Source organism: Phyllostomus hastatus, unplaced genomic scaffold, assembly GCF_019186645.2.
Source record: "Phyllostomus hastatus isolate PE091 unplaced genomic scaffold, TTU_PhHast_1.1 phas_scaffold_182, whole genome shotgun sequence".
Taxonomy (NCBI): Eukaryota; Metazoa; Chordata; class Mammalia; order Chiroptera; family Phyllostomidae; genus Phyllostomus; species Phyllostomus hastatus.
The window spans coordinates 10936180-11058075 of NW_025334013.1; the positions used below are offsets into that span (position 1 = coordinate 10936180).

At 59.7% G+C, this 121896-nt stretch overlaps 3 protein-coding genes across 5 annotated transcripts; all 3 read right to left on the minus strand.

The window, feature by feature from the left end:
• Positions 1–29604: 29604 nt before the first annotated feature.
• On the minus strand, positions 29605–41164 carry TAS1R2 (taste 1 receptor member 2). Its single transcript, XM_045859729.1, has 6 exons — positions 40983–41164; positions 39521–39821; positions 37707–38480; positions 35320–35529; positions 31663–31786; positions 29605–30533 (listed from the first exon to the last, which is right to left on the minus strand). Exons 1-6 carry the CDS (start codon positions 41162–41164, stop codon positions 29605–29607), a joined length of 2520 nt encoding a protein of 839 aa, XP_045715685.1.
• A 7303-nt stretch (positions 41165–48467) lies between these two features.
• Positions 48468–73210, minus strand: ALDH4A1 (aldehyde dehydrogenase 4 family member A1). Of its 2 annotated transcripts, XM_045859245.1 has the most exons (16): positions 72904–72974; positions 64608–64692; positions 64247–64340; positions 63609–63701; positions 61087–61134; positions 60063–60218; positions 58308–58457; positions 58157–58231; positions 56791–56978; positions 54345–54418; positions 53448–53644; positions 53252–53299; positions 52332–52484; positions 51514–51635; positions 50604–50722; positions 48468–49898 (listed from the first exon to the last, which is right to left on the minus strand). In XM_045859245.1, exons 2-16 carry the CDS (start codon positions 64676–64678, stop codon positions 49786–49788), a joined length of 1701 nt encoding a protein of 566 aa, XP_045715201.1. In that variant the 5' UTR covers positions 64679–64692; positions 72904–72974; the 3' UTR covers positions 48468–49785. The 2 variants fall into 2 exon arrangements, with proteins under 2 accessions (XP_045715201.1, XP_045715202.1); XM_045859246.1 differs by lacking the exon at positions 64608–64692 and having other exon boundaries at positions 72904–73210.
• Positions 73211–76681: 3471 nt separating this feature from the next.
• IFFO2 (intermediate filament family orphan 2) lies at positions 76682–121495 on the minus strand. Of its 2 annotated transcripts, XM_045859353.1 has the most exons (9): positions 120490–121493; positions 89773–89833; positions 88222–88317; positions 86899–87039; positions 85488–85627; positions 81584–81704; positions 81337–81429; positions 80216–80346; positions 76682–78996 (listed from the first exon to the last, which is right to left on the minus strand). In XM_045859353.1, exons 1-9 carry the CDS (start codon positions 121173–121175, stop codon positions 78891–78893), a joined length of 1575 nt encoding a protein of 524 aa, XP_045715309.1. In that variant the 5' UTR covers positions 121176–121493; the 3' UTR covers positions 76682–78890. The 2 variants fall into 2 exon arrangements, with proteins under 2 accessions (XP_045715309.1, XP_045715310.1); XM_045859354.1 differs by lacking the exon at positions 86899–87039 and having other exon boundaries at positions 120490–121495.
• Between the last annotated feature and the right edge of the window lie 401 nt (positions 121496–121896).

Below are 121896 nucleotides of genomic sequence, written 5' to 3' on the forward strand. Positions count from 1 at the left end.
CTCAGAGATGAGTAGGAATGAACTATTGATAATGCAACAACTTGGGTGAATCTCTAGAAATGCATGCTGTTTTTAGAAAAGAAAAAAGTCCAGACTCAAAGGGCGTGTCCTTAGGATTCTATTTATATAGCGTTCTTGAGATGACAAAATTATAGAGGTGGAGAGCAGACTCGTGGTTGGCCGGGGTCAGGGCTGGTGGGTCCGAGGGCACAGGTGCAAGGCAGGGCTTCATGAGCCGTGCCTTCCCTGTGCGTTTCACAGATCTACACACGTGACAAACGGCACGGTCTATACAACACATTGTGGCCGTGTCAGTTTCCTGCTTTTGACCTTGAACTGCAGTTGTGTAAGATGTAACCACAGGGGAGAACTGGGTGAAGGGTCCACAGCACTCTGTGCTATTTGTGCAACTTCCTGTGAACTTACAATTACTTCAAAATTAAAAGCACCTTCTTAAAACAAAGCAAGGTTCGAATGAGCATACAGCATGGCCCCCATCACGAAACAATAGCTGTGGGAATAATAGGAACAGTTGTGGGCGATATCACGGAACGACGACCCGATAAACTTGTCGAGCTCCGACCACGTCCTCTACAGAAGGTGTTTTCCAACATCATCTTATTCCCACAATCCTCCCGCAACATCGAAAGGGATGATCACTCCCATCTTGCAGAAGAAGAATCTGAGTCTCGCGAGTTCCAGTGCCGGTCCCAGGGGCAGCACGGAGATGGGAACCCAGCCTGTCTGGCCTCCACTTCGGAAGTGTGCGCCATTGGGCGGTGGCGTCTGCTTTCTTCGTTACACGTCCATCTGCTCTGAAAGCGTGTCTTACTGTACTGATCAGAAGGAAAAATAAGCAAACACTAAAAAGTGTTCGTTGGTGGTCTGCCTGTTTGTGCTGGAGCCGTGGCACTGTAAGTCTGTAATTTCTGTCTCCAAGACACCATATCCTGGCCCCCCCCACCGCTGCCTGCATACTGGGACTTGCCCCAGGGCCCTCTGGCCTGTGTCCCCCCGCAACTCCCCATTCCCTCTTTGTGGACAGCGGGATCTGCAGTCAGAGTCTCAGGCCTGTTCCACACCAGCTCGGCTAAGACAGTAACCCGGGAGCCTCGGTTTCCTCATCTGTAAAATGGGTGTCAATAATACGTAGCACTTGCCAGGGCTGTCAGGACACCAAACAGAATAAGACCCTATGTCCCACCACTTAATACGTGATATGTCTCACTTAATACGTGAGAGCAGCCGGTCACTCATCCGCAGAGTGGACACAAATGTAAGGACTGCCTCCGATGCTGCCCGGGACACAGCGGTGGGAACAACCAAGCAAACAGCCTCGCGGGTCGCTACCGTCCTCGCTGTCTCTGCCCGATGGCCGCAGCCCTGCGCGGCCAGACGGGCGCCGTGCCCCGAGAACGGGGCAGACCCGGGCTGGATGGCCGTCCCCAGGGGACCGAGGGGAACGCGCCACAGCCCGCAAGCTCAGAAGACCCCAAAAGACCCCGCTTCACCCGTCGGTTTTCCACGCCAAGAATCGATTTTCAAGGGTGTTTCCCAGAAGCGGTCTGGCCTCTGTGGGGCTGTTATTCATCCATCCCACCCTGGCCGCCAGGCTGCCTCCTGGCCAAACCGGCCCCTCCCTCCCAGCCTCCTGCATTTAGGGCTCCCATCAAAACTGAGATTGGGGGCGGGGGGCAGGCACGACGCTGGTTCCCGTAAATATCCCCGCCCTCCGTGGTTCTGGTTGCCAGCACCCTGCCCGTCCGCCCCGTATCCCAGCCTTCCGCACGCAGCTGAGGCCCTTGGCGAGGCTGGGCCTGGAATGCCACACCGGGGCCAGGGAAGCCTTTCCCAGGCTGGGGCTTAGAGGAGAGTGGTCCGGGCCAAGTGGCCAGGGCTGGCGGGGAGAGAGACTTCCTGCCCCCGAGGTGAGGGGTGGGGGTGAGACTGCCACCAGCTTCCCAGGCCCACCCCAGCGCAGATGTCTCGGGGAGCGTCAGGGAGTCAGGGATGTGCGGGGATTGGGGCAGGGAGGCAGGAGGTCTGCCCAGGGAAGGCCGGCGAGGAGCCCTGGAGAGGTCATGGGGCCGCAGAGAGGCATGGGACAGGGGACACAGGCTGTGTCACTGCCCTGCCGTGGGACCCCCGGCCACACCCCTCTCGGGCCTTGCTCCTCCTCCCCCATGTGCAAGCCCGTGCGGGAGAGGGCTCCCTTCCCAGCACTCACGGAGCACCTACTGTGTGCTGTGTCATGGGCTGGGCCTTCCCCCTGCTCACGGAGCTGACATCGGGGTGCAAGGAAGGTCCCAGGGGGCAGGTGTGGACGGCAGGAGGCAGGAGCTCCCTGGGGTCCTAGACGAGTGGGAACTGGCTGGTGCCCAGGGGAGGGGGCCGCGTGAGGGCCAGAGACGATGCTTCCAGGGCCCGGGCTTTCTCCACCAACACCAGTAACGCCAACACCACCGTGAGCACCAGTCCCAGCAACAACCACAGCACTAACAGCACCCCCCACGCCCCAGTATGACCAAAAAAACATTGACACCGCACCACCACCACCAGTAACAGCCTCAGCACTGACACCAACCACTTCCACATGGTCAACGTCAAGAACAACTGGGCGGCCATTGAAGGGGAAGACGGGACAAGGTCCGCACTTGGACAAGTTCCTGCCCAGAACCCAAATGGACAGAGCCGATGAAAGGACCACTGCCAGGCCGGGGGCTGCTGTCCCTCAGCCCCCCTCCCCTTCACAGAGACACCTCAGTGGGGCCCCAAGGCTTTGAAGGATACAGTTTGGGAACCACTGGCCTGGACGTCCTCTAAGGGCCCATCCAGCACTGGCATTCTAGGCTCTGTGAGGATTTGGGGAGACCCTGAAGTGGGACCCCAGCCCCCCACCAGCACCCACACACAGGCTCTGATGGAGCACCCACCCCGCCCCATCCCAGGGAAGCAGCTCACCATCCCTTGGGCCCCAGACCCCCACCAACAGTGGCAAGAAGGGCTCGGTGGAGAAGTGCGGGCTGGTGGCTTCAAGTAAAAGCTGTTCTTCAGCTCCTTTTGTTGGTCCCTGAAGGCTAGGCCAGTTGTCACCTCTTAGGAAGGTTTTCTCAGAGCCCCTAGGCAGAGCTGATCCCCGCAACCCTGTGCCTCCGGAGCCCCGAGTGCCGCTCCCACCTGCCTGCTGATCATCTCGCCGGCCTGCACCCTTCCGGAGAAAAGGGGCGGCTTCGGTTCATCTGTGCGCTCATTCTCACTCATTCATTCATTCATTCATTCACTCGGCTAACAGGTGCCGGGAATACTGTGAGGTTAGACGAGCTCCCCGCTCTCAAGGGGCGCACCGTCTACACTAGTGTTGCACTCATCACAGTCCGTCCGGGATCCACCCAGGGCCTGACACTGAGGGTCCCCAGGGAGTCTGCTGAGTGAGTCCGTTAGAGAACGAAGGAGGGTGGACGGGAAAGAGAGAGGAGGGGGGAAGGGGAAGCCCTGGGGAGGGGGGGCAGGGTCTGTGAGCCCCGTCTTTCCTCATGTCGCCCCTCCACGATACTGTCCCCTCCTTTCTCTCTCTGGCCTTGCCAGACACCCCGATCCCCTCTCTAGCCCAGCTGAACTCCGGGCAAATGCTATTCCAGCCCAGGCTGGAGTGTTTCAAAAGGAAAACAAAGACAGCCAGATGCCGGAGCACACAGGGCACAGACTCCTTGAGGAATGTCTGGCTGGCACAGCTGAAGCGTCACTGGCCACGGCACCATTTCAGCCCAGTGGGGCCAGGTGCTGGGCTCGGAAAACAACAGCGTCCTCCAAACTGCCACCACTGCCGCCGCCAACACCAGTGCCAGTGCCAGTACCAACACCAGTGCTCACATTAGTGCTACCACCATCAGCATCAACACCAACACCAGTGACAATGTCAGTATCGCCAACAAGAGCAGTGACCACATTAGTGCTATAACCGTCTCCACCATTGACACTAGTCACCATGTTAGTACCATAACCATCTCCACCATCGACACCAGTGACCACGTCAGTGCTATAACTGTCTCCACCATCGACACTAGTCACCATGTTACTACCAACCCCAACACCAGCACCGTCAGTCATCATGTTAACACTAGCATCATCAACATCAGCATCAACAGTACCAGTTATCACACCAGCACCACAAGCAACAACACTAACACCACCAGTAATCATGTCAGTACCAACACCACCATCACCACCAACACCACCATCACCGTCACCACCCACAGTGACATCACCGTTCTCAATAACAATGAAAAGAGCAACATCAACACCAACACCCATCACTTTAACATTACATAAGGCAACAATCCCACCAGTGACCACAATAAGTACAGCCCCTACCCCAGCCCCACCATCACCAGTAGAGAGATGAACACCACCACCATCAACAACAACCTCCACACCCATGCCAGTGAGTTCCTGGGAACTCGCTGCCGATACCAACAATACTTTTTCTCTCTAACAACACTGCCACCAATGACAGCACTGCCACCAACACCATCAACTCTGCCAGCACCAGCTCTAACACCAACACCAAGAGCACTGTCACTGACAGCTCGCTACCAATTACACCAACACCACCATCTCCAGTACCACAGCCGCAGCATCAGCGACAGACAGCAGCCATCACCCCGACCTCAGCCACCACTACATCAGCCCCTCACCACTCACTTCTACGCTAACAGAGAAACCTGCATCAAAACACCACCCCGACCCACGCTCCACTGCCAGCAGCAGTGGTCGTGTGCCAGGCACAGGACAGCCCAGCTCCGTGCTCCATGCGGTGCCTACTGTTATCACACCTCCGCCTACCTACGGGAACACAGGCTCTGAAAGGTCGGCCCCACCCAGTGCATTAGACAGAACCAGAGTGCTGGCTCCTGACTTCAGCCCAGGACTCTCCCCATCGAGTCCCTGCTGTCTCTGTGGCCTGGAAACCCTCGCCGAGCTGCTCCTGGCGCCTGGGAGGTGGGCCTGAAATCTCTCCCTGGCACTTCCTGGCTGGCCTCTCCGTATCTCAGGGTCTTTCCTTCCTCGCCTGTCGTAATGGGACTGTAATCATTATGCGGATCCCTGAGGGGTGGGTGGACTCCCGAGATGGCGCATGTAAGTCATCAGGCGGGGCACCCAGCACTCAGGAGGCATGGCTGGGTGGCAGCCGTCACAGTTATGAGGGCTGGCAGGGAAAAAAGGACGTTCCACCATGTAGACCGGGGCCCAAAGTCTTCACATGCCGTCGGTAACAACGATCACAACCATAACAGCCAGTGCTTGCTGCGGCCTCGCTGCACTGCCTGGCAGCGTCCCGGCGCTCAGGAGTGGTAAGTGATGAACCGGCACGGGCAGCCAGTCTCGGCCTGTGCCCTTAATTGCTGGCCTAGATCCCCTCCAGGAAGACAATTAGCATCTATAGAGCACCTACTATGTGCTGGCGTGTCTCACAGATTATCTTTAATTATCGCAACCTTGCAGATAATACTGACCCTGAGATGAACTTGAACTTGGGCTCGTGGGATTCTTGTTGTACCACAGGGACCCCACCTCCCTGTCTCCTAGGCTGTGGCATCCTGGCCACCCAGGGGAGACCTCAGAGCCACCTCAGGGCCAGTGCCCATAGGCCCCCACCTAGGACAGGTCTGTGCCAGAGGCTGTCACACACAGAGGGTGGCAGATTCCGGGACTGCCTTTCTGGGTTCCAGGGCTATGAGGGCTCCAAGTCCCACCCCCTGCCCCGCACCCCGCCCTAATGCTGCCCTAACCCCAGGGGAGCTCAGGGGCCAGGCCGGTTGGGTTTCTGGCATCCCCCAAAAGCAGCTGCCCAACCAGAAGGGTTTTGTCTTTCCAGGCTGAATGGAAGAATCCTGCCCCGCTCCCAAGTCCTCGTTCCCAGAGAAAGACCTTGGCAGGACCCCCGCTCCCTCTCTCCCTCCTCGGGACGGATGGCTTCCAGCTGCCTGCTCCCCGGCCTGGGAACATTCCTCGGGGCTCCGCACAGCCCGCGGTCTCTGAAACCTGAGTGCCCCTCCAGAACCCCAGCCCCTCCCTCCGCCCCACCCAGGGCTACCTCCGGCACGTTTTCTCCAACGTCCCCCTCTTCTTTCCCCCGCCCCGCCAGCCCCCAGTTAGCATAATCACAGAGTCACTTCAATCTGGGAGGGGCTTAGAATAGAGGTCATTCCATCACCGATCACCTAGCACGCGCCAGGCCCTGCGCCAGGCACCTTACAGATGGACAGTCAGTGCTCCCCACTACCTGGGGGGCTGGCGCCTTACAAACAGGGAGACTGAGGCCCAGAGGCCAGGTGCACGGTGAACACCACAGCTGGGTAGGAGCTTAGGCTGGTCTAAGATCCTCCACACCTTGCCTGTCCAACTCCCTCATTCCAAAGGTAGAAAAACAGGGCCCACCAGGGAGGGGCTTGCTGGGGGGACCTGCCAGGAGGGTCAGGGCTGGGCATGAGCCCATGAGCAGGTGCAACTAACTCTCTAGCGTGTTCTCTGTCCGCTCCCCACCTCGCCGCCTGCAAGCCGGGTGCATGTCTGGCCTCACCTAGGTTGCATCTGGCGCCCCCCTCCCTGCCTCGCTGTCCACCTTCCACCGCTCCTCCACCCTGGTGGCAGGTGTAGAATGCAGGTCTGCACGTGTCCGTCTCCTGCTCTGGAACCCTCGGTGACTCCCAACACCTGCAGGATTAGTTCAAGTGCACGGCTGTCCCTGCATCTGAGGCCCCACTCCCCGCCTCGCTCCCTGCGCAGAGCTCCTCAAACACACCTGCCCGCCGTGCCTCTGAGCCTTGGCAGATGCTGTTGCTTGGGCCGGGGGTGTCCCCTCAGTGCCTGCACTCCACACGGCCCTGGAATTGCCGGTCACCTTGTCCACCTCCAGACCAGGCCAGGGCGGGCTCCCTTCCCCGCCAAGGACTCTCCGGGACTTGCCATGTCTTCTGGGAGGAAGACAGCATAGCCCAGTAGCTGGAAGGCCCAGGCCTTGGGCAGACCCTCACTCTAATCACGGCTTCGTCACCTGGGCCATGTCACGTGGTGCTCAGAGTCTGCCATGGTGACACAGGGCAGCCCCTCAACAGTGACCTCCCCGGCCGCATCCCCCCATGAGGGACTAGAACAACCAGCTTAGGGAGAGTGAGAGGAACAGGTGCCGCCCAGCCCCCGGCGGGGCCTTTCCCACACCGGCCGCCAGCTGGGGAAGATGGATGGGCCCTTCCCAGCCGGGGAGCGGGCAGCTCACATCACCGAGCGCTTCGAGGCCCTGGCTGCACAGGGCCATAAACCGCCCCGGAGCCAGACAGGGGACTCGGGCCACTTTCTTAAGCCGTGGGAGACTGAGGGGGTGTTTTTGTTTTATTTTGTTGGGTTTTTTTGGGGGTTTTTGGAAGAAGAAGAAGAAAAAGAAAGAGAAGGAAAGACCCTCTCCATGTGCCTGTCCCCAGCGTGGCCAGGGGACGCCAGCCAGCCCTCCCAGGTGGCTTCCTGCTCGGGTTCCGCCCATGACCTGCTCTGCCTCACCGGGCTCTGGCCACCCCCGGCAGGGCCAAGGCTCTCCGGCCTCATCTGCCGAACAGATCGATGGGCCGCAGACCTTTAAGACAGACCCCTCCCAGCACCACTTCCTACAAGCCCGGGTGCACAAGGGCAGAGGCAGGGTTCCCGTGGAATCGAGCGCCTCGCCCCGATTCAGTGTGCGGTCGGCACTGAGTGTTAAATAAATGCGGGACTTCCGCTCTCCGGGACTCACTTCTTCCCACTGAGATATGGGTACAAATGTTCTTTCATTCGTGGAGGCTGGGATGGCTGAGCCTGGCCATGTGCCAGGTGCAATGCCAGACCCAGATGGGGTGTGTGTGTGGTGGCGGGGGGATTACCAGCTTGCCCCACAGTCACCCAGCAAGTGAGCAGCCTGAGCTGGGATTTGAATCTGAGCACCTCAGGCCCTCCCGAGGCCTCCCAAAAGAAAACACTAGAACAATGCCAAAAGCTCTGAGAAGAAAAGAACGGAACAGAAAAGGAAAGGAAAGGAAAGGAAAGGAAAGGAAAGGAAAGGAAAGAAAAGAAAAGAAAAGAAAAGAAAAGAAAAGAAAAGAAAAGAAAAGAAAAGAAAAGAAAAGAAAAGAAAAAAGAAAAATGAAGGTTCTGGGCAAAGGCCTGGGCACAGCAGGAGGAACCGGTTCCCCCAGGCCCTGCTCCTGGACAGAACTTCCACTTGGCCTTCACGACACCCAGGCTCCATTGCAAACCCTGGGGTCTGAGGGGCACAGACCCAGCCCAGGCCACCTCCCCACTCCTCCTCCCTTTGCGGCCTTTTGTTCACTGCTTCAGAAAGAGAGTAGGGCGGGAGGGCGGGGGGCACCCCCACCCCATCCGACAGTCAGCTCCGTGAGGCCGGAGCTGGTTGGTGCTTTCCTAAGCCCCACAGCACGCTCAGAGGGCCTGTCATTGGTTCATCCAATTATGCAGCCATCCTTTATGGAGGACCTACTGTGTGCCAGACACTGTGTGGGCCCTCTGAGATACAACAGTATCTCCTGAGATCATCGCAGAGCTGGCCACCTAGGGGAAGGGACGGGCACAGGTGGAGTCCCTGGGGACAGGGCTGAGTGCCAGGGGACAGTGAGCAGTGTGAATGAGGAGGGGACAGGTGACAAAGGCCAGAGTGGTTGGAGGGGAGAGGACAGCTCTTTTAACAAGATGACGTTGAAACCGAGACCGGAAGCATAAGGAGGAGCTAGCCCGGCTCACCGCTCCCTGGGAACAAAGGGAAATTTGGCTCTACTCCCTCGACTTACGGATGGGGAAACCGAGGCCCCGAAAGCTCACACAGACCGTCAGCAGCAGAGCTAGGACGAGGTGCCAGACACTTAGTCCTGGCCCAGGGTGTGGACCCTTGTCGTCCTCAGGACCCCAGGGAGGGGCAGGGAAGACCGCCAAGCCTGAGGTGCGGCCTGGTGAGGACACGGGGGGAGGTGACCGGACCTGGGGTGGGGGGCGGAGCTGGACCCCCCCTGTTGGGTGCAGTTAGCCCCTGACTGTGCCAGGCCCGAGCTCCCCAAGGCCCACCTGCCCACCCCACAGACTGGGCTTCGGAACATTGATTTTCTAACAGCCATCCATCAAGCTGGCATACCCAGCTGTCGGTGGGACTCCCGAGCCCCCAGGGCCCCACCCACCTGACGAAGCTGCCCCTGGAGCTCCCCCTCTGAGAAACGACCCCTGTGTTTCCAGGGCTGGGGGCTGGAGACCCCAGAACGCACCGGCCCCGCCGGTCTCCCCAGCCCCACCCATCAGTACTGAAAGGGCCTTCCGCCTTCGCCTCCTAGTGCCCCCTCCCCCAAGATGCCTCTCCACCTAGGGTCTGCTTGCACAGCCCTCAGGGGTCGGGCGCTCAGCCCCCAGTGCGCAGCCCTGGTGACAACTTAGGTTCCACTGAGTGGGACATACTGGGAGTGGTCACTGTTTGATGTATACTTCAAGATAAGTAAGCGAGTTACTATCATTCTTCTCCTTCAAGGGATGACGAAGGTAGCTCCAAGGCCGCCCAGCCGAGGTTCCCCCTGAAGGCTGGTTCACCCCGGAGCTGGTGGGGGTGCCCACCCTGCAGCCCCAGACCTACCTCCTCCGCAGCGTCGGCCAGCCCCGTGGCCTCTCCCACGGCCTTGCCTCTCCTGGCATGGCCCCGAATGTCCGCAGGGAGGCAGCGCCTTCAGGCCGGCCTGAAGCTTCTCTGCCCCCCAGCCCAGGTCCCTGACCTCTGCTCCTGGGGAGGCTACAGATCATCTGTCCCCCTCAGCCCTGACAACAGTCCAGGCCCTGGGGGGTCCATAGATCTGTCTCCAACGACAGGAGAGAGGAAGGGGCAGGAAGGAGAGGTCCAGCCCTCGACTTGGCAGCCTTGTTCTAAAGCGATCTGCTGAGTCACCTGGGGGAATGGAAAGTCCTCTCTGGGCCTCAGTTTCCTCATCTGTAAGATGGAAATAACAAACTCCGAAGAGAGATAAGAGTCTCTCATTAGGTATAACCTGTTCTGGGGAGGGGCTGCCAGAAAGGTGGCGGGCCCTCGAGGCCAGGAACCAAACTGCACCCACGCGGAAGACCGCGAGACCATCCCCATTAAGATCAGCAGGAACGACCGGGGTTCCTGGGCTGGAGCTGAGCAGTCGAGCCCAGAGAGGGGATGTAACCAGCCCGAGGTCACACAGCTACAAACGGCAGACCTTGACCCAGAACCCAGGTTTTCTGAGTGTTGGGCCAGAACTCTCTTCTCATCCACAGGCCCTCCTGCGGGTCCCTAGGAGCTGTGAGACCCCAGAACACCCGTCCCCATCCCATCTGTCCCTCCGTCACCCCTGAGGGACCGGGTGTGGCTTTGGCAGGGCTGGTGCGACAGAGGAACTGTGCCTTCAGCCGGTAGAACCTGGGTCACAAAGAGTTAAGTCTCGGCGGGGCTCTGCCTTGATCCTCCTCAGCAGGCAGGACCCCGGGCAGGCGGGCGGGCGGGGGGGGGGGGCTTGGGTTTCACACCGCCCCCACCCTGGCCTGGCTGTAAAACACGATCGTGTCTCAATGCTGATTGATGGTCTGAGGGGACCTTGGGGAGGCAGGCTGTGGTGAGATTCGATTTTCAAGGGCTCAGCCATTGATATTCTATCCAAGGCCTTCTGGAACCTACCACGGGCCCACCTCCATGGGCCCGGAGGCTCTAGAGGAGGCTGGGTGGCAGGAAGGACAGACACATTGCCCTCCACAGCCAAGACACAAGGCAGAGGGCCCTGGGCCCGGCACCTGCCCTGGGAATGGCCCTCAGGGTCCACTCCAGGACTCCCGAGAGCCTCGACGTGGGTGGCCACTCCTGCAGTCAGTCACGTCCCAAGCACCTACCGTGTAGCGAGGGAAGGGGCTCAGAGGTGGGCGGGACTAGACACAGCCCTGGCCTCACGGAGCTTGCAGTCCAGCAGGCCCAGGAGGACCGACTCGGAGATGTCCCGCCCACCGCCCTTGGTGCGCGGGGCTGAGGGCCAGGTCGAAAGTGACATGCTCGCTGGGGCTGTGGCTGTGCTTCTGGACTGAGCTGGGCCACTGCACCTCCCCTGCCACTCAGGAACTCATGGTTCCACGCCCGTCTGTGGAACAGGCGCGGGCACAGCCCCGCCAACAGCTAGCATCTGTCACCTGCAGGAGCGCTCATGGTTTCCAAAGCCCGGCCCCGGCTCTCTGAGCACTGCCCCCCCCCGCCCCCCCCACAAATGGACAGTGGAGGAAGACGAGCCCCAGCCAGCAGCTGGCCCTCAGCCCTGCCCCAAACTCCCCTCTTCTCAGCACCCCCGATCCCCCGGCCCTGGGGTCCCTAATCCACCCCAGAGTGACACGGAGCAAGTGCTGCGCCCCAGCATCTGCCCGCTGCCAGGATCACAGCGGCCGGGAGAAACCCAAGCCCCTGGGCCCCGCGGCGGGATGTCAACAGCAGATTAGACCTCCTGCTGTTCCCAGGATGGGGGGGGGGGCTCTCTCTCCAGTCCCCCCCCACCACCACCCTCAGCTCCCGGCAGAGACCCAGCACCACCCCTCACCAAAAACAAACCCCTGGAAGGCCAGGACTGTTGATAGGGTCCCTTTACTCATGTCCCAGAGGCTCAGAGGGAGCAAGGGGCTCGGTCAAGGTCACACAGCAGTCCTGTCCAGAGCCAAGGCCAGCTCCCTGCTCTCCACACCCAAGCCTCAATGCTTCCTGCACCTCCTGCACCGGCTCCTCCTCTCCCCACCCCCCTCTCACTCTAGTGATTGTCTCTGACTGTGACCTTGACCGGGTCAGGGAAGTTTTTCTCCTTCATTCACTTGCCAGCTAACAGTCCTCACTGCCCCAGACACCCTGGACGGATCCATCCCCCCACCCTGGCCCCCACCCCACTCCTACCCCATGGCATCCCACCCCACCCTGCACCCCCCAGCCCCAACCTCAGAAGTGCCCCCCAAGTCTCTTCAGCCAGGTGCTCTACAGAGGGTTTGCCAGCCAGCGGGCTCAGGACCCCCCGAGTTTTGTTTGGGAAAGAGAGGAAGGTTCTCACACCATAGTTGTGGGAGATTTCACAGTAAAACTCGGATCCCCAGTCCCTCTTGAAAATAAAAATGTTCAAGCTCCATAGTTCCCCGTGGTCCTGTCCCCTTCGAGCACCAACCTGGCCTCCTTAGGAAGTTCAGTTTGCAGACCCTTCAGGTCGGGGCCTCCCCGGGGGGCAGGGGAGGGGGATGGGCAAACTTGAACTAGAATCTTTTTTTAGTGTATTGAGGTAACAGTGGTCCGTAACATTATATAAATCGCAGGTGCACGACATCATAATTCCGTATCTGTTTACTCGTGTGCTCACACCCCGAAGTCTGGCTTCCTTTGTTGCCGTAGATCCGAGCCTCTGCCCAGCCTGCCCGCCTCTGACGCCCTCCCCTCTGGCAACCCCCGTTCTGTTGCCTGTGTCTACGAGTTTACCATGGAGACTAGCACAGAGGTCCCTGTAACAACGAAGACGAGAACAACCACAGCGTTCAGCAATTCCCCCCGAAGCAGGAAAGCATGAACTTGCAAGGCTATGTGCACACCTGTGTTCGCTGTAGCACCATTTGCAACAGCTGAGACCGGGAACTAGCCTCGGTGGTGACCGACAGAAGAGGGGTAAAGAGACATGAGGCGCATGCGCGGTGGAGTACTACGCGGCCATAAAGGAGACGGAGCACCGCCCTCTGTGGGTGAATCTCGAGGGTGTCGCGCTAAGTGACATAAGTCGGGTGGAAAGGGACAACAACCAGTGAGGGCGGTGGGCGTCACCTGGGCGCAAGAGCACGGCGCCATCCCAGCACGGCGCCGACAGAGACAGTCCTGGGCTGGGTCACGTGCAGAAGACCTTCTCCTGGGTGGGGGGGTTGGGGGGGCGGTTTACAGGAACGGGAGGAATCAAGGGCGACCCCGGCGAGGCCGGGGGAAGCCCCTCAGTCTGTGGAAGAGCTCCCCATTTGGAGCCTGGGTTCAGTGGGTGTCTATAAAGTCTCCCCTCCATTATTACTCTCAGTGAGACTGAGCAAGTCACTTCGGTTCTCCGAGGCTCCGGAGGGGGGTGCCCTCCGTGAAAGGGGAGTGAGAACTGCACTCACAGGAGTGTGGGGAGAACCCTACAAGGTCAAGACCACCAAGGGCGTGGTAAAGTGGAAAATACGACAAATCAGCCCTGGCTGGCGTAGCTCAGTGGATTGAGTGCGGGCTGCAAACCAAAACATCGCAGGTTCGATTCCCAGTCAGGGTACATGCCTGGGTTGCAGGCCATAACCCCCAGCAACCGCACATTGATGTTTCTCTCTCTCTCTATCTCCCTCCCTTCCCTCTCTAAAAATAAATAAATAAAATCTTAAAAAAAATATGACAAATCAGACACTTCAAAAACCATAAATGCTTGTAAAATCAAAAAGCCACAAAATACTCTCAGTGTCATCATGACTGCTCCTTTGGGTGGAGCTCCCAGCCCGGGGTGGGCTGTGATGCCGCGGGGTGGGCTCCCGTGGTGCAGCCAGGGGGCCAGGGCAACCCTCCGGCCCCGCACCTGCTGTGCGGGCGAACCTCTGCCCAAGACGGGACGGAGGCTGGGGCACGGCTCGGCCGGCAGAGAAGGTCCCGCTTGGGAGTCAGGAGGCCCTGTGCCTGGCCCCAGCTCGACACTGACTCGTGTGTGGCCTTCAGCAGTTGCTACCTCTCTCTGGGCCTCAGTTTCCCCTTCTGTAAAGTAAGGGCATGGGGCTAGGGACCCCCAGTGGCCCTTCCAGCTGCAACCCTGTCCAAAGCCTGTTCCCCCTCTCCCCGCTTGTCTCGCTCAGAAGTTCAGTCTCCCGGCGCCTCCCACGGAGGGCCAGCTGGCCACACCTGGGGACGGGCCGTGCAGGGTGGGCTCCCCCGCAGGCCTGGTGACTCTCCCACCACCCAAACCATCCTCTTCCCGCTTCCTCCCCTACCTCCTGGCTCTGGCTCTGCCAGGGTTAATGGGCCCACAGCCCCCAACCCTGCAGGAAAAGCAGAGAAGGGGGCCCAGGAGCCTCCCCCCACACCCCCCCCCACCATACCCGGCACAGCTGTCTCCCCACATCCCAGCCGCCCCAGGATTACCGGGCTCCCAGGGGCCCAGAAGGAAGTGCATCACATTCTTAAGGGCCTTATGTCAGGCCTGCTGCTTCCCGCTCCCCACTCCGGCGCCCCCCCCCACCCGGCCCCCTCCATTCCCCAGACCCCAGCCCAAGTGCCTCCCGGCCGAGGCAGACGAGTGGGCATGGAGCCAGCCAGGCCTGGGCACGAATCCGGGCCAAGCAAGTTTCCTACTTCCCTTTTTGAGCCTCAGTTTCTTCACCTGCAAATGGGGATGATTCCCGTGTCAAAGGGGACATTGGAAGAGTCGCGTCTGAATACAGGAAGTGCAGTGTCTATAATAACGACTTCTGTACCTGCGGGCAGCCCCGTGCTCCTGGGGGCTGCGCACCACTTACTTCGTCCTCACGGGAATCCTCGGAGGTAGACAGGTCCCATCACTGCTGCCTCCATTTTATAGACAGGGAAACCGAGGCACAGAGAGGCTGCGTGCATTGCCTAAGGTCACACGGCCAGTATATGGCATTCAAAGCTGGGATTCAAACCAGGTCTTTCTGGCTTCAAAGTCCACAGGCTTAATGACGCTACAGTGACTGCTAGATAAGGGTTAGTTCCCTTTGTCCCTCTTTGCAAAGCCCTCTCCTGCGTCACACCCTGTGACCGGTCCAGCATGAGGAGAGCCCTGGGTAAGGTGGCAGTCACAATGCAGCTTCCACCTGTGCTCCCCGAGCCACGGCTCTGCCTCCCCCAGCTGTGTGGCATTGGTCCAGGCACCGCCCTCTCTGGGTGTGACTTCACCTTGGACTTGAACATCAGGCTGAGAGGTGCTGGCGTGGCAGTGTGCTTCTCTGAGCTCTTGTGCAGGCAGACAGCTCAGCTCCCAGAGGCTACAGCAGAGAAGGGACGGAGGCCAGCGGCCCGGGATGCGTCGCTGATACGTTTTAAACATGCAGATGAGGAGAAGGGAGGGGCATGCAGACAGCCCTGTGCGACGCCTCACAAAACCCCACCATGATGGGTGCTGGCTGGATACACCCGACGGTGCCTTCTGCAAGGTCACCACTTGCTTTCTGAAGTGAGAGTCCGCATGGGCTCAGTGCGTCCCTCTGTGAAATGGACTTCCAGACCAGAGACTGGGGCTCTTCCTCTGGCACGAGACATGTCAGGGGGACGGAGACACTGGCACCCTTCACACCTCGGCCATGGCTCCTGTGTCCCCAGCCTCCTCCCTCTTCCTCCCCCTCCAGTGCTGTCTCACCCTTCCTGCCCCTCACCCTTCCCCGACCCTGCGGGTTCCATATCTGTGCTCACACCCCTCCGGCCCCCTGGAATGCCCAGCCCCGAGTCCACTCCCCTGGGCACCTTCCCTGACCCTGCATCTCCAACAGTTGCTATTTATTGATGATTCCTAAAAATCGAGGGTTATATTTACTTTTTCCCAAAAATTTGCTGGTATAAAAACATGCTGATTCTTTAACTGACAGATTGCATTAATAAATTATAACCCCCTCTGTCACCATCACCACCATCAAAATGACCACCATCAACATCAGCACCATCATTATCACCACCATCGACATCATCATCATCCTCATCATCGACAACACTATCATCAACATCACCACCATCCTCATCATCAATACCACCACCATCAACATCACCATCGACATCACCACCATCGACATCACCACCATTGGCACCACCACCATCAACACCACCACCATCAACATTACCACCATCAACATCACCACCATCGATACTACTATTGACACCACCACCATCGACACCACCACCATCAACATCAGCACCCCTCCCTCACCACCATCAACTACACCTGCAGCAGGAAAGACGGCATGTTGCCGTCTTCATCACCGTTGTCACAAATGCTACCGCTTTCATCCTGAGCTATTGGCACAATGATTTCCTTCCACATGGTTTTACTCAGAACCTCCTGTGGGCCCAGCACGTGCCGAGAGCTCTCCACACACCTGCTCGTGTAACTCTCACCACAGCCCCAGTCCCATCCCTGCCCCTGGGGAGTAGGTACTCTTATTGCACCCATTTTACAGGTGAATGAACTGAGACACTGGAGGGCTTCTTGAATATTTACAGTGGTAAAGACAGGAGAGGAGTGCAGGCTTGTCTGACTCCAAAGTCCATCTCCGTAAACACCAGCACCCCCAACCACAGCGCAACTGCCATTACTTTTACCACCCAATAAATAACCGACGTCAGCGCCATTGTTAGCATTCCTGCCACCACCGGCGCCATGCCCGTCACTGCCAAGACCCGTTGCCATTAAGCTCACCACCATCACCTCCGTATCACCTCCGGCCCCACCATCACTTTAAGATTCAGCTCCGCTGACCTTAGCCAGAGGTCACAAGCCTGGTCCCAGCCTTGTCCACGCCCATCAGCAGGACCACACCTCCCTCCCTCAATCTTGCCACCCCGTTACACCAAGGATGCCCTGGGGAGGACCAGACATTTATTTCCTCATGACATCGGGGAGGGAAGTTTCCGTGGCCAGAAGGTCGGGCCTTGGTCCGAATGACTGCATCCAATAAGCATTCATTCAATCATTCGCCCACTCAGTCCGCGTTTACTGGGCACCACTGTCCACGCGGACCAAAGGGATGCAGGAGTGAACAGAACAGAAACAAGGCCTCTCCTCATGGAGCAGGGAGGGCAGATGTCAAACAGCCGCTGCAGCAGAAGCAGGGCACCCAAGAAGCGGGCTGGCTGTGAAAAAGCGTGGGATGGGTAACCTAAGCTCGTCTGGGCAACCCAGGAGGACCGCCTAGTCAGGCTGAGACCGGAACACCAAGTGGGAGTGGGCGAGGCGAAGAGGAGAACACGCAGGGGTTACCGGGAAAGGCTTCTGGTGGCCGACACAGCCTGTGCAAAGGCCCCGAGGCAGGAAAGGCCCCGCCTCGTAGAGGAGCTGAAAGGAGCGTGATGTGGCTGGTGCGAGACGTCACAGGGGAAGGCGGAGGTGACCGGACGCCGAGCCCTACCAGCCTCGTGGGGAGTGAAAGGGGGACGGCGGCGGGGAGCAGGGGACGGCTCTGGCTGGGGTTCGAGTGGAGCACTCCCAGGCCCAGAGGAGCAGGCAGGGCGACCCAGCGTGAGGCCCGGAGGAAGCCACCGAGTGCCGGTGGGCGCTGATGAAATGTTATGGACGGTGCCGAGCGATTATGCAGGGAGAATCGATTGCTCGGGCTGGTGCCCGCCTGGCGCAGGGACACGCACGCTGAAATGTCAGGCCTGGGATCTGAGAGCGTCACCCAGCAGCCGATGCGTGAGCACAGCCCCACGGGTGCAGGCAACGATGGGGAAATTAAAACGGAACAAACCAACACCCCCAGAGGGGAGCAGGGCGCCCAGAAGGTGCCGGCGGGGAGTGGGTTCTTGTGCACGCTGACCGCTCCGGCTGCCAGGGGCACGGGGAGGCCGGGCCACAGCTACCAGGTGCCACCAGGTGCGTCTGCAGACGCGTTCTGAACACACGAACTGGGAGAGGAGAAGGAGCTCCAACACCCACTTCCTGGGGAGCTGCGGCAGCGAAGGAGGGGCCGGAGGGAGGGAAATGCAGGGAGCACCCGGGGAGGCAGAGGAGGCCTGCAGGGCCTCGTGCTCACCCCGACACACTCCTGGCCCTGCTCCTGCCCCCACGAGCCACCTCTCTGCAGAGCTACCCTGGTGCCTGCCTCCCAAAAGAGTCTGGGCTGGCTGGGGCAGCGCTCCGAAATCATATTTTCTGAGACCTGCGCCGTGACGTGCATTCCGCATCTCATTTGAATTTCTGGCTGTGCACACTTCCAGCGTGAGTGTGACTCTGCCGCAGGAGAAGCTGCGGTTCCGGGGAGTTAGTGGCCCAAGGGAGCCATTCGAGGGCCTCAGCGACCGACACCACGGAGGGGTGACGACCACATGCATGGCCTTGGGGAGCCCTCTGCAGGCTCCATCCACCACATTTCATCCTCGCCACCGCCACTGACCCGCTGAGAAGCACTGGTGTCATCATTTCACAGACGGGGAAACGGAGGCTGTCGGAGAAGTGACGTGGCCAAAGGCATCCTGCCAACAAGAGACAAGCTAGGGTCTGGACTCTGTGCCATCACAGAGTCATAGAGGGTCCACACGAGGAGGCCTCACTCCCAAGATGCACAGCAACGAACACAAAAAGGGTCCTGCCCAAGGAAAGAGCTGGAAGTCACAGGACAACAAGGCAGGCCTGGGGGGGCGGGGGGAGACCAGGAGGATGGCTGGCTCCAGGTTCGAAGTTCAGACCACCACTGCCCAGGCCTCCTGTGTCCTAAGCCCGCACGCCCGCGGCAGGCTCCTACAAAGCCCCTGCTTCGTGGACACACGGGAGTCCCGTTCTGCAGGATCCTCAGCCCCACGGAACATTCTGGGCACGGCATCCCGGCCACCCATAACACACAGACCGGATCGGGCCTCTGCCTGCTGAAGCCGTCCTGTGGCTTCCCTGTCGCCCCGAGAATAAAACCCAAGACGCCAGCGGAGCCCACGCGGCCCTGCTCCGTCCAGCCCCTGGCACCGCCCCTCAAGCAGCAGGTGCCCCCTCTGTGAGGAAGACCCCCCAGCAGCCCCGACGTGCCCCCAGGCTTCAGCTCCAAAGCCACCCCAGGAACACCCTCCCTGCCCCCACCCCCACCCAGTGCAGAGCCGCCCCAGCCACGGTCTGCCACAGCTCTGGTCCGGTCGTCCTTTCCCGGACTGAACGCAGCACAAACGGGTCTCACTGGGGATTTTATTCCCCTCCCTTTCTTGCTCTCCACAGGACTGGAATTCAGGGGCCACAGGTGCAGGGAGTTTGTCCTGTCTCCGGCACCTAGAGCTGTGCTTGGCACATAGTAGGTGCTCAATGAGTAATTAGCATTGCTAACAATGCTAATAAGAAATAAGAAATGAGTGTATTGCATTAGCTCAGGACTCAGCACTCAGGGACACTGAGGCTCCTGGACACTGGCCACCTGGGGACTGGACTTCTGTCCGGCTCCGCCACTTCCTCGCTGTCTGACCACGGGCCAGCTGCTCTGCCTTCTGAACCCTGGTCTCCTCATCTGTAAAAGAGGGAGGTTGGAGGGGTGTGAGGTGAGACGGTGCGTGCACGGGGCCTGGCACGTGCCTGGCACGGTGTCCATTCATTAAACTCACAGTCATAGCAACGGCGCCGCCTCCTCCCCGCTGTGCAGGACCCTGCGTCCCTCCCCGTTCTGCACGGGCGGCTCCGGGCTCCAGCCCCTGGGTCCCACTTCCTAAGAAAGGAAAGCCATCTTTCCAGCCTGCCCATCCTCAAACCATTTGCTACTTATTCTTTCTCCTCCTTATCCATCAGCCCAAGCATGTGCACATGTACCCACAGGTGCACATGCACACACAGATCCATGTGTGGGCAGCCACGGGCACACGTCTGCACACTCATGCACACACAGTGAAATAGCTGTGCTTAGAGGGACACAGAGTGGAGGGCTTGCACACGCAACACCCACTCGCACAGGTGTGCACACCCAGGCACTTGTGCACACACACCCACATGCTGCCCCTCGCACCTGTGCACATGGACCACAGACACTGCGTGTGTGCACCCACATCTGCGCACAGGAACGCACGAAACACACCCTTCCTGTTAGCCCTCCCGCCCTCACGCATGCCGGTCCTGGCAGAGCCCAGCACGTGTGGGTCATGTGCAAGCACCCGCGTGATCAGTGACAGCGGGCTGGGCGTTTGGCACCTCGCACACAGACATAAGCAGCTCCGTGCGCCTCCGTGTCCCGCATGACTGTGTCCGCCCGTGTCCACTCCCTGCTCGGCTGAGTCTCCCGTCCAGGGGCCTTTCCCCAGGGCAAGTGATGGGCCACAGAGGTCGTGCCCAAAGGCCCAGCCTCAGGCTCCGAGGAGCAAAAACCCCAAGCCCTGTGGAGCGCTGCCAGGCCCTGAAGCTGGTAGCCTGAAGACTCCTGCTCCAGCTTCTGCTCCTGCCTGGGACTGGGGTCAACAGCACCACCTGCTGTCGGCTTCTGGAACTGCCCTTCAGAGAGCACAGGCCGGGCCCTCTGCTGACTTTCCAGAAGGACCCAGGCCATGGTCGCAATTCTGAAAACAAGCTGGGGCCACAGAGACACCGAAAACCATGTCCTAGAACAAAGCTCATGGTCAGAACCACCCGGGCAGGTTCACACTCACGTTGGGGGCCACTCTCCTTATACGGGTAGGGAAACAGGCCCAGAGTCAGGGAGCGAGGGGTTCCAGGACTTGCCCCAGGAAGAGAGGGCGCCACAGGTTCTCAAACGGAGTGGTTTTCTCAGACTCCTCCTGCCATTTCACGTCTGTGTCAGAGGGTGGGAGACTCGTTTTGGGGGGCCCTGTGGTGGCGCCAAGAGGCCCGCAGCCTGGGGTGCAGTGGGCAGACACGCCGGGCCCTGCCCTGGACAGGAAGACCCACTGCACGCACGGACCGTGGTCTCACCCACGGGGACGCGCACACACGCAATGCCCTGTGAGGGGCGCTGTGGAGGCGGGGAGGCCAGCACAGAGAGGCTGATGGGGAGGCTCCAGTCCCATCGCCCCGGACGCCCTCTGTACGCAGGGTGGGGGAGGGGGAGGGACAGGCCACCTTAGAGTAGCGACGACCCAGCCCACCATTCTACAGATGGGGAGACGGGGTCCCGGGGGAGACATGATCCCACAGGCCACAGAGACCAGTGGCCAGCTTAGAACCGGTCCTTGCCATTGGGCCTCTGAGTCCCAGCCCAGAGCCCTCGCCTTCCCCCTGGTGGCCCCTTCCCTCCCTCCTTCACTGCCCCCCCACAGAGGGACACAGTCTGTGCAAAGGCCCTGGGGTGAGCTTGTGCATGGTGAATGAGTTCAAGAAACAGCAAGGAGGCCAGTGTGGCGGAGCAGAGCAAGCAGGGGGTAGAGGAGGCAAAAGCGAGGTCAGCGAGGAGACGAGGAGGCCAGGTAGGTCCACTGGGCCACCAGCAGGACATTGGCCTTCCCTCCGACGGGACAGGGAGGCACTGCGAGCAGGGAGGTGGCAAGACTTGGTTTAGGTGTCAAAGGGCACTGGGAACACTGTGTGTTCAATAGACTGCAGCGGGCCACCGGCAGAAGGTGGGAGACCGGGGGGCGGTGGGGGGGGTGGCGCCCAGAAATCCGAGCTAAGAGAGTAGGGTGGGCCAGGCTGAGGCGGTCAGGCTGCCAGAGACCCCAGGCGCTCGTGTCTGCGATCTGCTCCCAGCCCAGCCCACCCTGTGGTCTGCTCCGCCCCAGCCCGAAGACGCGTGGATGCCCCACTGACCCAGATCTGGCAAACAGCAAAGTCTACATCTTGCTGGTACGATCAGGAGACAGATGACCTTGGCCTTTGGCTCTTAAATCAGAAGTTTAATAAAGGCATCCAGCCGGACAGAGAAAGACCAGCATAAACATCCTCCCTGCCACCGCCACCAAAACCATAGCCACCGTCACTACCACAGCCATCGCCAGCACTGGCACCGGCACCTCCACCATCGCCAGCACATCACCTGCATCACAATCACCACATCACACCGCCATCCACAGAACACTGCCACCACCGTCATTCCTGCTACCCACCCCCACCCGGCATAACCACCACCACGGGGGTCATCACCTCCGGCTTCACCAGCATCTCCACCGACACCGTCATCACCGGCGTCTTGATTATCAGCATCACCATCCCCCTCCCCATCGCCACCACTGCCACCCACACCTGACTGCCCTTCCCACCATCGCTGCTGAGCCCGATCTAGGTTGAAGCGCACCTGACATTGGACCCAGAAACCTGGCTGGGGAGGATGAGAGGGGGCTGGGTCCCTGCCGCCCCCCCCCCAACAGGAAGGGCCGGATTGCTCAGTTAGTTGGCAGGGAAGTAGGGCTGGGGGGGGGGGGCTGGGTGGGCCTAGAGTTGGGGAGTGGAAGCAGCAGACGGGACCCAGCCGGAGCCGGCATCAGGCTACTTGGAAGAAACAGAGGCCACAGAGTCTGCAGGTCAAGGAAGCAGCTGACGGCCACCCAGATGGAACCTTAGAGACAGGAGAGCAGCCCCGGCAGGAGCCCACCCATGGGGCAAAGCTTCTCAGAGTCGGGGTCCAGCAGGCAGATGGGCCTGCCCCAGGTGAAGGGACACCGTCGTGGCCTCCCTGTCTATCATGGTCATGACCACCATCACCAGGACAACCAGCCTCACAAATGACACCCTCGCCACAGCTCCCGACAGTCCCCGCTGTGACCTGCAGCAGGTCACACGGGGAGACCCAAGGTATCCCTGCTTGGAACCCAACCGCTTTCCCCGAGCCCGTCCCTTTGCCAGGGCAGGACCCCCGGCTCCTGGGTGTCCCCAGCCGCTGCCAGCCTCAGGAACCCACCCTCTGGGCACCCCTTCCCTCCTCCTCAACGTCCAAGGTTAAGTCTCAGGAGCCCCGCTGCCCTTGCCCGGCGCAGTGGCCGCGGAGGCAGCGCTGCGTCTGCCTGGGCGCTCCCCAGACCCTGACACTTGTTAATATCCTCCCGCTTCCGCGCGCCCGGGTCTGGTTCGCATTAGCACCCCGGGCCCCACGGTGGCTGGACGCAGGGTCTGGGCTCCGTCCAAAGTGTCGGACGCCGCCGGGGCTCTCCTGCCTACTTATCTAACGTGCAACATCGAACGGTTTGATCTGCCAATTAGGCTCCCCCGGAGCTGCTAACGGGAAGCAGATGGGCCTGCACAGGGCTGCACGGGGCGCCCTGCCCGTCCTTCCCCACCACGGAGGGCAGGCAGCTCGCGCCCTGCTCCCGCGGACCACCCCGGGCCAGCCCGGACACCCCCCCCACCCCCCCGCCCCGCCGCCCGCCGGCGGCAGGTCCAGAGGTTCGAGGCCCTGGGAGAACTGGCCTCGTCTCCTGCTCCCAGAGAGTCGAGGGAGCTGTTGCTTCTGGTCACGGAGTGAGGCCAGACGGGACTCTCTCTGCGCAAGTGGCCCCAAGCTCCTGGCACGTCCGCAAGCCCCCGGCAGCCCCCTCCATCTGGCGCTACCTCGCCAGCCCTGGGAGGCCTTGACGAAGTGGACCTGCCCTGGCCAACGGGCCCTCGCACGCACGGAGCAAAGGGGTGGTGCGGATGACCTCCAGGTGCCTGCCGCTTCTTAGACGGCCCACGCCCCCCCACCTGACAGACTTCCCAGCCAGCCCCGCCCATACCAGGATCCCTCCTGTCACCCCAGGGCTGATCTGTCACCAAGAAGTGTTGATGCGGCCTGACTCCACGGTTGTCAACCCCGGTCCAGGCCACCGACCTCACTCACCTGGACCAGGTGGCTGACACCTAAGGTATCTCCCTGCCTGGACTCCCCGACCCACACGGCCGGTCTCCCCTCTTCAAAGCTCCTCTTAGGACAAGGGGCCCAGTCGGTCCTCACTGTGAGCTCAGCTGACCCCTGCTGGGCCCACACTCTGGGCCTGGGTCCCAAAAAGTCCTCACACCGAGCACACGAGTCATCCCACTGCAGCCTGGTGGGGCGGGGCTGTGACCGTCCCCCGTTCGACAGGAGGGGGACACTGCGACATGGAGGGTGGGCTAACCCCCCGGAGTCACAGAGCAGGACACCTCTCCCTCTCGGTGTCTGTCTCTCCCCCATCCCTCTCTCCATCCGCATCTCTTCTCCCCTCTGTCTCTCTTCCCTTCTCCCTCCATCCTTCTCTCCCTCCTCCCTCCCTCCCCAGCTCATCCACTCTCAGTTTTCCGGACCCACCTGCTCTCCTTCTGCCTCCCGGGCCTCTGTGCAGGCTGCCCCTCTGCCCCATGTACTCTCCTCGGAGCCCCGCTCCCCCCGCCCCGTCCCGCCCACTGGACTAACAGCTGATCATTCTTCAGGTCTCGGCCTGACATCACGTCCTCAAGGAGGTTTCCTCAGCCTCCCGAGGTGAGGCACTCTTTCTGGGCACCTCCACAGCACCCTGTGCCCGTCTCCTGCCCGCACTGGGACAGGGTGCCCTGCTGGTAATGCTTGGTGTCCCGGGTCCCCCGCTAGAGCATGAGCCGCTTGGGAGCAGGGACCGTCTTCCTGAGTGATGCAACTTCCTCGGCGCCGCGTGGGGCCTGACCCTGCCGGTGACGCGCAGCCCTCAGCGAGCGAGTGAGCGAGTGAGTGAGCGAGTGAGTGAGCGAGTGAGTGAGCGAGAGGCTGCATGCGTGAGTCGGGGCTGGCCCCCGGCGCCCTGTCCTTGCTCGGGGACGGGAACCACTGCTCTGCACACTTCCCAGCCTGCTCCTGCTTCTCCCGCCTCCTGCCCTCGTCATCCGTTGGAGTTGTCCCATTCATCCACGCGCTCGTTCACTCGACCCGCGCTGCGCCGGACACACGTGCAGACGCTTGAGACGTTCGGCGAGCACAGCAGACGGCAGTCCCCGCCCTCGAGGGACTGAGGCTGCGCTGGGAAGGGAACAGCAACCGAGACAAAGAAGTGGTGCGACAGCATGTCCCACCGTGGCGGGGGTTCGGGAAAAAGTTCAGCGGGAAGCAAAAACAAACGAGGGCACAAGCCACGTGACTGTGGGGAAGAGTGTTTCAAGAAGAGGGAACAGCCAGGGCCAGGGCCCTGAGGCGGAAATGCAGGGTGTTCAGGGGCGGGTGGGAGGCCGGTGTGGCTGCGGAGGGGTCTAGGAGGGAGGGGAGACGCCACGCTGAGGTGTGAGAGGGGGCAGGGCCCAGGGGGATGACACACACGTGAGGACCTTGGCTCCTCCTCTCAGGGAGATGGGGAGCCCTGGGTGCTGAGCAGAGGGAGGCTCTGGACTGACTTAGGGTTTTCAAGGACCAGCCTGGGCGCCGTGGAGGCAAGAGCAGGAGGCAGGAGGAGAGAGAAGGAGGAGTCAAGGATGACCCCGAGGTTCCTGGTCTGAGCGATGAAGACGCTGTCAGTGAGTCCACCACAGACTCGTCCTGGCCTGTGAGGCCACCTCCAGCGTCCTGGCTTTCCTCTGCCACCACCACCCCGCACTCTCCGGGCAGCCCCTGGCACTGGGGGAAACAACACGGATGGCAGCCAGCTCCCCGCGGGTCCCCACCAGCTCCAACCGGGTCTGCACCTGCCCGGCAAAGGCCCCAGGCGCTTCAGCACCCAGCCAACGAGGGCCCAGTGCCGCAGCAGCAGATGCGCTGGAGGGGCCGCCCCGGCACGGAAAGGCTGCGCCGAGAGGAACAGCGCCTGCTGCCCCCTGCGAGAACGGTGAGAACGGCGAGAAGGCAGCAGCCAGGCCGCAGGCGCTGGGACCAGCAGAGGTGAAGCCCCAGCAGCCATGGGAACACAAAGGTCTCCCCGACCCCGAGGCGAGGAAGACTCCCGGGGCAGGCACACCGGAGCTGGGTGTTAAAGGATGAAGACGAGGGCACCTGCACTGGGGGATAAGAGACAGGGGACATTTGAGCCCAGGTGTGAAACCAGGCACCGTGTTGGGAAGCCCGCTGGGGCCACCAGGAGGAGAGGCCGAGAGGGCACCGGGCCCGGGCTCTGAAGGGCCCTGAACGGCGCGCAGGAGGGCGAGCATGCGGGCACGGGGGAGCCGCCTGAGCTGGGGAGGCCTGGGACCGGGACTGGGGTGGGGGCACGGCACCTGCCTGCCCCCAGAAGAGACGCTCTCTCGTCTCAGCAGGAGGTGCTGTCTGGCTGAGACCTGAGAGGTGGTCTGAGAGTGGTGTTTACGGGTCAAGGGCGTCCAGGGAGAGGACTGGGGTGGTGTCCAGACCCCGTCCTTGGGTCCACTGAGGACTTTTAGACCAAAAGGAAAGATCATTGAGGAGAAGACAATTGATTACACCCCCCTCCCCTCCACTTCCCTCTGGAGCCCCAATCCTAGCTCCCCCACTGACGAGCTGAGTGACCCTGGGCAAGTTAATCAGCGTCTCTGGGCTTCCGTTTGCTCTTCAGCAGGAACAAGACATATTGGGTTGCAAGTGGCAGAAAACCCAGGTCGAACTACCTTAAACCAGAGTGCAGATGGATGGACGTGTGAAATGAGAGATTTCAGAGGCAGGACTGCCTTCAGGTAAGACCCACCCACTCAAAAGTTTCCAAGGACCCAGGTTTTCCTTTTCCTTCTTTCCACGTTGCCCTCCGCAAGGCCCAGGGTTCTTCCATGGCTGGTTTGCCTTATGGTCCCACAAGAGCTGCCCTAGCTCCTGGGTCTATAGCCATGCTAGTTCCTAGAGAAGCAATCTTTGTCCCAGCAAAATCCAGACAGTCCCTCTGATTGGGCCAACCCAGGTCATGTGCCCACCCCTGAGCCAATCAGAGTCTAGGGGCAGGGTATGCGCAGACTGTCTTGGCCCAGGACACAGAGCCAGCTTCCCTTGGGAGGACAGGACTGTGGAGAGGGCGGAGGAGGGGATGCTGGGAGGCATCCATCCATGACCCCGCCCAAGGGCCACTGACCCCTTGGGCAGGGTCATTGAGGGGATTTAAAATAGCATGTGTGAAGCATGCAGTTGGTGCTCCTTGAAAGGCAGTTTTTATCTTGTTATTGCATATAAAAGGCCATCGTGAGATGGAGGAGTGAGATTTAATCTGTGATCCCAAAGGATGAAACTAGCGTCCATAAATGGAAATCCCAGATAGCTGGGTTTTGATTCAATCTAAGAAGAATTTTCTAACTGACAAAGTCCTCAGTGAGCCTCCCGTCACTGGAGGGAAACAAGGAAGGATTAGGGTCCCAGCTCAGGGCGGCTCTGGAAGGAGGTGTGAGCAGATGCCTCTGCGGCCAGTGGGATCCCAGCGTTCTCCCCTAGGGGTGGTCGGTGAAGCACGACGGGGAAAATGAGGTCATTATCGCTTAAAAAAAAATTTTTAAACCAAGGCATCAGAGAAGAGAATTAAGAGCTTAAAACTCACTGATCCTCCGACAATCTGGTCCCGAGGGTGGGGGTGGGGGGCCAGGACACAGGCGCATCCAGGAACCAGCGTGCGGAGTGGCTCCCCAGCAGCTCAGGGCCGGGCGGGGGCCCCCACGGAGGCTCCAGGCCCCCCAGGAAGCGAGTACCAGGAACACACAAGGGCTGTGCCCACTGGGCGGCCGTCCTTGGGGCCTCCTCCCAGCAGTCTCCCGCCCGCCTGGTCAGGCCAATGCCGAGGACTCCGGGAGGAGGCCCCGGGCAAAAAAGAAGCTGGTCTCAGAAGAGAGGGCCTGCCGGCACGCAGGGGGACCCAAGAGAAGGGCCAGACGCTGACGGTGGCCACCAGGGAGGAAAGGGTGCGGCCACCAGGGCCAGGGTCCCCCACATCTAGCCCCAGCCATCCTTCCAAGCTGAGTTCTGACAGCCTGGCCACCCTCAGCCACGCGCTCCCACTGAGCTACCCTGGCCCCCCTGCACCCCGCTTTGCTCCAACACCTCCCTGCACGCCACCTTGCTCCTGTTGGTCCCCTGCCTCTCCCCCATGCTCTAACTCCCTGCCTTCCAAATGCGTCTCTGTCCTTCACGGCCCTTCCCAAATGCCAGCCCCCCTTGCAGGCTTCCCTGTGCACTGCCTCCGCCAGCCGTCTCCCCGAAATCTGAAGCCCCCGGCACGCCACGCTGCCTTGGTGGGAAGACTGCGTCTCCCACCTGCACCGGTCTCCCTCATCTGTAAACTAAGGATGCTAACGAGTAGTGTCGTGAGGATAACGAGTAGTGTCGTGAGGAATGAACGGGTGAATTAGCGAAGCTTTAGGGAGGGTAATAAATGTTGGCTATTGTCCTCATCGGTGGCAGGTGCAAATACTTGTTTTGTGTTTTGTGTTCCTGAATACCTCTCAGTGTCTGGCGCTCAAGGTCACGGGAGATGAACTGAATTTAGGAGGCGGTGGTTTGAAGGGACGGGTGGGGAAGCGAAGGTAAAAGAATCCAACAGTGTTTTAGCCACTTTGTCCGTGTTCATGGGGTACCTGCTACATGCCAGGCTCTGGACAGAGGCTCAAAGAAGGGAAACGGGACTGTCTTTGCCATTATGCAGAAGTGGCCCCAAAATAGGATGGCCGTTCCCCCAAATCCCAGGTGATGCAAGCCAAGATCCCACCACCCATCACCTTGAAGCATGAAAGAGGTACATCCAAGACACGGGGACGGGGAGACAGATGAGCTCCCAGAAGGGGCCCCCCCGAGTGGCTGGGGATGGTCAAGCTATCAATCACTCCCGGGGGCGGGGAGTTCTCGGAGGGTCACAATGTCACGGCAGTCGTGGATTCGTCAGGGTGGTGAGCTTCTGACACCTGCTCTCTCACCTGTGAGCTTGGTCCACCTCAGCTGGACACTTAACTTCTCTGGGCGGCGGTTTAGCAGCCTCAGCGCTGAGGTTCTGGCTCCCTGGTGAGCTGTGAGAGGCCAGGTCTGACCCCCAGACAAAAAAGTCAGGATCCCTCCCGCCCTGGAGCCCACCGATGGAGGAGGGCAGCGGGGGCACAGCCTCGCCACACCGCGAAGCTTCCCCACGTTTCGGCAGCGCCCTGGCACGTGCTCGCTCGGGAGCACACCTGAGGCCCGCAGACCCTGAAGACGGCACCCAGAACTGCTGGGGTGGGGCTCGCTGCCAACAGAAAGTAGCACCACGGACTAGACCGCACGCCACAGTCATTTGGATGTGAGAGGGAAACACACCGTATTTTGTCCCTGATGGTTCTGGGGTCAGGAGGATCCGCAAGGGTTGGTGTTTACTGAGCACCTACTAGGTGCAGCGTACACACAACGTCTCTGGTCCTGGGTGTCCTTGGGGAGCAGCTATCTATTGCTCCCACGTTAGAGGCAGGGAAGTGTAGGCTCAGGGCAGTGATGTCTGGCCCCGGGAAGCGGCAGTGCTGGGACCCAAACTCGGCCTCTCGATTCCGCGTGTTCCTTCTCAGGGGACCTCTGGGAACAGGAAGGAAACTCGTTGGTTTCACCCAAGTGCGGTTTATTCACCAGCATTTAGGAAGCACCCACTGCGCCAGGCATGAGTCAGAGAGAACAGAGAAGTGTGGGTCCGAGCTCTGGGGGAATCTGGGAGACGAGACGCAGACACGAGGGGCAGCTAGAGAATGACGCCCCGCCCACATTGCCGGAGCTCACTTCCTCCCACACCAACCCCAGCCCCCGCGGTGAGCGCCAGTGAAAGGAAAGAGCTGGAATCTGCAGATACCCGCTGTGACCACCAGATGGCGGCGGTAGGCTGCTCAATCAGACTCCGCCTGCAGACCCTGAATAAGTCACCTTGGGTCATTTTTTTTTTTCCTAGGAGTGGCAGTGCCTGGTTAAGTTAAATAGCTTGAGGGAAAGGAATATGTTTAGGCATCCACCACCAGGTGGGTAAAAACATCCAGGATGCAGAGAAGCTGGAAGGGACGCCCAGTCAGAGACCACAGTGAGGTGGTACTAGTCAGGGATGCCCTGCATCTCCCAGCCCTCCACCAGGGGGCAGCGCTAGTCCCTCCTCATGGTGTAGCCCTGGATCATGCTGCTGAAGTACGCGGGCGTGTTGCGCTCCGGGAAGAAGAGGATCATGTAGCACTTAGGGCCAAAGTAGCCCAGGCTGATGCCCAGGAGGTTGAGCACAGTGACCAAGAGGTCCAGGATGGTGACCAGCACCCCCTCGTAGACAGACATGAAGGTGCAGAGGGAGACGGAGGAGCTGAAATAGAAAGTCATGCAGAAGGTGATGAACTTGGCCTCGTTGTAGTTGGTCGGCAGCTCCTTGCCCATGTAGGCGAAGCTGAAGCCCGCCACGGAGAGCAGCAGGTCCAGGCTGGTGTTGACCAGCAACCCCTTGCGGTAGTTGGGGTTGCAGGAGAGGATCATGACCTTGGGGTCGTCGGGGATGGTGAGGGCGGTGGGCCTGGTGGTTGTGATCAGCAGGGTGCCCACCACGATGGCCACCTTGAGCGCCGTCATGACCGCCACGAAGACGTAGGGCCCGTGCCAGCGGACCCAGTAGCCGTAGGCGCGCGGGAGGCGGCTGGCCAGCTTGAAGACGCAGACGATCTGGAAAGAGCGCACGGCGATGCAGGAGATGCAGACGGTGAAGCAGAGGGTGAAGAAGGTCTGGCGGAAGACGCACTTGAGGACCGTGGTTGGTCCTACGTACGTGGGGACCATCAGGTACGCCACCAGCAGCGGCACCAGCATCAGGAAGCACATGGGGCCCCCAGCGGAACGAACCACGGGCGTCCGGAAGTGCCTCCAGAATATTCCCAGGATGGCCAGGGTGCTGAGGAAGCCCAGGGAAGCCAGCATGACCACGGCAATGGTGGGCGCTTCGTGCCATCTGAGGAAGGCCAGTTGCCGCTTGAAGCAGGAGGTGTCTCCCCTGTGGGACCACTCATTACCAGGGCAGGGCTGGCAGTAAAACTCATCTGCAAGAACCATGGCAATTCTCATCAGCCCAACCCACGCTGCCGGGCCCCAGGCACCGAGAGAGAGCTGAGGGCGCCCCCTGCAGGCTGAGCCAACACTCACTGAGCCCCCTTTACCTGCTGGCTCATGGAACCCCCCAGCAGCCCCATTTCACAGACAAAGGAAACCGAGGCTCAGCCAGGGAAGGTCACAAAGCCAGGATCCGAGCCACAACCTCCTGGACTCAGAGCCTAACGACTCTAATTCCTTCCTTCCAAGACCTCGCTCTCTGGTGAGAGAGATAGTCAACTGTTTATTCAAAGAATTCATCCGGCAAATATTTTTGGAGCACCATCCTCAGGTGGGAGGCCACAGAGATGGATGAACCCAGCCCCCTGCCTTCAGGCTATGGACAAGTCGGGAGAGTAAGGCTGTTGAGATCGCTCGACAGCCCTCTCGGGAGCAGCTGCTCTGCACGCTGTGCTCCGCTGAGCACGCAGTAAGTGCTCTGAGAGCAGACGCGTGTGTGCATGAAGTGCCCACGTCAGCGAAGCCATGAAAACAACCACTGGGGCCCTGGCTGTGAGCTCTGCTCAACACTGACATGGACAGAGGGAGGACCTTGTCCCCACCTTCCTGGAGCTTATGATCTTCAAGGAGAGATGTTAGTTCATTCATTCTTCTAACCAAGAAAGTCACTCGAGAAATATTCACTGAGCAACCATTATATGCTCTGAACTACATGAGGCACGTGGGAGGCTAGAGAGAGAAACCGGATATTGGCCCCGTCTGCCGGAAATGTTTCTTCTACTGGCAGAGGTGTTCATTCGTTCGTCCCTTCATCCATCCATCATCCATCCATCCATCACCCAGTGCATTTCCCCTGGCCTGGCTCCCCTGGGCCGTGGACTATGTGTGTGTGAACCCAGGCCAATTTCAGCCCTGCCTGGCTGCATGCACTTCCTTCTCCATAAACCAGCCTGCGTGGAAGATTTTTCTCTACACCAGGTATTGGGGAGATACAAGTGGAATCAAGCATGGTCCCTGGCCTTTGGACACTTACATTGCCTCAGGGAGACCCCGGAGACCCTGCAAAGGGGAAGAGGCCTGGAGACCCCTGGGGCAGGGGTGCGGGCCTGCGAGCTGTACCTGCAGTTTTGTTGAGGAAGGTGCCAGGGAGGCAGTCAACACACTCAAAGCAGCAGGGCTGCATGCCCACAGCCTTCTTTCTCTGCCCAGGTTGGCAGTCCTTGGAACACATGGACACGGGGACCTGGGGTGGGGGGGAGAGGGCATGAGGCCTGAGCCCTCTTTCCCCCCACTCTGAGGGCCTGCCAGCTCTCCCCAACTAGCAGGATGCTCAGGGGAGGGAAGGCTGCCTCCTGTTTGGGAGGAAAAGGGGTGCTGGGACTCCCATTAGGACTGGACCTTTGTGGGGACCCTCTTAGTTTTGCCTGTCCAAGACCTAACAGCCCCCACTCAATTGTTGAGACAGAGACTTTAGGGGACACTGCTGAGAGGACAGAATGTGACCCTGGGGCTGCTGGCAGCCACTTTGTCTCCAGGGCAGAGAACATATCTGAGGAGGAATCTGAGAAATGGCGCTCGTGAGATCCTGGATCCATCCTTGCCTGAAGCCTCACTTCTACCCCTGGGGTGGGGGGTGGTTCAGGTGAACAGGAGCAGGCAGCAGTGACCATATCTATTGTTTCTGCTGCTCTAGTTCTAGAACCTAGAAGAGGACCCAGCCTGCAATGATTGTGTATTGAGTGGCTGAGTGAATTACAGGTAGAGGAAGCAGTAAGAGCAGTGGGGCGGAGGAGTGGAGGGGAGCAGCATGCTTGGGAAGAGGGCATGTCTGGGCCTGGCTGGAGTGGGGAGGCAAGGGGAGAGGGCCAGGGAGGGCGGAGGCCTTCTGGGGGCTCAGCTCCAATGCACTGAGAATGCCAGGGGGTGGGAGGCAACCGGGGTTCCCAAGAGTGTAAAGGGCCTGATCAGACCCGGTCGTACGAATGTCATCCCGATGACCCACGTGTGGAGAGTGCACAGAAGAAGGGCCAGGGGCCCCGACAAGGGAGGGCCACAACAGGACCGCTCGGCCCCGGGGCCCCTCTCTTCTTGCCTCGCAGAGGTCACCTGTCTTCCGTCCCACCCCTGTAGTCCCCCCAGCCTCGGACACCACGGCTGCAGCCGATAACAAGCACAGCCTAACTCCCATCCAGATGAACATAAAATCTCCCACCAAAGATTGATTTAGCTCATCTCCTTCTAATGAATGCATCATGCCAGGCCTTCAAAAAAATTCAAGGGCATGCTAAAAGACAAAAACCAAAGTCACAGTCTGAAGAGAGAGAACAAGCATCAGATTTTGGAACATCGGAGACTTCAGAATTATCAGACCAGGAACTTCGATTAACTGTGATCAACAGGCTGAGGCTCTAGCTGAAAAAGTGGGCAACGTGCAAGAACCGACGGGTGACATGAGCACAGAAATGGGAACTCTGGGAAAGAATCCAAAGGAGATGCTGGGGACTTAAAAGCAGGCAGACACGGTAACAGAAGCAAAGAATGCCAGTGAACTGAACAGAGTCAAGGGAAGACTCAAGGAGCTTGAAGATGTTCCCATGAAAATCTCCCAAACCGAACAACAACGAGAAAAAAAGACAGAGAACAGAACCATGTTCTAAGAACCATCTAAGAACCGTGAACAAGGACAAAAGGTACAACATACGCATAATTGGAATAACCAAAGGAGACTAAAGACAGCACGGCACGGAAGAAATATTCGAAGGAATATTGGCTGAGAACTTTCTAGAATTAATGACAGACCCCAACCCCCAGATCCAGGAAGCTGAGGAACACCCAGCAGGATAAGTACCCAAACATCTGCACCTGGGTATGCCACATTCAAAGTGCAAAAAAAAAAACAAAAAACAAAGATGAAATCTCAAAAAAAAAAAAAAAGCTAGAGGAGGGGAAATACCAACAAAAATGGTTACTTGAGAAAAAGAAGGACATTTTATCACGGTAACAGGGTCAATCGATTAGGATGATATCATCATTATAAACGTACAAGAGGGCGCCAAAGCACACGATGCAAAAACCACCAGAACTGAGGGGAGAAAGACAGTTGAAATATAATACTCCACAGTGATGCTTCAAGACGTCAGTGCCTCCCTCTGGGGAGTGGGCGAGGCGATCAGACGGAAGGTAAGTGGGGAGACGGAGGACGAGACCTACGCATGAACTAGGTCGACCTCACGGACGCGCACAGAACTCTGTCCAGTGGTGACAGAACACACCTCCTTCTCGAGGTCGCCTGGGGCGCTTCCCGGAACAGACCACACGTTGGACCTCAGAGGGAGGGTTAACAGATGGTTAGCAGCTAGACAGCATACAAGTTAGACATGAGACACAGGAGGAAGACTGGAAAATTCACAAGTCCATGGAATTTAAACAATGCTCTTTGACAACCTCTGGACCAAATGAGAAATCCCAGGGGAAATTAGAAAACACTTAGAGGTGAATGAAACTGAAAACACGACCTGCCACAGTGGACACAGAGAAGCAGGGGAAGGGGGATATTTACAGCTACAAATGCTCACATTCACAGACAAGGGCGTCGCATAGACGTTCCACACCTTTATCCACTCATCTACTGATGGGCACTTAGGCTGCTTCCATACCTTGGCTATGGTAAATAATGCTGCAACAAACATAGGAGCTCGTGCATCTGTCTGAATTAGGGTTTGGGATTTCTTTGGATAAGGACCCAGAGGTGAAATTGCTGGGTCGTCGGGCAGCTCTGTGTGTCACATTGTGAGGACGCTCCGTAATGTTTCCCATGGTGGCCGCACCAATCTTCAGCCCCGGCAGCAGGGCCCGGGGCTTCCCTCCTCCCCACATCTTCACCGACACTTGCTTGTTGACCAACCGACGTCACTGGTTGAGATGGAGTCATACTGGAGCAGGGTGGGTCCTACTCTGAGATGGCCACTGTCCTCACAGGAGGGAGAGCCCCGTGTAAAAGAAGGCAGAGGCCCAGGGCGAGGGAGCAGAAGCCAGGGAAGAGCCAACAGTGGCCGGCAGGCCCCCGGGGGCGAGGAGAGAGGGTGGCCCCGGTCCCTCCCTTACAGCCCTCAGCGGAAACAGGCCCTGCCGGCACCGCGGTCTCAGACTTCCAGCCTCTGGACTGCGAGACAACGCAGTTCTGTTCTTTAAGCCTCCCCCCCCCCCCACCCCCACCCCCGGCTGTGGTCGTTTGTTACAGCAGCCCCAGCAAACAAACAAAGACAGAAACCAACTTCCTCCGTAACCATCCCCAAGAGGCTCGGGAACCAGCAGCATCAGGAGTCTGGAGCTGGGGATAAAGCAAGAGGCCGGAGAGCCCTGAGGGGTCTTCGAGAAGCCTCTGGAGGCCCTGGTCCCCTCCCCTCCCCCGCAGGCTGGGCCTCTCCCCCTCCCCACACCAGCAGAGTTCCAACAGCCCGTGATCTGCGGAGGAGTGAAACGGGACCTTTAGGTCAACAGGCATCAGACACGGTGGGAGGCAGAGCTACGGTCCCCACAGCATGAGCGTTCATTGACAGGACGCAGCCCGGACGCCCTGTTCCCCGCCATCCTGAGGGGCCCAAGAGTGCCACACTCCCAGTTCTCAGTCAGGGGTGGGAGGACAGGACCCCGGACAGACAGAGACCCCACCAGCTGTGGGGACTGAACCTGGGTGCCATCCTAGATACAAAGGGTTCCAGCCCCCACCCACACACACAGAGCCGGCCCCCCCCACCCAGCCCTCTGAGAGCTGACCGTGCCGTTGGGGGTTTGCCAGGAGACGTTGCGGACGAGCTCCAGCCACCGCTGCCTGGGGTAGTAGGTGGCGATGCTCTCGAATGGGTCCTGGCTGAGGTCCCACTGCCACTGAACCACCTCCAGGGGGATGGGCAGGTCCCCGTACTGGTCGAAGTAGATGCGGTGGCCCAGGAGGGTGAAGTTGACCTTCTTGATCTCCTGAAGCAGCTGGAGGGGCCAGAGAAGAGGGGGGCGGAGCCGGCCTCAGAGGGTGACCGACCTGGGGGGCATGGGCCTTCCCACTCGCCTTACGCTGAGCGTCCTGTCGCTGGGGCCAGACACTTTTTTCGGGTTTAGGCATCAGCTGCGCTGCCGGCTATGAGGCCTTGGGCCTGTCGCTTAACCTCTCTGAACCGGTTTCTTCTGCAAAATGGGAGCAGCAAAACCCCTATTTGCTGGGCTCTGAAGCAATAAAGGAGTTCATCTATGTTTGGGGCTGAGAATAGTGCCTGAGAAACAGTCAGTGTTCACCCCCGAATGAAGAGTTGATAATATTCTTTTTCTCGGGAAGTCTCCTTGGCCACCCCTCTGGGACCTGCCACCGGAGTCCACTCCCTCTCCCAACTGTGAGAGTAGGCTGGGGCCTCCCCTGCCCCCCTCCCCCCCCCCGCCCCCACACAGGTCATGCCACAGTCTCCCCCCCACTCCACCCCTCACTCTCAGGGTGCAGACGCTGGGACAAACCAGCACACGTGTGGCCCTGGGAGTCCTTGGGCCTGAATTCCATCCTAGCTCTGTCCTCGGTTTGCTGTGTGACTTTGAGCAAGTCACTAAATCTCTCTGGTCTGACCCCAAAAGAGCTTCCAGCTTAGATATCCCAACAGAGAGCCAAGGGAGTTGGTCCCTAGCCTTCTCCCCAAAGAGGCTTCCAGAGTCAGCACTCTCCTCCTGCAATATCCAGCAGCTGCCCTTGTCCTGCTTAAATCCTGCCTTCCCTGCCTCCCCGACCTCCCCCCCCCCAAACACACACACACACAGCTCCAACTCTGACTTCCTGCTGCATTCAGTCTCCTCCTTGGGTGAAGGGCTGATTTTCTCATGGTACCCAGCCCGGGCCTGGCACACAGTGGGTGCTCAGTAAATGGAGTTGGACAGCCTGGTGCTCTTTGGGCTCTACCATCAGGGGAGGAAAGACACCAACTGGTCCTTCATCAGAGCTACTGCCAACTGTGGCTGGGGGAACCCCTGGAGGGAGAAGCTGGAAAACCACTGGGAACAGGACCAGCCTGGGTGCAAAGCCACGGTCCGCTGCTTACCACTAAGCAATCACCGGTGAATCACTTTAACTCCCCGTCCCTCAGTTTCCCTGTCGTAGATCATCAGCCTCACAGGACGGCCAGGAGTTCAGGGGATACATGCTGGGCACTCAGTGCCTCGTGGGCACTCAAACAACGATAAAGCACCCGTGATTATTACGTATGTTATCAATGTAGCAAAGCATAAGGTGAAATAGAGTATTTATCAGCTGGCGCCAGAATTTCTTTTAAAGAATAACCACATTTAAAAAGAAAGAATAACTACATTTAAAAAAAAATAAACAGGGTTTCGAGGTCAGGCTCGGAGATTATGGGGTAGAAAGGTACAAATGAATAAAATAAAAGTAGCGCGGATTTTTAAAGAACCATCCAAAGTGCTCTGTTAAAGAAGTGACCGGGTATTTGGAGATGGGCGGGTATCCAGGAAAGAAGGGAGAGTGAAGTGAGGCCGGAGACCCGCGTTCGGTGATTGGCTGAGCCCCAACCTATGAAAACCAAGGAGCGGCTTCGGCACAGCCGAGTCTGACAGCGTAGGAGGACGGGCACAGCGCCGCCGGGAAACCCCCTGCGCCTCCGGCTCTGTCGTGGAACCTTCTCCACCCGAGGGCTGGGTGGTAGAGGTGTGTGGGAATCAGCCAGCATGGATTTAAGTTCCAGGTCTGAATCAAGGGGACACAGATTTGGGACAACGATCCCGGAACCTGATGTAGCACCTGGGGAGCTGAAGGGAATCCCCAAACCCTTCTCCAGGCCCCGGGCCCTGGAGCGACCTTAGGGGGCGCTGCGGCTTCCGCATTCTGGGGGGCGTGTTCCCAGGGAACTTCACCTGAACCTCCCACGACAGACTATCGTGGATGGTGAGGATTAAACTGATGAAGAAGGACATTTGTTTCGGCAGCAGGAAGGATTTCTGGTTTCATGTTTTCCGGAGGCAGGGCACGTCCCGAGGCCTCTCCCACGGATTGGCCCAGAACCCACGAAGGGATGAAGAGGCCGGAGCAGAGGTGGTGGGGGAAGGGTGTCCCTGCACTCTCCATGGCAACCAAAGGCTCTGCGCCTTCTCCCCCCGGCTCTGGCTTTCCTCCTCACCTGCCAGGGATAGACCACCTCCTTGGGGCAGTCCGTCTGGCTGCAGCCCAGGAGGCTGTGCAGCGCGTGGGCCACAGCGTAGACAGCCGCATACACGTTGTAGGCCCCGCGCTGGCTGGAAAATCTGAGTATGGTGGTTAAGGACTCGGGGGTGTCCAGGCAGGTGTCGCACTCCTGGTTGCAGGTGGCCCTCTGAGTGGTCCCGTTGGACGTGGGCGGCCTGGCCTGGGCACGGCGCGCGCGGAACTCCCCGAAGCCCGGGATGGGCACGCTCTGGGTGGTGATGCCCAGGAAAGTGCCCGTGTGGCGCAGCTTGGTGGAACTGTGCAGGACCAGGTCGGTGGCCCAGGACTCAGAGGCGAGCCACACGAGGCCACTGATGTTCTGGCGCAGCACCTCGTGGAAGAAGTTGCGCAGGGCCTGGTCCGGGGAGAACAGCACCACCACGCGGGCGGAGCTATGCCGCAGCTTGTCCGCGATGGCCTCCAGGCGCTGGCGCTCCTGCTGCGTCATCTCCTGGTTGGGCTGCGGTGTGGGCAGCATCTCCTGGAAGGCGATGCAGACTTCGCGGCCGGCCAGGCGCTCACTGAGCAGGTGGCTGTGGTCGCGGCCGTAGTCGTCGCTGCTCACCAGCACGACGATCCAGTTCCAGCGGAAGTACAGCATCAGCTGCACCATGGCCTCGATCTGGTGATCCGCGCCCGGCACCGTGCGCAGCAGCGAGGGGAAGCTCCGCTTGTTGCGCAGCTTGTCGCTGAAGGCGCTGTAGGTGATCTGCCAGGGGGGAGGGGCCGCCAACACTGAGACCCCGCCCGACCGCCCTGTTTAAAACTGCAGTCCCACTCCGCCCGTCAGGACCTGCCGCCTGTCCCTTCCCCCGCTTGACTCTTCCTTTCTCCACTGCACTCCTGACCATCTAACATCCTAAATCACTTACTCACTCATGTTGACTGCCTGTCTCTCCCCACTGGAAGCTAAGCCCCATGTCCCCAGCTGTTTCTCCAGTGCCTTCAACTGTGTCTGGCATAGTAGGTGCTCAATAAATATTTGTGAAGTGAATGAAAGAGGGAGCTCAATCCTGGACTAGATGTTTCACATAGGAATACGAGCACATACTGAGCACCTACTATGTGTCAGGCCCTGTGCTAGATGCTTTACATAACAAAAACAACAGCAAAAATTACAGAATTAGTAGCTACCCACTGTGTGCCAAGTCCACTGCTAGCTGCTCTTCCATGAGTGGATATTTCACGCCAGTTCTGGACTAGACACTTTCAATCATGATGGTGATAACGGTGCGAATAACAGTAATAATAACAGCACTTTCTTGAGGACCTACTATGTGGCAGGCCCCGGGCTAGGCAACTATACAGGAAAACGTTGAGCATTTTCTGAGTTTCCATTCCTGTGCAAGCTGTTCTACATAACAGTAACATTACTGATGACCTACTGTGTGTCAGAAATGCTTGCATAGGTTAAACACTTGAACCTTCAAAGCGTCCTCGGAGAGAACTCTCATCATCTCACTTTACAGTGGGAAGGCTGAAGCCCAGCAGAGCTAAGAGATGTGCAGCGAAAGGTTTCGCAATGGGCAAGACTCAGAGCCCAGACGCACGACCAAGTCCGTCTGCCCCCGGAGCCTGAGCGCTCAACCAAAAGGCCAGGTGCCTTCCCGGGGTTGGGGTCGATGTCCTGACCTTGTCTTTGCTCCCACCTCCACCCCGTGACTGGTGAGGGCAGGTGAGCTCTCTAGGCAACCTCACCGCTGCCCCCCTCCCCGGCCCCTTCTCCCAGGGCCCCGGGTGCTCACCCACCTGTGGAAGGAGAAGCAGGGAGAGGAAGTGGGCCACCGTCATGGCGGACTCGGAGCTGTCGGGGCCGACGACGGCCACCACGCGGGGCTCGTAGTGGCTGTAGTCCTCCTGGATGGGCAGGAGGTCGTCCTCGCCCGCCAGGAAGAAGAGCACGGGCTGGACGTTGTTGGACACGTAGCACACGTCCACCATCTCGTAGCCCAGCCGCACGCCAGGCAGCAGGCTGCTGTGGTTGTTGATCTCCTGCACGGCGAAGCGCATGGCCTGCATGAAGGTGTAGCCCAGCGCCTTCGTTTCGTACCTGCAGGGGCGCGACGGGGCGGCAGCGGGCCCAGGATGAGCGGGGCGGGCAGCAGAGAGCCAGCCTTTTCCTCCTTCCCGTATGCCCAAGGGAGGCCCGCGGATTGCCCAAGAAGGAGCCACTCCAGAAGATGCTGGTATTTTTCCCATGTGATTGTCACAGCACCACATCTGTAGGATCATCGCTGTCCCTATGACCACCTCGGACACTGATCTCTGTGGCCGCCATCATCACTACCATCAGCGTCACCACCACCATCACCACCACCACACTCTTCACCATTTTGATGATCACCAGCACCACTGCCATCACCGCCATCACCTCACTGGACTCCCTGCCGTGATCACGGGTCAGAACAGCTAACACCATGCGTAGTGCCGTGCCTGGGGCCAGCGCCCTCACCATTCACCAGCCAGCACATAAGCTCCCCCAACACCCTGTAATTCAGTGCTTAGTCACCTTCTGCACTTTCCCTCCTTCTTCCTTCTCCCCCAGAACGCCTTTACCCTCGCTGCACAAGGTCATTCATTTATAATCCCAGGCCGGCTCCAGGATCTGGCCTTCATCCCGGCATGGAGACGGCCCACCCAGTCTCTGAGTGATGCTGCCCCCCCCCCCAAGGGGGCTCACAGGGGAGGGAGGGAGAGCAAAGCCCCTCCAGGCCTGGAAGTGCCCCGTGCACCTCACCACAGCCCTGGGAAGAGGCAAACCTTCCCCGCCGGTCTGAGAACCTGCTGCACAAGAACCACATTCTGCCCCTAAGGGCGGACACCTGGTTCCTCGACTGGGCCCCAGCATGGACGCCCTGGGAGCCCCCTGGTTGGCAGAGGGGCTGGAGCTGGCTTTGATGGTCTCTGAGCCACAGTCTCCTGACCTCAAATACCCTAAAGCTCTTTATATTCAGGGGCAGGACACCGGGGCAACCTAGGTCACAGTGCTTCAGAACACGACGGCCAAAGATTTCAGTCACACAGACTGTGTGGGACCTCGCCGGGGGCTGGTGAGGTGGGTCCAGGATGGGGATCTGGCAGTGAAAGAGCAAGAGCTTCCTGAGCCCTCAATCTTGGCCTTGGCCTTGGCCTGGCCTCCCAAGGACCACAGAACCAACCCCAGCTCCCAGCCACCCCCGCCGCCGCATCCAGCCTCCCACTGGAGACTCACTCCTTGCACTTGGGCACCTGCAGGAAGTTGAGGTGGACGATGCCCTTCACGTTGGCATGGAGGGTGAAGAGGCCACCCAGGAGGTAATCCCCGGCCAGGCTGAAGTCCGAGTTCTCCGCCGGCTCAGCCAGGACCTGCAGCAGGAAGAGCAGGGAGCAGACCACCCGAGCCTGGGGGCCCATGGCAGAAAGTGGGGGTCCTAAGAAGTGGCTCTGCCTCACCAGCGAGCTGGCCGCTAGATAGACACGCAGGGATTTGCACGGACATTTACATAGTGACGGTCCTGCCGCCGTCCGGGGGCGGGGAAAGCACCTGGGACAGGTGGAGAGGTTAGAGGGCGCTGGGGGGAGGGGAGGGGGCTGGGATGAGGATGATCCCCCCCCACAGCGCACGGTGGGGCCTGGGCGGTGCGGAGGAACCCCATTTGGAAGTAGAGAGAGCATGTGCTGCCTGCCACCTTGGCCCTGGCCTTCTGTCTCGTGATGGAGGACAGGTCGCATCCCCCTGACGTTTCAAGCACCCGGGAGTAAAGGACATAGGCGACCACACTCACAGATAGAGTAGGGGGGCAACAGAGCCCCGCTTTACAGCCCGACCAAGCTGGCCTGGCATGTGGTAATACTAATGGGGTGCCGGGCCCATAGCAGGTGCCCCCAGAGCAGCAGCCACGGTCACCAGGAACCAGGCACCGTGCAGAGTGCTTGTCATCCTCCATCCCTCTTAACGCCCACGAGAACTGGGACTGGGACCGATCCCCGGTTCACAGGCGAGGAAGGTAAGAAGTTAAGAAACTCACCCTGGGTTTCACGGCCACAGAGCTGAGACTCAAATCACACAGCCGACCCCACGCCACGTCCGTCACACACATCTCGAGGTCACTGGTTTGATAAAAGCAGCCGGCAAAGAGAATGGGAGGCAGGGTGGGGCTGGGGGGTGGTCTCACTCCCGCTGACCACTGCCGTGCCCCGCCCACAGGCCATCAGTCAGCTTTGCACAGTGAGCGCCCTCTGAGTCGCCCATCTGGGACCAGAGCCCACAGGCGGGGTCCTGGCAAAAAAGTTGAAAGTCCCTGAAGTCAAACGTGACCACCCCCAAAAAGTTGAGTGGAGGGAGCCGGCTCTTAGGGCCCCACTGGAAGCAGAGGCCCCGGCCACGCAGTGCTGCTCCGGTCCTTCCAGCCCTAACAGCGCGGGGCCCAGCGGGAGTCCGAGGGGACCTGCTCCTAGTGCCCTGCTCCGCAGGCCTGGGGTCTGCCCCAGGCCTGTCGGCCGCTCCTGGGTTGTGGGGGGAGGGGGCCCTAAAATACACAAAGGTCCCTGGAGACCCAGTGTTCTCCCTCAAGGGCCAGCTGAAGCCTCCTTCAAGAAACCGTCCCTGCCCCCAATTCACGGGAACCGCCCTGCGCTGCGCTGCAGTGACCCTGCCATCTGTGTGGTCACTGGGCGCCCGGTAACAGCCTTACATCGCCGACCAGTTCCTGCTGGTGGGCACGTCCGAGCTGCAGGAGCCTGGGGCAGCAGGCGCTGGCCCACCCGGACTGGACCGCCGTGCCGTCTGCTGGGAGCGCCCGGGCGGCTCCTGTACACTCTCTGGGCCTGTTCGCTCCCCGGCCGGAACAGGGATCACAGTCCCAGCACCACGGGATACGTGTGTGGGGACTGAATACAACGTCACGTGAGAACAGCGAGGTGCCGAGCAGACCCTGGGGAGAGGCGACTCTGCCAGAGTTCGACACTGTCCGTCTCGTAACACCATGAACTGCCCCAGGGGCCACCAGGGGCCCTGCGCCCGGCGGAAAGGGCCAGAGCTTCTCGAACTCGCCTTGAAAGATGCCGGGAGTCGTTAGCAGCTCGAGGGAGCGTGCCCTCCCCGGCTCGTGGCCTGTCCTGGGGTGGAGTCATCCCACAGACATGTAGATGGCGGGGAGGGGCGTCCTCATGCTGCAGGAAGACAGGGTTTACTGTGTGGTCTTGGACTTGTGCCCGCCCCCTCAGGGCCTAGGCAAACCATGGGCGGGGAGGGGAAGATCCAGCCCCTAAAACGAAGGGAATAGCCCTGCATGGGGCATCTGGAGGCGTGGGTTCCGGGCCTGGCCCTCCCCTCTCTGGCCTCAGTTTCCTCATCTGTACAATGGGAGACCGTCTTTGCACTGCCCATGTTCACCTGTGCTGACCACCTGTCAAAGGCCCCAGCACCAATGCACCCTCTGTTCCCCGGGGGTTCTCTCCAGGCCCCTCCCCCTTTGCCACGCCCAAGCTCAGACCCACAGCTTCCTGTCTGGACCTCTCTGTGCACTTCGTGCTGACCATTCAAATCCCTGGCAGTTTACATCCTCTGAGCCTATGGGTCCTCTGCTCTGACACCTCCCGGGGCTCCCCAGTGCCTACAGGATCATGGCTGAGCTCCTTGCCTCGGCATTCAAGGCCTCCTGGCCTGGCCTCAGCTTGCAGTCCTCCCCGCCCCTGCCTTTCCAGCCTGCGCCATGTGCCCCAAACCACAGCCACCCCGGCCCACTGGCAGTTCGGCCCCTTGGAACTTCCAGACACTTAGGGAGTTTGGAGGATAACAACAACACAGTACCTTTCCCAGGGCACGTCAGACACTGTGCCAAGAACTCTCTGTGCATATGTCATTTCATTCTCACAAGCACCCTGCAAAGTGGCCACGGGGAAACTGAACCTGAGAGGTCAGTTTCCTGAACGTCACACATCTAACAGGGGGTGGCACTAGAATGTAGACCAGCGGCCCCAGCTCTCACCCCCCGTGCTACCTGACCTGGCTGCGTTCTGCCCACAGGAGCTGTCCCTGCTGTGCCCGGCCCCGATGCCAGGGTGCAGGGGGGCTGAGAAAGCCATTAACCCAGTGGGCACTGGCCGAGCCCACCATGTAGCAGGCTGGTGCGGTCCAAGGGACACAGCCAGGGCCATGGCAAGGGATACGGCTTACAGTCGAGACAGAAATAGGGCCCTCGTGAGAGCAGCACGTGCTGGGATGGCGGGGGCCCTGCCCGCCCCCCCCCCCCAGTGAGGAGATCACAGCAGAGCTGAGACAGCCTGCAGAGATGCATAAGCCCACCCATTCCACAGATGGGGCAACTGAGGCCTGGAGAGGGGCACTGGCCCAAGGGTCAGAAAGGCAGGCTGATTTCCCTTTGACTCCACTCAAGTCTGAAGTGTGTCGGGACAGCTCTGTGGTGCCCCAGGCCAAGCCGGCCTCAAGATGGGGCAGGGAGGAGGGAAGGCACCGGCCAGCCCCGAGCTTCACGGGGAAGGCAGGGGCTGTGCCACAACGCACAGGGGGCAGTGGGGGAGGGCGGTGATGGTGACGATGAACACAGGTTATTTCTATGGCTCAAGGGCTCACTGCTGAGTGCTCACCACGCTCCATCGCCCCCCTTTACTGTCACTACCTCTCCTATTTCCCCGTTTTGCAGACAGGGAGACAGATTCAGAGAGAGACAGTAACTTGTTCGAAGCCACACAGCAGGTATGTGGACAGAAGGAACCCAAGGCTCAGATGGGGGCAGATGTAGGGTGGGGGGGCGGGAAGCAAGGGGCTCCGATGAGGAAGGAATGACAGGGCCCGTGGCAAGGAGAGCTGCTCAGTGTACGCGGGCTGTCGGCACGGACGGGCATCTCCCTGAGGACCGAACTCCGAAGGAGCACTGGACAGGGCATCAGAAGTCTCTGCTCTGGCCCAGCTCTGCCCCGTCCTGCGGGCTGCCCTTGGGCAGGTGGCTTCCACTCTCTGGACCTCAGTTTCCCCACCTGTAAAAGGCACTCAAGTAGGGGCCAGGGTCCTTTCAAGATTCCGATGAGGCCCCGGACACTCATGTGACTGACACTCGGCAAGCACAGCTGAGCATGAATCCAGATGCCACCAGGCCTGGTCCACGAGGCTCATCCGCAGACCCTGCGTCGAGACGCCCCGGCCTGGGTGATCAGCACGCTCCCCTCTGCCCTGATCTCATCTAGGAAAGACGACTGGGTGTGGCTGAGTCCCTGACCGCTCCGAGGACAGATGCCCAGGGACACTGTGTCACCCTGATTCTCCGAGGGGGCTGCACACACAGCTGGTGCCCTGGGTGGCCCGGGCTGGACACAACTGTCAGCCTCCTGGCCCAGTCCAGGGCCCGAGGTCCCCATGCTCACACCTGTGTGGCCACTGGTTGCCAAGGCGACAGAGAGCCATGACAGGCTTATGTAAAGTACACGGGGTGGGGGCAGCGTGGAAACGGGGGGCCCCGGAGAAGCTGTCCATTTGCCTGGCATCTGCTCCCCCAGGTGCTCACGGGAAGGAACTGGCTGGAGGGGGCTGCCCTGACCTGCCTTCCTCCCCCTCCCATGGCACACAGGGGAGCCCCCAAGAAAGGCCTGACCCCAGGGGCTGGAGGCTGCATCCGCTCCTCTTTCCCACCCCACCCCACCCCACCCACCCCATCCCACTCCGCCTGTTTCTCCCTGTCACATTCCCTCCTCCAGGACAAACCGGGCCAGCTGGAAACCTAGCTGCAGCCTGGCCTGGGGCGGGCAGGCAGGGCCTCCCCAGAGAAGGTCTGGGCAGTGGGCCCCCTGAGCCGGCCGACTTGGTTCAGAGAAGCGTTGGAGGAGGGTCACCGGGGAGGCCTCCGAGCCCCTCCTCGGGGGGCCCAGTCTCATCGGGCAACCCTGGGAGAGGTTAGACCTCAAAAGGGAAGTGGCCCCTGGAGGCTGGGGACCTACGGGTCAGCTGAGGCCTGAGGGAGAAACTCTGCTGTGGCCGAGACACCCACTTGAACCCACGGAGCCGCTCAAGCCTCCTCGCCAAACGTGGCCAGGTGACACCAAGCAGGCTGCGTCTCAGCCAGAAAAGGATCTGGGGGTTCCACGGGACCACAAGCTCAGCGAGAGCCAGAGGGAAGGAGGCAGCCTTTATGGAGCCGCTGCAATGCCCTCGAACATCACCGCCTCTGCTCAGCACGGTCCCAGGAAGGGTTTTTGTCCCCACTGTACAGATGAGGAAACCGAGGCTCAGAAGCCTGAGTGCCTTCTGTGGAAGGACTAATAAGGCCACAGGTGGAATGACTAGCCCAAGGCCATTCGGCTGGTTAGTAGGAGGGCCGGGGTGGGACCCAGGTCTATGGACTTCACAGCTCACACTCCTCCCACCTGCTCCACCAGGTCCTGACTGCCAGCTGCCCCACCACCACTGACATTTCACCTCCCCCAACCGGGCCCTTTCGCCTCCATTTAACCAGGGCGGGTGGCAGGGCAAAGCCACTGCTATTTCCTCTGCCTTCCCTTGTCCCCCAGACTTGGGGCTGGTGGTCCCGAAAGCCCAACACCCGCCCAGGTGCCCAAGGCCTCTCTGCATGGTCACCACAGGAAGTCCCCGTGTCCGTGGTGGCCCAGGAGCCTCATTTCCCTGCTGTGGCCGGGGGCCCAGCTGCAGGTCTGGGCTCAGAGCATGAACCATTTGCCTGAGGCCGGACGTCCCTGCTGCCGCCATCCCCAGGGCTGCCAGTCAGGCGTGCACTCTAAGGAAATGAGGGCCACCTGTGCCGGCTCCCAGCCGACAGGCTGACTCAGAGCTCCTGGGGGTCCAGAGGAGACGTCGGGGCGCAGACCCACCCTCTTCACGAAGTCACGTCACTTTCACGCATTCACCCACCACAGGTGCATCCTCGGTTCCTGCACGGTCCGTCTGGAGCCAGGGTCATGAACATGCCACCAGGACTTGAACGCAGGCCGTGCCAGGCGCTGTGCCCATACGCTGGACCTCGCACCCTCGGACACTCACGGCAGCCCCACAGGTGCATTCCGTCATGCCCATTTTACAGAGGAGGAGACTGAGGCACAGGTGGCTGAAGTAGCTAGTATACCTAGGTGTGCCTTACACGGTAAGGTCAATGTCAAGGCTCTATGAGACTAGACAGCCAAAGCACTTAGCCAGTGACCAGCCAGACGACTCTGTTACTGCCTCAGTGTGACCTCGAGCAAGCCACTCCACCATGCAAAAACATTAATAGCTATTAAAACATTAAAAACTGTAAAATGCAGTCACCATCCTTCCCAACCAGAAGCTCCGGCCTGGGCACTGGGGGCCACCCTTCGGTGCTCGGGCAAGCCCCCTCTTGCCCAAATCAGTGGCAGCCTGGGGTGAGCAGGGTGGGGGCTCTGCCAAGGGTAGTCTCCACCCCCGCCCACAGCTCTGAGATGCCCCATGCCAATAGCGCAGATGGGTGGACGCTGGGATGGGGGTGTTGATGTGGTTCAGGGGCAGCTCCTTCACATTGTCTGTGGGTGGGGGCAGGCCAGGACGCACATGCCCCGCCGCAAGCCAGCTGGCCCAGCCAACTGGCCACCGTGGTTCCCCTCACGTGGCCTGGGCGCTGAGTGGGGCTCTGCGAGGCAGTCGGCGCCATGCGCACAGCCGGGTGGAGCGAAGGGAAAGGCTTTCGGCATCAGGCAGACCCGGGTTTCCATCCCAGTGATAACCACGCTCTCGGCAGGTCCCTTCACCTTTCTGCACTGCCCTCATCTGCAAAACGGGGGTGCGGCAGCCCTTAGGTAAGGCGGCCGTGAGAGAGGGGACACGCAGAGGCCTTGGCACATGTGTTCTCGGGGCTCTCCAGACAAACAGAACAGCAGGCACACGGGGAGGAGAGATTAGATTTATTGCACGGAACTGGCTCACAAGATGGTGAGCACTGGTAAATCACATTCTGCCGGTAGGCTGGCAGCCCGGAGACCCGCGAAGAGCTGGGGGGTGGGTGGGAGTCCTCCTTGCTCAGGGCAGCGTGGGCGGGGGGGAGGAGTCAGTCTTCGTTCCGTCAAGGCCTTCGACTGATGGGATGAGGCCCACCCACAGTATGGAGGGCAGTCTGCCTTCCTCCAAGTCCACTGACTGAAATGCCAATCTCTTCCCCAAACACCTTCACGAAAACACCCAGAATCATGTTGAAGTGAAATATCCAGGCACGGAGACTTACCCATCACAGCAGGCAACGGTGGTTGTTTCAACAGTGGGCAAATGGGCACCACTGTCGAATCACTGATTCTGTGTCTGGCACTGTTCTCAACACCTACGTAGTCGACTCAGTTAATTCTCGTGACAACCTGTGTGTGTGTGTGTGTGTGTGTGTGTGTGTGTGAATCCCAACTCACAGAGAGATGAAGAGACAGAAGGTCAGAGGCCGCACAACTTTGAGGAGCTGGGGTTTGAGCCCCGCCCACCTGGCCCCAGAGTCCCCACCACCTGCAGCAGCGATTCCCACTCATCAGTGCCTGCCCTCCCTCCCGTCACACTGAGGGCACCGTGCTGCTGGCACCTAATGACACAACTGCGACGCCATCAGACTTGGAAGCCCACCAGCCCCCGTAAGCCCCACCAGAAAGACCACCGATCTGATGAAGTAATAGGTATTTTATTGGGTGACATGAGGGCGAACCCCACTGCCACTTCACAGTGCAGAGCCAGGGGAACCACGGACACCTGCAGCCCGCCCACCCGCCCCAGGCACCGGAGCCGGCCCCTTGCGGGAAACAACGCAGACCCTGGAAGGGAGCAGAACCCACGCCCTGTCCGGGTGATATCGGCACTTGCCCTGACCGATGGCCAGGGTGTGGGATCATGGCACTCGGGGAGTGGCCACACCGACCCTGTGGGGACCCCCTGCCAGCTGTCCTTGAGGAGGGCCCTGTATTTTTAGGGCTCCCTAAAAACTGTGCTCCAAAGTCACTCCTTATAGATCCCTGGCCACCCAGAATCCAGCCTACTCGTGCGAGTCCACTGATTGGCCACTTCAAACAAAAAGCAGGCCACCAAGGGCCAGTCCACACAGAGTCACTAGCATGTAAAGGAAGGAAGATTTTATGGACAATCCTCGGCCCTGGCAGGACGGGGACCCACGGTGGGTCTCAGGGGCCTGGGAGATGGTGGGAGCAGCACCTGCTGGAGCCTGTCCCACCGCAGCCGGTGGGAACGGCGCTCCTGCGGGAAGACCCCAGGGCTCAGAGAGTGGCCGCCCTGGGGGCAGGGCAGGGGCGCCAAGGGAAAGTTGACACAGCACGGCCCACCCAATTTCCAAATGGCAGCCCAACAGGAAGGACCGGTGTCCCCCACACCTTGGCAGGTGGCTTCCAGCGGCCCCCAGGCCTACCCCATGGACATAGCCAGGAACCAGGTGGGCATACAGGCTCCCAGGAGAAAGGCACGTGGGCATCTAAGGTTGAAGGTCAGGCACAGGTTACCCAGTGGCTCGTGTGGGTTTGGGCAGTGAGCTGGCGTGAAAGGTGTGTGGCCCAGACAAAGAGAGCAAGGTCAGCTGGAGCCCCGTGCCCTGTAGACCACCCTGGTCACTCCTAAGGACCTGGTCACACTCCCCAGACCTGGGGAGCTGGGGCCCAGGCTGGGAGCCTCTGTGGGTAAGGAGGTCGCCAAAGGCTGCGGAGTCACCTCCTTTTCCCCAGGGGGCGGGAGCTGCCCCACTATCACTCCCCGAGACCCTAACCCACTGGGCCACCATGCTGAAGAAAGAGCAGGGAAGGACGGATGGAGAACCAGCCGCACCTGCGAGATGTAGTTTCTAGGACGCCCGATGGGATGAGGGGCCTGAGGCCCGTTTCCCCCCAGCAGGATCTCAAACCAGAGCCGAGGACAGGCCAGGATGCGGGGCCGTGGGGGGCAAGGGGCCGCCCTTGGCTCTAGAGAGGGGGCCACCCCACAGGGAGCAGGGTGGAGGGGCTGGGGTGGGACCAGTGCACGAGGTCCGTCGCCCGGACAGACGGACGGGTGGACAGCGAAGCGAAGGCGCCGAGCCAGTTCACTGCATGTAGGAGTAGCGCCAATCCCCCAGAGGCGTGTGTGTCTCCTTGATAACCTGGGGCGACGTCCAGCGCAGGACGTAGTGGGGCCCCCCCGGCTTGTCATTGGTGCCTGTGAAAAAAAGACAGCTCGGTTTCCCCCGGAAAGACACAACGGCTTGGGGCAGAAGGGGAAAGGGGCGGGGAGGAGTGGACGGAATAAATGGGGCACCGGCGTGGGCTGCAAACCACTAAATCAAACGAAACATGTTCACAGGGCCCACAGGTTCCCAAGTGCATCTGTGGGGAGCGCCCTGAGCCGCAGGGCGGGTGAGGCAGGGCTGTGAGCAGACAGGACGTGGGCACTCCCGGGTCCGTGCTCCCTGCCTGCCACGGGGGCCTCGGAGGCGGGGAGCACCGCGGAGAGAGCACCGGCTCTGCCGCTGGGCGCGGGGACCTTGGAAAGCCACCACCCCAATCCCAGCCTGTTTCCCCGTCTGCAAACAGGAGGGAGCCGGGTTGAGGGGGCCTGGCGCATGTGTGGTGGTCTGAGTGGGGCATGCTGGATTCAAAAGCCAGCTCCGCCCCTTCCTAGCCACGCCCCCTTGAGCGAGCCACTTCGCCACCCGTGCCTCAGTGTCCTCCTCAGTGAAGTGGGGAGGAGAACTTAGCACCGCGGCCCCCGAGGTTGTTGAAAGGACTCGGGGTGCTCACGGCGCCTGTCCCGGACTGCTCGGGGAATGGCGCTGTTCCCGTTACTCTCGACACCCTGGAAACAAGGAATCCCCAGTCTCCCGCCAGGCACATGGCTCCCCTCTGGAAACGAAGGCCCACTCACCAGAGGCTCGAGCCCCCCCGAAGGGCTGCTGGCCCACCACCGAGCCGGTGGACTTGTCGTTGATGTAGAAGTTGCCGGCAGAGTACCTCAGCATCTCTGTAGCCTCCCGGACAACGTCCCTACAAGGCAGGGCGGCGAGCTCACCCACCAGTGTGGCCCCAGGCCCAACCTCCAGTACCCACTCCGGCCCAGGCTGCCCGGGCAGGTGAGCACCTGGCCCAGCCTGGGACAGCGACATGGGCCAACCACCAGCTGTGGGCCCTTGGGGACCCCATCAGGGTCTCTGAGCCTCAGCTTCCGCCCCTGGGAAGGGGGTCAGCATGCCTCCCCTGCAGGGCTCCTGCAAGGGCTGAGGCTGTGGCTCAGGCAGCATCCGCTCAGGGGAGGGGCCCCTCCCAGTCCCATTTCCCTGCCCCTCAGGAGCTGGGGAACCCCCAAGGCCCACCCTGCCCCGCCGGCTCACTCCCCTCTCCACTCTCGAGAGGCAGACAAGGGGTGGCGCCTGGGCCTCGGAGGAAGGAAAAAGCCAAGCCTCAGGACGAGCACCATGGCACCCAGGTTAGAACCCTACCTCTGCAAGATGGGCAGGGTGCCCCTGGCCCACTCTGCAGCACGAGGCGATGGCCTCTCTCAGAGCGGAGGCCCCATCGGATTGGAGGAGCTGGTCAAAAGCACCCATTCCCGGCCCCTCCCCTAGAGGTCCAGATTTAATAGCGGGGCTGCAGAATCTGCACTTGAACAAACAGCCGGGCTGCCTGGGTGTACCAGTGCGTGGAAGGACTGCCTGCCAGTCAAGGCTGAGGTGAGGGGGGTAGACAGAAAGCAAGGGTGGCTTTGTAGGATCCATGCCGTGGTGTCCTGCCTGCACCCGGGACAGGACACCAGTACTAGAAGGGCGGCAGCCACTCACTTATCCTGGGCGAACACTGCCCCCGTGAGGCCATAGCTGGTAGTGCTGTCAACCAGCCGCAGCGTCTCCTTGTACTTGTCGTCCGGGTAGACGTACACCGTTAGCACAGGCCCGAAGATCTCCTGGGAGAGACGCCCCGCTGTCAGCCCCGGGCAGGACCAGCGCCGAGGCCTCCCAGCCTGCTCTGGCCTCGGCCTCTGCCCTCAGCCCCCGGTCCCCAGCCCACACCGCAGCCCCTGCAAGAAGGGCCAGGTGCAGCCTCCGGCTGGATCCCCCCTGGGGCAGCACTGTGCCCGGCTCCCGCCCTGCCCACCCCACCCCACCCCACCCTGGGGGAAGATCCGAGGAAACTCTGCCCCGCTGCCAGCCAAACCCACGCCCGGAGATGCACAGGAGACTCCCAGCAACAGTCAGTCCAGGAACTGACCGACATAACCACTGTCCCTGCTGCCACAAAGGCACCTCGACCTCTCGGAGCCTCAGCTCCTCATCCGTAAAATAGGACTGGTCATGCCCCCTCAGCGCAACCAAGTGCCAGCTGTAGCCGGCCCACAGCTGGGTCCGCAGATGCCAGCCGTGAGGGTCCCTGTGGCGATCGTGGGCTGTGGAAGTACTATGACTCTGGGGTCAGGAGGCCTGAGCCCGAGGGCTGGCTCTGCTCTCACTGGGCGTGAGACATTCGCTTTCTGGGGCCTCGCTTTCCTCATCTGGGAAATGGGATGACACCTCGAGAAGAAAACCCCGAGCCAGGGCCCTGTGCACGCGCAGTGTGAGTGACAGGCTGTCCTCCCGCGTGTCCCGGCCACCTGCCCAGTCACCTCCTTCATGATGGGGTCCTGAGGGTCCTTGCTCTCGACGATGCAGGGCTCCACGAAGTAGCCCACGGAGTCGTCGCACTTGCCCCCGGCCAGGACGGTGAGGCTGGGCGAGGAGTGCGCATGCTCCAGCCACTTCCTGATGCGGCCAAAGGACTGCGGAGGGCGGGGAGGCGGGTGTCAAGGAGCGGCTAGGGGCCGTTCCCGGAGGCAGCCCCCCCGCCCCACTCACCCCAACACCTGTGCCTGAAGGACCTGACTTCTGAAGTGGGGGCGGGGAGGCCGAGGGTCTGTGTGAGCCCTGGCAGAGACGAGAGTGGACATGTATGCTCGTGTGCCTGTGCTAGAGCTGTGGGCACACGCACAGCAACGTGACAAAATGCACAGATGACGTAAATGTGCACACGGGCACACGTATAGCCATGTCTCTGTTTAGCATGTAGACGCACAGGGCGAGCAAAGTGGGTTTACAGTCATGAGTATGCAAAACAGTGTTTATGCACGCATAGCGATCTGCGCCTCTGCACACATGCAAACACACATGTGGATACTGGTGCGTGCACGCATGTGGGTGGATTTGTTCCTGTGTGTGGCTGTGTGTGCATTTATGTGGAAAGACTGGCATGCATTCCTATATACAAAGGTGTTCATGGGTGTGCAGTGTGTTTGGGTTTACGCCCACAGGTGTGCACACCTGTCTGTGTCTGTGCGTATGAACATAAGCACTTCCAGGGTGCACAGGAGGCGAGTTCTCTGGTTGGACGATTCTGCCCTTTCCAGCTGGAGGAGAGGGTGGCAATCTGGCTACTTCCCAGAAGCGGTGGGGCTGGGCAGCCCCCAGTCAGGGCCCCCCATTATCTCTTCCTCCCTCTCCACCCAGGCCGAGGCTCAGCTCCCCAGAACAGCCGGGCTCCAGCCTGTACCTTGGCGTCAATCACTGCGGAGAAGAAGGTCCCAAAATCCTCTGCGGGCTGAAGGCATGGAGACACCAGAAGAGACAGAGTTGCCACAGGCCCCAAACAAAGGGGGCCCCTCCGGCACACCCCAGCCCCACCAGCTCAGAAGCCCCCAGCCCCCTCGCCCGCCCAGTGGGCCCAGCAGGAGGAAGGCACCGCTTACGTCGCCCACTTTGATCCTGCCGTGTTCCTCAAGCAGCCGCTGTTTGATCTGCGGCCACAGCGAGTGCGGCACGTAGAGGCGGGAGCAGGCCGAGCACTTCTGGCCCCCGTACTCGAAGGCCGAGCGCAGGGTCCCGCTCACCACGCTGTCCACGTCGGCGGAGCGGTGCACGAAGTGGAAGTTCTTCCCGCCGCACTCTACGGGGGCCGGGGTGGGGTGGGGTGGGGGAGGAAAGAAACAGTGGGCTCCCCCGCCAGCCCAGGGGCCCACCACACTGCACCGCCTACACCTATCCGTGGGGCCCTGTGACCAGCCCCCCCAATTCCGGGCAGACGAGAGCAGGAGAGGCACAGGGTCAGAGCTGGACGACGTCCAAGGAACCGAAGCGCCAGGCCTGTTCTCCCACTTGGCAGACAAGAACACTGACGCCCAAGGGTGGAGGGCATCAAAGGTCACCAGGACCAACCCCCCATTACACAGAGGGAAAACTGAGGCCAGGGGAGGGGTGTTGCCCAATACAACAGCAGAGGAAGGGCCACTCCACTTCCAGAGGCGGGCACAGCTATCTTTGAGCTTCCCCTAACCCCCCAATCCAGTGAGAGAAGAGGGGGCCACTCCCGTCAACCCCCAGGGCTCTGTCTTCCTTGGCCACAGCAGCTCATTCGCTGGAGGACTGACGCGTGAACAAATGAATCAAAAGCGCTCGCCCTGAGGCACAGGTGCTCTGCACAACCCCCAGACCTGCCAGAGCAGCGGCTCTGCGTCTAAGGCCCCGGGCCTCAGCCCCTGCAGGGCCGCCCCACCCATGGCCACCTCACCTTCTCCTCTCTCGTGATGGCCAGGGAAGGGAGAGGACCCTGCAGCCAGAGGGGAGGGGGTGGGGAGAGGGGCCCTTACCTCCAGCTAGGCGTGGGAAGGTGCGAAAGCGATCCAGGTTCTGGGCTACCTGCTTCCACAGGTGTTTAAAGGTGCTGAAATCAGAGGACAGGGTGGGGATGAGGAAACGACTTGGGTGCCTGTGAGGACGAGGGTCCTGGGGGATGGGCGCAGGCCCTGCCAGAGGAAAGGGCCAGAAACCCACGGGAGGAAGGCCAGGGTCAGCAGCCTAGGAAGAGGTGAGCAGGGGTCACATGGGGGAGGGGAGGACCCAGAAGGTGGGGGCAGCTGGAAATGAAAGGGGCAGCATCACAGGCCCATGGGGAGGAAGCAGGGCGGGGCTTGGTGGCAAGATGGTGCTGAGAAGACCAGGGGAGGGGCCGGTACTGGGTTCGAGCTCGGACTCAGACACCTGTGGCTGTGTGATCTTTCGCTCACCACTTAACCTCTCTGAGCCTCAAAGTCTGCACCTCATCTGGGAACTGGAGGGAACAGTCCCACTGGGCCGGGCTGTTCCATGGTTCGCTCCAGTCAGAGTCAAGTGCTCAGGACAGTGCTGGCCACACTGCGGGGGCCCGATGGAGGACAGATGCTGCCGCTGTCTGGGAGCTGTACCCCTAGCCCAGCCCCCAGGCTCTAGAGGCCGAACTGAGGAGGGTCCTGAGAGAGGAAGCCCAGGCCCCCGCCTTCTCTCTGGGCTCCAAGTGTGACCAACCTCAGCACCACAAAACAATAAAAATGCTAATCACCGGGGAGCCAGCGACACAGTAGCTAATACTAATTTATGACTTTCCCACCTTTAAGCCCCACGCTCACCGGAGCATGGCAAATGGGGCCCGGCCGCTCCGCCCGCTAACAGGCGGGGACCCATGGGGCCGGGACGGGCAGAGCAGGCCTTTTGCAAAAACGGCCCGCCTCAGCGATTCTAACGCCGCCATCGCCACCCTGCAAACTGTGGAGGGAGCGGGGGTGGGGGAGCCTGAGGCCAGCAGAGAGAAGCCACGGCAGGTGTCCCGGTGACATCTGGAGGGACCCCAGTGCTGACCCCGACATCTCCACCCAGACGACCCACAGGCACCCGAAACACAAAGCAACAAAATCGTGACTCATCTACACCCTGACCTTCCCGCTTCTGGGCCTCCCGGCGCTCACCTTGTGAACAACACCCCCTTGCCCTGAGCCTGGACATCCCCACTGACCCCCAACCCCAGACAGGTGATCGAATCTCCCTGCTCCTTTCTCACTTGAACCGGCCCACTTTCTTTCCCCCACTCCCACTGTCTCTTCCCTGGCTCAGGCCCCATCATTCCTGCTCGACAGACAGACTCCTGCCGGCTGCCTGCCTCCAGCACGGGCAGCATGTGGACAGAGCAGCCAGAGCCACCACCTAGGGCAGAGGCTGCAGACGCAGTGCCCAGAGGGGCAGGCAGGGGGCGACAGAGGCTGACGAGGCATGCAGAGATCTGTGGCCAGGCAGTGGAGGACCTAGAGGACCGGCCGGACTCCAGCCAGGGGAGCCACGTGGAAATGCAGGCCCAGGGGGCCCAGAATGTCCAGGATGTCCAAAGAAGCCATCGTGTGGATTTTGACATGAAACTGTCAGAGCTGTACAAGGTTGGCTCAAAAAAAAACAGAGCCATTTGCCAGGGCCCCCTGAGGAGCTACCATTTGTATTCTGCTTGAACCCTGACTAAGCCACTCCCCCGGCATGAAACCTTCGCTGTCTCCATCATCTTCGGGATAAAGTCCAGACACCTGTTAAGTCACGGGACCTTAGGGTCACGACTAACATCCCCTGAGAGGCGGGGCCTTGTCTGCTCCACGAGTTCACTGCCGAGTCTTGGCATGAGCAGCGTCCGGCTGAGCAGGTGGAGGAACAGCGGTCAGGACCCAACCGCGTCTCGCTGCCACCCTCTCAGCCCCGCCCCCCACTCCACACCGCAGCCACGTGGGACCACCACCACCTCCCGGAGTATAAGAGCTTCAGCATTAATCCTCTGCATGTGCTGCTCCCTCTCTGACAGCACTCCCGCCACCTCCTCGCCCTTTGCCTGGCCAACTCCTCAGCTTAGGTGCCACCTCCTCCAAGAAGCCTTCCTGACTCTCCTCCTCCAATTTATCCCAAACTCCCTTGAGCCCCTTCCAGTGGCAGAGATGGCATCAAAATCGGTATCGCCAAACACCTGTAAGCTGCTTCCAGCCCGTGAAGTCCTTTCTTGTTTGTTAACTAGTTCACGCCCCCTGGTTACTCTGCAAGGTAGGGATCGTCAATCCCGCTGTACAAGTGAAGAGACGGCGGCTCAGCAGGGTGAAGCGGCTCACCCACAGCCACACGGCAGGCGAGTGAGCACGGTCAGCGCCAGACCTCTGGGTTCATGGCCCCAGCTCCTGAACGGAGGTGAAAAGGAGGTCGCCCGGTGAATGTCCCTAAAGCTCCGCACCCCCCCCCCCCACCCCAGGGACTTACGGCACGCTGCCCGTGAAGTTGATACCGCACAGGTGCTCTGAGCTGGTGACAGTGTCCCCAAATGTGGGCCCGTCGGCCGGCACAAACTGGATGACGTTGGGGGGCAGGCCGGCCTCCCGGAGGACGCGGTAGACGGCGTAGCTGGCCAGCATGGCCGTGTCGCTGGGCTTCCACAGCACCACATTGCCCTGACCGGGAGACACAGGGACGACTCAGGAGGCCAGGGGACGCCAGCCCTGACTCCACTCCACCCAGAAGCGTGGTCACCCCTCACCTGGCACCACCAGGCCCCTGTGCAGGCCAGGACATCACCTACCCGACCCCGCGCCTCCAGGTGGCAGGCACTATGGCCTAAAAGCCCTCGCCAACACGACCGCAGCGGCCCTGCCTGCCCCTGCCCCGGCCAGGCTCCCGCCCTCTGGAGGCCTACACGGGCCGGTGCTGCCAGCACCCTGCGGGCAGCTCCGTTCTGGTGTTTCTGAGTGCTGGGTGCTCCCCGGGTGCGGCTGGGCAAGTGCTCACAGGGCTCTCGCTGCACGTGTCCCGGTGAGGGCACGTGTCCTGGGAAGGGCGCATGGGTGCCTGGTGCGCGCACTGAGGCACGAGGACGGCCCCGTACACGGGTGTCCCTCAGATCACCCGGCCCCCCCGAGTGGGGCCCAGGCCCCCGCTGACGCCCAGCCCTCTTCCTGCGACTCCTCAGCCACCCAGGCCCTCTGCAGGCAGGGCCGCGACCGCCCCATCAGGCCGGAAGCGCATGAGAGTGGTAGCCACTGCACTTCACCCTGGTAACGGCAGTGCAGCCCAGTGACCTCGAAACCCAGCCTGAGTCCTCATCTGCCCCGTCATTCACCAGCCGTGCGACCGAGCGGCCCTGGCGAACCAGCCACCGGGCACACGGCAAGCGTTGAGAGGTGAGCTGTAATTATCATCATCACTGGGGCGGGGGCAGGGAGGGGGCATCTGTCAGTGCCCACAATGAAAGTTTTTAAAAATCATCGTCATCACCAACAGGCACCGTTTGCTCGCCCGCACGGGGCCAGGCCTGCCTGGCATCCGACGTGCCCGGTCTCGTCGGCCCCTCACAACGCCGCGCCGCAGGCTTTCCCGTCGTCCCCACTTCGCAGATGAGCACACTGCCTCGGCACAGTGTGGGGGCTTAGCCCGGGTCACCCGGAGCAGGCTAAGCCGGGACCCAAACCAGCCTCGGACCCCAAAGCCTTTCCTCGGCCCCACACCGCCTCCGCCCTCCGAGCTCCTCCCCACGGCCAGGCCTGGGCCCCAGGGGCTTCAGCGTGGCCTTCTGTCTGCCGAGATGGGGCCGATGCTGAGCTCCCACCATCCCCGCCCGCTGCCCACGTCTCACCATCAAGGCCGGCGCCCCCGCCAGGTTGCCGCCGATGGCAGTGAAGTTGAACGGGGAGATGGCTGCCACGAAGCCCTGGAGACAGAGGAGGCAGTGAGGCCACACTTGAGGCATCCAGCGCCCCCTGCCGCCCCTACCTGTGGGTGGGTACCTCCAGCCCCCGGTACACCGTGCTGTTGGTGCTGGGCGGCACGCTGAGGGGCTGTTCCCCCTCCAGCTCCACGGCGAACTTGGCGTTGAATCGGAAGAAGTCGATCAGCTCGGCCGCGGCATCGATCTCCGCTTGGATCACGGTCTTACCCTGCGAGGCAGGAGGGCCAGGGGCTCAGCAGTGGCAGCTGTGCCCGTTAGCCCTCATGGGGGACCCTGTGCCCACGGTGACATCACGTGCAGGGTGCTGGCGGCTCCTGCCCGGGAAGAGCACATGTCCTCACTAGGCATGCTGGGCCAAGAGCCAGGAAGCCTGGCGGCTGCTAACACTTCCTTAGACTGTGGTGTTAACATTTCCTTCTTCCCGGCGGTGCAAGTGAACCACAGGGAAAGGGCCGCAAGAATGGGCCTTTCCCCAGCCAGAACGGCCCCGCTTGGCACACAGGGCCCCTGGCAGCTGCTCGCCCTGCTCAGCACACAGAGCCAAGGAGGCTGAGAGGCACCGCCCGCCCCTCCTCTGCACACAGCACGGCACCTCCTACAAGCTCCCAAGTCTTCAGTCAAACCAAGAGGCACCTCCATCTGGTCTTGGAGGTGCGTGTGTCTCTTACTGCCCAGTGTGGCTCACGGGGGGCACTCTGCAGCCTGGCCCCCACCCCAGGGGCTGCCGAGAGAGTCAGGGGGCACTCGGCAGGTACAGGGCCGTCATGCCGCCTCCGTGCGGCAGGGGACCATTCTCTGCTGGAAGGGCGCTGGGCTGCCCCGAACCCCTGCGGCTGTTTCCTGGGGACGGTGAATTCAACCCGTTCTCCCCGCTCTGCCCCTCTCCCTGCACCCTGGGCTGCTGCTGCTGCCGCCACTGTCGGGCTCAGAGGCGGTCACTCAAAAACATGGATCAGGCGCTTCCACAACTCCAGGGAAACACGACGCAAGGCCCGGAAAGATGGAGGACACTAACACGTGTGACTGTTCCCAGAAAGTTTGTAAAGGGGCAACACACACACAGGGAGTCATTACGCCCAACGCACTCTGAGCTGTAACTGACAAATGAACAGCATGCGATGGGGCGGGCCCGATCCTCCTGGACAGAGAAGGTTCTGGAAGTTTCACAGAGGAGACTATATCTGGGCTGGCTCTCGACAGGTCAGGGGACAGAGCAGAGCGAGCATTGCAGGCAGGGCACGTGGGGCAGAGGCAGGGAGAGGGGATGCCCGTGGTGTCCGGGAACCTCACTGGGTCCAGGTGGGTACCGTCCCCGGCAGGATGGCCTGGCGGGAAGGGCAGAGCAGCTGGCCAGCTGGACGGGGTGGAAATGCAGGGCCCCGGTGGGGGGGGCGGGGCTCAGGATCCAGGATGGGACACTCGGCGGCAGATCTGGGTGGTGCGTATGCCTGGAGGGACCTGCCGGAGGCGTCAGGAAAACCGGAGGGCTGCAGGAGTTGGACCGAGCCCAGAGGTCCGCACGGGGCAACTGTCAGTCCAGGGAGAGCATGACGGAGGCCCGGCCGAGGGTGGGGACAGGCCGGGCAGGGGGCGTTTCCACGGTAGGACACGCGGGCTTAGCACAGTGCACCTCGCCCAGCGTTGCGTGTGTGTCCGTTCCCTCTCCTAGGCCTCGTCCCTCGAGGACACCCCTGAGTCTCCAGCCAGCAGCCAGCAGCCCGGGTCTGGGCACCCAGACACTGCTCGGCTGACGCCAGCCGAAGTGGACAGGGCACAGCGGCCTCCCACCCAGCTGTGGCCGTGGGCGCCTCACCTGTCCCACCATGGTCTTGGCGAGGACCTCCGCCCTGCGCGGCCCACTCAGCATGTCCGCTGCCCTCAGGAAGATCTGGGCCCGGTCTGCGATGGGCTTCAGGTCCCACTCCTTCCTGGCGGCCAGGGCGGCCTCGATGGCTTTGTTGAGCAAGGCCTGGTGATGAGGAAAAGGTTGGGGGCTTCTTCCCGCAGGAGGGAGGGTCCCGCAGAAGGAGCGACGGGAGGAGAGGTCTGGCAGTCACGCTCCACCCGGGGAAGACCCCTACCCCCTGGGCCCTCAGTGCCCCCTCCCCGCAGCCGCTGACACTGTGTCCCACGGCCGGCCAGGCCACTCCAGGCTCGAAGCCTGTCCTGCTGCTGGTCTGGAGACGTTTGACCTGCCAGTCAGCTCAGCGCACCAAGCACGTAGCACTGAGGCCCTCAGCTGCTGACCCTGCTCCACTCCCTCCTGTGGTCTCCCCTGGGCCTCGCGCCCCAAAACCACCCTCCAGAGCCACCACGCCTGGAGGTCAGGGCCCTGGCCTTGCCCTCGCCAGGCCAGAGCCACAGCCCGAGGCACACACCTGCTGCGGGCAACCCAGGTGTCCATGGCCCTCACAGCCCCTCGACGCCAGCTCCCAGTCTCCCTGCCGCGGGTCACCCCCTCCCCTCTCGATGGCCCTCCATGATACCCATTCCCTGTCGGGCTTTCCATTCATGACGTCTCCAGTGTTTCCAGACTCAGCCTTCCAGAAATCTACCCCCACCCCCCCCACCCCAGACACCACGGCAATTGGCCTAACTGGGGACGCCCCGGCTCCGACCGAGGAGCTCCCACTGGGCTCGAGTTAACCACTGCATGCCCGGCCCAGTGAAAGACGCCCGGCCCAGTGAAAGACACCCACCCAGGGACGCCCTCAGGTCTGACTGCCCCAACTGCACCCCCATGGCCAGAGGGGAACTGTGTCTGACCCCACCCCCCATGAGCAGCCAGCAGGCCAAACAGGGGCAGCACCCTTACCCCAAAGTTGCCAGGGACTCACCTTGTCTGCATAGCAGAACTTGGCCACCTTGTGTGCATGGTTAAAGGGCTGAAAGGAGACAAGAGTGAGGTCACTGCCCAGGGGGCGGCACCAGGACGGGGTGGGGCTCAGAGCTGGCTTTCCAGGCAGGAGCCCTCGGCACGGCCACTCTCTGCCCCGCAGCCCCCCTGGAGCCTCCAATAGCCTGGCCCACGCTGACCTCTGCCCCCTGAGGTCACAGGGGCAACCTGCTGTTCTGTAAGACTTGGTTCCCGCTCCAGAAGGCTCCCGGTCCAGGAGAACAGCATGGACTGCACAGTCTTTCAGGGAAAGCATGGACTTCGTGGTCAGACAGACACGGGTTCGAATCTCCATCTGCCTCCCACTAGCTATAGGGCCCATGGAAGCTGACTTCCCCTCTCCAAGTCTACCCATCTACAGGATCGGGACTTCCCTGACTCCCAGCAAGGAGAGGACCACCTGGGGTCACAGGTGGAAATTCTTCAGACCCGCTCTGGCACGAGGCCATGACTCAGTGACGGGCACTGCCACCACACGAGGCCTGACACAATGCCCTGGTGGAGCGAGGCGCTCAGGACCCCCGCACGCCCCGAGGTCCCTGGGGCACAAGGAGCCATTGCCTCCAGAGCCCCTTGCATGGGACCCAGCTCACTCACCAAAGAGGGACAGCCCTAACGTTGACATGCAGACCCCGGCAGTGCTGGGTGCCAGCACGCACGGTAACGCAGGGAGACATCTCCCTTCTTCCCTACCCAAGGCTGACAGTGTTTTACACCGTAATTTGTTGGGAACCGCCCTGCCTGGGGGGGTTACAGCCAGAAGCTGTAACTCCCCCAGGGCTAAGGCTGAGTAAGCGACCTTTGGACCAGAAGCCACTAAGGAGACAAAGCTTATCTTCCTGGCATAAGCACCACTTCTGCTCCTTTTACTTCATCCATAACTGACCCCCAGTGCTTGATCAGTTAGCCAATGATGGGTAAGATTCCCCAAGGGGGGAACAACCTAAGACAGGCACGATCACGTGAGAGGCCCAAGGAAGGACTTGGGGGGCTATAGCAAAAGGGGGCCATGGACGCTCACCCCTCGGCTTTGACACAGCCTGAGTCCTCATCCTGTCTGGGAGAAGTCTCCTAATCTCTTGGCTGCCTTACTTCCTCTGCCTGACTTAAGCCTGAAACAATAACAGAGGGTGGTGCAGCCCTGGGCTGGAAAGGGCGGGTTCCCCAGGGCAATCAGGCCTAAGAAAGAATATGTAAAATCCTGTGAAACCTGCTTTGTTTAGAATGCTCTCAATTAAATAAGGGTCCAAGCAAGAAGTTTGTTACTCGAAGTTTTATTGTTCTTTAGCTCTCAGACCTTGACTCAGAACAGGCCCTCAGAGTTCTTTGTTATCTACTGTTTGATCCTCACTGCCTGACAATGATCAATGAGCTTTACTTGTATTCCTGTGCAAAACGAACCCAATAAAAGCCCACTGAGGAAAAGGCTCTTAGCCCTTCTCCTTTGAGAGATCGGGCACCTTTCCTCCCCAAGCAGGTCATGTCTTGGTAGAGTTATTCTCATCCATGGTGGCCGGGGGTGGGGGGGCCCTGCAGGTGGAGCCCCCCCACAGTAATTACCAACCCTCTGCCACCTGTTAGTCTGCCCACGGGCTGTGTGGGGCCTTCCTGTCTAACATGGCAGCCACTGGCCATATGACACGTAAGCTCAGCTCCTCAGCTGCACGAGGCATGTGTCATGCGCTCGGTAACCACGTGTGGCTGGTGGCTGCGGGGCAGACAGCATAGATGTAGGACGAATCCACCGTCAGAACAGAAAGTTCGACCGGGCTGTGCGGCCCAGGTCTCAGTAGAAAACGGCCCCTCCCCCTTCCTTTAATGCCTGGCACCATCACCTGTGTCTTGTCCATACCTGTGGCTGGCCTCTGACACCCAGGGGCCCAGGAAGGCAGCTAGGAGCCAGGCCCTTCAATTCAGCATGTCTGAACGGACTACGGATACCCCAAGTCAGCAGTGCGTCCCCGAGACACTGCTCCTGAGGCGGAGCTTGTGCGGGTGGGACAGGGCCTCACGGCAGTGTCTACAGAAGGAGCCTTGGCCCCGCCTGGCCACATCCTGGGCACTTATCTCAAAGGAGCTCATCCTCAGCTGGACCTGTGGTTCCCAAGCACAGACCAGAGCTTCAGCCACTGCCTTTCCTTTGGAAGGGTGGTCTCTAATTCTGACATTGTCTCCTTGCTTCCTAGGAGAGAGCGCTCAACGAGGCCATTTTTCTAAAGTGCTGGTGGAGCTGGTCCCAGTCACTGCTTTGAACACCTTCCCGGCAGGTGTGAAGCTCCACCTTGTCTGACAGCCCTGAGACCGCTTTTGGAAGTTGCACATGGGTGCGTGGAAGCCCCAGGTCTGGGAGCGGGCTGGGAAACCTCTGGAGGCGGAGATCCCACCTCACACACACATGTGCTGCCCGAGAGACAGACCCCAGGTTCAGGGAGGGGCCGAGCCCGGCCCACCCACCGCACTCACCGACACCTGGTACTGCACGTCCGCGGTCCACACCTCCTCGTCCCCCACCACGCACGGGATGGCTTCCGTCCGGCCCTTCAGGTCCTTCAAGGCCTGGGGAGAGGACGAGATTCCCGTTTTCCTGCCTAAAACCTGACGCAGAGTCTGCAGGTGCAGATGCCTGGGCGGGACCAGCTGGGCCAGGTCTGTGGCTAGGGAGAGTGTGCTCCTCTGCAGGGGTGGGGAGGGGCGCAGCAGGACTCAGCCCCCTCCACTGCCACCTCCTGTCTGTCACGCAGGAAGGTCAGGTTTCCCATTACAAAAGAAGATTTAAAAAACTGCACCTGCAATTCACACGGAATCTCACCATTCTTAAAATACTGGCGATTAATGGGACAACACGTTGAAGCATAAAGTGTCTGCAAGCCTATGGCCCCTGACTGGCATGGAGGCCCCAAAGTGGCCCCGGTTGCCACCTGGCTGCTCACAGCCCCTCCCACACTCCAGACACGCAGCCAGTCCCCAGACCCCAGGTTTCCGTCCGGGTCTGGGAGCAGGGGCAGGAGGGGGCAATGGCTGCAGGCACAGAGCAGCACCGTGGGCTGGCTGAAGACTGACTCTGCTCCACGCCCTACACCCGCTAGCACCCCCTTCCTTACCTTCTGCAGGGCATCTCGCTCGGGGCTGCCCTGCGTGAAGGCCAAGATGGGCTCGTTGGCTACCTTCAGGGAGGAGGTGTGTTTCCACCGAAGCCTGGGTGCAAACACGGAGGAGAGAGGCGGACAGGTCAGCGGGGACCACCAGAGATCCAGCCCCTCTGTCTCCAACAGGGGATCCCGGGATGGCCCAGGACCCTGAAATCCAGAGCAACTACAGAACTGGCAGGGCGAGGCAGGCCTTGGGGTGCAAAAATCCAAGTTCAAGTCCCAGTCCTGCTACTGTGTTCCCTTGGGCATGCTGAGCTGCCTCCTCTGAGCCTGTTTCTACATCCAGGAAGTAAGAACAATGATACAAACTCACACGGGTGTTTGAAGTTTAAATCCACAGACACGAAACCATTTCTGAAGTGTTTGCACATGGAGAGGGGTCATTTCCCTTCCTTTCCCTGCAATGCAAACTTGATTACAAAACAGACCCAGTCTCTTTGTCTACGCTGAGAAGGCAGGACATTCCAGAGCTGGGTCCCCTCAGAACTGAAGCAGCTGACAGTCCCAGGCACAAAGACGTGCACTCGGGGTGAGCAGGAAGTCCAAGATGTGGACCATGAACTTGGAGCAGTGCCCTGCGCTCAGTGCACAGAGACGGGGAGGGCTGGTCTGGGGTTTCAGCGTCAGAGTCCTGGGTGCTGAGTTTCGAGAATGCCCTGCTCTGGCACTGCTCTTCCGTCTGGAACCTCGGGACCTCACTAATAGTGACCACCACCCCTAACGTGTCTGGGGTCGCAGGTGCAAGGACACATGGGTAAGATGTCAGGGCCGGTCATCCCGGAGCTGGAGCCTCAGTGTCCTCTCTGTAAAGGAGGACATCAACGACGAAGGCCACCCAACACACACAGGGCTTGTCAGACTCCAGAACGCCTCCCATCCATCACGGACGGGTCGGATGGGTCTTGCCAGCAGCCCCCCTGAAGAAATAAGGGGACTGAAATCCTAGAAGGGAAATGACTCGTTTCAGACCAAGATAAGGAGAGATCCGGATTTGCATCTGGAAAAAACCCAGAGATCACCCCCTCTAGTGCCCACGTCCCCAGCCAGAGGCCGGCAGGGGCACCCCAGCAGTGGGAGAGGCAGGTTCCTATTTGACGCAGGAGGGAGAATGCACGTCTGAGGGTGCAGGCCTCGTTTAGCAGGAGGGGAGGTGTCTGGTACTTTGGGGTGGCACAGTGACCCTGGGTTCATCTGTGCCTGCACAAAACTAGGGCGGCTATTGTCACGGCTCACCGCATCACGGCCTCAGAGGGACCTGGCTGAGGCCCGTGCTCGGTGGGCTGGCTCGTGCCCTGCAGGAGAACGACATTCGGTCAGGGGCACCTTTCCCTTCCTCGGTGGGAAGAGGTCTGGGGGCTCACAGAGCCAGCCGAGGAGGCCGGGAGGAAGGATACGAAGAGGGGGCCGTGAGGGCCCGTCCCGAATTCATCTCCCTGGTTGCCGGCCACCTGCTGCATCTCTGCCGCTGTTCTAGACCCTGCAGGCACAGTGGTGACCCAGACAGCAGGGCCTCTGGCTGCACGCCACTGACCTCCATGGGGGACACAGGCGAGAAATAAACACTAAAAGGACAGAAGGGACCCGAAAATGAGTGGTGCAGCCACATGACCCAGGGTGGTCAGGGAGGGCTTCTCTGAGGAGGAGAGCTCAGCGGAGACCAGGAGGGGGTTTGAGAAGAGCTGGGAGAAGCGGCTCAGGCCCAGGAGAGAGCCTAAAGGGGCCTGAGTGGTGAGGGGCGGGGCTGAGTCTCGCAAGATGCCCGAGGGCAAGGCAGGGGTGGACCTTCCCCCTTTCCCCCACCCCACCCAGGCCACACCCACCAGACCCGAGGCAGCCAGTCACCGGCCTCAGGCCCCACCTTCCCCCCACAGGAGGCTCAGCTTCCCAGTAGTCGTGTGGCCCTGGGCAAGTCACCGACTACGGGTGCCACCCATGTCGTGGGGTTACTGTGGAGTCCTGAAGAGATAATAATGCCAAGCCACAGGGGTGCTCCATAAATTCAAGTCCATGCTGCTCCTTCCACCCATCGTAGTGGGGAAAGGCAGAGAGGCCAGACGAGTCCAGCACGGGGAGGGCGGTGTCTACTCCTAGTGTTACAGGGTGCAGCCAAGAGGGGGGACCCCAAATGGGCATTTGAAATGGGGTCCAGAACTTAAGGTGTCCAGGAGATTTTAAGATGTCTCCAACCCCACCCCCCCACAGTGTGGGTTGGGGGAAGGGACAAATGGAGCAGGGCCATTGAGAGCTGTTTTGCATAGCAACAGCCTTGCAGCTACCCTCTGGCGTGGTCATTTAACATATCTATAGCCTTTGGCTGGTCGCTTAGATATGTTAAATAGCTGTGGCCAGGCTCTGAGCCAGGGGAATGGAAGTAACTACCCCACCAAGACGTGACTCGGGGCAGATCTCCCAAGCTACAGTGCCTGCCTGGGAGCTCGGAGAAGATTGGCTCCAGGACATGGGGCCACACCTGCCCAGACTCATGATGGCAGCCCAGTAAACCTGGAAGGATACGAGTTCTGGCAGGCGAAGCCGAGTGTGGGAGGAGTCGGAAATGAGGCTGCAGAGGAAGATTGGCCATGGAGATTTAAAACCCAGACTTTGGCGGCCATTGGAAGGAGAACCATGTGCAGCCCTGAGAAGGAGAGCCATGCACAGCCCTGAGGAGGAGAACCGTGCTGCTTTAGGAGAGAGAACCACGCGGCCTTGACAGAGTGGAGGCTCCCGCAGCCCTGAGAGGGAGAACCACGAGGCCTAGACAGAACGGGGACCCCCACAGCTTTAGAAGGGGAACCACCACCTGGTTTTAGCAGAGATCCCGGCGACTCAGCCGAGGGTGCCGGGAACCCAGGGAGGTCTCCCAGTCGAGATGGAGTATTAACTGGGAAGACTGCCTGAGCCATGAACTTCTATTTCCTTTCCTGAGATACTGTACTCTGGACTGGGCAAAGGGGGAAGGAATGAAGGACTGTGTCTGTTTGTGGGTGTTTTAAGGGACTTTAGGATTGTTGATGAAGACATTAGGTCACTACTTGAAGTCTGTATAGCATCAAATAAACATTTCCTTTCCTTTTCACGAATCTCTGGCATTGAGAGACGTCTTTCCTAGGGTGGCGGACATAACGGACCCGGGGCCTTCTTTCAATAATCGTATACCATCCCAGGCCCCCTTGTTGTTTGTTCTGTAACACTAGGGCCATCTGGAAGGTTCCAGCGGCCCCTCTGGGCCTCAGGAGCAGCTTACCACCACCAATCAGCAATGGGTACGGCCCGGTCCTCTTTAAGCCAAGAGAGTGCAGCTGAGAGCAGCAGAGGAGGAGGGCTGGGCTGGAGCCAGGAGTTGGGGGTCCCCCTCTCTGAACCCCAGCTTCTGCTGGGTGGGAAAAGCACAGGCTCTGAGGCAGACATGTCCTGGGCCAAAGCCCACACCTGTGCCGAGACCACAGCCCATCCATCGTTCTCAATGCTGCGGGCCCCTGCCCCTCACCTGAGAGATAGGGGTAGGCCCGGGGTTCCTTGCAAGAACCACTGTAAACTCGCTTGCCTTTCCTCACCCCTTGCCCTTAGGTTTTTCTAAGAAATCAGTAAAGGTCTTCCAGAGTGGTCACTGCACCACGCGGGGCTTTCAAAGGCAAACTGGTTCCCAGACACCCCCGAGGGTCAGAGGTTGGACCCCCGAGCCCAGCAAACCCTGCTGGAACCAACAGCACCACATTCCACCCCAGGGCAGAAGCTGCAAATGCCGGTGCTCCCAGCTCTCCCTTTCCCGCTCCCTCCCAGAGTCCTGCAGGCCTGCTCCGCCGCCCCCAGGGCAGAGGTCCACTGGGAGCCTGGATCACATACCACTGGGCTTCCTCTGGGCCTGCAGAGTCCAAGCCCCGGCACGGCACAGCCGTCAGTCAGCTGAGTGTGGCCCAGGGGGCGGAGACTAGTTCAAAGATCAGCCCGAGTGAGGCAGAGCCAAAAACCAATCAACCGATCGATAAATCCAAGGACTCTTGTCAAACATGGTTTGGTTCTTCTTTTTCTTTTTGGGCTCATGGGCCATTTGGAATCAACAGGAACACCCTTCCATTGCCTTGGGAAAAGGTGTAGATGGATCACTCGCAAAACCTGGGGCCTCCAGGGGGGCCAGCAAGGCCCGACCGGACAGGACTGCGCCGCCCACTCAGGCACACGGCCACTCCACCTCCAGGACTCGGCGAGGACGCAGCGAGGTGGGAAACGCTGGCGCGGTTTCTCCCCACAGGTGTCCTGGGCACCCACTGGGCGCCTGGCTCTGGGAGGCAGAGAGGACCCCACCCCGACCCTCCCCCACTGAAGGAGGGAGGCGCAGGGCAGGGTCCAAATTTGCCTCGGATTCCCTAACAACCTGGAGCGCCCCTCCCAAACCCCCGGGGACCTCACAGCCTGGGCAGGAGACCTGAGCTGCACCCCCACACACCCCGTGCAGGTGCCAGGATCACAGCTAAAAAAGCCACATCAGAACATCCCCTGACATGACTGGTGTCAGGGCTGGACAGAGCCTCGGGCCAGCCGACGACGATGCCACCTCAGAAATTTGCAGAGGGAAAAACTGTGGGGAAGGGGGTAGGGGCTGGGGGCGCAGAGCCCGGTTTCCCTCCCAGGTTAGCTGCGGACCACACCCTGGAGCACAGCACCACCAGCTTTTGCAGCGGCCACTCCTGCTCCACTGTCACCAAGCAACCCTCCAATCCCAGCCAAAGTTACAGTTGTAACATGAACATCCCACCATCAGACACAGAGAGACAGAGTAAACGCTCGGCTCAACGCTACGCAGCGGCCTCTTGTCTCTTGCGTCATAAAAAGTCAGACTCCCCAAAGGCCACCAGACCCATTTCCCGTGCTGCCCCCCGCCCACCGCTACGTCTGCTGGGATCCAGCCACCCCGGTCACGTTGGTGGTCCCCTCTGCGTGGGACGCTCTTCACGCGGCAGGCCTCACACCACCTGGACGGGCCCCCGCGGATCCTCTTTAGCCCCCCACTTGTCTCACGGCAGGGGCACCAGCCCTCACCCCGGAGCTCTGACCGGCCATCAGTGCTCCCACCAGGCCATACGCTCTGCTTGGCCGGCCCGTGTCCATCCCATCCGCCACCGACTCCCTGCCCGGTCCAGGGCACGCATTCAAGAAACACCTTTTAGAGCAGTTCACGCCCAAGTGATGACAGAGCTGACACTCAAACTGGACTCCTGGGCCAGTGCCCTCCTGCTGAGACCTGGGGCTGGACGCAGGTCCCCATGGGCTCCCCAGGGGCTGAGGTCAGGGGCGGCCAGGGCCAAGAAGGGGAGTAGAAAGGGAATTACTCCTGTTTCATTTGGCACCCAGGCTTTCCCAACAGTTATCTGAAACCTAATAAGGCTAATCTTTCTTATCACAGAAAAGGGGCCAGCAGGGGAGGTGAGCGGGGGAGTGTGGGGCCCGGCGCGGGTCCAACAAGCAGGGAGGGGCATCGAGCCCAGGACGTTGTGCTTCCACTTTATTGCCCCGGAAAACATCAAGGGGCATTTATTAAGCACTTACAACTCGCCTGGCCCTACGCTAAGTGATTATCTCATTGATCCCACCCTACAAAAGTACTACTACTTCCACTCAGCAGATGAGGAAACTGAGGTTAAGAGATTGCGTTACTCCTCACGGCTGGTGACCCAGTGATGGGGCAGGGTCTGAACCCAGGTCTCCCTCGCTCGGGAGATACACCCTAAGGCAGATGCACCTGGATCATCTGAGAGACCCGTGGTCAGCTGCGGCTGGCGGGACAGGTTCCTCCACCCGAGGTAAGAGGCCACCCCGAGACAGACAGTGGCTTGCCCGAGGTCACACAGTGGCCCCCTGGCACTGCTGGCTCAGCCCAGGGATTCCCATTGCACGACGCTGTCTCTGCCAGGAAAGGGGAGGTCTGGGGGTAGAGAGCTCCCCACAGAGGGCAGATGTCTCCTCCGCCCCCCGGGACGGGCTTGTGTGCGCATCAGGGTGATGAATGAGAGGGAAGGGAGAGGGCTGAGGACATCTGAGCTCCACGCCTGCCACCATCCCTGTGCCACAGGGACCCTCTTGTCCTGATGGTCCTGACAAAGGACGGTCATTCAGGGGAGCTCGCTGGTGGGGCAGGGGATCCAAATAAGGACGGAGCAACACTTACTCGGCTCTCCGGGTGCCAGACACTTGCAAGCGGTTTTCGGGTGTGAACTCATTCCATCCCCAAGACAATTCTATTATCTTTATTTTCCACAGGAGAACACGAGGCAGCCCAGAAAGGTCACAATGTGCCCAGGGCTGTAGACCTGCTAACGGCTGGAGCCGGGACCCAACCCCACGCTGCCCTCTGCCCCTTCCAACAGGAACAGTTTAGCACCTACTATGTGCCGAGCCAGGTGCTGGGCCCCGGAAGTGAGTGCTCCAGAGTGTGTCAGTGTCAACTGCTGCCTGAGCGGGGCCTTTCTAGCCACTTCAGAAGCAAGTCTTAGGTTCACGGTAGGTTCCACTCACTCCACATCCAATCGTGGCAGAGTGCACCCCGGGGGCCAGGCCCCCAGCATTTCATTGAGCTCCTTCAGGCTCGTCCCAGGCCCTAACCTAGTAAACGCCAGGCCTGCCAGTGGACTGCCCCGCCCCCCTCTCGTGGCCCTGACTCCCCGCCCTTTTCTCTATTCCATTCGCTTTATCACGGGGGTCCTCAGTTATGTCTTTGCAAAGAGCCAAGATACCCACCTATATTTATGTATAAATTTAACAAATGGAAAAAAAAAACAAAAAAACCCTAGCCCAGGCCCAAGCACATGGTAAGTTTACAATGAATGTTAATTGTTGTCCCTTACTTGCTCTTGTGCCAGGCCCCCTAATGACACAGGGGATAAAATCGGTAACACTGTAATAGCTACGCGCGGTGCCAGATGGGAACCAGATGTGGCGATCACTTTGTAAGGTGTATAAATGTCCAATCACTGTGCTACACGCCTGAAACTAATATAATATTATATGGTGACTATAAACCTTTTAAAAAAGTATTTGCAGAAGAGCCTGCTGTTGTTTTTTAAGCTGATATATTCCTGGAAAGTCAAAAGATATGAATTAAAATGCTGACAGTGATTATCTGTGTGGTGAGCTTACTGGGATGTTTGTATTCTTTTTTGCATTGTCTGGACTTTTTACTATGAACACAGACTAATTAAATAAAAAGAAAAGCCAGTCAAAAGTATCTTTAAAAAGTGGCTGAGATTCCTGGTACTCTGGGCAAAAAGGGAAACACTGAAGAACGTCACCTGCACGCGGTGGTTTCTCAGTGAACCATTCGGTCTCCGGGACTCCCATCTGGAGTCCGGGGCGGGGAGGGGGTGTCTCAGAGTGCAGGGAGGCCTGCGAATGGGACAGGCTGTGCCAAGTGTGGCCCCAACCTTGGCTCAGGGGAGACGCCCTTCCCTACCCAGTCCCCACCCACAGAGGACACACGGCAGTACCAAATTCCTGCCCAGGGCGCTGCTATGCTGCCCCTCAGGACACTGATTAAGTCAGCAAAGGCTGAGCTCAGCAGAAGAGGCAAGCTAGCCACAGTCGTAGGGGTCAGGCAAACAAACCTCAAACAGGGGGCGGGGCTGCTCAGCTCTGAAAGAGAAACATGCTCCCTTAACGGGGCAGCCTTGCCAGACCTTGAGCCCCTCCCAAGCAGGGTCTGTGTCTTACCTCCCCACTCAGCCCACGGCAGAAAGCAACTCTGAGAACATTTGTCACTGAGTGAGCGAGGGTCTAGGAAGCCAACGCTACACTGTGGGCATCTGCAAATCTGGGTTTGCAGGGCACCTCCACTCGGCAAACACACCTGGGCTTCTCCATCGGTAATTTCAAAGAAATACGACCTACCACACAGAAGGTTAAATACACGTGATAATGACGATCAGGACAATAACTGAGCATTGCCTGTGCGCCTGCCACCGTTCAATGCACTTTAATGTACTAACTCATTCATGCATTACAGTACAACATATACCAAACGCCCAGCACAGCGTTTGGCACATTATAACCACTCCATCAACATTATTCCACCTACCACAAGAAAGGAGTCCCTTTTCTGCCCAACACTTAACTTGAAAAAAAGGGTGGGGGGGAGAGGAAGAGAGAGGTAGAAATCCCGGTAGAGAGACGAGAGGGAAGACTGGGAATCCCAAAGGTGGGTCCTGAATGTGAGACCGAGGGAGGGGAGGGGAGGGAAGAGTGTGGTGTGCCCCGGGAGGAAGCCAGCGCAATCTGGTAGTGGGCACATTTTAAAGATCCGTGTTGAGAGCAAAACAAGTACATAGGAGGCTATTCTCCGAGCGTGGGAGCCGAGAGAGCACCAAGGCACCGCAATCGGCCATAGGATTCGGGAAGAGGGTTCCCCTTGCTGTAGGAAGAAGACTTGGGAGTCGCAGAGGGAGGAAGACCTGGGTGGTGGCAGTAATCACTGGAGAAAGAGACCTGCGCGGAGGGGAGCCCCTGAGAACCCCGCGGGAGTCCGGCAGGGGCGGAGTCCCCTGCGGAGGACGCCCAGCAACTCCTGGGACCCCGGGCCAGCAGCGTCGCTCGGGGCTTCCCTAGGCCCTGTGCTCACTCACCTGGCCCCACTCCAGGGGCAGCCAAGCAGGGCACGACGAAGGGCAGGTTGCAGCATCATCTCCAGCTCCAGGTGCTGCTGTCCGCAGAACCAGCCACTCCGAGCGCAGCTGACCTCGGGGCCCCACCCGGAGCGCTCTACCTCGGAAAGAAGGGGATTCCGGTCACTCCGGCCGTCCTATGAGTCAGGGCCAACGGAAACACCTCTATACTTTCCTATGTTAATAAGTAATTTCCTTTTCTAGTGCATGGGAGAGGACATTACGCGACACAGAGCAAGGAAGTACAAAAGGGAAGTCTTGAAATACACACGATTCTCCCTCCTCTCTTTATGGTATGATCCATTTGCCTCCCAAAGAGCCCATAGCCCGGGGGGGTGGGAGGGGCATCGGCCAATCAGAGTGATACATGGAAGTTTCTGGGCCAATCAGAGGGGTGGTTATGTCGCAATCTTCTACGGCCAGGGGTGGGGCTGAAAGAGCCAATGAGAGAGCAGGAATGGTACAAGTGTGGGCGGGGTGTAAGGTCCACCGGTCTGCGCGTAAGGAGCGCAGAGGTCCCAGCCCTTTGGCCTGGGGTTACCACTCCTTTTCCTCTGCGGGGCCTGGAGTGCATTCCCTGGGAGGGGACTGCAGTCCCTGGCTCCAGCTCCCTCTCCGGGACCAAGTCACCCTCCGCCTCGCGGCCTGGGGCTGGACCACCCGGCTTCCCGGGACCAGGCGCCTAGATAAGCAGCCTGACTCCTTGAAGAAGACTGAGGTCTATAAAAGAGACAACCTGGGCTGGTTATGCCTGGCTTTTCTTTCAGAATTTCTAGCCCCGGAACCAGCTGCTCCTGCGCTTTATTCCCTCCCCGACCCCCGACCTCGGATCAGAATTTCAGTTTTCAATTGGAGAAGTTTGGTGAAGGCTTGAATGTTATTTAAAACTCAGATTCTGAAGCTTTTCTGATGACGGGGATCTTAGGGCCCCATTCTATTGCTCAAGTACTGTTTCAGCTTTTCTTACACTCTCTTCTAATTTATCTGTTTATATTTCCTCCAGCAGCGTGTTCCAAGAACCTGCTTAGTAGTCCCATCCAATGCTGATTGCAGTTCCTCCCTATCACACTGGCAAAATACAGACCTTCCCTGGGCCTCAGTTTCCCTGTCTATAATGTGGGAGTAATAATGCCCACCTTAGAATGACTTCATTATATCATGTTACTCTTTCTTCAGAAGATCACACTCAGGGAATATAAACACTTGGTAGTGGGAAAGAGAAACTACAGTGAGCGTAAGTCTTGCATGTGGCGAAAAGCGAATTGGGATTGGTGGTGGCTGTCTCGCCTCATCCTTGAGGAAAACCTCAGCCAGGGGACCCAGTTCATATGGGGCAATGTCTCCCTGAATGTGGCCACTAATAAGAAGAAACTACAACATCAGACAATGTCAAATCCAGAGGCTGGGGGTGGGGTGGCCTCATGGGCAGAGGGGAAATTGAGGAAATGGGAGTTTGGTGGATTAACAGGACCACCACACCAAACCAGGTGCTGCCAATCACTCACCCTGCCATCTCTCTGGCTCTCGCTTCCCCTTTTGTAAAACGTCTATCGTAAATCCTGCTTTCCCTGCTTGTAAAGATTTTATTGTGAGATGCAAATGTAACAGATGATGTGAAGTTTCCCTATTTTATCACTCAGGGGCTAATTAGTTTGTATTAAATGTTTATATGAGCCTCAATCCTCCTGGCCCTCCCCTATCACCACTTTATCCTCCATTTAAAAAAAAAATGTACGCCATCAATTCTAAGACATTTCACTTTATTTAAAAGAAGCCAATATACAGGATATAAAGGGCATGATATTTACAACAGTACAGTAAACAGGTTGGTTTCCTGGTAGGATCAGTAGTCTTTCAATGAGTAGAACCACTCCCCCCGCCTTGAGCCTAGACCCAGCTGGCAGACAAACAGCAACAGTGGGGTGGGGTGGGATTACAAATCACAGAGGTGCTAAAATGTCCACAAAGGGATCTTGGGGGTAGCGGGTGCCTCTGCCTCATTTCTTTGAGGGCTTGGCAGCAAGAAGAGTGAGGGATTTGCCCCAAGACTAACACATGCCCCCCCCAAGCCTGGAAATCTCCCACCCATGGAAAACTCCCTTCCAGAGAGAACCCACCTTCACCCACACCCACCCGGTCATCTCCAGATGCCCACTGTAGACGAGTGCCCTTCTAGGACCAGAGCTTGGAGTCTCCAGGTAGAGGACGCAGGTCTGGGGGAGCCCCCAGCACCCTAATCCCTCATCCTGGGCCCCGAAGGAGCACATAAAGATTGGCAGCCCAGGCAGTGGGCACAGCCAGGGCTGTGGGCACAGCCAGGGCTCTGGGCACCTCATGGCACTTCCACTCCGGCGCCAGCTGCCTAACAGCCCCAAGGAAGCCGTGTGGCACCTGAACTCAGAGCCCCGTTGCCGCCCACACCCTCCCAAACACAGCTGATTTGGAAGTGGATCCTGGCATAGTTCGAGAAGCTAACTGCAGCCCACTCTCGAAGCAGAGCTGGTCCCCTGTCTAGTGCCCCCTCTCCCTCCCCCCGCCCACCTCAATTCTGAATTCCCCACTGGCCACCCACTCCCACAAGTGCCCTCCCCCGTAAGACTTCCAAGGACCCAGGAGCTGGGGGATCAGGGTACAGGGAAATGGAGTGAGGTGGGGTCTATACTCTGCCGGAGCCGCTCATGGGGGTGGATGAGTAGGTGGTGAGGACAGGGGGACAGGGAGAGGGGTACCGATTATATTAAATCCAGCAGCAACATGCATCGTGCCCACAGAAAAATGCTGGGCGCCCACAACTGCCTACCCTATATTAAAAAACCCTTCCTTTCATAAAAATAGATAAGAGGATCTTGCTTTATAAATAGACTACATTTAGCTTAAGTTATCCCCTGCCCCGCACCCTCTCCCTCATCCCAAGCCAAAGTCTGAGCTGTATCCACAGAGCCAAGTCCGAGACGGACTCGCCCTTCCGAGACCTCAAGACATATTGCCACAAGAAAACAAAACGCGTTCACGAGGAGTGTGTGTGTGTGCGTGTGCGTGTGTGCGTTTCACAACCAGGGAACCAAAATGAATTGCTGTCCCTGCCCCTCCCCAACCCTCTCTGTGTACAAACCCCCCCCAAAATAGGAGAGTGTGAGAGAGGGCAGCCCAGGAGAGCCCGCCGGAGAACAGCCTAAAATACCAGTGTCAATGTGACCCTGGGCTGAGCAATAGAAAACCAAAATCAAGTATTTACAGCTTTACAAAGGATGGCCCAGCGCGTCCCGTCCGGACCTGGGGCTGCCTCAGAGAGCGCTGGGGACTTTCTTGGCGAGCCGTGGGCTCACGGCGAGGGGACAAGCAGGGCGACTAACTCAAAAAAGAACTTGGGGGGGGAGGAGGGAGCCAGGCCAAGGCCCAGGGCCCTGCCCAGGAAATAAGCCACACCCTTGCTGGTCCCCCTCCCCCCACCTGCCTGCCCCAAATCCTTGCTCCCCAGGAGAACACAGCTATCATAGCTATCGACAGCCGACCACCGGCAGGAAGAAACTTCTCAGCCAGTGCCTGTCTCTGGCTCCTGCCCTTCCCATAGTCCTTGGACAAATTCAGGGTCCCGTATCCCCAATGTCGACAAAGGGGAAAGCAAGAATAAACCACCGGACGCCAGTCACCATGGCGACCTTAGTCACCCTCAAACTACACTGTTGCCTTTCCGTCTTAATTCTAAAGATAGGTCTGTCGCCACCCCCCCCCCCCCCCCCAGGAACAACCCAGGGCTGGCTTCCACCAGACCACACCCTTCGATGCCTCCCACAGCCCTGGACGGTGGAGGCTGCGGGGAGGCAGCCATTGCCTGCCCTGCCCCTGGAAACGGAAACTCTTTTTAGCAGCTGAGGTTCAAGCCCAACTGGCTCTGATAACCTTTGGTTAAAATAAAGCTAAACTAAAACGACAATAACAATAACAGCAATACTAGGCAGGTGTGTCTGAACCCTGTAACCTTTAGAACAAGGGTCGGTAAGGAGGAGGGGAGGGGCTGTCTCTCCCCCCAAACCCCTGGCCCTCCCTGTACCTACCAAGGGCCTGTGTGTGTGGTGCCTGAGAGACTCGGGGCCCAGGAGCCTCCCAGCCAGACTGCCACAGGCAACAGTCCCGTGTTCCCCCAACGACATCAAAAAGGAAAAATTAGGAAAAAAACTAGAGGCTGCCAAGTGCTGATAAATAAAAACAACACACCGTCACTAACGCGCTCTTTCTCTCTCACTTTCTCTCTCTCTCTCTCTCTCTCTATATATATATATATTCTGTGAATATTATGTACAATGGTTTTAAGACTGCAAAACAGGTGCGGGAAACAGAGGAGAAAGAAGGCCCTTAAAGGTGGCTGGTACCCTGGGGAGGAAGGACTGGGGACCAAAACCTACTCAGAGCGAGAGCCCCGCCTCCGCCTCTAGACAGAAGCAGTGGATGGTCAGGGGCTCTGGCCCCAGGGGCACAGTGTGCTCCTTTGACCTCCAGGGGGAGCTGTCGGGCCAACAAAAGCAAAAACCGGCAATCAGACCCACAGGAGTGGGTACAAAAGAATTTTTTGTTTGTTTGTTTTTGTAAAAAGCAAAACCGGGTCAGCTGGCTCCAAGCTGAGATCTGGCGGGCGGCCCGAACACAGCGCTCTTCAACGCTGGTCCACTCAGGTGCTGGGGAGAGACGGGCCCCGTTAACGCCCCAGCTGGTCAGTCAAGAGAAGTGGGGCAAGAAGCTCACATCTGTCCAGCAAGGATGGATCTCACTCGAGCGCCAGCTCCCGCCACCTCCGCTCTCCCAGCAGCCCTCACTGCCTGCCCCTCGTCCCTGTCCCGTGCAGGCCCGTGGCCAAACAGTGGGCGGCTGGGGCCCATGGGGAACCGAGGTGGCGGCAGGTGGGCCCACAGGGCTCCACGGAGGAAGGGCCACAGCAGGCCTGGCCCCCTTCAGACTTTCTCACAGAGAAATTAAAGACCCAGAACGCCGAAGAGTTGGCTGGGAGGAGAGGGAAAACATCAAGTCATCAGGGCAGTAAAAGGCCCTCCAAACCCACAGAGGTCCCAAGAAAGCGAACAGGCAGCCAAAGGCCTCCTTATTGACCTTGAACACACCCCTTCAGAGGCCGCGAGAGACGTCGCGCTAGCGTGGCCTCCCTCCCAGCTCCAAGGGAAAATCAGGAGTCTGGGAGAGGGCCTGCCTTCCACAATGTATAAGGCAAGCTGCTTTTGTGTGTGTGTGTGTGTTTTGTTTTTTGCATAGTGGTTTAAACACAGTGAGGCTCCGCCTTCCCCCCACAGTGCCTTGTCCCTCCGCTTCGCCACTCGATCCGAAAAGAAAATAAAAATGTGTCTCCCCTCCCTCCTTCCATCTTTTCCCCTTTTGATAAGTGGAAAACGCCTTGGGAGGTCCCCACCCAAGGGAGTTAGCAGAGGCAAACAGCTCTGTCCCGGGCGGAGGCGGACCACCCCAGGCCCGACTCGCTGAGCACTGGCCAGCAGAGGAGAGGAGGGCAGAGGTCACGGCCAATCAGAGGAGCAGTGGGAGGGTAGAAAACCACACTATACCCCTCGGGGCCCCGCCCTCACCTTCAAGTTTTGTATAAAAACACCTGCTAGGAATAATTCTTTGGAGCTCAAAGTGGCTCAGCTTAAGGGAAAAGGCACGGTTAACACTGCATCATCTGGACAGAAGTCTGCATTTGTAACATGGAGAATAGAAATTGAGAGCACCATTCCTTGGGTGGGTGGGTGGGTGGACAGGGGCACTGGTTGATGGGTGGGAGGGAGGGAGGGAGGAAGCAGCGGTCCCTCGGGGCCTCCGGAGAAGGGCGGGCAGAGGAAGTCTGTGTGGTGAGGACTGGGGCCCCACTCCGAGGAGCCTTCCTGGCTTCGTGGGGAGGGGGGCAGAGGCCCCGTCACCAAGACCACCAGGCACCGGGGACTCAGTCATCAGCTGACCATGGGCTCCACGTCTGCCTCCCGCTCAAACTCGTCCTGAATCTCGTCTGTACTTCCTGAGTCGCTGCTGGCCACGGAGCTGGGGGACGGTGAATTCCTGGAAGGCGCGTGAGAGAGAATGGGGGACAGTCAGAGGGCGGTGGGAGGACCCCAGAAGGGATGTAAGGAGCAGGAAGGACTGAGCAGCCAACCACTCCTATAAAATCTAACCTCAGAGGGGGACCCTGCTTTCCTCAGCATCTGCTAAGCTCATGAGCGGGACATGGCTCTCAAGACCTCTTGGGACCTCCCGTCCCGGCCTGTAATTGCTCTGGGTGCTGAAAGCCCCTTTGGGAGCAGAGACCGTGGATCAAGCTTGGTTCTTACCCTCAAACCAGCTAACACCGGTCTGGCCACATAGTAGGTGCTCACTAAACCCCAATGACCTCAGCAATAAAGGGAGGCCATACTGGACAGTGGTTAATAGCATGGGGTTCAAATTTTGGCTCTGTCACTGATGAGCTGGGGGCGCCTTGGGCAAACCCAGTAACTCGCCTAAGCTTCTGCTCCTCCATCTGAACCGTGGAAATAACGGACAGTGGGCTCTGGGGGGTTCAGTGAGCTAAAGGCCGGGTGGGCTGAGCCCAGGGCCCCCCACACAGCTTCCCACAAAGCTGCCCCTCCCTCTTTGACTGCCCGAGCCACAGCCTGCAGGAGTATAGTCATAATAAGAGAGACAATTACAATGAACATTCATTTGTATGCTTTGTGCCAAGCATTTTACAGGTATTGATCCCATTTTATTATCAGCGAGCCTGTCTCCCCAAGAGGCTGCGAGTTCCTCCAAGGCAGGGGCTCTGTCTGAATTGCGTGTGTCCCAGGAAATAAAAGGGGCCCGACCCACCTGGCCCTGGGTTGGAACGTGGGGAAGGACATGAAATTGCTTCCTAAGGACAAATGGGAGCCCCGTCGGCCATGGTAAAGAGGAGCGCCCTGCCCCCCCTCCCCAGTTCAGCAGAAAGTGGGGTGTAAGCCTCATGGGGGCAGGGGCTGGGACTGCTGTGTTCACCACTATACCCCCACGGCCTTGCACAGAGCAGGCCTCCGACGAGGAGCTGCTGAGGAAGTGGGGGAGGCAGTTACATGAGGTCAGACAGGTAACTCATCCATCACAGAGTAGGTCAGTGACTACAATATTCATTGGATGGATGGATGGATGGATGGACAGATGGACACATGGGTGGGGCAGATGAAACAGGCCAGACTTGTGAGCCCACACAACGCCCCCTAAGAACCCAGCTGCTGACGCCCCAGGGAGGGCGGGGCCAGGCACCCACCTGTCGGCGGAGCCTTTGATGAGGCGGCGGCAGGTCTCCATCTGCACGTCCAGGCCCCGCTTCATGCTGCACATCTCCATGTACTCGTGCAGGTGGCGGTTCATGTCGCTCTTGGCCGTGGCCAGCTCCAGCTGAGAGGAACCAGCGTGGGACACGCGTGAGGCCAAGTCACCCTCGGAGCAAAACCCTCAGCAGTTCCCTCCTCGCCACCCAAGGTGGGGGGGGGGGGCGGCATCACGGCCACCCCTGAACACCGCGCCCTCAGGGCCCTCCCCGGCCTCTGCTCTCTGCCTGCCGGTCAGCAGCGTCTAGACGGGCTTCAGGTGAAAAGGGAATGGTTGCTTAGCAACCGCGAGGGCACCCCCCCCCCCATGAGCCCCTCGGGGCTCGGCCAGCCCCACTCCGTCCGCCCAGCATCCCTGCACTCCTTCCTGCGGGCTCGGTCAGAAAAGCCCTCCTGTCCCTCACCTCTCTGCCCCTCTCCTCCACCCAGTGACACGTCCCCAGGGACAGAGCTCCTCTTTCTCCAGCATGACGACAGCAATGACTGTCCCCGAGAGGCACGGCCAAGTGCACAGGCTCTCATCTGGCAGAGGGGGCCGGGCCTGAGGGCCGTCTGCTGGCTGGAGGCCTTGGGCGAGTCATTTGGTCTCTTTCAGCCTCATGTCCTCCTCCGTCAAACAGGGTGCTCAGCACCCACTGCACGGGCACCTGAGTACCTCCAGGTCCACACTAGGGCATGCATGTGGGGACCAGGGAGGGTGTACTTGAGAACGGCCTACTCAGTGCCTAGCGTCACTTGATGTCACTCAAATGTCTGCTCTTCTTATTTTGGGATCAGCATCTCAGCTGAACATCTTTAAAACAACCTCTCTGGGGCAGACGAGGATCACCACCCCCATTTTACAGATTAGGAAACTGAGGCCCTAGGAGGGGTGTGGCTTTCCCAGTGCCAGGCAGGGAATTGGCCGGCCTTCTGACTCCCAAGCCTGTGGCTGCCACGGGCCACCAGCCCCTGCCCATGTGGCCACCACTTCGCCACCAGGGGTCTCGCCCATGTGACCCCAGTGAGTGGCACCAGGGGCGGGGGGGGGGGGGGGCTGCACAGCCCGAGCCCTCACCTCGATCTGGCCTATCGTTTCCTGGTACTCCTTGTCTCTCGTCTTGAAGAAGGATTCGGTCTCGTGGATCAAGTTGCCCAAGTTTTCCTCTTGCTAGGGAGACAGGACAGAAGGGACAATGTAACTGGGTGGTGGGGGCTGCGGGGGAGAAGAGGGAGGAGGGGCCAGTGAAAGGAGGTGACCCTGCCTGCCCGCCCGCCCCCGCTCCCCGCGTCCTGGCCCCTGGGCAGCCAGGCCCAGGGCTCACCTCGCCCTGCAGGTCGATGGAGGGGTTGCAGTTGGTGAAGTCCTCCCAGAGCAGCAGCGTGTCCTCGTTCTCTTCCCACGTCAGGCTGTCACAGTCGTCGTCGAAGTCAAAAGTCTCCCGCCTACGGGGGTGACACGGGAGAGCATGGCTGAACAGGGACCAGGACAGCAGAGGGACAGGGGCCCTGCCCCAGTGGGTACGTTCCCACGAGGCAGCCCTCCAAAATGACAGAGTGGCGGCAGATGGACAGGCCTTAGCCATGGAGTTGGACTCTTTTAAAATGCAGAAAGTGCTCTGGCTGGTGTAGCTCAGTGGATTGAGCTCAGGCTGCAAACCAAAGCATCGCCAGTTCGATTTCCAGTCAGGGCACATGCCTGGGTTGCAGGCTGAGTCCCCAGTAGGGGCCATGTGAGAGGCAACTACACATTGATGTTTCTCTCCCTCTCTTTCTCCCTCCCTTACCCCCTCTCTAAAAATAAATAAATAAAATCTGTAAAAAAATAAAAATAAAATAAAATTCAGAAAGTTTTCCCGTACTCTTTATACAATTTAAAATGTGTGTCTTTAAGGTGCCGGGCTTTAAAATCAACAGAGACGAAAGGCAGTTTTCCTCCCAAGTCCAAGCTCGTGATTCAACGAGCAGCTCATTTCCTGAGCCCCTACTTTTTGTGAGATTTCTATAATCTCTGCAACTTGGGATGGTTGGTAGTGTTATTCCCGTTTTACAGATGAGGACACTGAGGCACAAAGGAATTCAGTAAACTTCTGGAACAGTAACTTGCTGGAAATCACATCTGAATTCAAAACCGAGGTGACTTCAGGGCTGCCCTAGTCACTAGAACAGGAAGTAGGCAGGTGACAGGCCACCCAGGCTTGCCTGGGTCTGAGGGGCTTCTGGAGATGCATGTGTACCCCTGCTGGGGGAGGGGGGCACCTTAAACAATCATTCAGCCCAACATGCCCACTAGCCAGGGGAGAAGGTTGATACCAACAGTGAAATCACTCAACCCAGTGAATCCACCGAAACGGAAGTGGGTCCCAAGTGCCCAGATTCCCATTGCAGGCCTCTCCCCACTGCCAATCCCCTCCTGCAACCCCTTCCTGGAATCCCCAGCCTTCCAAAGATGGCCCAGGCCAGGGGCCACTGGCCAGGGCCCAAGAAGAAAGAATTCCTAGTACAAAGCTGCTTAGAGCCACATCCTGCCCCCCCCCTCACCCACAGCCACATCTGTCTCCAGAACACCAGAGCCTCTAGGTGGCTCTATGAGCCCGGAGAACTGGGGCCTGGGGCTGCAGGGCGGAGAGCCCCCACTCCCCACCCCCGTCCAGGCTGGACTGGCCTCAGACGAGTCCCCGGGGTCCACTAGCACCGCATCACATACTCAGCTGCTGACTTCACTTCCTGCCCAGCGTCTGGGATCTGAAGGAAACCCCGGCTGAGGTCTAGGAAGCCAGAAAAGACAGGAAGATGGACCAGAGAAAGGGCTGCGAAGAGGCGAGGCGACCCCACCCCGAGACAGATCTGGGGAGGCAGGGCAAAGGAAGGGGGCTGGCCACAGTACAGAGAAAGTACCAAATTCCTCCCCTCCTCCTTGGCCCGGAGCCCAAGCAACTGATGTGGATCAAAACAAAACAGCCCTGACTCGGGTGCATCATTCAAAGACTTCAGTGGAACTGGCCCCGGGCGGTCTCCGGCTTGGGTCTCAGCCTGCTGTGTGGTCAGCGGGAGGGGGCCAAACCCCGCCCAGGGTGGGGTCAGCAGGGGAGGGGGTGGAGAGATGCAAGGGTGGAGGGGTGGCCGGGGGATTTTTTTTAAAAACTCAGGCAACTTCACCACCAGCTCAATCCAACTGCGTACACACAGCCCGGCCCACGGAGCCCCACACTTGACCCCCGGGGCTGCCCCTCTCAGCTCACCCACCCTGGGCCGCCTGGTGATTCCCTGGTGACTTGATGGAAATGAGGACAACGATTTCTTCAGAGGAGCCTTTTCATCCAACCAAATGACCCCGCCCCGGGTCTGTGGGGGCCTACAGTCCTGCCTCCTCCAAGGAGGCTCAGAAATGCCCAGAGCAGAAAACCTAGACCCAGCCGAGGGTTCTCCCCCAAAGCCCTTCTCATCAGCAAAAGAGGAGAACAGGAGATTTTGGGGGTGATATCAAGGAGGAATCAGGAGTCTGGGAGTCTCCTTGTCCCCTTCAAACGGCTGTCCCCAAGACACGGCCCCATCTGGGCTCTGCTTCGGGGGGCCTCACGTACAGGGGAGCGTGGGGCACATGCAGCCCCGCCGTTCCCGGTCCTGCCTTCCTTCCTTCCCGAGTGGCCTGGCTCCGCTGCAAAGGGACCAGGGCAGGGAAGGTGCCACAGAGTGGGCCGAGGCACACCTCTCCCAGCACGAAGACAGCTGGCTGGGGACAAAGCACTGGACTGGCAGTCGGGGTCAGACTCCACCCCAGCTCCTCACGTGTCCCTCTCTGAGCCTCAGTTTCCGCATCAGTACAGGAAGGGGCTGGGCGGAATGATGCTCGGAGTCTGGAAGGCTAAGCCAGCCCCAGAGCTTTGCAGGAAGTCTTAGGGGAGTCCCACGCCCCTAACTTTTGAAACGACTCTCACGCCAGAGGCACCTGCTGAGAGGAGTGTGCCCTCTCGGAGGGGTTCCAGGCGGTTTGGTGCTGGCCGTCTGAGCCTGGATCACAAACCCACCCCTGCAGCTGGAAACTCAGGACCCTGGGGAGAGATGTCAGTTCAGAGAGTTCGCTCAGCCTGAGACTCTGGTGCCAGGAGGGGAGGGGAGGTGGGGGAGGGGGGTGGAGCTCTGGGGAAAAGCTGAGTTCTTGGGGCTCGGGTGCCCAACGGCACCTCCAGAGAGCCTCCAGAGAGAGCAGGCAGGAGCTGGTCCGGCGGGGGCGGGGGGAGGGGGGCGGGGGAAAGGTGACCCCAGCCCCCAGCCCTGCTGTTTGACTCCAGGCCCTTAGACAAGTCACCCAGTGCCCCAAGTGGCACCTCGCCCCCCTCCCCTCCCCCACTTCAGGGTACAACATGGATTAGCGTGAAAGCTGGACCAGGGTTGAGAACAGGGACCTGGACAGGCCGAGGCCACAGAGCATCCCTGCCCCAGACGACTCTATACAGTGCGCTCCAGGTAAGCCAGCTCTCCGCAGGGGCAGGGGGGGCAGCCCCAATGGGTGGTGGTATTTGCTCATTTTCCAACCTGGCAAACTTTAAGCGACTAACGTGCCATCACTGAACCCGGAGCAGGCAGACACGCACAGTCAGCTTCCAGCAGTCGGTACGAGCTGGCTCTGACCCAGGACCCAGCACTGAGCATGCCCAGCCCGTGTTCTGCCACACACTGAGCCCAGGCAGCACCTCACAGCGAGAGGACGCGGGCAGGCAGGCTTGGCTCTGAGCCCCGGCTCTGCTGCGTATTAGCAGAGCGGTCTCGGCCAAGCTGCTCCTCCTGAGCCTCAGTGTCCTCATCTATGAAAGGGGAGTGATAACCCCACCTCCTGGGGTGGGCTGTCTGGAGCTGGTAAAGTCACACGTGTAAAGCATCCTGCAGACGGGGGTGGGGCGGTGCTTGGCCAGTGTGGTAGGCCCGGTACATGGCTCAGCTCGGCCTTCCCACCCCAGGAAAATCTACGGAAGTGGGTCTCGGCCTCAGACAAGACCCTCACCCAAATGTGACCACCACTACTGCCCCTTGGGGCCTTCCCGAAAATGTGGAGCTCCCCAAAGTAGAAACGTCACAAACGAATGCAAACTTGTTCCTTACGCTGTCCCAACAAAACACACCTGCAGGCAACTTCCGGCCCAGGCCACTGTCTGCCACCCCTGCCCCGGGTGTCCGGGCGAGCAGAACGGGGCTCCCTGCTGGGGCGGCGGGGACACGCGGGGTACTCACAGCTGGTTAAACATGCGTTTCATCTCGTCGGTGATGTTCATGGAGCCGACCTCCTCGTCTGGGAACCGGTTCACCTCCCCGTCCTGCTCCGAGATGTCATCGTCCGAAGTCACCTTACGCTCTTTCTTCTTGGGGACCACCTGAGCCGGGAAGGAAGAGATCAAGGTGACCGGGAGGCTCTGCCGGAATGGAGGGGCGGGCGGGGTGGGCTGGGAAGGGAGCGAGCACCCCACGGGGCAGATGGAGGGTGGCCGGGGCCAGCCACGCCGGGAGAGATGCACGGGTCCTCTAAGAAGCAGGCGGCGTTAGCAGGAAGCGTGAGGCGGGGAGACGTGCGGGACAGAGGACACAGACAGCCTGGACACCCCCCTGCCCTGCTGGTCGGGCCAGCTCAGCTCACCCCTTCACCACAGAAGCCAGAGGGCCAGAGAAGCCCCCGGGGAGGAGGTGCAGATGGCTCCATGCCGCCCGGAGCCCCCCTGCTCCCGTGCAAAGGCAGCAGGCGGCGGCCCCGGGCTCACCATGCTCCCTCCACTCCAAGCAGACAAGACGCGAGCAAACCAAACAGAGGCTGAAACAGGCCCCCTGCTTTGCAGCAGAGGGTCGGCGAGAAGGCCCAGAGGTGCACAGACGGCCCAGGGAAGCCCAGAGCTCCCTGGCGATACCCGAACACACACTTAAAGCAACAACACACCGTATGGCCCTGCGCTCAAGCAACAGCCAAACCACAACCCAGACTCAAGAAGCGGCCTTCGGAGAATGGCGCGTGCCCTTCGGGCAGCTAGCTGGACTCGCCCCCATGCCTTCCCCGGAGGACAGCTGCCAGCGAACCCGTCGCCTCCTCTCGGAACACGCACACTTGCTCGCTGAGGGGAAGGGGTGGAGGCTGAGGGCCTCTTCGGGGGGAACGAAAGATAGTCCGAGGCCAACAGCTCGTGCCTGGAATTCTGCGGCTCATCGGCCAGGGCTCAGGCCCGCTCGCCCGGCGCACCCACCGCCTGGCCAGGGCTCCTCGATGGCACCCAGTCCCGGCACCCCGAGGAAGAGGCCACAAGCCGGACTGTGAACCCAGCGTGGGCAGGTGGATGAAGCCCTGCAGGGTCAGGAGACCCGAGTTCTAGTCCCGGGTCTGCCATTTCCTTCCTGGAGCCTGTCGTGTCACCCCCCCAGGGGGGCGGTCTCCTCAGCCACAAGATGAAGCCGTCAGCCTTGATGATGGAGTCAGACCAGCCTGGGAGCCTAGAGTCCCTGATGCTACGGTCTCCGGGGGAGGCCATGCTAAGTCTGGGGGAGGGCATGGTGGGGTGTGAGGGGGACGGGTCGGCCAGGCAAGGGTGCAGGCCGGGGCTCTCTGGGAGGGTTGCAGTGCCAGGTGGGGGTGGCGGCTGGTGAGCAGGGCGGCCCTAGTCACCTGGAAGATCTTGGACACGTCTTCCGAGTTCCGCTGCTGTGCGACATCGCACAGCTTGGCCGTGATATCGATTCGGCGGCAGATGTCCATGTCCACCTTCATGGCCTTTTCTTGGATCTTTGTGTCCAGGTCTGTCATGGGCTGCAGGGAGGACAGCAGGGGTTACGTGAGCGAGGGATGGAGCAAGCACGGGGTGGGGGCATTGCTCCCAGGCCGCTGATGGACAGAGAGGGGTGGGAGGCCCTAGGTGTTGAGCGGACGGCCCCGGAGTCCAAGAGGGGCCTTGAGCCTGTCCTGGGCGTGAAGGGCTGGGCCAGCGCTGCTCGGCGGGGGCTGGGGGTGGAGGGGCCGTGGGAGCCAAAGGCTCTGGCGCCGAGTGGACAATGTGAGGCCGTGTGCGCCGGTCTCTCTGGGGCTGGAAGGCATCCTCTCAGCAGACACAGTGTCCGTGTGTGTTTTGTTAGCGCAAAGGAAACACAAAGGCAGCTCCCACCGGTGAAAGACTCCCCTTCTTTCCCACCCAGCGCGCCCCACCTGTCCCCCACCCGGCGGTGCCTGCCAGGGCGGCTCTGTCTCTTCAGGGTCCCTCCCACGGCTGACAGCACAGGTCTGCTCAGGGCAGGGGGCTCCCCCTGGAGCCCCAGGAAGCTTCTCCCAGCCACACCCAGCTTCATGCCCCCAGGACCAGAAGCCACACCGGGCTGGGCCTCCCATGATCGGGCCCCTTCTCCTTCCTGGAGTGTCTCCCCACATAATGCCCACTGCTTGGCGGTGGGTGGCAGGAAATCCGGGTCCCCAGCAGGAAGGAGGCCTGGGCTGCCAACAGCTCCCCTCACCCACGGTTACCCAGAAGGGCTCTGATCGCCGTCCCGAGGACACGTACACGGGCCTGCCCTGACTTTACAAAGCAACCCTGCTGGAGGCCGCCAGCCCGGGCAGCCTCTCAGGCTGGCACAGGGCCGCCCTCAACCTGTGCCCAGACACCGAGGCCCGCGGCCAACGCCCGCCGCCGCATCATGGCGAGCTGGGGAGGAGCCGGAGCCGACACACACAGACCCTCAGAGGAGCCCGAGCAGGGCGGGATGGGTTAAGCGGCAGATTAATGCATCTCTACTCAGACCAAGGGAAGCGGAAGTGGGAAGGGGCGGGAGGAGGGCGCCTGGTCTCCGATGCATCGGTCATCCTCACGGTCAAACGCAGCCAGCCAGGACTCTAACTAGAAGCCGAGCTCTGGAGCCTCGGAGTGAATGAAGCGTTTTGCATGACGGGAGTGGGGGGAGGTCACGACACCCGGGGGCAGCGGCGGCGGCCGGTGGCACTTACATCACTCATGAGCCCCTTAAACACCACCAGCTCGGCCTTCAGCCTCTCGATCGTCTCGTTCATCTCCTCCTGGATGGCTTCCGCCTCCTGTGCTGCCTGTGGGGACGGAGACCGGGAGGGTTGAGCGGGGCCAGGCACCTGAGGGGCAGGAGGAGCCGGACCCTGGGCCGGATTAGGCCGGGTCCCCGATGGCTGGGGAAGGGGTGTGCCGAGGACCTCGCTCAGCCTGGCTTCCTGCCCCTCGGTTTAAAACCCTTCTCAAACCTGGCTGGTGTGGCTCAGTGGATTGAGCGCGGGCTGCGAACCAAAGCATCACAGGTTCAATTCCCAGTCAGGGCACGTGCCTGCGTTGCAAGCCACAGCCCCCAGCAACCGCACATTGATGTTTTTCTCTCTCTCTTCCTCCCTCCCTTCCCTCTCTAAAAATAAATAAATAAAATCTTTAAAAAAATAAAAAATAAATAAAACACTTTTCAAAGGAATATTCACAGTGTGGAAAACCCCGTGGTAGATAGAGAGAAAGCAGGTTACTGCAACAAGTGGTCCCAATAGGTTCAAATATTGGGTCAATTCTTGGGAAACTGCCAATAACTGACCATCTCTGGTTCTCTAAAATGGCAAGGCCAGGTGTGTCAACCTGCCCGCACGTGCACACCCAGAGTGTGTGTGTGTGTGTTTGCACAGAAAAGACCGGAAGGGCACACCCCGGTATACCAGCAGCGGAGAGGCAGAGCTGGAGAGAAGTTTTGTTTGACTCTCTAAGCTCTTCTCAACTTTCCAAATATTTGAGCACGAACATGTTATGTTTGTAAAGTAAAAAGCGCTTTTGTTATAAAAATGGAGGGTGTTCATCCCCTCCCTTCTGTGTACTGATATTGTTTTAATCTGTCTCTAACTTTCTCAGAAGATAAATGTTTTAAATATCAGAGAGTGATTTTAAAAATATCTGAAAGAGTGTTCCATGCCTTATCGTGGGGTCACTATCCGTGCACCCATTTGACTGAGGGGAAAAGAGAGGCCGGGAAGGAGAAGCTTGTGGCCTGGGGTACCCAGCAAGCAGATGAGTACGGGGCCCAGAGCACAGAGCTCCTGGGCCGGAATAACAAGGAAGGGCCTCTTGCCACCATGGAGAGCCTGCTAAGGCTCGGAGCCCAACTGGTGACGTGCGGCCACCCTCTCCAAGGCATTCGGCCCCCAGTCAGTTGCTGCAAGCTGGAGGAGGGGTGCTGAGACACCATCCAGTCCAAGCCTCAGGCGGGGGGAAGAGGCAGGAGAGGGGAGTCACTAGTCCAAGGTCGCCCCTCAAGCCGGGGCAGCACCAGCACTTGGACTCGGGCTTCCCAACTCCCGTGCCTGAGCTTTTCTGCAACACTGCGCTGGCTGCTTCCTAGCTCCAAAGCAGGGCGTGCAGAGGAGGCCTCTTGGCTCTATCTGGGAGACTGAGGCAGCGGGAGGTAACACAGAGTAGGGGCTGTGCTGGGAACCATGTCCCCTGGCCGCATGGTCCTCCCGAGAGCCTCCCCTCTGGTTGGGACCTCTGAGGGCTCTCACCTCCTTCAGCGTGTCCACCACGGTCTGCAGGTTCATGTTCTTGGCCAGCTCCTCCTCCCATCTGTAAGAGCCAAGAAAGACAGGTGGTCAGAGGGGGCCTCCCATGCCAGTCCTCAGACCCAGGACAGGCAGCCACCCCGGGCTGGGCAAGGACGACGGCACAGCAGTGCATCCATCCCGGCCTGCCCTCCAGGAGCTCCCAGCCTAGGCGTGGTGAAGGTGGGGCAGCGACAGCCAGGTGGACACATGGCCCTAGTTCCAGGAGGTGCTGCTGAGTGACACGCTCCAGCCATGAGCACGGCACCTCAGGACGAGGAGGGCGGGAGAGACCGCCACTCCCCCTCCAAGCAAACTGTATAGTGCTGCACAGATGCCACTGCCCCTGCCGTCGCTGCAAGGTGCAGTTTCGAGGCTGGCCCTCAGGAGCCAGGCTGCAGCCAGCACCCCACTCAGGCTGCTCTTTGCACCCGCAAGAAACACGCTTGCACTGTGCTAACTATTGCACTCTCAGAGTCTATGGTCCTGCAGCCTGCCCTAACCAGCAAAGACAGCTCCTACACAGCTATTAGCATCCCTATCTCACAGGGGAGGACATGGAGGCTCAGAGAGGTTGAACATCCTACCCAAAGACACACAGCTAGTTAGTGAGTAGGGCTGGACTTCAAACCCAAGCCTGCCTTGTTACATTAAAACAAAGATAGAATAAATACAGCTCCCATTCATTCAGCACTTATTTCGTGCCTGGCCCTGTTCCAGGGGCTGTACACGTATTATCTGTGCGCTCACACGCTGGCTGAGGCAGGACGGGAGGCGATAGAGAAGAGAGGGCACGCCGGGGCTAACGGTCCCCCCAGCGGTCACTGGAGCCTGGATGAGATGCTCATATCATCACCGTAACAATTCCAGCTCACCTCAACTGAGGGCTTACTTCCTGCCGGGAACCCACCTATGTGACATAATCCGATCCTGAGAACAACCCTCCAGCACAGGGGCCTCCATCAGCCCCAGGTTACAGGTGAAGAAAGCAAGGCACGGAGGCAGGGGCCCAAGGTCAGGGTGAGGGCAGGTGGGGCCAGGACTCCAACCCGGCCAGAGGCTCCAGACTGAGTGGCTGCCACCCTGCTGGGCTCCTCCTGGACCAGGCCCCATCGGAGACCAAACGGGCTCCACGGCCAGGCCTCCCCGCCGCCGCCCTCCCCAGAGGAAGCTGGGGCAGGTTCCGTCCCCCTCTCCATCCTGGGGCAGACAGACGAGCTCCTGAGCTTCTCGCTCTCCTCACCCCACTGCCGCCTCCCTACATGGCCTCAGAGCAGGCAGGTCTGGAGGCCCTTTAGGATGCTGTCGGGGCCAGCTAAAAATAGGCCAGAGGGGAGGAATGGATAAAGAGTGGGTTACGTCACCAGCTTTTGGAAACGAGAAAACAGATACTGTTTGCACACACAGAGGAAAATTCCTCCGCTCTCCCACACAAAACGAGACGGGCCTGGCCAGGGCTCCCGGATGGTGCAAGTGCTTGCGCACGCGTGCACACACACACACACACACACACACACTGGCCTCTCTCCTGTTCCCTTGGGCCTTTCCCAGCCCCCAACACTGGCAGCAAGCCTAGATCTGCTGGTGGCCACAGGGTCCCGAACCTAGAGGGCAGTGGGGCTGGGTGGGGGCTTCCGCCAGGGGTGAGGGACACGGGGGAAGCTACGGAGGGTCCAACGCAGGCCGGACAACTCCATGAATTACACTCATTGTACAAACGGGGAAACCAAGGCCCACAGCGCGCCAGGAATCTGCAAGGTCACCTAGTATGTCAAAGGCCAGGCCAGGAGGTCATTCCCGGGCCCAATGTGGGGGACGGAAATCCCAGCGGGGGGCCATTCACAGGCTACCCTAGCCCCCACCCAGCAGCAGGGGGCATTAGGACTGCCCTCCAGGAGGCCAGTGCCAGACACAGGTCCCACGCTGAATCATCTCTCCTGGCCGTGCTGCTCTGAGTGGGGGCAGAGAACTCAATTCCAAGGCCAGTGAGCAAGGGGGTGCAAGGGAGGGCCTGGCCTTGCCACTGCTTTCACAGAAGGGGGCAGCGAGGGATGAGGACGCGGGCGCCCAGGAGTATCTCAGCGCCCCCCACCCCGACACACCCCCCCCCCCCATTCCCCAGGCTCCCGGGGATGAGGCTCAGCCCCATCTCGCTTTTCCTTTCAGCAGCCTTTTCAGGAGGAAGGTGGGGCAGGGACCAATAGACCCATTGCACAGATGGGGAAAATGAGGCCCAAATAAGAACAACTTGCCCCCAGTCAATGGAGAGCGAGAGCCCGAGCTGCATCTTTGGATCTCCAGACACATCCGCAGCCGTAGGGGCAGCCACTGATCGGTGAGTGCCACGCCTGGGTGCCACGCACTCTCTGGACTCGGTGCCTTGTACACACATCTCATCAGCTTTCGTGTGGACTATTAACCCTCGCGGGTAAAGAATGTTCCCCCAGAGGCCTTTTGCAGAGGAGAGAGCCGAGCTTCAGAGAGGTGAGTTAACTGGCCCAAGGCTACGCAGCTAGCAAGCAGGGCTGGGACTGAAGCCGGCCCCTGCTAAAACAGCGACAAGCACGGGGATCACGCAGGGACCTCGCTCAGAGGCAGCCCTGGACCCAGCAGGTCCCGCCGGGGTGGGGCGGACACGCTGCACTTCTAAGGAGCTCCCCTGCAGATGGCGCTCTGCCTGGCCCCACGTCTCGCTAGCGATTCTGAGCTGCACCCCAGCAGATGAGCTTGCACAAATGATTTCACGGGCCTTTTGTTTCCAAAGCCAAGCCGGGTGGGCAGCCGGCACTCGGGGTCCCAGAAGGCGGAACACCGACCCCAGCGCGTAGATAGCAGCTGGCCTGGCAGACCGAGTCCTTGCCCACGCTGACGCGCCTCCCAAAGGCGCGGACAGGCCTGGCTGTGCCAGCTCCAGTGTTGACTGTGCAGAAAAGCTTTGCCCTTCAGCCGCACCAGCTGGTGGGGCTGAGAGGATGACGAGAGGTGAAGCGCTTCTTAAGTTGCCCCAGACACCCCACCTTCACCGCGCCTCAGCCCAGGAGGAGGGAGCTTGCAGCTCCACGGAGAACTGGTCCGCCAAGTTGTGGGCTATGAAATGTCAACACCCGCGTCCCAGGCACTGTCCCCTCCCCGGACCTGGGTCAGCCCACAGGAGTACGGTTTCGGCGGGACGGCTGCTTCGGGCAGAGGGGTGGCGTGAGCAAAGAGGGGCAGCGGGGAGGCCAGGGAGGAGCCAGCGGACACTAGGAAGGGGACACACCTACTGTGGGTCAGGGGCTGGTGGATGTCACGCCCTTTAAACTCCGCTGACCCACGGCATAGCAAAGGGGTCACACAGAAGAAGCCTCCCCTGTTTCACAGGGGGAAGGCCCAGGACACAGAGACAGCTCGAGCCACAGCCAAGGTGGCCTGAGTCTCCTAGAGCCACCTCTGCCACCCCGAGCCAACAGCTCATAAAACTTCCAAATTCTTCTTAATGTGTCGGATGAGAGAAAGGGGTTGTGGGGGGGGCATTCACTGGTCGCCTTCTGGGCTGTGCTCACCACGCTAGGCACTCATATACACGTGAAATACAACATGTCACTTAGCCCCACTGCTAAGGATTGTCCCCCCACTTGACAGATGGGGAAGCAGAGGCTCTGAGGCTATTCGATTTCCCTGTCCCTCCCTCCTGCGCAGCCTGCTGAAGTCCCGCGCACTCGCCCAGGCCAGTCTCGCCTGCCGCCCCCTTCCTCCCTGAGTCCCCGCAGCCACTCCCATGATTTCCCCTCCCGGAGCTCCAAGCCCCTGCTCGTGGCAGCCGGGCCCCAGGACCCCATTCTCCCAGGGCGGCTCGACGGTGGTGTCTCCCCACGCACGGCTCTCACCCCAGCCACCATGCCAGAGACAGTGACAGACCACCCTCCACCTTCCCCACCTCCCAAGGGTGCCTGGGCCCCGGCCCCAGGTCTGCTGTGCCCCAGATCCTTTCCCTCTCCACCCCACCCGCAGGCAGACACCCTACAGGTCTCACATGTGGGCCTCAGAGCGTGACGCGGAGCCTCCGAAGCCGGCAGGGTGGGGAATGCCGGCGGGGAGGACGGTGGTCATACTGACAGCGCGTCCAACACGGTCTGGGTGCTTCCGGTGCGCCGGGCACCGGTCCGAGGGGCTTTACACGTGCACGACCTCGTTTCAATGGGTCGCACAGTAACCTTTAGGTACATCCATGTTACTGATGAAGCTCAAGTCCAAAGCCATTACTAGCCAAGATCTCCCAGCTGGGCGGGGGTGGAGGGGGGGAGGCGTTTCCACTTTTCAGGAGAAAGCTGACACTCAGAGAATCTCCCGAAGTGAAGGCGGAAGGGCACCAGGGTTCACCGCGTCCAGACCTGAGTGCTCGGATAAGGACACCCAGGCCCAGGGTCACACAGGGAGTGGGAGGCAGAGTGCCTTCCACCCTGGAGTTCCGGAGGAGGGAAGGGCAGGAGGGCAGGGAGACTGGGCCCCGGCTCTGCCTCCCCCAGCATCTGCCTCCGCTTCCCAGCGAGATGGATGGTGGCCCACCACATCCCAGGGACACTCCAGGAAAGCCATTCCACTCCCACACTCCCTGAGTGTGAAACCAGGGTCCCAGGGAGGAAGGGCCAACAACAGCCTTCCCAGAAACCCTTGGGGTGCCACTGGGGTGTGACCCACACATGGGAGCGGGGGCAGGTGCTGGACGAGGGCAAGGACAGTGCGGGAGGGCCTCTGGGCCAACGCAAGGACAAGCAGGGGCTCGGACCGCCAGGCCATGAATCGGGAACATGGATATGTGTGTGCCGGCGGTGCAGGGAAGCCCTCCAGCACCCACTGCAGGAGGTCTCAGGCACCCTGTGTCCTGGCCTGTCGGGGCCTGGAGAAGACAGGGGTGAGACGCCTGTTCTAGGGTAGGACAGAGGCACAGAGGAGGGGCGCCCTCAAACAAGTCATTAGAGGAGAGGGGTCTGAAGCCGGGGTCGGGCCCTTCCACCGGTCCAGGGAGCTGCTGGTAACCACTGTCCCTGTGCCCACTGCTGCACTTCCTCCCTGCACCTACAACCCTCCTTCCTGCACTCGGTGCGGAGTCACACTGTTGCTGCACGGATTTGCTGAATGGATGGATGAATGAATGAATGAATCTAAACTGAAACCACTCCTCAGCCCTCCTGCTCACACCCCTTCCCCACCCAAGGCCCTTCCTGCCTGCAAGGATCATCTTCTGCGTGCACCCCCGCCCCCAGCCTGGGGGCTTCCAGGAGCCCAGCTCCCAGCTCCAGCTCCCCGTTCAGCTCCGTCTGCTCGCCCACTTGGCTGGCTCCAGAGCCTCCCCAGGGAGAGGCCAGGCCAGGCTAGGCCAGGGGGAGAGACAGCCAGCACAGGAAGCAGGCAGGGGGAGAAAGCTTCCCTCTCCCACTTCCCACAGCTCTCCAGCCGGGGAGGGGATGCAAGGATGTCAGACAATGAGGGCGAGGAGGAGAGGAAATGACTCCCCGAACGACAGTGCGCTCTGAGCTCTGGGGCCTGAGCAACCATCTTAGCAGAAGGAGCGCACGTGTGAGGCCCGAGGCCAGGAGGAGGGGCGGCACCCACCCCCCTCCGCCAGATGTGGTCTCCAGGCATTCCTGAGGAGCCACCGCTGGATCACGTGGCGGGTGAGAGAGAAGTCTCAGCCAGCGGCTGCCCGGAGGGGGTGGGCAGCTTCAAAGTCAGCCCCGACTCCCAACACTCACTGGGCCAGCGTCCCGCCTCCCCCACCAGCTCAAGATGACACACAGCCCACAGGAAAGGGGCTGACAAAGCCCGCTTACTGCGGGGAGCGAGCCAAGCCGGAGTCACTGGCAGAGGGACTGACTCACGGATTTTTCACTTCCTCTGCAAGCAGAGAAAGAGGCTCCGGGGCTCCGGCTCCAGAGGAAAGTGGGGGCCGCCCCAGCAAAAGGATCCAGGCTCCGGGGGCAGCCTTGGGGCTTCTGGGGAGAAAGTCCTGGAGATTCCTGGCCAGCAAGGCACTGGGTTCGTCTAACCACTTCCCAGCTGTGTGAGCCTGGGCAAGTCAATTACCCTCTCTGAGCCTCAGTTTCATCTGTGAGATGGGAAGCTAAGGGGGGGGGGGGCAAAAACACCCAGCCCCGCCCCCGCATACAGCAGACAGCATGCTCAGTGGCTCACTCTGAACTGTAGAATGGCACGCTGGCCCCAGTAGCCAGACCTCAGAGAGCTGGGAGGCCACCGCAGGAATGGTCCACACCTTTCCGAAAAAAGGCGAGGGCGGCACGCCCAGGCCGGCTCAGGGGATGGGAAGCAAGCTCAGGTAAGGCTGGGCCAGGAGCCGCCAGCAGAAAACTTCACTCTGGGCCAAGCGTGGGCCTGGCCCTCTGGCGGAGGGCAGACGGGCGGAGAGGGATTTCCACTGGGCCACGGGGAGCTCACCCCACTGCAGCACAGCCAGGGCCGGGGGAGGCTGCCAGGTGACGGCTGGGGGTGTGCTGGGGTCACTCTGCTGCCTGTGAGCCCACCCACCGATAACCCAGAGGCACCTCTCCCCCCTCCCCACCCCTCGCTGCCAAGCCAGGGCCCAGACCGTGCCCTGACGGGCAGGTTCCTCTTTAGACTAATCTGAAACGGAGGGGAGGCTGCCAGCGCAGGCAGACGCAGACTAGCGAGCCCTTCCTTCAGTGCAGAGTGGGCACTCGGAGGTGGGGCTGGAGCTGCGTGCGAAAACCAGGGCCCCACGCCCCCTTAGCTTCTGCCGACCCCCCTAGAGAGCTGAACAATCACAACTGAGTCAACTTCCTCTTTCCACACACCAGCCCGCTTGTCTAATATCACACACAATTCACGTTTGTGGCCGAAGAGAACTGAGGGAGCGAAAAGGGCAGTGGGAGTGGGCGGGGCCGGGAGAGCCCTGGAGCACGTGGCGTCTCCATCTCCTGACCTGGTTCTCTCCTCTGGTTTCACCGCATCTTCTCTCTCCAGTGAAAGGAGGGCTGGGTCGCCCAGCCTTCGAGCAGGGAGGCCTGCCACACTCTCCCGGGCACCTGCCAGCATGGCTCGGCACTCTCGCCCTCCTCCTCCCGGGGGCTCCCACCCGCACTGGGCCGCTGATGCCAGCGATGGGCCGCCCAGCAGGCGTGCCCGTGAGAGGCCCGGCTGCCCGGCCACCCGGCCATACTCTGCTGCTCAGAAGGAAACACAAATTAAATGCCAACTGATTGTCTCCACGGAGGAGGCATTAATTTAATGTGAACACTTAACCAGGGCAGCCGATTCCATTACAGGCGGCGGTAATGGGCCCTCGCAGGCCAGAGCCCAGCAGCGGCGAGCTGGTGATGGGCTGGGTCTGAGCGGCCACCCTGTCAAGGGTGCCCCCTGCCCAGTGTACGGTCAGCACGGACGCTCTCTCCACCTGGAACAGCGGATCGCAGCGGACGCGGCCTGTGCAAGGCTCCTCGGGCGTGAGCAGGGGGTCTGATGCCCACAGGGAAGCACCCTGTGGGGGACAGGGTTCTGGGCTAGGAGGCAGGAGGTCCTGGTTCGAGTCCCGGCTCTGTCACTAATCCACTGCATGACTCCGGCAAGTCCTTTCCCGCCTGGGCCTTAGTCCCCTATCCTGTATATGATGTGATCTCTAAGAGTCCCTCCGAACATGAGTCATTGTTCCTGTCACCCAGTGTCCATATCTGCGCTGGTTCCCAGCGTCACTTTGATTTTGTTGTCATCTATTGAAAATACCTTCGGAGACCCAGCAACCCTGCAGACGCCTGTGATCCAGAGCTTTGTGCTGGGCAGCACCCTCCTTCCAGTCCCCCATCCAGAAACTACACCCCAAGTGGGCACTGCCCCCCACAAGCCAGGCCACACTGAGAAGGGAAGTGACTCAACGAGCATCTCATGGCGATCAGGGGTCTGCCTCCCAAAGTGCAGGCCACCATGAGGTTTCTGGGGCACCGTTTCCAACGACTTCAGACTTGCTATACCTTCATCACCTCCTCCAGGGAGCCCTTCATGACTTCCTCAGGATGAATCAGGATGCCCATCCCCATCCCGGTGTCTCCAGTCCTGGCATGTGCCTTCGCCGTGGCATTCGGGGTGCTGCCCCTCTCACCAGACTCTGCTCTCCAGAAGTAGGAGAACTGCGTTCACTGTGAAACTGCGCTTTGCCGCTGCTCTCCCATCGGAGCTCTGGGAGCCAGGTGCTGTGATTCCCACCTTACAGGTGAGAAGACCGAGGCTCTGGTGAAATGACTCACTCTGCGTCCAGGTCCATCTGACGCCCACGCCTGAGCAGCTTCTCAGGGGTGAGGCTGTCTGATCAGCCCCACAAACCCCACTCTCTCCCTACCACGCCCCCAGCGCACTGCTCAGGGAACGCCGTCACGTGACCAGGCCTCGGCCAGATGCACGGATGGATATGTGCCCATGGGGGTCACAGCCACCGACTTTGAAAAGAGCCGCCTACCCAGGCTATTTGCTTAGGCTGTTTACTCACTTCTCACGGCCTAAACATTCCCTCTCCACCGGCCACGACTGACCACCCACAGCCCTGCCACCGCCGCAGCCCGGCAACTGGCTGGGGCTGCATGATGGCTACACAGGCCCTGGGCTTGGAGTCGGACCGAACTGGGTTCAGATCCCAGCACCACCGGGCACATGCTTCCGCGCAGACGATCTGCCCGAGCCGCCCCATTCGGTCATCGTGAAATGGGGGTCTTAAAGGCCCCCTGCTTGGGGCTGATCCAGTCTGTGAAAGAGATGGCATACACAGGCTCTGAACACATGCCCTGCCCTGTCCTCCCTGAGGTCACGCCCCGGTCTCTCTGGGTCTCAGTTTCTTCATCTGTAAAATGGCCTGTTTCTTTCAGCTCTGCTGTTCTGTGGACTTCATGGTGGGGAAAGGCTGCAGGTTGTCACCAGGCACCCAGGCAACCAGGCACTGGCTACGGAGGTCCCTCACTTTCCCCCACTAGAGGAGGAAGCTGGGAGGGGCAGATGTGTGCTTCCGGCCATCTTTAAGGTGGGGGTAAGTGGAAGCGCCCACCTTGCGGGGCTGCTGGATTCAAGGAGCCGGGGGGTTAGCGCTTAGCTCAGAGCCCTGCTCCCAGTAAACGTTCGATAGATGGACGCTACACAGGGTGGGCAAGAGTAGGTTCACAGCTGGGAGTGCGTGAAACAGAGAGTTCATTCTTGTATTGTTGTTTATTCATCAGTGTGTTTTTTCCATACAAACAACTGTAAACCCACTTTTTCCTCACCCTGTATCAGCCTCGAACGTGGTCTTGATGTCCTTCCCACTGTGGATAACGGGCGGCTCAGCTCTCCCGAGTGGACCAGCCAGGGTCCCTGGCACCGGCGGGCTCCCTGCGTGCTAAACCACACCCCCTGCTGCCAACACCTGGTAGCACGTGGAGCCACCCAACGAAGACACACGGCAGGACTTCCCTCCCGCAGGTCCAGTCCCGCGCCACGTCCCGGTGCAGGCACAGACCCGGCACCTCGGATGCCACAGGGCGTGTGTGTGCCACAGCCCAGCTCCAGCTGGCCGTCGGCTTAGATTCCAGCTTCTTTCCCCCACGACAGACATGTTTCCCAAGTGCCCACCCAGGAGCCGAGGGCTAGGGCACAGGAGTGGATGAAGAGTATTCCCCTCTCACTGAGAGAGGGCGGCGGGTTCCAGAGCTCCCTGGCATCCGAGCCTCATTCCCCCAGCCCCACAGGCAGGGAGATCTGGGCCTCGGGCCTGGGCATGAAAGGGGGTGCTCATCCTGGGCTCTCAGGCTCCAAGTTCAATGATATTAAGCACATTCACGTCCTTGTGTGACCACCACCACTGCCCGTCTCCGGAACCCTTCACCTTGCGAAACCGAAGCTCTGTCCCCATGAAACAAGATCTCCCCGTTCTCCCCTCCCCCAGCCTCCCACCACCATCATTCTATTCTCTTTGCCCCTGGATCCGACTGTTCTGGGTGCGTCGTGTAAGTGGAATCCCACACTGTTTGGTCTTTTGTGTCTGGCTTATTGCACTCAGCATGTCCTCAAGGTTCACCCACTTGGTAGCATGTGTCAGAATACCCTCTCCTCCTGTACCGTTTTAAATTTTGAACGATGTATATCACCTCATCAAGAAATCAAAAGCATTTGCATTTTTAAAAGACAAAAATAGCTGCTCGTTTCCCCTTGTTTTAAATTGCATGCGAACTTCACAATGATTACACAAGAAATTAAAAAAAAAAAAAAAAGCCAGGTAAGCCAAGCAGAAAAACATAAAAACAGAAACCCATCCAAGCCCCCGTCCCGAGATAATCGATGTTAATATTGGCTGTACATCCTTTCTATGAGATTTCTTTTTTCTTATGAGATCTTTTAAAAATAAAGATGGGATCAGTCCGCATCCGGTCTTCAGGCGTCTTCTCCCCGCTGAACAGCGTCGGCGGGTCTCCTCGGAGCAGGCGACGCCGTAGGAGGCCGTGGCACCGCCGACCTAATGGGCCCTGCGCCGTCATCCCCACATCCCAGCGGCCTAAACGCTGTGAGGAGCTTCCGGGCACACACGTGTGTGCCTATCAGTCCAGCTGGCTGCGTGGAGTGGTGCCGGGTCAGGGGTGCGGACTGAGAAAAGGCCCCCGCGCCCCTCTGCAGAGATGTGTTTGACGGGGCGTGCTCTCGAGGGTCTCGGCCGCTGCTGGAGCCTGGGCAGGGAAGGACAGGGTCCCTGGGCCCTCCCCTCAGTTTCCCTATTCGTCAAAAGGCCCAGGTGGAGGAAGACCCCCATCGTAAGTACTTCCTTTCCATGCCCTTTTGGGGTGACACACTGCCTTCCGCAGGGAGCAAGAGCTGGGAGGGGCCCGAGCTCTTCTGAACAGGTCAGGGGTACCGGCCTGGTGCCTGATGAGCCCTGGGGCAAGAGGCCACACGCTGGAGCGGGGCAGCACGAAACGGCACCCCCCACAGCACCTCCAGCCTGGGGTGTGCCGAGTTGCCTCGCACCCCCAGGGCCTTTGCATGAGCTGACTCTGCCTGGAAGGCTCTGTCCTACATGCCCCCTTTGTTAACTTCTCTTTCACCTTATGCCAACTTGAAAACCCAGCTGATATACCCCTTCCTCCAGGAAGCCCTCCCCGACTCCTTAGTCAAGGTCAGGTGTCCCTCTTCTATATTCCAAAGGCCCCAGTCATTTGCCACCGAGGTCACCTGTCCACGTGTCGGGTCTCCCTACTTAACTCGGCTCTTACAAGATGAGGCCCGTCTCCGGCTCTGCTGCAGCTCCAGAGTCCAGCACGGAGCCTGGTGCATAGGCTCCAAGTAAATGTTTGCTGGATGGTGGGTCCACGGAGTGTAGCCTCCAGGGCCTTCCTTAGGAGATCCAATCTGCAGGCAGTCAGCGCTGACTGGTTCAACTACATGACCTTGGACGGGACCTCCCCTGCCTGCTACCTGTCACTAGTCCACCTCCACAGTCTTTGCCAGCTCTGCTACTCCCTTTCCACGACCCTCTTCTCTCACCCCCACGCCCGGGCCTGCCTCGCAGGGGACAGACGACAGGAAGGTTGGTGCTCACAGCGCTCCGCCCCTGGGACTTCCCCTTCCTGCCCACACCTGGCCAAGCCCCCCGACACCCTCCACCCAGCTCTATTCCCAGTGCCAGCAGGCTGTGTCCGCCTCCCGGGCTCCAGCGCTTGCCCGAATCCACAAGCCAGCAGGGGTTCTAAGCATCTAGGCCAAGAACAAGGAGGCCCACAGGGTCTGGCCCAGGAGGCTGTGGGGCCCCACCCCTGATATGTTTACAGTTTCAGGAAAAATAGCAACTCCCGAGGCTATTTTGGAAACCTAATTTGCAGCTTGGGTTTCTCCCTTGTTTATTCCCAGTGACTGTGCCCACAGGTAAATGCAAGGCACCGTGGGACGGCAGCTCAACGTGATCTGAGCATCAAAGTCAGATCGCTCACCCGTTCACCCAGCAGCCCGGGCCAGCTGCCTCCCGGTCCAAGTCCCCCTTATCGTCTGCAGCCCAGAAGCAGTGCTCATCAGCAAGAGGTGGCACACCCATCCTGGGTTTAAACCAAGGCTCTGTCTGCAGCCCTGAGCGAGTCGCCTCTCCAGGCCTCGGCCTCCTCATCTGGGAAACGGGGGAGAATGACCCCCAGTTGAATTAAATGAGGACAGGCAAGCCCAAACAGGCTCCATGCATGGTGAAAAAAAAAAGAAAGAAAAATCGCAGAACGTGGAAATGGGGTCCCAGGGTGTCAGAAAGGGAGGCTCGGAAGTTCAGGCCACGTGTCAACGGGAAGCCTGAAGCTCAGAGAGGTAAAGGGACATGCTCAAGGTCACACAGCCAGGTGGCAGCAGAGCGAGGACAGGAACCCAGGGCCCATGTGCTTCCTGCCAGGCCACTGATGAGGAGGACATTCCTGAGTGGTCACCAGGAGGAAGGAAGGAAGGAGGAGTGACGAGGACCCGGGAGAATAATTCATTACATGTGGGGCTTGTGCAACCGGGGACAGGTCCGGGCAGGCGCCGCCTGGGTGAGCAGTGCCCTAATTGTCATAAGTGGCCCGGGGGTTTGCGGGCACGGCGGGACAAACCGCCATCACCTGCACCAAGACAGGGATTAGTGACTAAACACAGCTCAAGGGGACAGACTCATTCCTTATTGCCAGCCTCCTGTTTTCATGCGGGCCCTGACATTCAACTTGATGCGAACCAGTCGGGAGGACACTGGGGTGCTCCCCCCACCCCGCTGCACGCACACACAGGTGCACGGGGAGTGGCCCTCCCACCCGACTTTGGGGCTGGGCTGGCCCTCTCCCAGTAGGGATGAGCCCCTCCCCGTCTCTCAGTTCCCTCCAGAGGGGAGGGGGGTGAAAGGGAGCAGACGCCCAGAGAACGTTCTGTGGCAGTAAAGCCCCTCCCCGAGTCCTTCCCTGGAGCCTCTCCTTCCCTCGCCCTCATTCTGCCGATGGGGAAACCGAGGCTCGCAGAGGTCAGGTGGCTTGTCCAGGGTGACGGACTCCTTAACACCACGAAGTGTTAGTGTTGGTAGGCACTGTCGGCTCATTTAATCCTCGCAACCACCTCAGGGGGTGGGCACTGCCACTGTGCCCATTTCACAGGTGAGGAAACAGGCCCAGGGAAGTGAAGCCACTTGTGCAAGGTCACAGAGCTTGAAAGTGGCAGGGCCAGGACTTGAATCCAGGCCGTCCCACTCCGGCGCCCAAGCTCAGCACCACCAGACTCGCCTGCCTCCGCTCGCCTCGCGGGATGGCGGATGCTGGATCAGACCCGAGCCTCTCTTCTCCCAGCTCCTGGGCCCCTTTCCCTGTGCAGGTGGCCTCACAATGGGAGGGGGAAGGTCAGGGAGCATGGACCCCCGCTGCATGGCCTCCAAACTGTAAGAGTGAAATGCAGAGGTCCCAGGCTATGGCCCCTGCAGTGAAGTACCCCGGGACTGGGAGTCCTTTGGACACTAGAGACCCCCTCCTCCAGAGCAAGCCCCCCCAGGCTGCCCAGACCCTGCCTGGGGCCTGGCCCAGGGGAGGCACAGGTTCGCCAAGCCCAGCCCTGTCAAGGGACCAGAACAGCTTCTCTTCTCGCACCTGACTGGGGCCACTCTTCCCCGGCGAGAGACGGTCCTCCGGCCACACGATCCCTGGGCCGGACGTAGCGAGAGGCAAAAGGAGACGGCCCAAGACGGAGGGAGAGGAGGAGCGGCCGGGGGAGCAGGTGAGGCCACTTGCACCCGTGCCCCGCCCCTTACCCACTGCGCTGTCACTGAAATACGGTGGTGTCAGACAGACTGGTGGCCTGGGAGAGGTGACTTGACCTCTGTGAGCCTCAGTTTCCTCATCTGTACAGTGTGGGTGACGACAATATCTACCTCACGGGGTTGCGAGGACTGTGCAAAATCATGAATACCAAGCATCTTAGCAAGTAGGCCCCATTCCCAGCTGCTTGGGACAAAGGGAGGTGCTCTTCCAGGGGCCAGGGGCCTGGGCTTGGCTGAGATGTGGCACTTCTCCACTCAGCGGCTCCATCCTCTGGATTCCCTCTTCCCCACGCTGGGACTCGGGTGCTGTCTGGTACCCAGAGTCTCCAAGAGCCCCGCACACAGTAGGCCCTCAACTGGCATTTATTGGATGAATGAGCTTGCAAGTGGGAGCCACGGGGCAGAGTCAGGTCCAAGTTCCACTCCACGAGCAGTGACCCCGGGCCTGTCCCTACACCTCCAAGACCTCCCCACACACAAGGAAGCTCTCACCACCCCTGGGAACTCAGGCTCTGCCCCACTCCTGCCCCTGGGAGACCACAGGCCAGCCGCCCCCAGGGCAGCCTGCCCCTGGTGAGCCCTTTCCCAACTCGGCTGGTCTGCTAGGGACAGACAGCCAGTCCACACCCACCCACGGGGGCCTCCTCCTGGTGACTTTGCTTTGGGACAGATGGAACACCTTGTGGCATCTGTCAAGCCAGATGGCCTGGTTGGCCTGCGGGCCAGGACACCAGCTGGGCATCCAGCCCCAGCAGGCAGAGCTGCTTAACCCCTTCCTGCCCCGGATGCAGTGGGTAGTGTCCCCTCGGCAACCTAACCACTGTCGCACACTGAGGCCTCCTGCCCTCCACCCCGGAAAGTGAGGGGCCTCCCCAGGGCCCAAGGGGAGGCAGGGAGGCTGTGGGATGAGAGGGAACCAGGGGACAGGTGGGAGAGGAGCAGGCCGCTGCCCGGCCCTGAGGACAGGCCTGGTGGACCTGCTGGGCTCTGAGGTCAGGCCTGCACCGCCAGGAATCTGCCGGCCCAGAGGGCAAGTGGGGGAGGGCGCTGATTCTGCGCGGGGAGCCCTGTGGGGCCAGGTGGAACCAGCTGCTTTGCTTCCAGGACACACGTCTGGGGCAGGGACCGCCGGGCCAGAAGGCCACCAGCCACCTCGACTGGGCTGGAGAACCCACTTCCGGGCCAAACCCTAGACACAGCACTGCTCTGTGACGGGGAGACCCGACTCCACCAGGCCGGCTGAATGGCTGCAGACATGCTGCTCGACTTCTCTGGGGCTCAGTTTCTCCACCGGGAAGCAGGGGGCAGAGTGACCCGTGGGCTCTATCCGGGGCCACTTCCTGCTCAGAGGGTTCCATGACTCCAGGGCATGGAATGCATCTCCGTCCCAGAAACCTGCGGGATCCTGAAGGGACCGGCCAGACCCTTCCACACAGAGCATGCCCAGACCAGTGTTCATGAGTCAGGAGGGACTCAGGCGGGAAGAGAGTGAATTTGGGATGGGGGGTGGGGGCGGGGTGCTGCCTGGAGAATGTGGGAGGGGCCTTCCCAAGGCAGCTGTAACCCGCCCCTGCCCCTGTCCCTGTGGAAGGCTAACCAGGGGGTTAGGCTGCACGTGGGATTAAGGCTAGGGACCAGGAGGCATCCCCAAAGCACAAGGCGACAAGGACACGGGAGGGCACATCTGGGGAAGGCTCCGGGGTGCGCTTCCAAGACAGTGAGGTCTTTACAGGAGCTGCAGCAGCTCCTAGCCTCAAGGTGAGAAAGGAAGAGGTGACCTCTGGAGACCCCCTGTCCCAAGGAGCAGTACAGCCAGGCCTCAGAGCCTCCGCACTCGGGAGTCCAGCCAACCTGTCACTCCTAACGGACAAGTATGTCATCTCAGGGCAGAGCACAGCCAAGCCTGGCTCCGGGCTGGGACCGGCATTCTGGTCCAGCCAGCATGTCCTGAGGTCTCCCAGAGCGGCAGCGGCTGCAGAGGACTCCAGAAAAGCCAAGAACACATCACAACAGCCAAGCAGGGAGGGGCTAGGTGAGAGGGCTGCCGGCCGGGAGGGGAGAGCCATCTGTCAGCACTGCAGAGGGGCGAGCATGGTGGGGGGTGGGCAGTGGGGGAGGGCGGGGTCCATAGACCGGCTGGGAGGCCTGGCTCTGCCGCCAACAGGCTGCGCAATCTTGGGCGAGTCACTACCCTTCTCTGAAGAAACTGCGTGTGTGTGTGTGGGGGGGGCTAGACAATCTCTAAGGACTCTCCCAGCTCTGGTTTCACAGTCATTTCTGGCAAGCTCCCTGCAGACGGGGCTCTGCCTTCCTGGTTCGTGCAGAATCCTCCCCAGGGCCCAAGCACAGGGGTCCCAAAAAGGACGGACGGATGGACGGATGGAGGGACCGATGATAAAGTGGGGTGATTCCTGACAAAGAAGAGCAGAGGGTCCCAGGAATCCCCTGGAATGATTCTATGCACCCGCCCCGAAGGCCTCCTGGGATCACTTTCTCATGGCTACTGACCCTTCGGTGTCCAATCTCCTTCTCATAACTTGGACATACGTGTGCATATACCTACAGGTTCATGGTTACACACGCAACACACACTCAAAGCATGGTAACCCAACTCTGAATCCTGAGAACAGAAGTTGGAGCTCTGGATCCCCGGAGCCTTGAGATGTCACTGCCCAAGGCACCCCGGCTTTCCGAGATGCACTCCCAACTCTGGGTTTGAAAGGAGACTCAACAGTGGCGGAACCCAGTGGGGGTCTTAAGCCGTTGGGTCATTTCCGCTGCCGGGACGGTGTCCTCATCTGTATGGTGGCATGACCAGAGCCACCCTCCGGGAGTGTCGTGATGTCGAGACCACGTCCCTGAAGTTGGACCTGCTTGGAATATTCCTGTTGGAATATTGCGTGTGCTTGGGGCACATGCAATATTCTCGGGAAGTGGGGGGGTGGGGGTGAGTGTTATGGGACTACGGATCCTGGCTTTCTTCCTGGAGGGGCTAAGAGAGAGCCAAGCCTCCCGGGGCCTCTGTGCTTGGGCCCTGCAACCCTTCCAGCCCGTTCCCACCTTGGGGGTGATGTGCCCGGGCTTCAACTGAGCAGAAGCTACAAAGCAGCCTTTGTCTCCCAGATGAAACCCTAAACCAGCTGCCCTGACGCCAACCCTGGACAAACAATGCCAAGACAGCCTTCAACGTCGTCACCTCTCCTCCAAGACCTGGGAGCAAGCACTTCCCCCATGAGGCCTCACCGAGCAGTCCTCGGACTGGACGAGAACGGAAGCCACCTTCCTGTCACCTAAGGGAGGCCCAGAAGGAAAGCAGCTGCCCCCCTGCCTGCTGAGGGGCAAGGCAGGACCGGAACTTCCAACTCCCATATCTCAGCCCAAAGGCCAGGGCCGGGGCCAGGACTGTGCGGCCCATTTCTCAGCCCGGGAGACTGCGCCCACCCGTGTGGCAGGAAGCACCCTGAAAGAGTCCACCGGACCCAGGTTCGCATTCCAGCTCCACCCCTGCCTCAGGGCGAGACCCCAGACTGGGGATGTGACCCCCGGAGGCTGCTTCTGCATCTGCACGAGGAGGCTAGGTGGCAGGAACAGGGACAGACTCCCCCCATTCCAGTCCACCCTCCAACAGGCCACTGGAGGCCACTGGCTCTAGGGGACAGGAGGCTATTATAGGCGCGGCCTTGAAGGCTAGGTCTTGTCCTCCCGGTGACCTTGTGCGGACAGTCCGCTGGGGGGCAGAGGGGATATGACTCCCCCTCCTGCTGGAGAAAGGAAGTGCCCTGAACACAAAAGGCCAGCCTGCAGCCAGGAGGGGGAGGGGGTAGGCGGTTCCCACTGCATCGGCCTGGGGGCTGGAGAGGGCCAGGCTGGGCAGGAGGGACGGAGCAAAGCAGCTAAGCAGCCAGCACCCCACTTAGCACTGGGCGTGCACTCACTGAATCCCTGAGACAACCTTGTGAGCTAAGGTTGGCATCCCCATTTTACAGACGAGAGGACTGAGGCTTGGGATGGTGATAAGAGTCCAGACATTCTCACCCCAGAGTCAGCGCTCCCACCCGAGTGAAGGTCCAGATAGCGGGCCAACAGTGTGCACAGAGGAAGAGCAGAAAAAGCCATTTCCTTCTAACTCTCCAAGGATTTATCACACCTAAGGCAGGAGTCCCCACCCCTGGGCCGAGGATTGGCACTGGTCCGCTGCCTGTTAGGAGCCGGCCTCCAGCAAAGCTCGCCTGAGCTCCGCCTCCTGTTGCCCTGTCTCCCCCCACAGCGGGCAAAGCTCACCTCCTGCCCCCCCACCCCACAACCAGTCCCTGGGGACCAGAAGGTTGGGGACCACTGCCTTAAGGCACAGAAAATAACAACCTATATGAGCTGGGGCTCCCTGAACCTGGCATCAGGTGAATCCCGGCTCTGCCAGCAGCTGGCTGAGCCTGGGCCTCAGTTTCCCCAACCTGGGTAAGTCCTGATGTTTTAAACGTTACAATGTTCTTTGAAGGCAAGTGTGAAAGCAAGCTGTATGACGTGAAGATTTTCCATACGAAACCGTGTCGAGGTCCAGTACTACTGTCGGGCTGCAGCCCCAGACCGGGGACTTGGGGAACAGTGTTTGTGGGGGCTGGAGGCTCGGCCCTCACAGGTCACCCAACGCCAGCACTGGAGACAGAGTCCTCAGACCTTCCAACCCAGGGCTCGCCCCTGAGAAAAGGGGGTGGGGAGGGCCTCACTGAACCAGGCTTCTCAGCAACCCTGTGGGGCATTTCATGCAGGAGGAAACTGAGGCACAGAGCAATGACGCGGCCAAGCACGTGACCAGCGGACGGGGACAGCAGGTCAGTCAGCCAACACCCCGGACCCCAGAGCCGAGCCAGGGCCAGGGAAGTACGTGCCTTTTGTTAAAAGGAGACACACCCGTGGCAAGGCGACCTCACGGGTCTCTTCCGTGGGCCCATGTACAGCACTGACGACCTGGGTGCAGGGCCGAGGGGCGGGGCCTGGTCCCTGCGGACTCCACTGGGCAGGCCCCGGGTCCCGCCTTTGCAGGGGTTTCTTCACTCCATGCGTCTGGCGTCAGGGAGTTTTCAAACCGCCCCCCCCCCCGGAAAGGACTAGCAGCCCCGGAAGGACCCCTTCATAGAAACCCCATTCGGGGACCTGGGCTCCAGCCCCTACTTGGCTGTGTGACCTCCAGACAGCCGCTCCCCTTCTCTGGGCCTCATCTGTAAACGGGTCATGGGTACACAAGTGCGGGGTGGGGAGGACAGCACAAAATACTAAAGGATAAACATTCAGGTCTTTTTGGAGAGACAAAAGGCACATCTAACCGTCTTGGACAACAGGACAGGGTAATGGCTTTGCCTGGAAGCAGGGGGATGGGTTAAGCGACCTCAGAGGACGGCTCAAACCTCAAACCGTCTGGGCCTCCCAGGGGTAAGAGGAAGTCACAGGTGTGAGGGAGAAGGGACAAGCCGGGAGAGGTAAGGCGAGCAGCCTAGCCTCCCGCAGCCACTCCCCAACCCGCGGCTAATCCTGGGCTCAGACCTTGCTGGGTGGGGGCTGGGGGACTGCAGGCTGGTGACCAGCGCTGACCTCCAAGACCCGGCGGCCATCCTCCCACCAGGCAGCCTCCCCTGCCCTCCATCACGAGGCACAAAGGGTCGTGTACAAGGGTCTGGGGTGGCTGGGGGCAGAGTCCTGACCTCAGGACCACAGGATTCGGACAGAGGCGCAGACACATGCATGGGTGCATGCACACACGCACGCACTCGCACGCACACACTCGGGCTCACAAAGCCTCAGCAGCAGACAGAGAGCCCCCAGCCAGGGCACCAGGCGGGGTGGGGCACGGCCCCCCTCACAGCCCTCCCCTGCTTCGGGTGAAGCAGAGCAGGGGTGAGAGAGCCAGCCGTAGGGAGCACAGCCCCGCACAAGAAAGAGGGAGCGAGGGTGCGAGAGAGCAGGCAGAACAAAGAGGGCCAGGAAGGCCACAAGGAGCGGGCGGAGGGAAGAGGAAAGAGCAGGCAGGCCAGGGCGGGCCACGTCCCAACACGGCCGGGGCTTGAGGAGCGAGCTCTGGATGAGGCACCTGGCGTGACGATCTCACCCCCAGGCCCTGGTACAAGCTGTTCTCTCTGCCTGGAGTGCCCTTCCCCCTGTTTCCAAACTCCTACTGGGCCTTCAGAACATGACTCAGGTGATGTCTCCTCCAGGAAGCCCTCCTTAGCCGGCCCTCATCAGGTTCAGCAGGATCCACACTGCACCACCAGGCTCCCACCCGGAGCTCCAAGGCTCTCTGGTCCTGAGGTCTAACCTCCCAGCAAGCTTTCCCCAAAGCCACTCCAGCCCCAGTCTCCCCACTGCACCCCCGGATGGCCTTCTGCCCATTACCACAGCAGGCCAGGGGCAAAACGGAGGCCCTGGGGAGAGAGACTGACCCTACCCAGAGAAGAGTTCATCTGCCAGGGAATTTCACAAGGTCCACTTAGACCAGCGGCTCTTCCCCTCCCCCAAGACGGCAAACAGGAGGCAGCAAGCCAAGAGCCGTTTTAAATAACCCAAGTAATAAAAATGGCCAGTGAAGAGGGCGGAAGGCAGTGTCTCCGCTGCAGGGGCATCTCTCCATCAAGGAGCGAGCGAGCGAGCGAGCGAGCCGGGGGACGTGTGAACCTGCACATACGAAGTCAGAGCACGCAGGCCGGAGAGCGCTGAGCAAGCATCTCAGGCGGCAGGGAGACAGGCCCCGCCCGGAGCGGCCACGTGGAGGGCTCCTGCCCAGGCCCATCCCAGGACCACTCAATCCCCGCCTCTGCTGCTCCCCCCAATCACCCAGCCTCCTTCGATAAGGTGCCGGGGCAGCAGCCAGCGTCTGAGCCCCATCATCCCACTTGCTCTCTCCTGCCGTCTGTCCGTGCCATACGATGGCCCCCACTTGGCAGATAAGGAGACGTGGCTCAGAGAAGCAAATGGCTTTCTCAAGGTCACAGAGCTGAAAAGCAGCAGAAAACATGCTCCGGCCTCCTCTCCTCCCAGCTCCCAAGCTCCACATAAGCGCTCTGCTCCACGTGGTCTCGCTCTGCAGGCCCCTCTCCCACGCCCATGGCGGCTCGTCTCGGGATCCAGGAGAGGCACGCATATAAGTGCAAGGGGAGGACGGGACATCGCAGGGAGCTTCGAGTAGCCCTCGGTTGCACGAGAAGTTGGAAGAAACACAGCAGTGTGGGTAGGTGGGTCCCAGGGCTTCCAATCATTTAGTGCCCGGGCACAGGCGCCACCTAACCTTCCTCTAAGCTCCCTCCGATCTTCCGTACATCCCATGAAGGCAGATTTATCACTCCCATTGCACAGACGTGAAAACTGAGGCCCAGAGCAGGAACATCCTTGCAATAGGCCCGCCCCTTCCTGGGTGGGATGTGGAACCTGATTTCCCAGGTTCCGACCTTCGTTTGCTACGTACAAGCTGTGTCTTGGCCCAATTCCCTGCCTGACTCTGTGGCTCAGTTTCGGCATCTCTAAAATGGTCTAATGACAGTGCCCGTCTCATAAGGTTATTATGAGGTTACATGAATTAAACGTGAACTGCTTTAAATGGAGCCTGGCAAAGGGTGAACACTATGTAAACAATTGTTTAATAAGTTAATTAACTAATAAGCATGTAGTGTGCCCCTGGTAGGCACAGGCGTTATCTGAGCAGGTGCTCGTCCCGTGGCATCGCCACATTGGCCCGTGTACCCAGCCTCCGAGCTCCTGGAGGAAGGGCTGTCTCTGGCGTGGTGGGTGCCCAGCCTCTGTCGAGAGAACAGAACTGTGGTTTCTCAGACATCCACACCCAGCAGTCTCATCTTCCCCAGCAAGAGGCACAGGGTGACTAGGACAAGTTCCCCGTTCCCTGGCAAAGTTCACGGTACCAACCGAAAGCAAAAGTTAGTGAGACCAGGGCCCTGGGCAGAAGTCAGCTTCTCTCCAGCCACTGGAACGCGCGATGCTCTCTCCCACCTGTTATCAGTTAGCACGAAGCCCTGGCCACTCCCAGGAGCTAAGACTTGGGTGCTAGGCAAGAAAACGGGAGCACAGAGCCCGAGTGTGGGACCCACGTCCAGCCCCGGCTTTGCTGTAGGACTCCGGGCCAGTGACTTTCCTCCTGAGCCTTGGTTTCCACCCTGCAGAGTTGCCACAAGTTTTAAATCAGATCACGTGGAAAGTGCCGGACAGATAATAATATATGTCCCCTGCTCCCCATCCCAGCCCCTGCCAGCCCTGCCAGCCCAGGGGTGCTACCTTCTTTGGGTAAGACCAGGAGCTCCCCTACCCAGAGTCGGGCCCCATTAGGATGCTCTCCAGAGAGCTGGGGGGTGAGGGGGGGCTCAGGACAGTGCCACTGCCCGTGACTCATCAGCTTCTCAAGAAAGAGTTACTGTAACGTGATGGCAGGAAGTCCTCCCAGCATAGCAGCTACCTCCTGTTCTGCCACCAGCCTTGGTGATACTGGGACAGGCAGTGGGGAGACCCCGTGCCTCAGCCTGCCTCCCACCTGCCTCCCACCTGCCTCGGTTGGCATGGGACAAGGCCAGCCTGCGTCACCCCTAGAAAGAGCCCTGAATGAGGGGTCTGGAGACCCAGACTGACCTCGCTGCAGAACCTGGGCCAGAGGTTCTCTCTGAACCTCTCATCTATAAAACGGGCATCATCAATTCCCATCCCTGGGGGGTTGCTCTGATAAAGAAGTCTCCCGTATTTAAAGCAGCTGTCCCAGAGCTTAGCATGCAGTAGGTGCTCAGCTGGTGGTGGCTGTTAAGTTGTGATGACTTTTTTAACCTTTTTTCAGAATGCTTTCACACTCCATTGTTTCAATGAGTTTTGTCATCAATTCTGGGAAGCAGAACTCCTAAGGAACCTTACCCCTACTTCACAGAGAGATAAATAGAGGTGCAAGAGATGAACTAGCATGTACAGAACCCAGACCACCGCAGTAAAGTTACAGAGAGAGCAGTCTTCACAGGGCACTGAGTAAGCCCACCCTCCCACCACCCCCACTCCCAGCTGCGCAACAGGAAGCTCGGGACAGCCGGGATCACAACCGGGACCCCACAGGGCCCTAGGTGCCCCATGCCACCAGGCAGCTCAGCCAGCCACAGCCCCTCGAGGGAACCGGAGTCATTTACTGATGGGTGAAGACTACCCTCTCTTGTACCAGGAACTAGAGGAAGAAACCACATCCTGCCCAGGAAACCAAGTCCCCAGTGCCCACGAAGGGTGGGAGGGGGCACCGCCCTGGCAGGCAGGCAGCACCAGCAGAAGTCTGCACCAGCAGAAGTCTGCACCAGCAGAAGTCTCCACCAGCCTCCCATCTGGCCCAGAATTTTCTAAGTATCTCACAGCCGGCAATGCCCAGAGGCTGCACAACCCCCAGACGCTGCCAGCAAGGGCATGGACCACTCCCCTCCCAGCGTCCAGCTTGGTTCTCAACCTCCGCCCACCTCACAAAGCCAGCACCGCTCACCCTTAGGGTGCCCACCCTTCTGCCTATGAAATCTTGCCAGCGACCTCTTCTGAACTTCACCATTTACAAAGAGCTGCAGCTGCGTGAGCCCACTTGCTTCTCCCACAAACTCGGGATACAGAGCTCAGCATCCCGCTCCAGCAGATGAGGAAATGAGGCTCAGAGAGGCCACGTGACGGGTCCGAACTCACCCAGCTTTCATCGCCTGTGCTCAGTCCCCAGCCTCTGGCACCGAGCAACGGATGCCGATCCAGACTTGTTGAACCGATGTGTCGGGACTGGAGCGCGGGTGTTCTGATTCCAAGTGCAAACCCTCCCCTCTGCAAGCTGCCAGTCCCTGAATACAGAGCCCATACTGGTCATCCGTGTCATAGTGCCTTACACCCCCCCGCCCGGCCCCGGCTGGGACCTGCCGGCACTCGGCGGCCATGCACACAGCCTCCCCCGCCGCACAGGTTAGGTTGTCAAGGGGGCTGTGGCCAGGCCCGGCCGGGCTGTGTGACTACGTGATGAAGAAGACAGACCCAAAGCCGGCCCCGCAGAGCTTACGAGGGGGGACCCCAAGAAACAGAAGTTATTTATTAAAAAATTGTGTATTTATTCTGACATGTTTAAACTTCAGCCACCTTCAAAGCACTCTCCGTTTGATGCAATGCACCTATTGGGGCATTTTTTTCCACGGCTCGAAACAGTTTTTGAACTGGTCGGTTTTGATGCCTTTTAGTGTTTCTGCCATTTTTTGTTTCACCTCTTCCACATCGGTAAATGGTTCCCTTTGAGGACTTTTTTCTTTTATGTTTTATTTTTTTAGAGGTTTTATTTACTTATTTTTAGAGAGGGGAAGGGAGGGAGAAAGAAAGGGAGAGAAACATCAATGTGTGGTTGTTTCTCACACGCCCCCTACTGGGGACCCGGCCGCAACCCAGGCATGTGCCCTGACTGGGAATCGAACCAGCAACCCTTTGGTTTCCAGGCTGGCACTCAATCCACTGAGCCACACTAGTCAGGGCTCAGGTCTTTTTTCATCTGGGGAAACGAACAGTTACTCAGGGCGAGATCAGGTGGAGAGGGAGGATGGGACATGGGGGGTCATGCTGTTTTTGGTCAAAAACTGCTGAACACTCAGCGCGGTGCAGGCAGGTGCACTCAATAATCACCCATCATGAAATGGGCAAACATGTTGAAAGAGCCTTCAAAAAAATTCCCTGAGGCCAAACGCTACCTCTCACAACAACACCAGCTGGTACCCTGACACAGATGGGTTCCTAGAACACTCACCTAGTAGGGGAAGCCTGTACTACAAGGGGCCAGCGCTCCAGAAGATAATTCTGGTCTTCTTGGGGGGTCCCCCAGTACAGTCGGCAGAGGTACAGACACATCCCAGGCAATTATGATTCAGGGTTAGGGTGCTGTGATGGGGGAGATAGTGGGTGCTCAGAAATGCCTGATGAAAGAATGTCAGGGAAGGGCAACCCATCCTAACCCCCACACAGGGGACAACTGCGCTGCCTCCTTCTGGTCCCAGGCCTTCAGCCATCCCTGACACGGGGAATACACAGAACGCCAGTCCAGCTCCATCTCTGCGATGTGTTCAAACGCCAGGACTCCAAATGCAGTGCCCACAGTCTCCAGGGTCACGGCGTCGTGGCATGGTTTAAATCAATGCCCCTGGAAGTCAAGGCCTTGCCTCTCAGCCAAGGGCGTGCTTGAATTCTGGGTCTACCCTTCCATCTACCCTTCCAAACACTGACACGCGTGGGGATGTGGGCCAGAGGCCTGGGGAGAGAGCCTCAGAGTGAGAGTGTGAGTGTGTGTGTGTGTGTGTGTGTGTGTGTGTGTGTTGCGGGGGACCTCGCATGCATCCGGTGGCCAAGGCTGAAGCCCCCGCCTCGCATTCCTGGGAGGAGGAATCTTCAGCGTCAGCTGTCTCCCAGCTTCTGCTTCCTTTTCTTTTCTGGGACTTCATTCTCCTCCCTCCAGCTCGAGGCTCTGAAAATCCCTCCCAAATTTGTCCCCAGAGAGAATGCCAGCCTGGCCAGGAGGCTTTGGAATACTGAGGAGCTAGAGGGAGGGGGGTTGTGTGTCTCTTTTAAAGAAAGGAGGTTGGCGGGGGGGGCAGGGGGGGCGGTGAGATTTCCGGAGGCACAAATCAACCACTAAGAGTAGCAAGAACACCCTTCTCAGATGCTGGACAAAGAAGCAGCCCTCCCCCCGCACCCCCACCACCATCCCGGCGCCTTCCCCGGGACATGCCCTGAAATGGATGTGTGGGGCGGTCCGGCCCGTGCTAAGGGACCCCTATAAATGAAGAGCACAGCCGCTGTGGGGGGAGGGGGCCTGGGGTGCAGGACACACGGGGCCTACAGAAGACCAGGTCCCTTAACACGTGAGCTCATTTATTCCTTCCCAGTCTCTGGGAGAGCAACATTTTTCTCCCTCTTTCACAAAAAGCAGAGAACCAGACAGCTCAGAGAGGCCAAGCGATTGCCCAGGGTCACTCAGGGTGTCAGAGAGACAAAAGCACCCCTATCGGTGACAGCTTCAGGAGGGACCCTAGCATCCACGGAAACAACAGCCAACAAAGCCCCCGGCCGGCTTTCGGGGGCAGTGCTCCGGCTTTGGGGCGGCCAGGGGCCACCACCCACCCGCTCAAGGGTCGTCCAGGGCAAGAAGGGAAGGCAGGGCACACTCCAGCCGGCTCGCCCCCCAGCTCTTTTTGGAGCCGTCCTTTCAGGCCAGCAGCCCAGCCCCAGCCGGTTCACTATCAGAAAGAGCTGGGACAAAAGTCCCTTCCACTCCTGAAAGTGGCTTTTCAAAAAATGCTTCAAGGCAGACACACAAAAAGGTGGTGAAGACCCATCCAAGCCCCGACTCAGGCGGATGGCAGCCAGCTCCCAGCGGCACACAGGAGGTCCGCCCACTCGGCTTTGCCGGTCAGTCCCCTCCGGGCCTCAGTTTCCCCATCTCAGCTGAATCTGTGATTTCTTTTACTTTCCCCGCCCTTAACTGCAGAACCCTGTTTTCCAACTGACAACTGAATCTTGCTCAGAATGGTAACCTGAGAGTTATGGAAATGGAACTTCTGTGGCTGACACAGACTGGATCCCAGATGCTCGGCCTCCCCGTGTCCCCAGAATGACCAACCCCAAGGCACCCTCTCTGGACCCCAGGGTTCCAAAGGGCCTGGTTGAAAACCCCCAGACGAAACGACCATGGTCCTTCCTGGTCACTGATATAAATTTCCAATCACCACAGGTACCAGGGAAAAACAAACTAAGCCCTTCACGCCAACTTCAGTCAGGGGCGCAGACACTTGGAAACCTGCAGGGGGAGGGGACAGAGCCACATGATACCAAACCACAAAGGACACGGGTCAGGGGAGGAGGAGGCCCAGCCTCTCATCCCAGGGGGGCAGACAGAGCAGCCCTACCCCAAACCCCTCAAGTCACAGAACCAAAGTGTAAAGTGAGCTGGGAGGGACCACTTTACACTAAATGAACCCCCCTACCCCCCACCCCACCCCAAAGGTGGAAGGCCTAAGGCTCGGAGAGAAAAGCAACTGGTCTGAGGTCACACAGAGGCTAGTGGCAGAGGCAGACCTGGCATCTGGGTCTCTTGGATGCCAGTTCAGAGAACTCTCCACTTGTTGCAAGTTCAGAGAGATTCAGCCGGAATCTCCCAGGAAAAGCCCCCAGCTTGCAAACTCAGAACAGGATATTTTGGTGGCGCTGGGTGGTGACAGAGCAGAAATGTTTGTTTTGGTTTCCAAATCAGTGCTTGACAACCTGGCCGGTGTTACAGTTTCGGCAACCACATTTTCCTCCCAGTACAGAGCTCAGAGCTTATCCGACCAAGGCAAAGTCAGAGCAATGCTGGTGAGCAGGGCCGGGGCCGGGGAGGCTGGTGTTTCCACCAACTGAAATTCCTGTGCCATTGCCAATGGCACAGGAGATGATGGGAGGTGGTAAGCAGGTGACTTTTTAAATTTACACTTTATTGGTCACACAGGTGAATGGGTAAACCAAGGCAGTGTATTCGCACAGTGGACTATTATTCAGCAACACAAAGGAAATACTACTGATACATGATACAACATGGACGAACCTCAAAAACAATACGTAAGTGGAAGAAACCAGACGCAAAAGACCACCTAATGCATGATGCCATTCACATGAAATGTCCAGAAAAGGCAACTCTAGAGAAACAGAAAGCAGATCAGCAGTTGCCCGGGCTGGGGCGGGATGAGGATCAACTGCACGTGGGCACGAGGGATCTTTGGGGGGAGACACAAGTCGTCCTGAAACTGCATGGTGGGGATGGTGGCACAACTCTGTGGAGTCACTAAAAGTCATTGAATGTTTACAGTGGGAGCATTTTAAATAAAGCTGTTAAACGTATCTCACATAAGAAGTAACACAGGCGTTGGCTCGTGGGTATGGCCACAGGTGTCATGGAGGCGGAAGCAGAAAGGTCTCCAAACTGGAGAGCACTGAGCCACACATCCCAGGCTGCCCTTTGGGAAAGCGAGTGGGGTCTCCGAGCTGTGGGCTCCCTCCCCCGGGTGGACCAGGGGTAATCCTGGAGCCTTTTCTTTCCTGGCACAGGCTCTGTCTTGACTCCCTGCTTGGGGCCCCATGTTGGACATCCTGGAAGAACCCGAGGCCTTTGGAGGCCAGGGCAGATGCCGTGGTCTCAGGCCTCAGGCTGCGACTGCTCTTACGGACAGGAAGTCAGAATTGGGCCGGGAGCTCAAACTCAGATTTAGTTATTGTTAAGGCTGGGAAGATCATCTAGTCCAGTGGTTTTTAAACTTTTTAAAAAGTTGATCATATGCCCACCCTGCTCACAAAAGGAAATTCTTATGAGAAACCTAAATATAGAAACACGTAAAACCAGTGATACTTGTGTGCATTTATATTGGTTCGAATACATAACAGCGATTCTGAATTCAATCACTGAGGCTGAAGAGGCTATTCTGATCCGCGAATATTTAGAATTGGCATCATGGGTGACAGTGCCACATTCCATTTAATTTTATCTCCAGTTTTGGCTGCAGAGCATCAGGAATATCCTGACTCACACAGACGAAGAGCCGCGAATGGGAATAGTTTCTAGCAGTTTGCTTTGTAATCTCAAAACACGCTTCAGACAAACAGAAGGAGGACTTTCGCTTGCGTCCGATTACTAACAAGTTAGCATGGAAGGGACCTTGACGGGTTAACGTGCAGAACTTAAAAGTGAATGAGCACATTTTTATGACCGTATTAACATTTCAATGTGTTTTTAAATATTCATTTTTATTTAATAGGCAAGGAATCCCTAAGGCATCTCTGAGGCAGCCTGGAACTTGGAGGCGATACACCACCCACCTCTCCCTTCACAGACAGGGAAACTGGGGCCCACGTAAGGGTCCAAGTATACTTGCTTTGGAAAAATCGAACTTGAGCTCTGAACCAACTTCAGAAAAGATGTGCCTCCTCAGTTCACCAAAAAGGAAGAGAAGGCGCACACACCTCCCAGAGGGCGGGAAGAGAGACAGCGCACTCCACCTGTCCCGGTAGCACCCATCTCATTCCGGGCCAGCGCCAGAGGCTGACATCACCCCCCACACCCTGGGTGCAATTTAAACAAAGCATTGCTCAACACCAGCCTACCTTCCTTCAAGACAGACTGGGCACGGTTTTTCCATCTCCTTCGTAGCCAGGTCCGAGAGCACACACACAATAAAACAAACACAGCACACACCTGGGGCACGGCCACACAATCGGCAGTGGCAGACAGACGGGCCCGTCCCTCCCACGAGTTTCACCATCCAGAGCAAGTACCTGTTTCCCTACCCCACCCACCCAGCGAAGCTGTCCACCGCGAGCGGAGAGGTGGCCTCCCCATGGCCAGGCACCAGGCCATTCTCAAGCTCTCAGCAGAGACAACCAGCCCAGAAGAGGAGCTAGTGTACAGCGGGGTGTAAGACCTACCCCCAGAAAGCCAGGCCCTGCACGAGACAGCCCTGGAACTCCAGGTCTCTGTGTCCTGCCAGCTTGACAAAGAGACTACCGTCTTGAACGACATCAACTTGATTATTTTGTACCTTCCCAAAAGCATCACCATCCTACTCTCCCCTCATGCGACTGGGAGTGAGGATCACTGTTCCATTTCTCTGGTGAGCAAACGGGCTTCCAAGGGGTCCAACAATCTCACTGGCTGGTGACGGAGCTGCCATTTGATTCGAGTCCTGCCCAGTAGAGGAAGAGGAGGGAGACCCATGCCCAGCTCCCCTGGCAGACCTCTGCACTGCCGAGAGCACCAGGACCCAAGGAGTGGAAGGAAACATCCTTCTCAGCACATCCTCCAGAACCAGGGGTTCGGAGCCAAGGTTCCCCATGCAGAGTGGCCCATGCTGGGACAGAAGAGGGCCCACGCCCACCCAGGCCTGAGATGCTACGGACAGACCCCTCTCCTCGTATGGGAAAGTGGAGCAGACAGTACCACCAGCCAGGCTGTAGGCGGGAAACGATGCTAGTTTCCCGCCTGGGTAACCTGGGCTGGGCGGTAACGTACTGGCACTCCTGTAGGTAGTCTGCCCCGAACTCTGCTCAGAGATGGTGGTCCGGGTCCATTCAATGTCCAGTCTTCCAGTCCAAGGTTACCTCCTCCTGCGGGCCTTTTGGGGGCTGAGTTTGTGGGGGCCCAATAAACCATGACAATGCGGGTGGGGGGAAGAGGAGTGAAGGGAGGGATTTTTAAAAGCTTGTGACCAATCTGAGGTAGGGCTGGTTATCCAGCCCAGCCCGCTGGACCGTACAGAGATGGAGCAAGAAGGCAGACCCTAGCCCCAGGGAGCAGGAAGAGATCCATCCAGCCTCAAACACATAATCTCATTTAATTCAAGGAACAAAAGGTCAGCGGTTTACTTTGGAGTGTTTTTCTTTTCACCCATGGAGAGAAGGGAGCTCACCTCTACATCCTTGAAAAAGTACCTGGGCTAGGAGACAGACTACCCGGGAGGTATGTAAAATCACTAGTTCAAATCCCGGCTTCACTATTTATTAGCCAACACACCTTAGGCAAGTCACTTGCATCTCGGGTGCCTTAGTTCCCTCATCTACAAAATGGTGATAAGAATGCCCTACGCTCTGAGTTGCCATGGTAATTAAATAAGATTACTTAAAACATCGATAGCTATTTTGTCACCTACAAAACAACGGACGTGTCTGGACCAACGACGGGTTGGCTGTGTCCCCTGCCGTCGTCAGCACCCGCCCCCATTCTCAGAACTAGATAACTGAGTTTTCCGAGCGAAGGCAGGGTACTCTGCAAACAGTTTCCAGCCCACCTGCTAGGACCAGCTGGCTGCCACCTGCCCCCCCGACCCCGAACACACACATTCCGCGGCCGCGCGCGCGGGGAGAGGGGGCGCCGCACTCACCTCCGCTTGTACTCGTCGCGCTCGCGCTTCACCTTGGCCAGCACGTTGTAGAGCGCGCGGATCTCGGGCGTGATGGTATCGATCTGCACGCCCACGCCGTCGGGATGCACCCACGACACGCCGGGGCCCTGCACGGTCTCCACGCCGCCGCCGCCCGTGCGCCGCACCTGCGTGTAGCTCCAGATGGTCCCAGGCAGGCGGCCGTAGAGCTGCGGGTGAGAGCCGCCGCCCGGGGGCAGGCCGCCCAGGGCCACGGCATTGGCATTGGTGCCGGCCGCCGCGCCGCTGCCGATGCCATGCCCGCTGCCGGGCGCTGGTGGCCGTAGCAGATCCGGCCCGGTCTGCACGGCCTGCTCACGGGTGAATGTCCTGTAGCGCAGCCGACGCTCGCGCTCGCTCTGCTGCTGCTCCAGCTGCTTCTCTAGCAGCCGGTTGCGCCGCTCCAGCTCGTGCACCTTAGCCAGGAAACAGCGGAAGCGCACATTGAGCCCCTTCAAGAGATGGATGTTGGAGCCCAGGTCGTCCCGCAGTGCCGCCGTCACCGGCGATGGCCCTGGCCCGGCCCCGCCGCCGCCGCCGCCGCCACCGCCGGGGCAGCCCCCGCCGCCGCCACCGCCGCCGCCGCCGCCGCCCGGCGGACAGCCAAAGGCCAAAGCCATCTCTCCGAACAGCAACGAGTTCACCATGCGCCGGCTGCGCAGCTCAGGGCCCCGGGCCCGCGGTTCCAGGGGAGGCTCCAGCTCCGGGCAGGGCTCCCGGCGCGGCCGGGCCAGGTTGGGCGCGGGCTCCAGCGCGGCCGGCCGGGCGGTTCCAGATGCGTACCAGATGCGGCCTCCGCAGGGACTGCGAGCCGGACTGCCCCCGGATGTGGGCGCGGAGGCAAGGAACCGGATTCAGGCTGCGATGGAGGCCGCGGTGGCTGCTCGAGGTAGTGAGGGTCGCGATTACCGGCGCCGAGGCTGTCAGAGACGATGTGAAGCGCCGCGGCAGCAGCGCGCAGAGGACTCTTGGCTGGCACTGCCCCTCTGCGGCGGGCCCCGCCCACTGCAGAAGCAGGCCACGCCCCCAAAATAGCCCCGCCCACAGCACCTCCTGCGGCCCTCCCGGATCCCCCCCCCTCCCCGGGGCCCCGCCCGCGAGACGTTCGGCGTCTGACCACGCTGCCCACTCCCGGACTTCGCCGCGTTCTCTGCTCCAATGACCCGCTGCTTGAAGCTCTGGCTCCGCCCAGGTCCCACCGTACCACCCCTCCCCTGCTCTGCTCCGGCCGCCCCGCGTGGCTCCGATTCTTTGCCGGGGACGCGGACTGCAGAGCTGCACCAGACACGCGGTTAGCTGGAGCCACCGCAGAGCCTGCCCGGCTTCTTAAAGGGACCGGCAGCCTCGGCAGCGCTCGTTTCCCCCTTT

What these genes read in the sequence shown, in the direction of transcription:
- ALDH4A1 (XM_045859245.1), bottom strand. Translation starts at nt 64,678, where the DNA reads ATGACCCCTCTCCATGTGCAAACACTTCAGAAATGGTTTCGTGTCTGT. An exon ending in ACGTGCAGTACCAGGTGTCG is followed by an intron (nt 61,135 to 63,608) that starts GTGAGTGCGGTG and finishes GTCTCCTTTCAG; the next exon opens with CCCTTTAACCATGCACACAA. An exon ending in CGGGGGGGCTCGAGCCTCTG is followed by an intron (nt 49,899 to 50,603) that starts GTGAGTGGGCCT and finishes TTTTTTTCACAG; the next exon opens with GCACCAATGACAAGCCGGGG.
- TAS1R2 (XM_045859729.1), bottom strand. Translation starts at nt 41,164, where the DNA reads ATGGGCCCCCAGGCTCGGGTGGTCTGCTCCCTGCTCTTCCTGCTGCAG. An exon ending in CAGGTGCCCAAGTGCAAGGA is followed by an intron (nt 39,822 to 40,982) that starts GTGAGTCTCCAG and finishes GCGCCCCTGCAG; the next exon opens with GTACGAAACGAAGGCGCTGG. An exon ending in AGGTGGTCTATCCCTGGCAG is followed by an intron (nt 35,530 to 37,706) that starts GTGAGGAGGAAA and finishes TGGCCCCTCCAG; the next exon opens with CTGCTTCAGGAGATCAAGAA.
- IFFO2 (XM_045859353.1), bottom strand. Translation starts at nt 121,175, where the DNA reads ATGGTGAACTCGTTGCTGTTCGGAGAGATGGCTTTGGCCTTTGGCTGT. An exon ending in TGGTGGACACGCTGAAGGAG is followed by an intron (nt 88,318 to 89,772) that starts GTGAGAGCCCTC and finishes CCGTCCCCACAG; the next exon opens with GCAGCACAGGAGGCGGAAGC. An exon ending in TTAAGGGGCTCATGAGTGAT is followed by an intron (nt 87,040 to 88,221) that starts GTAAGTGCCACC and finishes TCCTCCCTGCAG; the next exon opens with CCCATGACAGACCTGGACAC.